This window comes from Synchiropus splendidus, chromosome 13 (genome assembly GCF_027744825.2).
Source record: "Synchiropus splendidus isolate RoL2022-P1 chromosome 13, RoL_Sspl_1.0, whole genome shotgun sequence".
Lineage (NCBI taxonomy): Eukaryota > Metazoa > Chordata > Actinopteri > Syngnathiformes > Callionymidae > Synchiropus > Synchiropus splendidus.
In genome coordinates this window covers 9091109-9235000 of record NC_071346.1, presented here as the reverse complement: position 1 = coordinate 9235000, position 143892 = coordinate 9091109, and the positions used below count along the sequence as shown (strand labels likewise).

Genomic DNA, 143892 nt, shown 5'->3' with positions numbered 1-143892 from the left:
TGGGTAAGGCCTTCTAGTCCAGGTGAAACAGGGGGCCCCCCAGCAGTGGGACGGAAATAGCCAGACACCATGAAACAAATGCCACAGAGCCGGAGTGATATCAGGTTATATCCCAAAACAATAAGCAGGACCGATAAGGAAGTACACAGCTCTGTTGTTCTACACCCTGCTCAACAAAGTAGGGCGGGCCCTACGCTGCTGAAGTACTGGGGAGAACCCTGTCTAGGATGGGCGGATATAGAAGGAAGAATGGTAAGATCATTCAATGGTAGGACCAGAAAAGTGACTAGATCCAGTGAGACACCACCACTTGTGCACCTTCAAGAAATGGTTTCCAAAGACCCCAGACCTATGGGTTTTACGTATGTGAGCCAAAACATGGGCCTTCAAGTTTGGAAATTGAGGTTAATGTCCTTCATTATTAGAATAGTTTGAGAGATTGCCATTAGTTTGACAACAAAACTTAATAATGACTTGTGAGACCCAGTTTAAGACGTGTGTTGTGTTTCTTAAAGGCAGCACCAGTTCCTATTTGAGAAAGGAGTGATGTGTAATTTGTCATGTCTTGTGAGAAATCCCTGACCACCTTCCTTATTTTCTGCTCAGGCTGCAGCTGTCATGTGGCTAACTGGGAGACGACACTAGTTCCATTTGAGAGAAAATAACAGTCTTTGAAAACTGAGCTCCTCTAGTCACTTCTACTGTTCTGTAGTGTTTCTCATTTCTCCAGGACCACAGCTGGCACGCAGGCAGGATAGTATCAGAATGCAAATCAGACTGTCCTCTGCAAGTATGTGGCACACAGCCGCTAAAATTGCAAGTACAAATACGTGGCGCTTGTGATGGAGGCTAGAGGTAGACTTGCTTTTGCCTTAAAGACAGACAGACCTGACATTGTTTCTGCTTCAGAATTCACCAGAAGAAACACATACTGTTACTATAGGAGACACATAACAGTGTGTGACAGTCTGTGTTTCAGGTTTGGATCATCAGTTTTGAGCAACAGATCAGGAACAGGCAAACAAAACAAAGTGTGCCGGTGTTCAGGACCTCGGACAGCACCTCTAAAATTCTCGCTATGAAAAAAACCCCATGTTGCTGTGGCGACTGTGGCATCTGTAGCGCTGTCACTGCTAGTCTTCTATGAATCCTACAGTATGTAGACTTCTCACCACAATCCTTGCTGACAGGGATGGTTACTAACACATACACACTGTACTGACAATGAAAGCATGCAACAAAATATGACTGCAAACTGACTCAGGTTTGTAAAAAATGTAAAATGTAAAAATGACTGATGATCAAACCAGTGTTTCAAAGACAATATTAAGAGGTGGGTACATCACTTGGATTTAAAAATAGACAATAAAGAGGGGCAACCTCAGTACCAGTCACAAATGCCACACATCAGACGCACAGGTCGTTCTTCATGTCCAATGCTGTCTTTGTGTGTCAAGTCCGGATTTACAGCCTTGAAATCAAGTATCTTTAGACTTTGTCTGGCGTCAGTCGGTTGGACTTTGAGATTCTTTTGTCAAGACCAGTACAGACCACAACAACAGTGGCTACATGTGTGAATTCCCACAGCGAAATAGTGATTCTTTTGTTCTGGATGAATGTTATTTACCTCACACAGAAGAGGAGAAAGAAGACCTCAGGCAGTGAGCGAGCTAGTTCGATATGCAACATTAATGAAATCAAATAATAAGCTTTATGCCCCTGCTGTGTGCATCAGTGTGCTTGCAGGTTTTGGTTTCTTAATTCAGACGTCTGCTAATTTTTCTCAACCCCGGGGTGATGAATTATTTTAAAATTCTATTGCAGGTGAGCTGGCTTCACCGACAGCAAGAAATAGAATATGTTTTAAACATAGTAAATAGACTAATGGTTCGGTCTTTGTTATTCAGTCCGGTCTCAGCCTAGTACTCGGACGATTGTCAGCTCAAAGTCTTGCATTTGAATCGATCTCGGGTCAGGTGGTCTCGACTTCAGCACCAGCGTGTGCCTGAGGTTGACTCCTGAAGCTTGTGTGAGTTCAGGTGCATCTGCTGGTCGTGTTAGTGAGGACCCACAAGACAAGAATACAAAATAACAGTCCTGATAAAAGTGTCGCCTTTACGCACTGTTCAGGTCAAAATGTTGGCCATTTTTCAGTCTTCAAGGATGAATATTAATGTGACAATACTTTACATGTGGTGATACAGTTTGGGAGATATAACTGAGACTGAATTATAGCGTGTCAATCTGATCCAGATTTTTAAGATTTCCAGCTCGCAATGAGCACTAAACAAAGTTTGAATTTGTGATTTCCAGTGTTACGGGGCATGTTGGGGATTCTCAATATTTTATTTCAAGTAGTAGAAGCATCAGGGAATGGTACACTCATGGACCAGCAACTCCTGTGGTTCAGGTGCCTGTAGCTCTGCAGAAGCTGCGATTATCAGATGTTAAATGTTTCACATCAAACCAATAACCAGCTGTTTTGCCTTCAGAAAAAAACTGGTGTGCCATCACCTGTGGAGGCAATGAAACATCGTGGGTGGGTAAACACTTGTGTGATGCTCCTAAAAAGTAAAACAAAACGAATCGTTTTCTGACGAATAGCAAACTATGACTCAGCTGACATGATAACAATGGACATAGATGTTTAAAAAAATAAAGAATATGAGCAAATGCTGTCAATGTTAATACAGAATGGGTGTCACAGTCCTAAAATAATAGTATAGGACGATGAGCAACATTATTAATATCCAAATAATGTTGCTCATCTACAGTTGAAAAAAAAAAGATAGAAAAAGCCAAATTGAACGTAAGAATGAATAATACATGGCTGAAGACATGTGCGCCCTCTGCCGGCGATGAAGGCGCGCTCTCCTCCAGCTTTCCCGTCGTGTCTCTCGGAGGATGAATGGGGTGTTGACACTTGTTGCTTCTTTCCCTCCTCAGCAGCGTTCAATTTAAAGAGCGCACCATGTCGCAGCTGCAGCAAAGTGACTCCAACTCCAGCGGCGTTTATTCCGACAACAGCAGAGTTCACAGCGGCGCCGCGTTTTCCGGACCCATGTTCGTCGTCCTCATGGTGATGATGGTAACTTTGGTCATGGTCATAGTTTTGGGCAACGCTTTGGTCATCTTCGCCTTCAAAGTGGACAAGAGTTTGCGGAGACAGTGCAATTATTACTTTCTGAATTTGGCAATATCGGATTTCCTTGTGGGTAAGTGATGCGCTCTCGCGCGGTGTGACAGAGTCCAGTGCGTTTCTTGACATCTGCTCCTCGTGCGCAGGGGCGTTTTGCATCCCGGTCTACATCCCCTACACCCTGACTGGCAAGTGGAGCCTGGGCAGAGGGGTCTGCAAGCTGTGGCTGGTCATGGACTACCTGCTCTGCTCAGCCTCCGTCTTCAACATCGTGCTCATCAGCTACGACCGCTTCCTCTCAGTCACCCGAGCGGTGAGTGCAGCTCCATGTCTGACTTCATGGTGAAATGGTCAACAGAGCCTGACAGGGACCATGGTCCCACATGTGGCCATCTGCACAGGTTAATGTGCCTGACTCCTCCAGGCTCCGTGCCACAGCCAATTACAGGATTTTCCAGGCAAAAAAAGAGGAAATGTGAAAAGGCAGTTGCTCAAATATATATATATATATATATATATATATATATATATATATATATATATATATATATATATATATATATATATATATATATATATATATATATATATATATATATATATATATATATACACACACACATACACATATGCTATTGTTTAATTGATAAGTGGGAAAAACACTTCACAGCCTGTAATCCCACATTTGTGTTTAGTTTTTTCTCTTTCTCTCTCTCTCCTCATTTCATTTTTCACTCCCAGAATTTGGGAACTTGAGAACAAAATATCATAATTGACTGAGTCTAAATTTTGTGAGAGTTTTTCTGCGAAGTTGTCTATTGAAATAATAGGCATAATAGACTAAACATGAATTTAAGTTCAACATTTTCAATTGAATGAAAATGGAATCTCAAAGTAAAGAAAAAAAAGAAAAATAGTTATTTAAAAAATGAACCGTTAGTTACGTTGTATGTTTGTCTGTCTGTCAGCAAAATATTTTAAAACCAATGGGTGGATTTCAATGAAACTTTCAGGAGATGTCGATAACTGCAAGAGGAATAGATGATCGCATCTTGGAAGGGTTGGTGCACAACCCTGGAAGAATTTGTCACTCTATGTTGAGGCTAGCTACTGATTTTCTTCTTCATTTCCCAACTGTTCCTCAGAAAGCGAGCTGTAGGACGCTTCCGCCACCTGCTGGCCAAACTTATTCGCAGATAAAGTGGTACCTCGGTTTTCGAACGTCCCGGAATTCGAACAAATTGGAGTTCGAACTAAAATTTCGAGATTTTTTTGCTACTGATTTCGAACGAAAATCCAGAAATTAAACACCCCGGAAAAAAACCCAGAAAAAACATGCGCGGACCGATCAGCTGACCCACGACGCAGCCTCTGTATGCACACGTGTCCCGTTAGCTCCATTTACTGACTGTTTTTTCTTCATATTGAGGTGTAAAACCTTTCCTGTCTCCGCACTGGACCGTGGTAGAGTGTCACAGGGGAGGTGCTCGCTCTCACTCCAGGGTTTGATGTCCTGTTGTGGGCTGGAGCTGGGACAGGGATGAGGCGAGTCTGGGACAGAGCGTGACTTGGTTTATGACTTTGTCACAGCCAAACTGCACAGAAGCGCACATTCAGAGCTGGACACGCACCGGGCACCTCTTCACTTCTGGAGAGACGTCACTCACTCAGCAACCCCTCCCACATGCAGCGGCCACACACATAGAGGAACAGCGCACCTGCAGCAGACACTCTACATTCACTCCTACAAAAGACTATTTTAAGGCTTGGAACGCATTATTACTTTTTCCATTCATTGTAATGGGAAAAATTGATTCAGATTTCGAACAAATCGCTTCTCGAGCGGCCGTCTGGAACGGATTGTGGTCGAGAACCGAGGTACCACTGTATTTAAAAGAGTTTATTTCACGGATGGGCTTTGGTAGTTTAATTGCGTTTTTTATCTTTTAAAAAAACATACTAAAAAAGAATATTTTGTTTAGTTGGGTTGCAAAAGAAGGGAGGAAAAAAAATGTTGGTTCATGGAAAATGAGTTCAGGTGCTCCTTTGCAAACTTGAAAGGAGTTTTGACTCTGTTTCAGTGTTGTGTGACTGACGATTCAGAATTGAAATTCAAACATCAAAGGAAGACTGATTGCTGTCGGCCAGCACCAGTCAGGCAGAAAAAAAAAATCATTTGATATTCCAGTCTAGACTCACAAACTTTGAAGCTAAAAAGCACAATTAAAATGGTTGCCCTTTCCTGAGACGTTGTTCACCTCACTCACACCCTGATCCGTATCACAAGTGCCAAACGTCGTGGACAGTATAAAACATCTTAAACTCATGGGAAAATTGCTAACTGTTTTATGGCTCTTTACAGCATAAAAAAGACTATGAGAACAGCACAAATCTGTCCATTTTTTTTGAGCTGTTGACCACTTTACGCACATCCAAAAATAGACCAAGAGAAGGGTGGCGTGTTAGCCATTAGCTAACCTTCCCAACACCTCCGAGCTTTCAGCCTGGTAGCATCTTTGACTGTTTCCATCAGCTTGCATTAGCGCTCTGACTCCGTCACGCACACATGTGTTAACTCTAATGTGGCCTACTTGTTGGCGGTGGACAAAGAACACGCTCTGTTTCCCTTCACAAGCAAACACTTAACATCAGAGCAGTGAACACAAATGACACTGAAGAGAGAGAAATGGAGAAGGAGAGAGGCCCTTCTTTAATTCGGAGGCTTTGATCATGGAGGAACTCCGGTGTCCAGCGGTCACCCTTACCTGCAGAGATCAATCACCGCAGAAGCAGGCCAGCAGATGCCAAAAAGCTTGAAAGCATTTTTGTGTGATCAATGCGCGGGGGAAGCGTCACTGACTGGTTCAGACAAAGTTTGTCCTTGAGGAGAAGACAGAGCCAAAGATTTGGGTCATTGTGAAGTCTTCACTACTTTTAAAAAAATGTTCTTTTGAAGAGAGAAGTGTTGGTTTTTCAGAATAAAAATGACTATGATATATCAGAATGCTGCAGGAAAGAGTGAAGTTTTTTAAGGAAAAAAAAGGATGACGATAAAAAAAAAAAGAATAACACGATGTACACATTAATGGACAATAATTATAAAAAATAAAAATAAATAAATCACAATATTGAGAATGAAGGTGATGCCATTCACACTATAGGGCAGAAAAATGAAAAGAAAAAGAATTTAAAATGAATCATATATGGATAAAGTTGAGAGGTCACAAAAGATTAAATAAAAACTGTTTAAAAACAGGGCATGTGTACCGTCAATACTAGTAAATCTAATCATGAAAGCTGTTGGAGAGGAAAACAAAATTAACAAATTAAAGATGATATTAAAAAGATTACAGGGTCTCTGTAAAAATATTTTAACAACAAAGTTAAATATGGACTTGTAATTCAGTATAATGGACAAATATATATATATTCTATAAATACCATTTTATATTGTATTGTATTATGATATTTTACATGTTAAAATATTATATTAGAAAAATAAAACATCGTAAAATAAATCAATAATACCTAATAAAAGTATAAAAAAAAACATAAAATTGAAGATATGAATGAAAAAATAAAAAAGTAATACATGCCAATAATACATACATGTAATGAAGGGGGTCGTAATTATAAGAGTAAAATAAAAATAAAAATATGAAATTAGGCTGAGTAAATGAGATGTTTTATAAAACATCCAACCCTGTAGTTAAAAAGAAAAAAGAAAAAATATAATAAAAGTAAAACATTTAAGTTTTACTTTTCCTATATTTCTCTAAATGAATAAATGTGCAAAAATACAACATGATCAATCTATATATTTCTCAGCATTGCAATGCTTAAAAAAATATAAAAACAAATGAATTATATTACCATCAATAAGGATAACAAAAATGATGATGGATCACATTGTACCAAAGTGAAAACTGGAAAACACAAAAACAGCTGTGGACTGAAGTTCTCACTCATCCACTGACCACTTTGCTCACCGACCCCACCACTGAGGAGAGCTCAGCGTATCAGTGTCAGAGCAGCCGAGCGCTGAGGAGAGCTTCTCTGCTGCTCTCTGACTAATCAGCGCAGAGATGATGATGATGAATATTTATAGGATGAGCAAAATCAGATGGGATCATACCGGGGGTTACAAATGAATTTGTGAAACCACATCTGGTCATTTTTGGCCCTCCATCAACCCCAACACATTCTATCAGGGAAACTGCAGTACGGCAGAATTTGTGAGATGAGAAACGTCTTGTTATTGACACGAGAAGCACAATGTTTTCTTCACAACATTGTTCAGAAGCTGAGTATTAGGACTCTTAGTCAGAATATACTTGTAAATAGTGAACAAATACAAGCTTAAATATGTAGCATAATTTGTTAAGGTTAAGATACTTTGTTCTCTGTGTTCTCTTATTCCTCCACATGAGTTGACCCTCTGATGTTCACGTTTCTAATCCTCTTCTTTCAATTCACCCCGAATTAAACCTCAGGGTTCAGAACCTCAATATTGTCCTATGAACTGTGACTCCTTCTGTCTTCTCCCCCTCCACACAACCCGGCCAACACCCTCTTCTTCTCCTTTGATCTTCTTCTCCAACCTCACTTTTTTAAATCCAATATTATTGCCCTACATATAGCACTCCAAATATAATAAAAATCACTGATCGCGAAGAGCTCAATAGAACAGCAGGTGGCAGCACAGAACTCACTGTACCACCAGTCACTCTGTAGGCTGAAGATGGAAACTGTACCGAAATTTTATCATCTTTTCATTGTCCTTTTATCAACATTTCTGGAGGATATTATTCCTCATTTAATCATTTGAATCTGTTCATTAGTTTTTGAGGAACCTTGCTGAGCTGATAAGTCACCTGATAATTCTCTGTGTTATTCAGTCTAGTTTTTTCCTCCGTGAGCATCATATCTTTCCTGGTGTTTGCTGCAGGTGAGTTACCGAGCGAGGCAGAGTATGACCCATCCAGCCATCATCAAGATGGTCACAGTGTGGGTTCTGGCCTTTGTCCTCTACAGTCCAGCCATCATATTCTGGGAACTGGTGGCGGGCAGGAGCCACGTGCCAAAGGACGAGTGCTTCGCCGAGTTCTATCACTCTTGGTACTTCCTGCTGAGCGCCTCCATGCTGGAGTTCTTCTCTCCTTTCATCTCCGTGGCTTTCTTCAACCTCAGCATTTACCTGAACATCCGCAGACGGAGGCTGCAGAGCGTGGAGGCCCAGCTCCACCTGCAGCACAGCCAGCCTCACGCGGAAGGCGTCTCCGCCGCCTCTGGATTGGGAGCCAAACTGGCCCGACGGGCGTCCATCCACTCCCAGAGCTCGTCCCCCAGTCTGGGGAAAGCCGATCCCTCCGCCAGCAGGGCGGCGCTGCCCAGCCGTCTGTCCAGGGATAAGAAAATCGCCAAATCCCTGGCCATCATCGTCTGTGTTTTCGCCATCTGCTGGGCTCCGTACACCCTGCTGATGATCATCCGCGCCGCCTGCAGAGGGCGCTGCATCCAGCATCACTGGTACGAAATCACCTTCTGGCTCCTGTGGCTCAACTCGGCCATTAACCCTTTCCTGTACCCGCTTTGCCACAGTAGCTTCCGCAGGGCCTTCGCTAAGATTCTCTGCCCGAAGCGTCACACAACCCCCCCGTCGCCCGTCCTGCGCGTCACCTGACGACAGAACACGCTGCTGGGAGGGGAATATTCAAACTGCGAACCATGTACTTCCATAGTTTCAAAGCCTGCGGAGGAGATTTACGTGTTTTTGTTTGTGGATTGACGTGTGTGCTGCTGATGTACTGTATTTCATCACCAAAGTCCTGCCTCCATCACGATATTATTAATATTCTCACATCTAAGCCACAATCCAGAGGCTGTAAAGAGAAATGACTTGACTTGTTGTTACTGCTGCCTTGAAGCGAAAAAGCAATTCACCAGTCCGAGTATGTATTTATAAGCGAGGAGCTTCCATCTTACTAGTATTTCATGAAAAACAAATGCATAAATAAACGTGGCTTCCTTTAAAATAGATCTTTAGCACCATCTGCTGTTCAAAGCGAATTATTATTTCAATCCAGTAGCCAATGAAATCACACACGAAGTGCCATTTAAGCAAAAATATTATCAGATGTGTTACTGTTTTTTTTAATAATATAAATTTTATTTATTTTATTATTATTATTTTTAAAGTGGCATCGTTATTGTTTGTTTTGCATATAAGTCGCAAGTGTTCGTTTGGTGTTTTAATTTTTTTTTTTCATATAAAAACAACGACATCATTTTAAAACCCTGTTTACCAATAAAACAATTGGCAAGGCATGCAATAAATAAATAAATCATCGAGGGTGACGTGGGTTAAACGATTACATGTCATTAAAATGATCACAAAATTTTACAGCTGTACTTATTTTCACCGACACATTTAGAGATTTAACGAACGTCAAAACGCCTATCACTACGTTGTGTAGATGGGACGCTTTACCACTAGATGTCAGCATTTACCTTTTCCAATAAGACAACTCGTTGACGTTTCAACTGCATTTCATTGCAACATATGAGTGAGATTTTGTTGGTTCTGATGAATGACACGTAACGATGTTTTTTGTCCATTTAATTTTGCTTTATACCGGTGGTGTAAATGGTGTGATTTATGATACTTACAAGTGCTACAATCGTGTTCATCCTTGTGAATACATTTTTAATCATATTCAAGATGATCAGCAAAAAAAAAAAGAAAGCAAATGTGCAAAAAAGAAACACTGACGTCTCCTTTAATCCTGTGTTTGTGTACGATTTTAGGGGACTTCAAGTCCACCAATAAAGTAGAGGAACATCAGTGTCTTTGTGGTCATGATGGACTGAGAAATGTGTGAAATGTAAGTCTCTTTTTGACATTATTTTTTCAGGTGACTGGGTGAAAAGAATAAGCAAGTGTTGGCTCGCCCTATTTTAAGAAACAATACCGTCGTACAGGTCCAATTATTGCTGCGGGGGTGAGGAGCAGAACCTGTAAATCTGAAGCCATGGTTCTCCGCAGGAAGCTGATGATGAGGGTTGAGGAGAGGTTGAAGAATCCAGTGGTGTTCTTTGCAAGGCTGTAAGTTGAATCAGGATTGAGTTGGCGGCAGCTGTGGCTGAGGAATAAAGATTTTGCTGCTTAAAACAAAAAAAAACAAAAAAAAAAACAGTAGCATACTTTCAGTACGTGGTGGGGTGGTCTGTCATCAACCAGAGACATGGAGTGGAGCCACTCCTTCTCCAGTTCTCTCTGAAGTTAAAGATTTTCCAGTCTCTGTTCATGGCTGGTAATGATGGTTGGTAAGGTAGCGGTGTTGCAGTCCTTGCCATGTTCTTCGACTCGGTAGAGGAAGAAAATGATCTCCAGATGTGAATTATCAGACCAGTAATTACATTGTCTCTGAAGAAAAAAAAAAGGAGGGGGGGTGTCTACATTTGCAGGTGTTCAGGTCCCAGAGGGGACTAACATTTCTCATATTGTTGCCCGTGTGCACATCTGGGCCCACGGTCAGGTGCTGGGAATAAGGCCACAGCTGCAGGCGAATGGGATCCGCAAACCCGCCCCTCGTGCCTTTGGCGTGGTGGGGGGACAGTGGAAGGCTCCTGACCAGGAGGCACATTTCCCCAGAGACAAACACAGATGCATTTATCAGCAGAATGGAAAGCCTGCGTTCACTCTCTGTGTAAATGTGACAGCCGGAGCCGCATCGCTGAGGAGCCGGTATCGGAGGAAGACCACTGCTATTGATTTGGCTGATAGATTAAAATGTCATGCCATGTGTTCCAAGCTAATGCCGCGGCGGGAACCGCGTGGCTCAGGCGGGTCCAGGAGCCCGCATCAAACCCGCCAAACGCACTTGATATGCTAATCAAAAGTGTTCTGCGAAGGTGTTTTGTGCAAATTCAAAGAACTGGGTCTCTAAATGGAGACCGCATGTGTAGCCTGTCATGAAAGAGATTTTTGTTTATCTGTAGTCCATGTGAAAATGGAGCCGGCATTCAAGAAAAAGTAAGAAATTTCAACAGCAAACTAAGAAAAAAAATGAACAGAGCAAAAAGTCCAAAGACAACATAGATTGGATGAGGACAAAAAGTGTCACATTTTATTTCTAAAAAAAAAAAATCTTAAAGATAAAATGTTGCATACACGTACATACACTAGCAACCGTTAAAAAAATCTGGAAATTTCCCTTAAAGTGGCCCAAATGTTCTCAGGTTTGACTGAAGTGTAAGTGAAGCTACAAGCATTAGCGTTAGCACTGAGCCATGCCCGATGCACTCAGCACAAGTCAGAAGGCAGCAGAGTGAAGTGCCACCACGATGATGCTGAGTCAGAAAAGATGATGCAAAACAAAGAGCTGGCAGTGTGGGAGGAGGATCATCTATAGATAGGTGTGAAGACGGGAGAATGACTAGAAGGTGTCTTGGGTGGCACAGCAGAGGTATGAGGCAGTGAGTACTCACTTCTAAATAAAGTTATAAATAAGTTTTAGGTTAGAGACGAACAGAACCGGGAGAAAGCCCGCACGTTTTTCCTCATAAAAAGGTTTTCTAGCAACAAACAAAGCAAATGCAGGTCAAGTGTGTGACCTCATTTTGCAGCGCCGCTTTCAGAACCTGGCGTTCACTTTCTCAACTGTGGCAAACGTAAACCCAACGCTACATATCTCATGAAGGCTGAAACTAAAATCCGAGCGTTTCAGATTCCTGCCTTTTCTCCTCTTCCGCTCCTCCGACTGCTCCATCCTGCCGAGCACTTCCTGACTAGAGATTAAATAATTCCATTGGAATCCTCCTAGGATGGGTTCCCAGCACTTGGCAATTAAACAATTACATTTAATCAGCAGGGGGCGACGCTTCAAGTCACCCTCATTTCAGACGTTGATTAAAAGCAATTCTTCAGTGGTTATGTCTGCCGACTTTGGAAACGGCGCTTCGTGCTGCAGCGGCGGGGTCAGGCTGGAAAGCAATACCACAGGTTGAGCGGCGGTGAGGCGCTGTACCGGCCTCTGGTGGCTCAAACAGTAATGACACACACTCGCTGCAGGGCCGCCATTGTCATTTAAGTGAGCGCTAGTTAGATTACTCGGAGACATCCTGACCCTTCAGCAAAGAAGCCAACAATAGAAGCGCAGCTTGAGGGAGGACTCGGTGTTGGTGCAATTTTTTTAGATGGACGGGTTCTTCGGATCTGCAATTGTAGTGGCTGTGAATGAGCGCGGTCCTCGGCGGCCCTCGCGTGGTTTCATCATGCCGTGCAATATGATCTCCCTGAAGGAGGGGAAGGCTCTTCCCGAGGAGCGGAGTGGACTGCGGTTTGCCAGTGAAACACAGATGAGATGTGATAGATACCCAGCCCCCTCTCGTGAAACCCAGGTGCCCCTGTTTCATAAGGCGCCCCACTGGCTTGCCAACCCTCTTAATTAGCGGCTTCCATCAGCTGGCATCCAGGCCTTCCAACATCACTGCTGATGAAGGAACTCTGCTCCGCTCAGGCTGTCACGTCTACCAGCAGATGGATGGGGTGTGGCCTTCAAGGCTTTGTAGGGCGCTTGCTCCAGGTACGGGCTCCGGTACAGCTAGTCGTGCAGAGGTCAGTATTTCAAGACGCATCTTCAAGTGACTTTTGGCGTGTTGACACGCAGGTGTTTCAATGGAGTCACAATCTCCTGTGTGAGCGGGGGAGTCAGGGAAGATGACTAGAAGCTATTTACAGATGGTAACACATGGCTGTATGAGGTGCTTTATATACCAAGTGACCAGTGATGCCAGTAACGCACCAGTCTTATATCACAACCTTTTTCAGTAACAAGCAATCTAACACGTCAAATTAAAGTTACTTATCTAAGTCACCGTGTGTTACTATTGTTGCTATTGTTGGGAAGTGAAATACAGTGGTACCTCGGTTCTCGACCACAATCCGTTCCAGACGGCCGTTCGAGAAGCGATTTGTTTGTAATCTGAATCTATTTTTCCCATTACAATGAATGGAAAAACAAATAATGCGTTCCAAGCCTTAAAATAGTCTTTTGTAGGAGTGAATGTAGAGTGTCTGCTGCAGGTGCGCTGTTCCTCTATGTGTGTGGCCGCTGCATGTGGGAGGGGTTGCCGAGTGAGTGACGTCTCTCCAGAAGTGAAGAGGTGCCCGGTGCGTGTCCAGCTCTGAATGTGTGCTTCTGTGCAGTTTGGCTGTGACAAAGTCATGAACCAAGTCACGCTCTGTCTGAGACTCGCCTCATCCGTGTCCCAGCTCCAGCCCACAACAGGACATCAAACCCTGGAGTGAGAGCGAGCACCTCCCCTGTGACACTCTACCACGGTCCAGTGTGGAGACAGGAAAGGTTTTACACCTCAATATGAAGAAAAAACAGTCAGTAAATGTAGCTAACGGGACACGTCTTCATACAGAGGCTGCGTTATACACAATAACAAAGTGCTTCGTGGGTCAGCTGATCGGTCCGCGCACGTTATGTTTTTCCGGCTTTTTTCGGGGGCGTTCGAGTTCTGGATTTTCGTTTGAAATCATAAGCAAAAAAATCTCAAAATTTTTGTTCAAACTCTGTTTGAATTCTGGGACGTTCGAAAACCAAGGTACCACTGTATTACAATTCACTTTCTACAACTGCGTCTTTTTGGGCATGACCTACATTTCATTATATAAATGGCAATATTTCATTTATTGTTTTTCATACTTGTTGCTGTTGTGTGATTTTCGCTCCAATAGATTAGAGAGTGTCACAGTAAAACATTGACTCCACATTCATATAACTGAGATTGTGCTAAAAAAATGACCCCAAACATGGAAAAACACTGTACCCCAAGAACTCCAACCTCAAAATTGACATAAAATATATTGTTTAGGCATCATCCTCCTCCATCTCCCCCTGTCCTCTGCTTCCTCTTCTCTCAAACCTACAGACCTCATGTCCTCCTTCACCACCTCCATAAATCTCCTCTTTGCCCTTCCTCTCCAGTTCCAACCTCAACATCTTCCTACCAATGTACTGGCTCTCTCTCCTCTGTACATGTCCAAACCATCTCCATCTAGCCTCTCTGACTTTCTCTCCTAAACACCTGACCACATGTGCTGTCCCTCTCATATACTGCTTCTTGAACCACCCTGCTCCCTCCCAGAGAGAAGCTCAGCATCTTCATCTCTGCTACCTCCAGCTCTGCCTCCTGTCTTTTCCTCAGTGCCACTGTTTCCAAACCATACAACATTGCTGGCCTGACCACAACTTCCCTTTCATCCTTTTGTCACACATCACACCTGACACTCTTCTCCAATTATTCCACCCTGCCTGCACCCGCTTCTTCACCTCTTTCTCACACTCTCCATTGCCCTGGACATTTGAGCCTCAGTACTAAAAAACCTCCACTTTCTTTATCTCTGCATCCTGTAACTTCACCTGTCCACTTGGGTCCCTCTCATTCACACACATGTATTCCATCTTACTGCGGCTAACCTTCATTCCTCTCCTTTCTAAGACATACCTCCACCTCTCTCGCTTATCTCCCACTTGCTCCCGGCTCTCACCACAGATCACTATGTCATCTGCAAACATCATCGTCCAACGGGCTTCTTGTCTCACCTCTCAAATAATGGAGTTAAACGTTTGAACTGCGGATTATACTGTATATTACACTGCATATTAACCATCCTCAGGTCCAAGTAGTCAAACAACTGCACTGGTACACTGGAACTGGGGCCACCCTCAGCTACAACAAGCTATTATTTTTCCGTGTCAAATAAAGATTTCAGGAGGCGAATAACCCCGCTTGTTAAGACGCTGTAACAATACTTCCTTCTAATGACATTCCCATAGTAACTTCTTGCCTCCATGAATCTCAGGGGGACTCGCTACAAAAAGTGATAATTACATGAAATATACATGGAGAATAAAGGGAGCATGTTTACATAACCAGTCCCATAAATATCTGACTGAGAAGACATTGTTCTCAGACTCCTTTTAAGCCGATCTCCCAGGGACGCCATTTTAATGACATGATGGTTTAAAGAGATGCTGTTCCATCTTGTTCCATATTTAATTAACTTTTGGGTTTCTGATGCGGCGGAGGGGAATAACAGAACGAAGAGCACGTGACGGAGACAAACACAAATAGCTGGGAGACGCGAGAGGGAGGCAGGGGGAACATGAGCAGAGACCTTGTCATGCTGTTTACAATACAGGAGATGCAAAAGAGGAGTCGGGGCGCAGCTGAGGCGTAGGTGAGAGGAAGGGAGCCGAATTACAAAGACTCTATTATTAGGGAAAAAGAGATTAGTAGTAGGAGAAAAGTAGGTCTGGATTCGGGGTTGACAGTTTATGCTAGATAGCAAACGTAACTACCAATATTCCACCTATAATTTAGTTCATACACAAACATTAATGTAAAATAATGGTCCTCTCCATGCTATCAGATCTATGTTGAATTTTAATGTTCAATATTCCACCCTTAAAACACAGTGCTTTTTGTTTCACTGTTTCTAGTCGAGTTACCCTTCTGTCAATAATATTAATAATGTCTGCCTGAAAATGACAATGGTGAAATGTATTTTGAATTATATTCTCATACACAGCATCTAGTTATTCAGCTTTGTTTTTGTAAATATCACATACAATTTAGCTTCACACTTCATGTTACATAGAATTTTAAAACATAATGATGAAAAGAATCTGTAAAATAATAATAATAATAATAATAATAATAATGATTTTTTTTGTGTGATAGTTTGGGTCAAATAAAAATAATAATAGGTAAATATATAACTTAGTATAAAGTGCAAAAAAACATGGGAAAGCAGGATCATATTAAAGGGAAATCGATGAGTTATAAAGTATTAATAGGAAATTTAGAGAAACAAAAATTAGAGAAAATGGTAGAATATTGACTATAAGACAGCTCTATTTAAAGACAAAGTTATTTTATTTTTTATGTTTGAAAAAAAAAGGACGTTTTCTGCTCATTTATTCACAAAATAACCATAGCAGATGTGAAATTGAGTTGCTAAAGTTGGACTGCAGTGTCTGCATATGGGCCTCTTTTATTTTTCAGTTATTCACACCAGCAAGTAATAACACAAATCTAAACATTAAAATCTGCGGACAAAAAAATCAATTTCTAAAAACAAGTGAAAGATGAATAAATATGTCGCATCCTGTGCTGCTCCAGTCGTAGTGTTTTCCATTTTCACAGTCAGCTGCACATACAGTGAGTGAGCGCTGCATTATTGATACTTCAGCTCCCTCTTCCCTCCTCTTGTTAGACTCTTCCCTCGTCCTCGTCTCTTCGTTGGCGGAGGAGCTGAGAGAGGTGCAGGGGATGTGACCCAGCCTGGTTTAAATTTCATTGCCTTGTGTTTAATACATTTTTTAAAGTCTCCCTCAATTCCCCCGCCCACCAAAAAAAAGCATCTCCTCTATTCTACCTGGGTGAGTCGGAGGGAGATGACTAGAGGGGGAAACTCACCTTCAACTCTCCCTGATCGGGAGACAGGAGGACTCATTAGGAGACACGGGTTTTGTCTTTTTCTTTGTGTGTATTTGCTCAGGGAAAGTATCACGAACGATCCGGTGTCTGATGTGCCCCGGTGACCCGGCGTGACCCCGTAGCATTAAAGCAGCTCCAAAATTTAATGAAGCCATTAAAGATTGACATATTAAAGTGGGGGAAAAAAAGAAATCACATTTTAATATTTGATCAGCGTGAAACTTTTTTTTTCCTCCCATGACAGGTTCAACATTCATTTCAAAGAATGGTGTAAATTTAAGCGGGAAAATAACTTTATTTTTAGGGTTCAAATTACGATTTTAGCACCCACAGTAAAATAAAAATGGCTCCCCAAAATTGGACCAGTCTCTTTTAAGGTTAGTGGAGGGATACATTATTAACCGACGGTGAAAGAGAGTGTGAGTGCGCGAGAAACGCCATTTCAAATAGGAACAAAATTATTGTGAACTTAAAGGGAAAAAAGGCTTATATTGTGCACACATTTCAATGTTCAGAATCATGGAGATTTTGTACTCCAAAAAACAATATCTGCATTTGACTTAAGGTCACAAGCAGGTGCGTAGCTCGACCCCTAGTGGTGCTCAAGCATCAGTTCTTCTCCACTGCAGGAGTAAAGTGCCCACTTTAGGCCCATTTACGCTCAATGTTATGCACAGATGCAGATACGGACGAATCCTTCTGTCTGTGTTCTCCACTCATATCGTCCGTATTCCTGCACGTTTCCACAAAGCTTACGGATAAAAACGGAGCAGTACCACTGTAAGCCGTGGGGGGCAGTGTTACTGTTCCTACCTGATATGTAACTCCAATGATGCATGAAGAAGAAGACATAACAATGGTGGAAAACTCCGTCCTCCAGTTGCAATGTATTTAAAGGCTTCGTCTTTTGAACACAAGGTACTTTAACAATATTTACTTACTCCACAGTCGCTATGTTGTTTTTTTGGAGTTGGTCATTGTCGTAATCTTTTGACTCTGGGCTGCTCCCCCTGGTGGATATATTGTGAACAGCAGTGCCAATGTGTAGTGTGGTTTGAAACAGGTGGGGATCATTTCATACGATAAGGAAGCGTAAATGGGTCTACACCTGGAGCACTTTCGCCTTGTACCCTCTTAAATTCAGAAGAAAAAAGCTGCTCCCCCTTTTTCAATGAACAACAACAATTGGAATAAAAAAAAAGTAAAAAAAATTTACTAGCAGATGCCCTTTTTTCCAGTTTGAGCACCGTCCTCTCAAAAGGCCAGTGCACATTCCAGGTCAAAAAGTTGACAAACAAGTTGAATACAGTTTGATTTGAACCTGTTGCAGTGCACTATGGGAGTATGTGTCATGTCATGTGTTATTTTTTCATGGGCAGTGTGAGTTCAGCAGTGTAACTACATGAATACACACAAGGATTTTCCACATTCCATTGGTTTTGCGTGAATCATAACTAGGAAGCAACACGACAGTGGGTGGTCATAATCATAACAGATTCTTTTTAGGAGCAGGAATGAGAGATGGCGAGGTGCTCAGTCCCAGCCTCCATTAAAACCACAGAAACTGACCAGAAGAGCTTGGAACGGCAGTGTGGACTGGTTTAGTCACGATCCTTAGACACAGCCGTCGATAAAATCGTGGTAGTTTCAGGGTCGCGGTTGAACCTGCGACAGTGGATGCGTCTGAAATTTAGATCTCAACATCATGCCTTTGTGCTCAGGACTGTGGATGGGACCACCATTTTATAAGTCTGGAGTGGAAAGATGGTTCTCTGGAAGCAGAGCCGGCGAGAGAGATTGGGTTACCCCAGACAGTCCCAGTGGATCTGCCGACCAAATGGATCTGGATCTCATGCTTGGGCGCACATATTGAATGCCATAAGAGGTCTCCGAGGTCTCCTTCGGCAGAAGGAATGAGCGGCTAACAATGCAGACTTTTCCTCAAACTATATTTTGTCCCAAAAAGTGAGATTAAAGGACAGCCGGGTTCAGGGGGAAAGCGCACCAATATTTGTGTTCAGATGAAATTGCAGCGTCCCGGATCATAACAAGCAGCACAGTAGGAGCTCATAATTCTTTAATAAAGTCTTAGCCGGGCCTCTGGAGGCGCGGTGACTATTTGGCTGTCAAATAAAAAGCAAAATGGCATTTCGCACTCATCCTGGACGAGAACGGTCTTTGTGCTACTCCCAAACATCTGGCCTGACCGCTCGGTTTCACTGGCCGAGAAAAAGCCATGTTGGGGCTACAACACCGCGGAGGGTTGAGGACGCTATCTCCGAACAAGCCGTCCGTTCTGCTGCCTTCTGACGGAAGAATACTCGGGCTCTGTGTAATTACAGTATATTGCTTTAAAGGCCCCCCGGAGAGCGGCGCTGCCAATGCCTCACACTTGGGCGAGAGTCAGGAAAGCAACGCTGGTGAGCGCTGATGTGTGGCAGTGTCTCCGTCGCTGCTTATGCTGGCGTTAAAAGGGAGACCACAGTGGTTCTGATACGCCTCACAAGTGGATTTAATTAAATCATAAATATGAGCTGGAGGCCGCCACCCAATTTAATGTAATGGATGATGTGGGCCAGTCCGTCGTTGGCAAGACGAAATTCTGGACGCGTTCAAATGCCCTTGAAGCTTATTAAAAGTACCTGGCACCAGTCGATGCTAGCAAAGTTGTTTAATGGATGCCCAGCTTGCATCCAGCACTACAGTTAATGTTGGACCAAACCATTTTTGGTCCGGACCAGGGACTGCTTCCGCTCCCGAAGTGGATTAGCGGCACAATTTCTGTTTCTCAAGTGTGACGTCCGGTTAAGTATTTGCATAAACAAAGAACCAGCTGTGTCTTGATTTTGTATAAAGTGCTGCCAGAAATCACTTTGTTTGGGTTTTCAAAAAGTGCAACCACCCCCCCACCCCACCCTTCGTAGCTTAGTAGAACCCGCCCAACCCAAATATGCACCGACAATACAGATGAGCTAAAAGTAAAGCAATGATTCCTTTGTCGGCTGTTGTATATAGTGATGAAGCTTCATGAAGCTTCATGAATGAAAAGGTGCCACACCGGTGGTAAAAATGACAGGTTACCCACAGTGTTAGATCGAGCGTCATGAAGCTTTAAAAAAAAAAAAAAAAAAAAACCCTATAACCTTTGCGTCGGCTATTTTGAATGGTTGGAACCGATCCCGGATGTTACTTGTATATATAATAAAATACAGTTTCCCCTCAAAGTATCTAAAAAAAATTAAATAATATGTATATTATTTATATATATATATATATATATATATATATATATATATATATATATATATATATATATATATATATATATATATATATATATATATATGCTTTATTTATATATACATATAAATAATATACTTTTTTTTTTTTTTTTTTTACCTACCTTATTTAACTTTTTTTATCTGACATTTGAATGTGAATGTGACATATATATGACTCAGAGGTCAGTGCACGCACGTGACTGCGTTCTAGTGGTCGGCTTGTGGATCAAAAAGAGTTGCATCGTGGAAGGCATCAAACCATAAGCAAGTGGAAGCACAGAGAGCAAGTTCCTGACATGTTGAATCGAGGGCAGCTGCTCCAGAATTTGCAGAGTTGTCAAATGTGCAAGCAAATAAGAATTTCAATTTGATGCATCGCCAAAATAAAAGCCTGAATGATCTGTTGAAATTACGTAACCGACGTTATTGTACTGCAGTGCTTTAATCAAAACGCATTTATGATGCGCTGGAGGTACAATAGAGGAGTTGCCAGTACTTGTTAGAGCAGTAAAAATGAATTCGGATAATTAAAGCAAAGTTTTTGGAATGATAGTGAGGGTTTTGTTTGTGTCTTTGAGAGGAGAACTGGTTTGCAGGGTTCCAGTTGGGTGCAGGGTGAGGGGTAGAATTTGGCTACAACATTCAATAAATCATTTCATGCTGTTCAGACTGGATGAGTTTCATCCTGAAGGTCCAAGATCTGTCGTAATGAAGAGAAAGAACCTCAGTCTTCCCTCGCATCAATATTATTAATGGTTTCGATTTGATTTGAGGATGAAAATTCAATAGGATTCCAGAATACGAAATGATCCTTATGCATTATGAAGAAGAGAAGGGTTGTTTCAGAGACAAGTGTCCTTTAATACAAAGATCCCAAGCAGGGGATTCATCAGAAATAATAACTATATACACTATCTAATCTAATACATCATGTATTATTGAAACAATATCACCCAGTTAGAGAAGAAAAACACTGCAGATGAATCATGAGAGGAGACAGACAGATGTTCAATGGTGAGTTTTGTCCCGTTGGGCAAAGACAGAGGAATCTTTTTCTCGTCCCCCCCACAGCGCCGGGCGGCTCCCTGAATAGGCCCGACGTAAGGATGTGTAGAATGGGACCGCACAGGGTGATGGGTAATGGAGTCATTAATAACAGCGACCTCCCTTAAGATGCTCAGATGTTCATTAGCCAGATCCACCGGGGACGGGGGAAAAATGGGATGCAACGTGATGAAAACGAAGCAGAGCAATATTTGGACGGCGATGGCGCCGTCGTGGAGGCGGGAACACGCCGACCCTGATTCAGATTAAAGCCATTTTTTAACTGCGCATCGTCCACACAGGGCAGGAAGGGGAACGTGATGGATGAGAGGGATTCATGCTGATGCATGGGGATTATATATTTACATATACAGCTTGGATGGTTTACTCACACGTGGACATGACGTGAACATGAAATGTTTGATGTTGCACTTCAGACACGCGCACGTCTGCAGTGGTCAATACCTATCTATGCAAGCAAAAATGTGTGGCTCAAACTGCGGCCAAATAGAGGAAGATGTGAAAGGTCAGAGCAGGGTTAAAAGGTCACGCCGGGGCGAGTACGTCCTTCTGTGACAGTGGTGAGACGGGACACCGAAGAGTTTGACCCTCCCCCCCTCAAAAATATTGATAGTATTTAGTATATAGATAGTATAGTATCTAATCTAAAGCAGAAGCTGTGTAAGCTTTGTTTTATGTCCCATTTGAATAACGTCCATTTTTCATCTGGACTCAAGAGGTCAGTGCAGGTTCTAGTGGTCGACTTGTGGATGGCAAACTGAGCAGCATCATGCAATAGAAGCCTGAGTGCGAGTTAACCTGGCAAATGTCTGAAGGTCTGAGGGTCGAGTGTGGGCACTCACCACCTGCTCAACAAGGTGGCGCTAGAAGGTGTCTCTTTCACACACGAGACAAGGATTTAAGTCTTTATCACTTCTGAATTAGATTTGTTGGATGGTATGTTCTCTAAACAGAAACATAAAGTTGAGGGGCTGTGGAGCCAAAAGACAGAAGAGAAAAATAACTATTTTTTAAACTTTTGTTGGTAAAATATTCTCAAATATATATATATATATATATATATATATTTAAATAAAGTATTTTTTATTTAGTTTATATATATATATATATATATATATATATATATATATATATATATATATATATATATATATATATATATATACAGACAAGAAATCCTATTAAAATTTGCCTAAAATATTTTAACAGTTTTATATACCTTAATTGCTGTGAAAGTAAAATAGGAGAAAATGGAAAAAAAAGGATCTGCAGAATACCTGATGACTAATATTTACGAATGGAATTGTTGACTAACTAAACATATTTGAATAAAGTATACAAATTATTGAATTAAAAATGATCGCAGCGATTGATAAATGAATGAATTGCAGTCCGGTGAGGAAACAGTTTTACAGGGAGTTGAGTAACAAGTCAGCAATAAATCCACACAAAAACAATTCCTGTTTTTTTTTTTTTTTTTTTTTTTAATATTTCCATCACATGTGCAACACAAAAAAGGAGGTCTGCCAAATACAGAACTCTATATTTGTACAATACATCTTAATAACATCAGAGATAAATGTCCTTTTGCTGCAGGAGACGGTGATTTCCTGTAAACGGTGTACGAACGGTTCTCGATTCAAATGTCAAAACATTGAAGTTTCATACAAAAGTGCATCTCAGATTCAATGAATGCAAAAAGGATTTACAGAACAGAAGAGTTGTCTTTTTTTTTTATTTGAAGCTGACGCCAGAAAGAGAGAACACTGCAAAGACGAGTCGTCGGCCACTCTCCAGGAGAGCCGGGGGGCGGGTGGGTTCGAGTACATTTCCCCCCCTGAAACGACGGAAACTTCAAAATGGAAAGGAAAAAAAAAGATATCACCAAACATTTAAAAAAAAATCCAGTAATCTCCAGGCTTCGATGAGCGGTAAACATTAACAATAGTAATGTACAGGTTGAGTCAGTGGGCTGATTTCCCCCCTCGCTCTGAGAGTCACTTGGGAGTTTCACGCCTCTGTTCATGATCCAAACACAACTCTTCCAAATCTGTGTCACTGCGTTTGCATATATCCGCACCGTGTCCTGATTTTTCTTTTTTTTTTAAACTAGTAGTGAACACAGGCAGGTTAGTTACGACACCCACTCTGACGCTCGGACCACGGCAGATGTGCAGAAGATGCTGATGCCAACATTCCCCCTTGTCAGATGTTTTTAACACTCATTCGGACCCTTCCCTCCGCTCCGTCCAGCCCCACTCATTTTTGGAACACTTCAAACTGTACATTGGCAAATACTGTATAAGATTGCAATATAGCTGTAAGCAACACATGAATCTATGTACACACAAGTTTTTTTTTTTTTTTTTTTTAACAACACTAACGGTGAGCAGGTTCTTTTTAAGCCCTCGCCTTTTTTATTTTCTCTCTTTTTTTTTTTTTTACTCTCGCTGCGGTTCCTCGCGGTGAGACTGAATCTCAGGTTCAGTGCAAGACGGTCAGCGGGAAACTGCGCTGACGGTAATTGGCGGTCAGACATGATTCTCCGCGTCATGTGATCCTTGTTCTGGGCCGTGCCGCTGATCTCACCCATGTTAGCTGCTGTGCTGAGTCAACGTGTGGTTCTGCAACGACACAAAGGGAGACAGGATGATCAAACGGCTCTTTCATTCTCCACTCTTTTTATCACCGCAGACAATGACCCACTATTCACCTTTCATACCAAAGTTGCCTCAGATGTCGGCGTTGGCGCTATTTTTTTTTTTGATTATCCTGACATTGAAACGCCCTTGTTTTGGGGCTTTCAGCATCAAAATCCAAGTTGCTCGGACGGGAATCAAACAAGTGTGTGGTTGTGGCTAAACGCTGTCGTAGGGTTTCTGGACGATAATTACAGAGAAATACTTTCTACCAAGAGTTCTGGCTGCCAGTTAGTTTTGCAACAGCCACACCATTTTTTTTTTTCAACTTAATATTTCACCATGTTGTTTAACCATGTTTTCATCATCTGGGCACTTTTCAGGGGTCAGCGTTGACCCACGGTTGGGTTTCTGCGTCTAGTGAGATACTTAAACTTTCATCAGGTCCAAGCTTTGGCAGCTTGCAGTCTCTTTTTACAGCAAAAAAAAAACAACTGATTTTTCTTTAGACAACCAGAATGTTTTCCTCTCCAGTCATTTTCTTTAAGATTCCTTTGCTCATACAAGTGACAATTTAACCAGTTAAGACTCTGGAAAATATACATTTTTTAACTGATAAATTCCAACTAAACCTGGATGGCATTTTAAGCTTTTAAGATAGATTTAATGAAGCCTTTCTGATTCAGCGCCACTACCAACTTACGGCTAATATTTTAGCTTCTAGGGTGCAGTTTTACTACAACACATCATATTCACCACCTGCTTTAGTCTTCATTCTTTTGTACTGACTTTGCTTCTTAATTCATGTTTTTTTTTATGGTTAACTGGCTTTAAACATTTTTTGCACACGCACTATTAGTACATCGGTAGAACCACCCGCGGCACACGCCTCGAAACAGTGCGAAATATTTAGTACGTGCAAACTTATCTTTGGAAATTGGTGCAAAAAACTGCTTATCAATAGTGCAGGACACTGCGAGCCTTAATGCTGGGCATCGATTTCACCGTTTCAGTTTTTGTTGCGGTCGATTTTAAAAGTAAAATGTTTTTTTATCCGTCTTTCTAGCGGAACACCATCCATACATTCCTCCACACCTTCAGAGAGATACGTACAGTGACAACATGGCTACCGCTAAGGAGAGTCACAAGTTTGTTCCCAAGAAATCACTAGTTTCCTCTGTAGTTTGGAAGTTTCTGAATTGATTTGTACGACAATAACATTAAGAAAAACACTAAACTAAATCTCTTGTCGACAAACTGTATTCTAAAAAAATTGCTTCTTCAATAGGGGCTTGACTCCTCTTCTTATCTGTTGCGATCCAGCCTGACGTCTATATTTATAATGCTAAATGACTTGGAGATTAATCTTTTTTTTTCATCCTATGGTAATGGGATGAGGCTATACCCTGGACAGAGAACTGAAATAGTCCCCTGCAATCAAAGGCTGTGTCCATGGAAACAAATCCATAACATGGCACTGAGTGATGGAACACAGTCCTCTGAGTATCCAAGTGCCTTGGTGTCAAATACCTCACACAAGTGCAGCAAAGTTAAGAAATAGTTTGGGTGCAGGCGAGGTCGCTGGCGAACACGCCCGGGTGCACGGGCGACAGCGTCAGGAGAACACGCTGACAGTATCACTCTATTTTGTTTCATCTTTCAAATTTATGCAGGCGCACACACACGCAGATTGTTAGAGTGGTTGTAGTGGGGCAGCTGTGCCAGGTTCTTTAAAGGGAGTACGGACCAGGGGGGTGTGTAACTGGTGTCCCTGGTGGGCGGAATCCAGGTCATCTTTTGAAGTGACTGCTAATCCCTTTAATGCAAACTACATGCCCCACTTGCTGCGCTCTGTTTAAAACACGGCCTTGGACTTTCGGAACTGGCATGGACTAGACACACCTGTCACCGCGTGATTAGTCCGCTTGCATGAACACACACACACACGCACACAAGTGCACACATATGTTTCCAGCATAAGTACGAGCAACAAAGCTGCCTAACAAGGTTCTGACAGATCACAGACCCAAACCGAGTCACACGCTCCGCTCGGAGAAGGACTCGCAAGTTTTCACGCCACAGATGGAGTTCTCGAAAGAGTGAAGGTCAATCCGATCCCGGTGCTCAACGCTGGACCCGCCAGAGAAGCTGAATGGTGAAACAGCATCAACTCAATGAGAAGGTTCCTCTCAAACTTCAACCCTGTTGCTCCAGAATCCCTCCGGCAGCGCTCAGCGACGACTATTAGCCTCCGCTTGCATTCATTCCTTCCCTCCTTTACCCTTCCAGCTACCTCCGCAAAAAGCGTTTAAACACCTCGACAGCTTTCCTTTCAGCTGGGGCGATTACTTCTCGACAGGTGGGGTAATAAGCTGTTTGACGGGGAGCAGGAGTTTGACCCCTGTAAGGGTTAGTGCGACTCGCCTGGGCCCCCGCTTTCTAAAACGAGGAGGCCCCGGACAGCTCCTCTGCTTCACTCTTTGGCTGAAATAAAGCTCCTTTAAGTGAGTCTGGAAGGAGACTCCCTGCGGAATCGCTCCTTCTCCACCTCACCTCCCTCCCCTACTTCCTCACCCACTCCACCAACCCCCTACCCCCCGGTGAAGACATCCTTGGCGTTGCCGAGGGGGGACAGCAGCACGGCAACCTTATTAATGAATGCGGCCCATTACCCGTCAGCCTGACTCCGCGGTGACTCCCAGAAGCCCCTGCAGTACGTGACTTCAAATGGCAGGATATTGACACGGAGAGAGCAAAGCGGTTAGGCCTGAAAGTGTGCGTGTGTGTGTGTGTGTTGAAGACAGGGGAAACAGAGAGAAAATTTGAGCTCAACTGACTGTGCATGCCTTTGTGTGCTGGTATCTAGGTGTGTGTGTTCGTGTGTGGACCCCAAAGGAACATTGCTCCTTGGATATAATGTAGGGCTCGTAACAGCTATTAGAGGGGAAAATAACTCCTCTGGGGAACCGCTCCCCCCACCCCATCACATGTCCCAGCACTGTCTGACACACACTGCATTCTACCTTTTCCTTAAACATTCCACTAGTTTCCTCACCGAGGGCTTTCTCAAGGACGGTGTTAAACAACTTCTGTGGCTGTGGCATCCATGCAGACGAAAGGGAAATGGAGGGAAAAGAGATAGGAAAAAAAAGGGAAAACCTTCATCTCTTCGGATACTCAACTCTGCCGAGTAACTATAAACTGTTTGAGCGTAGGTGGAGAGGAAAGAGGGAATATGAAAAGTCACTTTCCAATCTGTATCCTTGTCAAGTTTGAATACCGTCACATTAAAGTAAATGAAAACGTGTGATTGAAATTCAGAAAATACGGCTTAACCACAAGAAGTGAACAACATCTCCCAGTCTCCAAGTGGAGGAAATGACCAGTTGGTGGGAGCTAGGGTACAAAGGTGGGGTACAGATGTAGGAACAGAAATGCAGACAATTTCTTTAAGCATACATGAGTATAGCACCAAACACAACTGACCCTTTAGACAGCGTAGTGATGCCGTTTACCTGCCTCAGCTGCAACAATATGCAAAGCACCAAGCTGAAACTATGAGGAGGCTATTGGATACGCATGCACAGCCGTTTAGCTAGGAGGGCGTCTGCAAAACATGAAAAAATTGACGCCCGATTCTCCGCTGTATGCTGGTATATGGCGGCATCTGGCATCCAAGCGACGGTCTAGAATGAGGGGTCCATTTTTGTCATGTTTTGCAGACGCCCAGACGCCCTCCTAGCTAAAAGCTTGTACGGGTATCAAGCTATTGCCCCTCTTTTTCTACTACCATTCTCAAAAAAAATGTGCCGAAAAATACATCAGAGACATTGGTGTGGGGTGTCAGACTGGTTATGTTCTTATTACGGAATTGTGGCGGATCCAAAAGCAGGTGATAGCAGATAATATTCTGTAGAAGATACCAATCTGCTTTCCGACACAAAAATTAAATGTACCCACATTGAAAAGTTGTTTAAAAAACACCTTCCATTATTTGGGCGCCTCGAAACGTTGCAATGGTGTTACAGAGCGTCTTTGTCGTCCCCATCATTTTGGCATTACAAATGTTGACTACCGTCAAAGATTTTGCTGAGCATCTCCCCGGAAACAAAGCCGTTCCTTCAATGATCCATTCCCCACCCTTCTCTCCAACCCTTAATCTCCTCCTTGATACTCCAACCGCCTGCTGGTCACACAGGCCTGCTGCAGGGGCCCGGTCACCAGCAGCGTCCAGGTAAGCCGCAGCAGTCAATTCCCCAGTAAATTAAATTTTGCTCTGATCAATAACATGCACCCACTGATGAAGCCCACCGCACTGGCTCGCAGCGAAGCCTCTGCGTCTCCTATTCTCCGGCGGACTCAATTCCACTGTTAAACCACCACTTTCATCTGATTACATCACCCGACTGCGGCGCCCTCGGGGGCGGTGGATGGGGAAAGGGTGGGGGGGATGCCCGGTAGGGGTCTGGCGTACCCATGCAAACAGGTGCAACACGTCAGAGGAACTTAGAAAGCACGAAGGTGAGAAAAATGGGGAATAATTACCGGGGAGCAGAGAGCGGGGAAGTGCACGCAAGTCCAGGGAGTTGATTTATGAAGTAATCTGTCTTTATGTCGCTCCCCATTGCTCCGGTCTCTGTTGAGAGTCTCCACTGAGGCAACGGAGGTGCATCTCTTACATCAGTCCTGCGGCGGAAGTCCAGCAAACTATCGTTCTCTCTTTCATCAGCTGTATTACTGGCGATGTTGCTATTGTCCGACATCACAGCAGCAATCGTTGCTCGATTTAGTTAACGTTAATGCCAACTGAGCGTCGAGCTTAAACAGCCGAGGCATTTTCACCTCTTAGAGCTGAGTGAGCAACGTGGCTTACGTGATGTCAGCTTTTAATATCCACAGGTCCATATCATGATGCTAACAATGATGAAGAGTCAAAGAATCTTTGCATTTTGGAAGGATAGTGACCATATTTGTCGTTCTGTGACTCTAAGAAATGTTCTACTGTAATGGATAAACGTTTTTGGGTTGATAAATGGTATCATAGGTGGGATGACAATTAGCATAGCAACTAGCAGCTACTTGCATCAGTGAGTCCTTGGATTTTCTAGAGCAAATCCATTACGACCAGTCAATCGCAAAGTCTCAGATCCAACTCAGGTGGATTGCGAGAAAACATTTGTAGTCGTACATTTTTTAAGTGTATCCCAGCACCATAGAAGCTTACGTCCATTTTAGCAAGCTAGCCAAGTGTCAAAACTGTATACAGAACCTGTTTGAGACTTTAACAATAAAGTAGTTCACTGGTTGTTTTAAAAGTAACAGGCCGAGAAACTACGGTCATGCCCCTTCGAGAGCAGTAAGCCTTTTGATTCCATCGAAGCAAGAGGGTACAGTGGCTATGCTAAGCTAATGCTTTATCCTGCGATGACTGTGACATCGCACGATAGTTGGCACCTAAAGGGTACGAAAAACTAAAGGTTGTTTGCCTAGTCCGGCCTACATTTCTCGTGCTAGCTCTTTAACTGATGACTTTTCTGTGTCATCCATGGTGTCAAGTATCGTGGTTTTCAGCTGATGGCTAGCTGCCTGCTAATACACAATATTTAGGAGTGAAGTCAGCATATAGTGCTACAATACCTTACTGCCATGGGACTGACTTCCTCTCCCCAGGGTTTAAAAAAATGGCCGCCGATTTTAAGGGAAGCTGGGCGTCTCACCACAACGGAAAGGCAGCTAGCACTTCCAGAGGTAGTGGAGCCAGAGAGCAGCCGCCATGCCCTCGGCTAAAATCCTTGTAAGGTGCCTGAACCACCACCTTTTTGTGGTGTCACACTTTCTGCTAATTCATTCACCACTATATTCATCACTTCACAAGATGTATGAAATTCAAGCAAAACACAAGGTCGAGCGCTTTACTTTGATAAATGCTTAAATCAAACAAATTACTTTTAACAACTGCAGCTCGGAGATTTGTGGAGTTTATCAACACTCGGAAAATGAGAAGTTCAAGCTGTAAACACTCCCCTCTAAGCGCTGATTAAAAGTATCATACTGTGCCGACTTTCTTTTTTACAGGATGTGGATTCTAGAGCGCGTGCAGACGCTGCTGCATCTGGAGCACAGGGAGTGAGCACAAAACCGCCGAGACTCTTGCACAGCCGTAGTCATCGCTCAGGAATTTAATTAACACGTAGCAGAATGTCACGGAATGATACTGAAACAGGGAAAGCGTCTCCCAACGCCGGACTTTTTTACCGTGACTGAGGTCGGTTTGATAAGGGGGAAGAATAAGGGGCAGCATTTTAGGTTATCTGCTTGTGTTTACTGCTTTTCCAGGCTGGACTCGGAGAACAAAAAGAGTGCTGCATCCCGCCTTGATCTTTAATGGTGTGTTGAACTCGGTCCAGTATCGACTCAGTCATCCCCTTTGTGCCTCCCCAACTGTTGACCAGTCCATCCAGGGAGTAATCCTTTGGCGCTTTGACCTCGGGCCAAGCTTACTGCTGGCTGGTTTTGCCGATGAAGAACACAATCAAATAAATAAATAATAGGGCAGTTGGCATTCTCCACAGTCATCACTTATCAGGCCGTAGGGAGAGTTGACCCCAAACACGGTTCTGCTGCCACAAACCAGTGCTGTTGCCTTGGTAACAGACCGTCTTGTTTGAAGTGCGGTACCCCGGGAGTCATGGTCATGACCACAGCACTTTGAATGTCTGCTCCGTGTGTAGCAGCGTTGCAATGTATCGAGGCGTGATGCATTCACTTCCTGACGGTTTTTTTTTATTCTGCGACCAACTTCACGAACCATTCTGGCTTCAACAAAGACAGCACACGAAAAGGAGATTTGACCAACGCAAGACGGCAGTAAGCCTTTTTTGGCGGGTTCTGACGCGCTAGCATTAGCAGTGTGGCGCTAGCCCGGTAGTTTCCTGGTTCCCTTTTCCTCTCGGCAAATGCAAAATGCCTAAAATATTTGATAAGCTGTCTTAGGGCCCCACACCAATACTTCTGAGGTGTAAGCGGAGATGACGGAGCGCCCTTTCTGTGGGCTGGTGCTTTGTTGCTCCAAATGATACTCATTACCCTGTCTAAGTAGACAAGTGAATGGTACTAGAAACATGCTATGCAGTGATCCCGCTGTTTGACTGAGGTAGCAAAACAACTGCACAACTGCTGTGTTATTATGGGGCCTCATTAAGTGAGGAGAGGGTGGGAGACGGGGAGCGGGCGAAGCAATCGAGAGAGAGAGAGCGGGCCGGCGAGAGAAGGCAGAGGAGAGCGAGCCAAAACACAGGAGAGTGATACAAACGGCATTCGGAGGTGAGAGCAACACACAGATGCCTTTCCAGCCAAAATGAAGACTATGACTAAAGAACCCAATTAAGGGCTTTCTTAGGGGAGCCATCTTGGGAGGGGGATGGGTCTTCCTGGGACATGAGCCCTCGGCTACATCCTCTAATTAGACAGAGCGAAGGGGGAGGATCTCTGCCTGTCACTGGGAGGGAGATGGGGTCCGTGGGGTTCCACATGTCAGTCCCCGAAACAAAACACAATTACTCTCACATTTAACCGCTTCAGTCCGAGACCAGACTCACTGATCAACAACACCCCCCCCAACCTCCGTTTGCTGTCTGATATGCTTCTACATCACTACATTTCCGGCCCAAACACGAGGGGGTCATCGGGGTGGTTTACATGACGGGAACGGGTGTCGGAAAAGTTCTTTTTTTGGGGCGTACTCTGTATTCGGAAGCTGTTCCAGCCTTGCTAACCAGAACGACATGAGGACGAAAGAGCTAGTGATCAGCGAACATTTAAAACGCCATTGCCAAAAACTTCAAAGCACAAAATAAAGAATACAAAGCACAAATGTGACCTTTTCTTTTGTACCTAAAAGTTTTCCTAAAATCTCCTTTTCCAGCATCACTGATGATATCTAGGAAAAAATGTTTAAAAAGAGGAAATTGTTATTTACCTGTTAAAAAAAAATACTAAACTAAACTAAAAAAACTAAAAGTAACCGCACAGCTTATTTTATTTCTTTTAATCACACATAAAATTTCAAGCTCAGAATCCACTTAAGTTAAGTTTTTTCTAGATGCACCCACCTGTCGACTTTACTCGCTTTTTATTTTCTTTTTTTTTGTTATTATACATATTTTTAAAAACTTGTATGAAGGTTATATTAGTCGAAATTTTGAAACAAAAAAATAATTCAAAACAAAGAAAATAAAACACATTTTACAATATGAAAACTATATATATTATGTGGGAATATGTGATACATTTGAGACCATACTTTGAAATGTACTCCACTACTTTCAACTTTCTCCTTTGTCAACTTACAAGTACCACAGCCTTTTGTCCGCCTCTTACGCCACGCTCCAAATTAAAGGAGTGATAAATTTCCTGCGAAAGTAAATTGCATTTATCAAAGTTATTGAAGGAGTCGTCTTGGAAAATAAAGAAGTGAGGCAGAGACGCGCTGACGGAACGTCGCGCACTACACCAGTCGTCTTTGTTTGGATTTAACTTTCCCTGGTGGTGCAACAGAGGAAAAAAGAGAGAAAAAAGCCGAGCTCAAAGGCTTCTGGGAGTTTTTGTCATGTCTCCCCCCAGACAATGTGTTTGCACGCACATATCAGACCCGGAGAGAGACGCAAGACAAAGACGAATACACACAGATGTATACACACAAACACATGTTCGCACACTGAGAGGGAGAAAATCCTCCCAGGATCATTAGGTCTGTCATGCTGTCTAATTCTGATGCACCTCCGAAAACTAGAACAGCACTATTGTGAAACATCACTCGCCATCTAAGGCTGTTTATGTCCCATTTACAGTGCAGAGAACTCTGTTTACACTGTAATTATAAATAAGCTTAAATATTAATGACGCCTCCCCACAAGCGCATTTTTTTTTCTCCCTAATTCATTGTTCTTTTATTTTGTAGTGCAACTTTTTGAAACGATGACAGATTTCGGAGCACCTGGGGTGATGAAGAAGAAAACAAGTTGTCATATAAAAGCAGGCAAAAAATACATATGCAACTTTCAAACGCGTGAGAAGCTGTCAGGGCTGGCAGATGAAGATGTTTGCGGGAAGCGTGAGAACCTCTCCAGGGGCCGACGTAAGAATTTGTGCTTTCGGCGACAAGTTTCGGACCTGGTCTAGTCGTGGCATGGAACATTATTGCTGAGGTGAAACAAGTCGGGCTTTAAGTTACAAGAGTAAATGTAAGGTTATGTTTACTGTCTTTATAGTTCCACGCTGCAGGCTGTTTTTGTGACAGGCGCAACAAAACACCCCAACACGGAGGGAGTTTTTTTAGCAGTTAAAGTTTACTTTTTTGTGTATAATAATGTACTCTGGTTTTGGTTTCTATAGGAGGGGCTCCATCTGAGGAGGTTTGGTGACGCCGCCTCATCCCTCTCTAGCCCAGGATTCGCAAGCCAAAAAATTCATCCTATAGTCGAGAAAGTACTTAGTCTTGCTTCAACAATACAAAAACAACACAAAGAATACAACCTCAGTTGATGCCAGAGCAGAACCTCCTGGACCTTGCCAACAATCCTAACCCTAACCTGGACCCTCGCCTGACCAACAAACTTGACATCAAAGGCGAGTTTGAGCGAGGCAAGAGCCCCGGGGAAGCAGGTCCACTTCTCTTTGGTGCGGGTCTCCACAGCAGGATTCAAGTTCATGGAGAGTCCAGGAATGTGAAGGAGGACTGAAGTGCCCAGGTGCCCATCCTCTGCACAACTGAAACCCCTAAAACTCCAAGTCCACTAGTGGAATAGGATGCAGGCTTGTCCGAACGACAACTCCCAGGCCTTCTAATGATGCTTCAAGTCGGTAGGAAGTTGTTTCTGAGGTGATATCAAGTTAAGATTGAGTCAAAAAGTAATTTTATATTCACCACAAGGTCAGTCGGGCAGCGTTTTTTTCACTCAAAACCATGTCGCAGCAGGCAAACCCAGGCGACCAGTATAAAAGTAGTACAGTATAAAATAACTGTGTTGAAAGTCGGCATCCTGTGCTTGAAAAGGTAAGTACTGATGCTCCAGATGATCCAGCTGAGTGCACCACCAACATCTTTGGGCACAACAAGCAAGTTCCTCTGAATCTAGCTTCGTCCTGTTCCCTTTTAAACTGGAGCTTTTATGCTACGAACATCAAATCCAGCCTGACCGATCTCACAGCTCTACACTGGGAAGCAACCAGGTGAAACAGCTTCATCCAACACAAACCCTCGACATACAACTAGCTCAGAAACTACACCACAACATCCACCTCCTTTCAAATCGGCATTGAGACTTTTAAGTTCAACTCTCCGCAACCTCATTCCAGGTCTCCCTCACGCTCCGTCCTCCATGAAGGTGGCTGTTTACACTGACCCGGTGACCAGGAAGCCAATAAATATTCTTAATTAAAAGAGTGGAATTGGTCACAGCTTGGCAATAATGGCTCTCACACAGGGAGAGAAGAATCTCATTTGAGTGGGAGGGAGAGCGTGATGCAGATGTGCTCCTGTCACTCGCAGCACTCATTAAGTCCAGCAATCTCAGATTGTCTTTGAAGGAATGCTTTTAAGAGACGCTCCAATTAAGGTGCGGGTCCTGCGGGCGCCTGGCGACAGAGAGAGAGGAGCCACACAGGGCGCCGCTCTTCATTGAGGGACAATTTAACACATGACTTACAAGCCTCTGCTCCTTCCAGGAATCATTCGGAAAAAATATATATATATCTTCAAATCATCAAATCAAAATACCAGCTGATACGAGACATGTCGTTTGTTAGGTACAATTGTATATAATAATATATACAAGTATTAACTTCAGGTAGTATAAAGTATGAAATGTACAGATGTCAATAATAATAACATTGACAATGTATTACCACTGCAAATATTAGTATTATTATAAATGTCATTGACGGGAAAGTGACGCTTTATTAAACAAGTAAAGTCACACAAGATGAGTGACATAAACAGAAGAATTACTCTGTTATATTTAACTGCAATTTAAAAAGTCTGAGGGGAAACAAACATTTATGTATCACAAAAAACACTTGGGTAAAAGAAAAAAATCAATCATCAAATCAAAATACCAGCTGATACTAGACTTAGTTTGTCAAATACAATTGTATATATATGTACTGTATGTACATAATATAGTAATAAGTATTACCTTCAGGTAGCATAAAGTATGAAATATACAGATGTGAATAATAATAACATTGACAACATATAACCTCCACAAATATTATCATTAATATAAATGTGATCAGGGGGAAAGTGATGCTCTTAAAAGTAAACAACAAAGAAAATAAGTCGATTAAATAAGTAAACTGTAGAGTCACACAAGATGAGTAATATAAATAGAATAATTACTACTTAACAAACATGTATGTGTTACAAAAAACACTTGAAAAAAGAGGTGAAAATACTTGTTAGGTGAATGGAATACAGGAAAACTCCAGAAGAAAACATGCGCTGCCGTCTCTGTTAAACAGGGCCTCGGGTCACTGGGTGCCCAGTCAGAGAGTGCTGGGTAACTGGCGTGTGCAGGGGTTTAGACCATTGGGAGGGAAATGAAACGTTGGCTCCTCTACTCGGAGACACGTCGGATTTAAGCCGCGGCTAATATCACTCACTCATCAGTTAATGAATCCGGCTAATTAATCCTGACCAGCAGCAATTTCAGCTTCCTCCGCAACGAGGAGAGAGACAGTATCTGAAACCAACCGGAGTTTTCAAAGAGGTTTGTTATCATGTTTCTGCTGCAGGGTCTCTTCACTCATAACACCTTTGTTATTTCTTTAATAAAGGCCCATTGTTTTGTTTGCATTTGGACCAAACTGCAAGTAGGAATCTGTCGTTGTTATATATTTTTATTTCTATTTCTCGTTGTTTTTACTTGCTCTAATGTTTCCACCTGTCATGCTGATGGAAAAGGGAATTTCTCTTCGGAGATTAATAAAGTATCTATCTGAACAGAATGTGATATAAATTAAATTCTTGGAGGCAAACTTCCTCAGTCACTATTGGTTTTGAAGTTTCCGGATTTGGTTTTTGAGTTCAGTTGGATTCCTCTTCTATTTGTCCTCTTCCAGTAAACGCAAACCTTGCTCGGGAAACCTAGCTTAACAACAGACAACGTAGCTTTCACTAGCTAGCTTTGTCGCATTATGGCTGCTTTAAGAAAATGATGTCACTTTTGGCTCTCAAACACAACTGGCTGTATCCGAAATATAACTTGTGAGTACTTTGAATATAGTTTGGTGAAGACTACACATAAAAAGACCTTATACAAAGGACCTTTAACCAAGTACATTAAACCATCATGCAGTTGAAACCAGAACAACAAGAGTCCCCCCCCTCCAAAAAAACAGTTGAATTTTTTAAGTAGTTGTGGTTCAAGTGAAAGACTCTGTGAAGACTAGCGCCTCTGGAGTTGCGCAGGTTGGTAAGGATCACTGTGCAATAAGCCGTAATGAGGTTGAGTGATTCAGTAAACAATGGGAGTGGTCTCGTCGTCCAACAGCTACCAGAGACTTTGAAAGATGGAATGTGCTGGAGTGGAGAGGGCTGGGTGGGGGTCAGCGAGAGGACTGCGCTACAAGACTGCTTGCCCTTCCCATCAGCACCTCATGAAATATCTAGACTAAGCTTCATATTTTAATGGGGTGAGGGAGACAGATCCATGAGCGGAGGCTGTGCGCTGCAGCCTCGGACTCTGGAGACCCTCTGTGGGAATGGAGGCCTATGCATCTTGGTGCTTATTTTTTGTCTGGGAAAGAAAGAGAAAAATTGAGAGAGAGAGAGAGCGCGAGGGCAAGAGAGATTATTCTCCTTTGGAATCTGGATTCTGGGGCACACAGGCCCAGGAGTCAGTCAATCTGGCCAGTCTGAGGGGGGTGGATGGGCAGGGGGTCCTGGGAGGGCTGATTAGACGGATGCTCTCCCATCATCCATCTCGACATGCTGGCGAAAATTGGCTAGCCCCTCGCAGGGTAGAGTTCACGGGGGGAGGTGGTGGGAGGGAGGATGCGGAGCGGTGCAGCGGATACCTGTCACAGCCTTTGGTCTGTTTCAGGATCTCAGCAGCAAATTAATAAAATATCGTTGCTGCTTCCCTTTACCTGCCGCGGCAGCGCTGCCTCTCGCCGCTCCCTCGCCCAGCTTGCACCGGCCCTTTGACCTTTCCGACTACTGAGAGAGATGAGCAGCCCAGGCAGCCGGCGGACGGGCCAGAGTGTCAGGGAGAAAGAGGGAGAAACTCCAAAATAAAGCGCCGAGCTTCCACTTCTCGCCCTGCTGGAAGACAACTCCACTTCAGACGGACTGACAAACGACGGCCCCGTGACAGCCGGGCGGTTTGAAGCGTGATGCATGGGAAATGACAACTGCCCGACAACAACAACAACAACAACAAACAGACTTTGTTCAGCAGCATTTGTTCCAGGCCTGAATTATACACAAAAGGTCAGAAGGTGTGCCTTAAAATAAAGATGATCCCATACACAAAACATGACTAAGCTGCTCGCAAGGTGTGTTAATGTGAAAAGAGAGAGAATCGCAACTCTCTTTCATTTTATTAACAACACAAATCCAGCATTAAACTCAGAAGACACCCTTAAGTCATGAGCCGTGGTGAAGTTTACTTCTTCTCTCCACTGCACCCAGTGTTGCTTGAAGCTTGTTCAAAAAAACTAATAATAAAAATAAAAAAATTAAGAGTAAAACACGATCTCAAAATAGGAGAGATATGACATTTAATAAAGTTTTTTTCTCCCTTCAGAGATGCCGCAGTGATATTAATAATTTATCCTCAGTTAAAAATTAAGAAGTCGTCTTAAACTGGAAGTGGAAATATTGCATTTTTTTCCCCCAAATAAATTCAGAATTTATTCATAAACCTATCGCATAAAATATCCGATGGTACAGTATGTTCGAGCAACTTAATTAAAAGTTTTTACAGGACGGAAGTGGAATAAATCTTCAATATGAATACTTCAACCCATTGATTTATATATACAAGTAAAAAGTTTGTAAAATACTGCGGCATACCTCTCATAAAAAAACTATGAAAACTAAAAAAAAAAAGTAAATCTTTATTTTTTCTTTTGTTGCACTTGAAAAAAACTAAAATAAAGCAACACAAATCCAATATATTTTAATTTATGAGAAGCTCCAAAGAGCCTTCTAAATAGCCTCCCAGCAGCAGGAAGTGAGCAACAGGGCTCTTTGATGCTCCATATTCATATCATTGGAGCAACACTCCTGACTCCCCAGAAGACGGAAGGGAAACGTCTGATAAATGGGAGGCCTTGGCACCAGCAGAATAGCTGCGTGTTGGCAGACCGGTGAAGCACAAGGCTTATTAGCTAACGCTCGCCTTAGCGGACCAGCAGGACCATGGATCAGCACTTGTTTAATTCATGGTTGTGGAGCTCAAATGACCAGCAAATAATGATCCTTCTCACCTTCCTGCAGGCGGACACAAGCTGCAGAGTTCCACACCTGAACCTTAATATGAAAATCTGCTTCTGCCCAGTAATGCTAATCAGGGTCTGTGGGGACATATTTGTTGAGCAACAGTACTTGTCCAAAATGTATCAACAACTTGGTAGAAGAGGTACATAAAATAAAGAGACATAATCAATGAGTTATGCTTGTGTTTGTTTCTCAGGGAGGTAGAAAAACTGCCCACTAAAGTCAGATGCTCGACGTGAAACAGGGGTTTTCAGGTTCTGACATCGTAACTTTTTGGGAGTGTATCGAGTTTAAAAGCAGAATTTTACGACTTTCAAATGACCGAATACCACAGAGTAGTTGTCACCAATGTCTTTGCCGATTCATTCGATTCAGTCATTGCACCACGTTCATACGAGTGATTCTTCTCAGGATTTTCACGCCACAAACGCGCCTCACGTGTGTACTGTATGGTTTTCAGAGATCTTGTGTGGACAAGAGAAATTCCATGTAGAAAACATCGGATCAAAAGAGGAGGACGACGCCTTACATTCTGCTAAAAACCCAAGAAAATGTGTGGTAGCAGCTTCGTAACATGCAGGTCGTGGTCGCACAAGCAGTGCTTCCAATAATGTCACAGGTTGTGCAACCAATGATCACAACCGCCGCATGTGCCACGTCGAAAAATGAGCTGTTTTTCTTGCGCGAAACACAGGAAGGGAACCCGACAGAAGCGAGCGGCTTGAAATCAGGACCACGGTGAAACAATATAATAAGATCTCCTTTGCTTTCCCAAGCTCTCCCAGGACCAGGAGGAAAAAAGATTGCTCGAAAATGGATTATCTCTCGAACATAGCGAGTTCACAAGTCCAACTCGTAACTTTGTTGAAGGGCAGATAGGGCCTCCCGCAGGACGGAGCTCACATTTAGCCACGAGGCCTCCTCTGTGATTAGGAGAGGAGATGCAAGCGTATTGACTCCGCCATGTTTTTGCCTTGGCACTGTATGTAATTACCTCTTCAAAAACTCACATTCCACTAATCCTCTAATTCCAGATATTTTAGTGCTCCGCTGGTCTAATAAGCAAATCAAATCATATCTTGCTCATCACAAATGAGCTTCAGAAACGGACTGAAATAATTCCTTCTGCGGGTCTCACCCCGGCCTGGATGGAGGGGATAGAAGCCCGCTTCAGTAAGCCCACGTGCGCCATTAGAGCGGCGGCACTTTGGGCTGGTGGCTCCGCCGCCGCAGGCTCACCTGTAACTCTGTCTGGAAGAAGAACTTCTGCGGGCACTGCGAGCAGTCGTAGATCTTATCCTCCTGGCCGTGGGCAGAGAAGATGTGCTGCTGGAGCTTGTTGGCCTGGACGAACACTGTCAGGAGACGGAGGGACACAGGAAGAGAAACGTTTGTCAGCCAGGGCAGCGACAGGAGTTTTATTAAAGGTTATCGTCAACAGACTATTAACCTGTCACGCAGAAAAACTACATAATCTGAGGGACGGAAACATGTTCAATATGGAAAAAACCTTTTAAATAAAAACTAAATAGTATTATTTTAAGGTAAAAAAAATCTCTCTCTCTCTCTCTCTCTCTCTCTCTATATATATATATATATATATATATATATGTATATATGTATATAAAAAAATGAAAAAACTCACAACTAAAAAAATTACCTCTTGAAATGAATCTGAAACAAACTATTTGACTAAGTTTATGAACAACCTATCAGACAAATGAACACGATTATCAACAAATTATAATACTGATTTGAATACATTTTCACTGAAAAGAAAAAAAAAGCTTTAATATTTTTGCAGCCTTTTTAAAATTATTATATGAAAAATTAATTTGCAAACAAAACTAGACAAAAACAAAGAGCAATACATTCAAATAATTTAATTCATTGTATTTTTTTTCCCATGATATATATAATACAAGTACAACAGTAAGAATAATATTAAATATTCTGGGTAATCCTTTTCACTTATTATTATTCCATTTAACTAAGAGCAGGCGGGTATCTTGCCGCTATCGCAGTTAAATGACTAAATAAAATCAACTAAAATAAAAGTTTTCTGAGCACAAGTCTGATGAATGAGTGATGCATGATCTAAAAACATTATAGAATTATGTAAAAGCTCTCTGCAGTTGGTATCTATTGTGTATGTTAACCACTCACAAACACGAGAAACACTGCTTCCTGAAAAGCACAGCACGTTTTTTTGTTGTAGATTCAGGGCTACTAGCTTGATATGGCGATAGCATAGATCATATTCCCACTTCCATCAAAGCTTTGTGTCAGAATGAGGTCAACAGTCAGATTATCGCTGTCCATGAAAACGCCGCCGCTGTGGAGCTTTCTGCCGTATCTTGCTGCGTCCGACTGAAGCAGGAGTGTAATTGAGGCTGCTTTGATACAGCAAGGCGTCAACGGACGGAGAAAACTGCCTAAATGCCGACGAATAAATCCGATCGTTGCGAGATTGCCGACTGAAAAGACTCCGATGTTAACAGTGTCAATGCTGCGGTCACATTTCGCAAAAGTGGAGCTGGTGAATGTGTAATGTTTTGGGAGATAATGATGCTCTTTATTTAGCCCTACAGTGGGAACAACAAGCCGGAAAATAAACAACTAAAAAAAAAAAAATTGGCATGGCTTCAAGTGCAAAACATGGCCTCCATTAGTCTACATGGCTAATTATATTGACAATATAAATATTCATGCTGTTGCGCTACTTATTCATGCAAGACCCTGCGTAATACAAACACACAACTCACTTAAAACATATACCATATATTTGTGCTTTAATGAAGCCATAGGCCAGTTCAGAAAGGGGGGGGGGGGGGGGGGTGCGAGTGTGTGTCTTGAGCGTGTCTCTCCGAGGACAACTTCAAACATCCCGTTTGTTATCCCGGACCCTCGTGCTTTCAGGACGACTGTCTAATCTCAAAGGTCTGGATGCTCCGGAAAAGTTAGCATGTGGGGGCTTCATTTGAATTTCTTACGCCTCAAAATAACTTTTCTTCTAATACACACAAGAGGAGAGGAAGTTACAAAAGGTGAGCGCAGCTATGCAAAAGCAAGTGTCCCAAATATGAGCTCACCTTGGAGAATTGTTATTAATTATTGAGCTACTTCGGAACGTCATAATCGTGACCTGGGAAATGAAAGTTTCTATCGGGGGCAGGCGCACTCCGGCGGCGTGTTCCGACTGCTAATGCCGGCATGACAGCTGTCTCAGCAACATGGCGGCGTGTTAACCAGAAGTGAACAAACCTTCACTAATGAACAAACAACAACTCCACGCTCCATTTCTGAAACTAATGACCACAGAAATATGGAGATGAACCCAGTGGTGCTGCGTTCGGAGGCAGCTACAAATGACGCCGCCCAAAAAAAAAAAACTGGAGGCTTCTGAACAATGGCTTTGTTTTGGGAAGCTGTGTTTTATCTGCTTGGACTTTAGCGTAGCAGGTCACCACAGCTGCAGGAAGCCTTCATTATGTCTTTGGCTCGAGCTGGAAAAGTCAATACAGCAAAAATAAAAATGGATTTAGGACTTGGGGGGGCCATCAAATACAGTTCAACAGGGCTAAACACGGCAGAGATGACATGATGGCTACATTCCCGCGCATCCACTGAATAGCAAACGCACCCAGTCCATGTGATTTAATGACAATACATGACAACTGCACATGAGGGTCGGGATTCAGTCCAGGCAAGCCATGATCTTGAGGCTGCGGGGACACACTGCAGAGTTCAAACGCCCTCACAGAGCCCACAGAGGCTCAGCAGATGTGTCGACAACCTACCACCAAAAACACACACTTACATACGGTAGGACTTTCCAAATAAGGCTAATATAAAACTTTGGTATTTGTGATTGTAGCTAGTGACTTTTGCTTGCTTTACAGGCTTGAACATGGGACTTTAAAGGAGGACAAAAATATAAAATGTATTTTAAATTTTTCTTCTTCAGTATTCTAAAACAGGACAGTGCAATTGGTATTGGAAGATCTTTATGTATTTATTTATAAACATCCTGCTAAAATGAGCGTCAGCCATCAAAAGAATCCAATGTAAAAGGGAAAAGGAGAGGAAATAAAGGATAAATAAATATAAAGGAGAAATAAAAATAACTATTTAGAACATGAAACGTAATTAATAATGAAAAAAGAGAGTCAAGGTGAAGGGCCAGATGTGACAGTAAAATGTCCACCTCTGGTCGAGAATGAGCCTGCGGTGATCAAGCCAGGGGCCACGTCTACACGCATGGAACAATTGGGGTAATAGAGTAAAAGCTTGATTCAAGCAGCTGTCTTTCTCTGACACGCAGCATGGAGTGAATCGAAGTAATGTCACCTCCATGACAATGGGTGGCGCTGTGATGACTCTTTCTGGCTCAATAATAAGCAACAGATGCAAATAAGAAAGCGGAATCAGCCACCATTTTGGATTAAAATCTTCATCTGAGTCTGGATTCAAGGTCGGTATCGCTGTCATTTCCCCTTCTTATAACATTGCTTGTGAGAACTGACCACCCAAAAACAGGACTTTGTGAAGGTAGTTCAAGACAAGACTACAGTGGTGGTAACACTGTTGAGACCAGAGTCTTCCGTTCATTCTGCGAAGATGACATGTTTTGAGGTTACGAACACAGCGATTCTGCAACCAAGCGCAAATCTCCAAACAGCTGCACGCAGCTTCTAACGCCAAAGTACTAAACAAGAGAGCAGTGTGAGCATAGCAAGTGTATACGGAAGGCAATAAGCGTGACTCAGAATAAGCAGTGACCAGGGACAAGTCTTCCTAGAGGGCAAGAAAGAGGATGCAGAAAATCAGGGAAGAATAATCCAAAGCCACATCCAAACAGGATCAGTGGCTGGCCATTGTGTCACTCCCACTGAGAGCCCAGCAGAGAGAGAGAGAGAGAGAGAGAGAGAAAGTTTGTGGAGTTTGTTGGCCGTGGCGCCGAAGCAGACCGGAGACCGCTGAACAGAGCGCTGAGCCGGGGTTGGGCGTCTGGGGTGTCAGGGCTGAGGGGGCTGAGGGGCCAAGGTCTCCTCGCTGTGGGGGATATTAAGCCCTCTGATTAGATCTCAGGGGCCGCCCGTGGCAGACATCTTCTATACAACAAGCCCCAGCTCATCTTTATTTTGGCAGGGTGTTGCTCTGCAGGCTGCACTGCACCAATACTAAGCTGTTTGTGGAGCGAGGGGAAAAAAACAAAAAAAAACAAAACAAAAAAACTTTCTCCTTTTCCCCCCGTCCTCCTTTCTGTTTATTTATTCTTCTAGCCAGCATGTTCACAATACGGCGGCTGATCAAGGAATCTGCGTACGTTAATTTCCACCAATAACCTTTTAATAATTCAGCGTCAAATTCTGACATCACGCCCAAAATGTGGGCAGCCAACAAACAAAACCTAATTAAACGGCTGCAATCTTGCAGATTTGAAGGCTTCCCGTTGTTTGTGCGAGTTTCACGCCGCGACATAAGTGGAGTATCGGCGTATACGTGCACGTACACACACATGCCACTTTCATCAGCCGCACTTTCTTCTGTTTTGTTTGTCTTAAGCACATATCCCCAATCACAGTTTCCACACCAGCCCTCGCTGAAGCTCCTGAGGGTGCAGGCAGACACTTCTAGCTGCAGGCTCCCCCACTTCTGAAACCTGTCAAATCTGTCCTGGGAGAGTCAGCCTCTCTCTCATCATCCAGGGGCTTATGGACCCCTCTCCATTTACCCTCCCTCCCCGCCACCATTCTCTCTTCCTCCTCCTCTGCCACACTTTCATCTCACATCCAAACTTGCCAGTTCTCGGCTTCCACCAAGTTTTGTCTTCTTTTCTCCTCTATTTTGTCTCCCCTCAGCTGCTTTCTGGGAGTTCCGTTCCCCCCGTTCAGTCACTCTTTGCGGAATGATTTGTCCTCTCTCGGTGTGGATCGAGGATAATCAGGTACGTCAAAGAATGACAATCCCGCCGCCCTCCCGCTGCGTTTTGGGGGTCACTCGGGGGAGATCAAGCTCCAGCAATAGGGACGAGTTTTTCAACAAAGTGTCACCTTGTTCTTGATCTGAACTTACTGTCCGCCACTGCCACCACCTCCGCTGATCAAAGTTGGGAGAGAGGTGAGCGGAAGTTCAACAAATGTAGCTTGTCAGGTGCAGGACCCTTGAAAGCAGGGGTCGCCGTTGGCTTAGCCAGTATCATGTTGTCATGTAGGAGTTATTGAATAGAATCTTGAAGTGATTTTTCGTATATATTTATAATAACTAAAAGAGTAAATAAAGAAGAGAATAAGTGCTACAATAGCTGTCATAATGTTAAGGGAAAAATGTGGAGAATATAATAATTTATATTTATATAATTTAATTTATATAATATATATATATATTTTTTGTGTTTGTGAGAGTGCTCAGTTATCCAGTTATTATTTCTACTCAAGTGAATAGTAAACTTAAGTTGGAGTGCAAAAAACTTTGGAGAGGAATGTGGCCCAAATATTTAAAAATAAAAATAAAAATAAAAATAAAAAATGTGGCTGAGTTTGTTACCACTGAATTTCACAAATTTAAAGCTCTTGCAGAGCAGATAAAAATATACCGGAGTGCCCAGAGGAAACTCACTGGCGCACAGGATGACATTGGAACGTCTTGTCGTGACACTGCAGCCACTGCTCCACCGTGCTGCCACATTTCTATAACAAACCCAACACTACCGTACAAGTCCCACTTCAGGCGCTGTAACTTTCCACAACCGTCAATAGAATCCCAAACAGGAAAAAAAAAAGGATCAATAAATTCCAGTCAGCTCATATTAGTCTGCTAAACCAGTTTTTTTCTTCCCTTACGCCAAATTCAACTTGAGGAAATATATTCAAGGACAGCTGTCAGCCGATCGCTCAATTCCTCCTCAGAGTCCCCCCCCAACTTCAGTCCCCTGCAGGTCCGACAGAGGGAGGTCTTGCAGTCCATTCCTCCGCCGCACCAGGCTTCACCCATCCGTCTGTCTGTCTGCTCTGCGACCACTGTCCTGAGGGTGCACTCTGTCTATATCTCCTCCCCCTCCCAGCATCCCTCTCCCTCTCTCATGCGCTGTGATCGATATGGACGCGGAGGGAGTGGGGGGACCTGTCTGTCAAAGCCGCTGGTGGAAAATGAAGGCTTGGATGAAGGAGGCATGCTCTGTATATTAAATGCCCAGACCCCTGTGATGGGTGGGTGGGGGGGAGATATATCAATAGGCTCCTGCTAAAAGAGAGATAAGGCCAAAACAGCCGAGACAGAGAGTCTGGCGCCGGGGAATGAATACGGAGCTGAGCAGTGCGGAGGTAAATATGTGTTAAATGCAAAATGCCAGCTAATGGTTTTAATTGAAGTAACAAGTGGAGGGGAGACAAATGAGTTTTTCGGGGGGGCGACGCGTGGGAGGCTGTGCGGTGAAAATGAAGAAACAGGAAATGAGCTGAGGACACGGAAAGTGCCAAGAAGAGTAAAGAGCTGAGAAGGGAGAAAGAGTGAAGAGCTGAAGTTAACGACTTTGCAGATTTCATTATAGAGATAGTTAACCCTGTTGACACTGAAGGAGGGCGCTATCCTCTCAAGAGGAGCCTGGTCCTTCCACCTCCACGCACGGAGACAGATGAGATCATTACAGCTATCAGCACCACTGCCATCCACAATTAGCACATGTCCTTTTCTTTCCCCGTCTCCCTCCCCCCGGCGCGCATCGCCTTCCCCCGTGTGCGCCGCTTCACCTCGTGACACCTCTCCGACCGTCTTCCCAGGGAAATTGACTAAATAAAAAAATCCACATGCAGCAAACTGCTTTCTGCTTCGCTCGACCTGGTTGGCTGACCTTTCCCCACTCATTTGCACACTTCTGCCGAAGTTGGGGAGGCAAACGCTTTTTAGCGTTGCGCTAACTTGGCTCGGTCTGGTGCGTGAGAGGGCGCTGCTGTGCTATGCAGTCACATGACTTTGCAGTTGCAGTGCATTATGGGAATCCAAGTGTGACATTTTTGGACACACCACTAGAGAAGTGACTCAGTCGGTGGCACACAATTGTTTCTTAACACATACGCTTAGAGAAAAGTAGAGCATTTAAACAGGAAAGAATGTTTTACAAGTGAACAATAACTCATTATTTGTTCCTTGATCATAAGCGCAGTGTTCCAGAACCTCCATGTGAACTGAAACTCTGGAACTTTGGTTGAGAATTGAGCCCATTATAAACAATTTCCCCATAATTTAAACTATTCTTCAACTATTTTCCAGTGTAACCTTGAGTCACCCCTGTTCTAGGAACCAACGGCAACGATTGTGTGTAAGAAGGCGGCCATTTTCTGTGTCCATCTATGTGAGTACACACAGCCATCATACTGAAACTGTGATCTTCCTCCTCGTGCTTGTACACCGTCGACTAAATTCTACTTTTATTTACATCGCTATGTATTTCTTAGACACCAGCCTTTTCTATTTGTACTGGAGTATGTGCATTATTTTTGACACGTAAATGTATTTTAATAACTCTTTACTTTAATAATTTATGCTCACACATCTTTTTTTCTGAACATTTATGAAACTATTTACATTTATTACATTATTTTTAAGTCTTTACTAAGCCACTATGTACAATCCGTGAATTAACTATTAAGCAACACAATGACTGACTTTGCTGTGCTTGTGCAACACTGACTGCAACATCACTCAAACTCTGTGCAAATATTTGCCTTTGTAATGAGAATTCAAAGTTGCTTTGCCAAACACCGACTCTCACGGCGGCCTCAGACTCATATTCTAATCCGGCCCAAACAAACACACCTACCTGTAAAACAAACGGGGCACTTGAAGGTTCCGCCCATCCCCTCGAAGCTGTGCTCGATCAGGTGGCATTGAAGCTTCGCCGGCGAGTCGAAGGACTGACTGCAGAGCTTGCATTCATGATTCAAGCCTTCTTCTGTGGACAGGAAACAGAAGCACGTCAGCCCAGGAAACAAAGGTTTCTTCCTGCTCCTTCATATGAAATTTAAATTTAGACCTCCCGCACCCGCTGTGATTGTCATGACTCACACAGGAAATGGTATAATGAGTGATCTGCTCCCATTTGGCTTGAATTGGTCGACCAGCTGGGCTCCTAATCGCCGAGACAAGGCCTCGCACTCTGAACATGGAGCGCGTCGTCTCTTTGATTAACTTACTCGCACCATCATTTCATTGTTATACAGTCTTCAAATCGCAGCGCCATCTTGCCACACCACTGCTGCTAGCCACAACAATAAAATGACTGATGTATATAGTTTCAATTTATCAAAAAAAACAACATTATAAGCGGTCGTCTAGTGAGGTCTGTATAGTGCAGAGATTTTTGTGACACTATACCTCGGCAACCACCCCCACGTTTTAAATAAGTGTCCCACAAACTCTCGCAGGATGTGCTGACTCGGACTTCTAAAAACTGCCCATCTCCAGTGAGTCGATAAAAGGCCGCTGCCAAGGGGCCGCGACTGGTGCTTCATCAAACTCCTGCCAGGCCCGGCAATTGGGCTGCTAGCGAGAGGTGGGGTGGGGCGCGTATGCTCACCAGGGACTCATCTAGAGTTTATCCCGGGGTCTCCTCAGTCTAGCGCCCACCACGTAGGCCCTCGGTGCCGGGAACAAATAAACCCTCACCAGCTGTGACAAACCAATGAACGTGAAGTTGAAGTTTTTCATTTGCTTGCGGTGTTGTAAGTGCTAATGTAGCTCCATAAACCACAAGCTAATTCTCCTTTTATTTATTTATTTGTAGCTATTTTTAGACTTTGTTTTTTCAAAATATTCAAGAGCATCTGTCCCGCTGTGATTTTTGTCTCCGCAATTCACTATGAAAAAGAGCTGAGGAGTCAGCGCGGCTCATTGTTGTCGGCAATGTAAATCGTCATGTTTGTTGGCGTCGTACAGCTGCTCTGTAATAAACATGTGGGTTTACGAGTGGAAGAACGGGGAGGGTGAAATCGCTGTGCCAGCAAGCGCATGGCTGCCCTCTTTGATCCCACCTCTGTTTGCTGCTGTGTGTCGGGGTGAATGAGGAGGTCAAGCATGCAGCAGGGTTCACAGTTTCTACTCCAGCGACATGTGCAACCCTGATTTGACCTCCAGTGTACGCCGCTGCCCCTGTGGAGACCTGGCTGGCTACGTTCTGCAGCTTCAGGACTGACCCAGGGTGCGTCCATGCGTGACAGCCATGATTGATCAGAGACAGCCATAACAACACTTTAGATTACCAGCTCCTTTCCTGCTTAATGCGCCAGATTTTGTTTACAAAAACAAAGTTTGGTGCCAGTAAATTGACCCTTAAATGATGAAAATATATCCAATGAGCTAAATTCAGGCTTCCAAGTCATTTTTGTGTGGCGTTTAATGTATAAATACGTACAAATAAAACTCGCCAACAAAGCATGTATATCTTAACCAATAAAGATTAGTGCCCTTACACAGCAAATGGAGATTTAAAATGTTAAGAACTGAGCTGAATAATTTCTAAAAATTCATGCTAGTAAAATGGACAACAACAAAAGATGGGAACGTTCGTGGACCAAGAAAAAAAACAGACAGTCTCCAGTGTTGCGAGTTAGCTAACGCTAAAACTACTCTTCTATCAAAAAACTATAACCATGTTTCGTATAACTGAACGATTTAGGCAGAAACTGAGTCATTACCTCTATTTTAAAATATATTTTATAGTCTTCTGTAGTTTTGTTCGACTACTCTAACTATATATTCATATCTTTGTGTCCCATTAAGTTATAATAATTTAATACATAACGTTTCCGGATGACGAAAAGAAAAAAAAAACGACTGCGCCTTTAAACAGAGAGAAAAGGTTGAGGAAGTAATTGAGTTTTGACTGCGGGTCTATTATGAGTAATCTGTGCTCTGTACTGCAGCGGGAGCGAGGCTGAGTTTGTATTCAGCAGTGTATCAGGGGTTGAATCAGGCTGCCAGCCTGGTTCTTAGTAGGAGCCTGGGGAGGAAGTCAACTTGCTTGCTCCAGGAGCTGCTTCACTCAGTTGAGGTCACTTCCTGTCACTCCCCCAACTCCACTTCACTCCTCGGCCAATCAGAGTGGATCTCCGACAGCCCCCCCCCCACCACCTCTCTCTGTGCACTAAACAGACTCTGGATATAGTTACAGGGCCACCAGGGAACGGCAGCTCTCTCTCCCCATCCTCATCTCTCCCTCCTCCCACTCGCTGTTTCTGCGTCTCCCGAGTCTTCTCCGCTGCCACCACCCTGTCCCTCTGCACTCCTAAGAAAATCCTTTAGATGAGAGCTGCTCCAGTGCCTGCTCCCTCTAAGCATCTCTGACACCAGCAAAGTAAGCCCATCTGCATATCCACAGGGCCTTGCGTTCCTGTGGCTCATGGTTTATGTATTTCACAGCTCCTTAAAACACAAACGCCTAATATCTCTCCCATGCGGGGGACATGAGTGGAAAAAAAAAAGTGCTCGCAAAAAAGGAATGGTCTTTATTTCTCCTTGCTGTTTACTTTTTTTCATCTGGCCTGAAGTTGGTGCGCTGTTGAAGGTTGTTTGGGACACTGGGGTTTACACGTCTGGCTTGCAGATCACTCTGTGTAAAACGATATGTAGAGGCTGTACTTCGCTGGAACTCCACTGACAGTGAGGGAGCGGCTGAAGCTGAAGTAACTGTAATTGCGGCGTGTTTCTTAATTAAAATCTTACTTCATTTTAACACTCCCCCTTCTACTCCATTTTTAACCAGAATCCACAGAGGTTTGGAGCAAATTCATCACTCAACTTTTGACTTTTTGGAAGATTATTAAACGGTACCTTAACACTTGTTGACCACGCACACCCTTGTCTCCATATGTACATTTAAAAATGTACTTTAAGAAAAATCTGGAGAGAGAAATGTTACAACAACCCTACGCTTTCAGCCACTCCAAGCTACATAGGGAAACTCACTGCACTCACTTTACTTCGCAAAGATGTTTATGTGCCACAAATGTCAGTTTTTGAATTAAAAAAGCAAATTCAGTAGCCAAGTCACCCAGAGCAGAAAGTAGGCCATTGTTGCCCCATCAAGAAGCAGCTGAATGTTGTTGAACAGGATGTAGCTGAATGGCATCCTCAGAGGATATAGTAAAGTGTTGCCCAAACCAAGTATGGCTGAATGTCACCTGAACAGCAAGTAGTTGACCAGAAAGCCAATTGTCACCCCAAAAGGAAGTAGAATACTGATGCCTTAACAGGTAGTTGCTGAGTGTTGCCTGAAAAGGAAGTAGTAAGGTTATGCCCAAAAAGGAAGCAGCAGAGTATTGCCTGAAAAGGCAGTAGCAGAGTGTTGCCTGAACAGGAAGTAATAAGGTGATGCCAAAACAGAAAGTTGCCTGATCAGAAAGTAGCCATTTGTCATCCCAAAAGGAAGTTGGTGGGTGATGCCCAAATAATAAGTCGCAGAGTCTTTCTTCAAACGAAAGTAGCATAGTGTAGCATGAACAGGATGCGGTAGGGTGATGCCCAAACAGGAAGGAACAGTAAAAAAGTATTGCCTGAGAAGTGTTGCCTGACGTTTGTCACTCCAAAAGGAAGTCTGAAAAGGAAGAAGCGGTGTTGTCTGAACAGGAAGTAGTAACGTGATGTGTTGCCGCAACAGGAAGTAACCATTTGTCACCCCAAAAGGAAGCGGGTGATGCCTGAAGAGGAAGTCACTGAGTGAACAGGAAGCAAACAACTGTCACTCATAGAGGAAGTAGACATGAGTACATTTTTTCTTGATGCCTCGATATCTTCAGTGGGACAAAAAAAAGTAAATTCTCCATAAAACGTCCAGTTGAAGTCACAAGATGCAGCAGAAAATAAATCGTTACATAGCCCACACTGAGTTCCCATTTTGAGCTGAGAACGAACCGACGAAAGTCACTATGGTTTGGTGCCGAAAATCTCACCTCAACAGTCATCGGGATGCCAGACGTTAATTAAAGCAGCGTGGAAGGTGCACGCCAAGTGTCTATAGGCAAATGCACCAGACAGTGTATGTTCCAGCATCTGTCAGCTACAATTCAGCCTGATGTTTGAGTTGTTTGCTAATAAGTAGACTTGGTTTTTTCGGAGGAATCGCTGCTGTACATGTACAAGCCACTAAGGAATCGCGGATGGTAGCAGAGTAGACAGCTTCAGGCCTGTAAACAGTAGGTGGGTTTACTTCTCTCGTCTCTCGGCGGGGACTATCCATTAACAGATAATGGGGGGAAAATCAGAGTGATTAAGGCCCAGGGAATTATGGGTGAATACAAATTGACTCCACCTCCATGCGGTGTGCTCTCTTGAGGTAGAAGCCCTGCTCGTAAGACACAAACTAATTTCAGAAGTACTGCAAGGCCCATTAAGGATGTGAGAAGGATGTGGATGGGGGTAGGAAGGTAGGTAGGTGGGAGCGCAAAGGGATGGACCCCCCTCGGGACGGAGGCTGATTGGAGAACCGGCGCCTTGGGGAACGTTACTAATATCTATTTCCTGCATGCACCGTGGTGGAGAAACACACCAAAAAGAACGCATTTCATCATAGAGTCAGGAAATGTCAGAGCAGGTGGAAGTAGAGTCAAATAATAAGAGAAGCAGCAGGCGCAGAGGAGTGTTGTGTGGAAGGTAAGCGGGCATGAAAGGGATATATTCAGTTCTGTGAAAGAAAGTACAGCCAAACATGTCAGGTCCCAAGTTCAAGACATGCCCGACACTGTTTCCTAACCTCCAGGGTGAGACGGGAGGATAAGGTGAGCTTGGCTGGGTCATGTCAGTCGTGACAGAACCCTCGCACATCAAGTGCGGGGGATTCCGGGGGAACAAGTCTCCAGGAGGACGTAGGCTGCGACGCGTGGCAGCTCGATGGAGGTGCTAATCAGAGAAGGCCTGGCCCCCGCTAGGATCTGCCACTTTGTGCCTACATTAAGAGACTCTCAGATCCCCTGACAACACGGGCGGCGGTGGAAACCCCGAACTGACAGGTTTTTGTGTTGAGATAAACATGCGTGACGCTTGAAAAGATGTTACAAAAGGTTTAGCCGAGTAGAACAGTTGTCGGAGTTGGCCAAACACAGAGGACAAAAACACAACGCAGCCTAGCGTTTCTAATGAAAACACACTGACATCTATGGTTCAGTAACTCGCTGGGTATGGACAGTCGTACCAAACACAACAGCAGAAATGTGAAAATGCTTCGGAAACGACAATGTTAGCTGCTCCTTTACACACTTTTATACAATGCACAGAGACACATAATATTTATGTGGTAATATCAGATAGTTTCATTTTGTTGTGATGTTTCATTTTAGCAACAGGCTAATGAAATGACGCAAAGCAGGGAAAAAATGACATTAATATGAAGATGGGGTTAAGTGGGTTAATCATAAGGTTTCTCTTGAGCTTCAGGAAGGAGGAAGTAGGTTGTGAATGACCAACAAGTCTGACAACCTGCCATGCCTGGAAAAACATGCTGGACCCACGAAGCGATGACCTCACTTCTTATTAGTGGAAAGTTCGCTTTGGTGCTTCACCACCTGTTGCCTTTGCATTAGTGCTAATGTACAACACAAGGGTCAGGGGCTCGGGGGCCACATCCGAGCCACAATTTCGATACGAAACTTGGACTTAAAGTGTACCGGAAAGTAGACCACCAGGTCATCAATTGGTATTGTAGTTGAGACCATCTAAGCTCAAATGGGTCACAGTAGGTGCAGGTTTTTGTTCCAACTAACCAGGCACACAAAACAAGGTGAACCAATCAGGTGTCAGCAGCGTTCAACTTACACTCCTGAGATACCTGACTCGGGAAAAGGTGTCCTCTTGATGGGTTGGAACAAAAACCGGCAGCTACTGCAGCCCATTGTGGATCACTTTGAGACACCTGATCTAACCTGAGTCACGACTGAGGGGCAAGAATAAGACCAAGACTAAACTGAATACAAAGCCAACTAGTAGTCTGTTCCAATGACAGTATTTCAGCTCTTGATCTACTGCAGGAAGAAACAAATGTGCGAGTCTATACGGCATGACTACAAGAAACATCCGACTTACAACTGGGATCGGTTCCGACCAACCGGATGTAAGTCGAATGCCATTCAAAATAGCTGAGGCGAGGGTTATAGGTACTACTGTAGTGGTAGATGGCTGTGTGAGAGTGAGATGCTGGGATACAGTGCTGCCTTAACTGTCGTACGCGCTGCCGGGATGCTAGGTGCAGCGGTGCCAGACATTGAATAAAATAATACTAAGCATCTGCTGGCCATGGTCGTAAGTACGGTTGTAAGTCGTATTAGACGTTGCTTCTCGGTCTAGGTCTTTGCCCTCCTCAGACCCCCTTGTTGGTCTTGGGTTAGGTGTGACAAACAAACCATTGTACCTACAAAGCTAAATAGTTTCTAACCCTCATTAAACTTGAAATAAAAAGTGTGTGAAAATGAATTCTGTTTGGTCGGCAACCTTGTTTTAGATTTGCCCGTGATTAACGGTGACAATCCCGGTATAGATTTTCGCAATAGTTTTCTCGCCGCAGAAGCTTTATTTCATGTTTACAACAAAAGAAAACTCAATAGTACAATATGTGCATCTGTGTTGCAGCAGGAGTTTCTCTAAAGGATTGTTTGCCATTGCGTGTTTCCCCTGGTCTGCAATAACCGCCTGTTCTCACTATCCAAGCCAAAAGAACATGGTCAAATATGTGTAGGTCACAGTGGTGCAAGAAGCCCAAAAAAAAGGGAAAGAAACAAAGGCCAGAGCAGAATACTTGTTAAAGAATGATGTGTAGGCACTGCTGCTGCGGGCAGGTATGGAAGTCCGCTGGGGACAAACAGTGCAAGCTGGTGAGATGAATTGCATGGGAGTATCGGACCCCCTGCAGCCACACAAGCACCATTCCACGCTGAAAAGCTCTAATTTACTCCATACATGCCTATTCTAAACGGCATGGATTTGTCTTGTTACCGAGAAATAAAGGTCAAGTGTCTGCACTTTGCAACCGTTCAATAAAAGTTTTAATGCAACTAGAAGCATCTTTTAATTAGCGCAGGAAGAAAACAAATCGACTCGTTGGTTATTGATAGAAATTATTTTCTTTAAGGCAGAAAGCCGTTTTATCTGAAATACACGTCCGCTCGCTAGCTGAACTCGGCGATCGCCACTAGCATTAGCAGTAATTAGCATTTTGACAAGTGAGAAATCTAAAAGCTAAACTTGTGTAGCAACAATTACCTCCACTTTTTGTGACTTTAGAAACGCTGATTGTGTTGCGATACATCCGTTATACTTGCGATATTGATGCGAGTCATCCCACGGGTCGCCCTGCGATTCCCACCACTATTTATAATCATACGCAGACGGAAGCTTTGCCAAGTGCCGCCGGCGTCACAAGTAAAGACTTATCCTTCACGTCCCGAGTCGGCGATGAAAAGTTTGCGACGGACGGAGTCAAGCATGTGGCTCTACGGGGTCTGTAGTGCCCGCAAAGCCGCGCGGGAAGGCGACGTGGAGGCGAGGCCTCTTGGCGGGGCTCGCGGCGTGGAGCAGTGTACAATTAGCCAGCCCCAGCGTTCTGCCAGCTTATAATTATCAGTGCTTGCCTTAATTGACTCCCTTAGCCTGCTGCAGAGGGACCCCCCCCCCAAACCCACCCGCCCGCCGCCATACCCTCTTCCCCCTCGCTCGACGTAGGCCGCCAAGCGCCACGCCGGGCTCTCCAAAGTCATTTAGGAAAGCGCTCATATTTTCAACACAAAAAAGGGGAACATTTGGTGAGAGAGAATTCATCATCAGGTGTCTAGAGGTTTTCCTTAATAGAAAAGCTGAGTCCCACTGAGCGCGCTCCATGTAGCGGCCAGCCACGCATGCTCAGGACCAGCAAGCCGCCATTCGCAGCGGGCCACAAGACATTAGCATAATTTTATATAACACAGGCACCCGCACTGGAAATTTAATACATCTCAGCAAATAGCAGACAGGCGTTTTGCATAATTTTTCTCTCATTCGCCACAATTCTTCCTCTGCTTCTGCCGTCCTTGCCGCTCGGTGTTTCACTCCCTGTCTCGTCTTGACTCCCTCTCTCCGGCTGCCACTCTCTCCGGCGCCCCCCTCCCGCCCCCTCCGCACTACCAACCTCTCCCGTCGCCCCATGGTGCTGCTCTCAATAGGAGAGGGGAAGTTCATTACCTCAGCTAAATCAGAATTAGTCCCTTCATTTTGACGGGGCGAACTTCATTAGAAAGGCCCTTCCTTAATCCAGCAGGGACCCCTGATGAATCTACATGGGGGCAATAATTTGCTTCACACAGCACATTCAGCCACTTCCTCCTCTGCGCTTCCTCCGTCGTCTCTGTCTTCGGTCACATTCTGTTTGATCCACCCCAAAAAACACAAGAAAGGAAAACACCTGCATATAATTAACTAATGGCGGCACTGAGGGTGTAAAGAATGAGTTGTGCTGTTTGGAATGTCCCGTCTCCCCAGCAGGCTTCAGGGCCTCTGCAGCAGCCATAACGGATTTGGCCCGAACTCAAACGCAGACGGAGTTTGGCCGACGGCAAGCTGGGTCGCTGGGTTTGAAGCAACTATTCGCTTTACAATGCCGTGATTATGTTGTAAAAGGGAGAAAGCGTAGCATAACACACCGTTGTGAGGTAAAAGGAGAACGTTTTATGCTGGTGTTATTGAAACTATTATGCCGTAAATACACAAACGTAAACAGCAACAGCTGACTGACCACCGCTGACACCGCTTCACATGTTTGCAACGGGAAAATATTTCAGCTATTCAGGAATATTTCTGAAATTATTTACATCATTTTCAGTGTTGCACGACACACATTTGAATAGTTTTGGAAAAACCTAAACAAAATATGATAATAATAATAATCCAGACAAAATACATATTTTGACTCCATTAAGAATGTAACTGTGAAACAAGTAATTTAGTGCTTGACTTTTGCAATAAATGCAAATGAAAAAGCGGACTAGAAAAGCAAACCTCCACCCAGGAGCTTCAGAAAAACAGAGCGTACTATCAAACAACTTCCATGATTCAACCACGAAAGTACTGCCTGTCCTAACCACAACATATACCCACAGGAAGGCTTTCAGTCAGGAGGGCGTCTGGGCGTCTGCAAAACAGGAACAAATGGACGCCCGATCCTGGACTGTATTTTGGGTGCCAGATGACGCTGGTATATGGCGGCATCTGGCGGCCAAACTACGGTCGAGAATCGGGTGTCCATTTGTTCATGTTTTGCAGACGCCCTCCTAGCTAAAAGCCTGCCGACAGGAGAATAAAGCTCCATATTCAAACACACTGTACTGTCCACCTACTTGAGGATCTGCCTGAAAGAGAGTTCCAGATCGATCGTGCACAATAACTAAATAAAAGATTCGACGACAATCAAACGACCGTACGTGGACGAAATGCAGCTAATAAGCGGTAAATTTGGCTCTAAAACCCCTGGTGCACAAGGAATCATTTCCAGCCCTCTGTCCAACTCCCAAACTTATCTAGTCCAAACCAGAGGACGTGGTGAGCGGGACAGAGCCCCTGACTGCACGCTCACAGCCTCTGGTGTCTAACAGATGTGCAGCTTGGCAGCTTCCCTCCACAGCAAACAGAAAGCCTGAGGATTGTTCGGTGGTGTCGAGTTGCTGTGGCCCTACCCTCCCCCCACCATGGCGCCCCCACAGCCTTGCTCCCTCATCACCTCCACACAGGAGTCCTCTGAGTGGTAATCTTGTCCCTCGAATGTGAAATCTCCGACAGCGGTGCCCCACACTTCTACCCCCTTCCTCTGTGGCTGATGGGTAAATTGGAATGGCGCACCCTGCTGGTGCAGAGAGCTCCGAACAGACAGCGGCGCACACATGCTGAGGCACCCCTCACACTTTCTATCTAATAAAGTGGACATGCACACTCTCTCCAAGCTGTAATATCCATGCGCAGACACACGGCCAAGCACAGACGTACAGCCCCATAAACAAACAACACATGTGCTAGGAACCACTTCCATGCGTGATCCATTCGTGGCCATCTGCATAAATGGTGAAAATGGTCATACGACCAGGAATGTGCAAATTTAAATCGGAAGCATGTGGACTTATTTGTCCAGGGACGGTATTTTAACCAGCTTTATTCAGTTTTTCTTGGGACCCCATCACTCATCTTTAAGTTGCCATTTTGTCTTCCATCCTGCTTCTCATGAGCTAGTGGTATTTAATGCTTTAACGCTGATGACAACATGAATGTGGATAGCAATCTTCAAGCTATCTGTGTTTGTGCCTATAAAGGGAACAAAATTGACAACAAAAATACAGAATATATCCGAATTTGTGCATCAATATTTGTGGTCAACGTCATCCAAAAATACATCCACATAGTGTGACAAGGGAAGCAGCTCTTAGGTTCATCTACCAAGTTTTCCCCACTAGATGTTGTTGCGTGGTCCGTTCTCACCATGGACTCTAGTTCTACCGCTGCCTATTTGGCTACTTCCCGATATCCTCTGTCTACTCACTGATGTACGAGTTTTAGCAAATGAAATTCGCAAGCTAATGTGCTGTAGGTAGCCCTCTCACGTAGCAAACAAACAACAGTACTCCGGCAAAATGTGCTACCACCCATCCGTGCATCATCACTGCGTATAAACTCTGAATGGGTCCCTAGAAAACGTAAAACGTAAAAGAATCTGACTCAGGTCTCAAATCTACCCACATGTTAGTTAAATAGCGTTAGCTATTTAGCAAGTTAGCTGGGTCAGTAGCGCACTTCTATGAATCATTAAATGAAAAGAAACAGCAGTTCGGTGCTGAAGACTAGAATTGAAATGGTGGCTTGAGCTTGTACAATGTTCGAAAACATTTTTTTTTTTTTTGCAATGTGCTGAACTCATATTCTTGAGGGGCAGGATTTACTGCCTGGGGCTTTCAATCCATCTATCTTTTCTCCTCTTCAGTTCATCTGCGAAGGCAAGCATGAAGGCCTGAGTCCACCCTCAATTCGCAGTGATGTCCTGCAAGAGTCAATGGGACCTGAAGGGGCTAAAGATCACTGCAGAAGAAGCCACAAAGGCCTCCCTGTCAGAGGCAGTGCTTCCGCGGGACCAGGGCTGAGGGGAGAGAGAGCCAGAGACATGACATACATTTCATTACACTTAAACCAACTGTGGGTTCAGCCGAGAGCCCAGGATTTTCAATGCAGTCTCAGAGGACGGAGTAAGTAGAGGTATAAGAGAAGAGTTTCCACAAAGAACACAATGGGTAGGTGGACAAAAGGCAGGCAGCTGGACTAATTGCTCTGGGGCTTGTGGTAATATTTAAGTACTTTGTTTAAAGCTTAATTTACAACCCTACATCACTCCAGTGGAATGAAACACCTAAAAAATTAATCTGCAATCTTCTGTTACATTTAAAAGGATATTAGGGGACGGTTTATTGTTCGTTTTATACTAATGGACTGGTCTCACCACTGAAATCTTGTTTACCTTTTTAAAGCAATACACACACACACACACACACACAATTCATCCTGATGAAGTAAAAAACATGACGAAGGTGCTCTGGTGGGGATCAACAAAGATATCATTATAGGACCATTCTTTTAAAATAGCATTCTCTTCTATTCTTCATTATGACGTTTCATTCATTGCTTATTCGCTTTCTAGCTATGAGCCAAGACAAATGAAAAAGAAATCACTATTTTAAACAGGGATCACAGACAAAATTCATATTTATTGAACAGTCTGTGAATCACAGTTTTTGACAGTAGTTTTAAAACGCTACTGAAGGCTAATTATAAAATACAAAATACATCGCTAGTGACACACCATACAGTCAGATTTTCTTCTTGAAGCGCAAGTGTTCATCTGCTTACATAGATTTGTTTACTTATTTCTTTATTTACATCAGTTTGCTCAATAATTTATGGGGAATTTTCTCAATAAGATCTTAGATAACAGCTGCTAGCAAGTCAAAGCGCACAGCCAGAACACGGACCATTGTAGGTGATAATACAGATATGCTTTTTTACTGATCTACGAGCACTTAACTTTAGTTTCGGATTTGATTTCAACTGTATGTGTTGCTTGATGCCAGCTTGATGTAAGCCACATAAAATGACTTGAGTGTGACACATGTATTTTTTTTAAAATACCAGCAGTTCTGGAACACACAACTTTAAGTAGCTGCGCTGCATTTTTTTGAAATTTCACTCATTTATTTAGGCTTTAGCTTTTATTGGGTCACAAAAATGTTGAGTACAGATTCAGCTAAACTAAGGACTTTAACGGCGGGAGTTCTGAGCCGAGCATCTTCTGCAGTTTCTGCCGGAACAGAGCGTTTTGAGCTTATTCATTCTTGTTTTACAAAGGTGCGTCTTGTCTGGTTTATTCAGCGAATATCACTTCGGCATACACTCATCTATACAACAGTTTTTCTTCTGGCCAATAGGAGGGACTCACTGCTCACGACTGAGAGATGGTCCAAGACTGAAGACCCTTCAGAAAGAAAATCCTTGTGTCCAGCTCTCTTCTACCTGACGTCTCCCTTTCACTTCTGCCCATAACTGTGAGCTTTGCTTCACACACGCGTGAAAAAACAGTACTTATAGAAGATATGTCCAAAGTGGTATTTCCAGCAAGAGCTCTCCTGGCCTTGCGGAGAGACTACTTGTCCATTAGGACTGCCAGAGGATGCTCTCAGAAATGAGAGTAGTCTTAAGGGAAATGGCGGACAACAAGGTCTGAGGTCAACGGAAAACTTGGTGGGTGGATGGAAGGATAATCATCAGGAGGAACAGCAATGCAAGAAATCATTGTTCGAATTTACAGTCTAACCTACTTTGTTATACAAAGAAATATCTATGTAAACCCCTCGGAGGCTTGTCAAAAGTGCTATAGCATTACAAAATGCGGTTATTACAACCCACTCGGGGGCAGCCCCTGCTCATTAAGCCTCTTAGAAGTCCTGGGTGTTGACTATTTCATCATCTGAATTCGCTTTTTACGGTGACAAATCCTCGTTGTTTTGTTGCCAATCTCTCTCTGGCTGTCACGCCGTTTGAAAGATCACAAAAGAAACCTTCAAAAACACTTGTGATATGTCTTCAAATTCACCAGACAGCGCTTGATTCCCCCATTGAATTTGCAGGATTAACTCAAGGAGGAGACGTCTCATATTTCTTAACTGGCTGCTACATCTGACATCAGAGTGTTTGAGATTCTAGCATACTGCTATTGTCCAGGGGAGGGAACCCTCACTCTAACCGTCAGCACTTCACCAAGTGGGACATGGATGATTAAAACACACCATGGCTGTGACTGACAGACTCCCCGCCGCATCCAGAAGATGACATGTCTCCGAGTCACACAGAAAAGCAACTCCTCTAATTTTATCCCTGCCTACAACCACCGACCCCCTCTGTCAAACGCTGCGAATAACAACCATGCTGTGATTCTTAACCACAGCAAAAGTGCTAACAACTAAACAGAGAAATAAGTTTAAAAACAACAATGGGGAGGGTGCAGACAAAAAGGGCTGAGAAGGCGTCATTTCCCTCCGGTGAACGCAAACAGCAGGAACCTGTGAGCTTGTGACAACACCTTCAAACATTTGTGTTACTTTCACAGAAATATCTGATGCTCCAAACGTGACGCATCCGCGGCAGCCTTGTCCTTGCGCGCAACTTTGCTAGCACTCGGTCACCAGAGGAAGAAGGAGGGTGGGAAAAAGGAAAAGATCCAGAATCAAGCAAAACACAACGGTGGAAGAGTAATCGATAGGAAAGATGGAGGTAAAATCTCCCGGATTATTTCGTGAGGAAGCAGAGGACGGGAGGAGGGTGTTGCTTCCTGTTATTGTCACATTATGCAGAGAGCTCAGGGTCGCGCACTAAATGATTTACAGAAAACAGAATCTTTAACAGTGGCGTCAGCAACTCAGCCGGGCACCCTTGTGGGGAAATTCTTTTTGTGTGTTTTTATTGAAGTCTGTACTGAGCGCGCCCAAAAGCTCTGACAGAGGGCCCCCGAGGGCGCTTGTCTTCACCTCCGAATCATAAGATGGAGAGACGAAACTCCCTCTGTGCTCTCAATTATACCGCTCAACACCCCCTCTTGCTCGCAAACTCACATCTCTGCCCTCCCCAGCAAAAAAATAAATAAAAAATAAAACACAGACAGAGAAGAAAAGCCTTCAGTAATACAGTCCCTGCGGAAGGCTCCAGGATTGCTCTGCGCCGCTGGAACAGCTGACAGGCTCGATGCTGCAGGTCCGTTCCCAGCGGTCTGTCAGAGTTGGTGCTACAGCATGACGGTTAGTAGCTCTTCTCTGGGGATGTGCCTCGCTTGTCTGCCCCAACAGGCCCGACTCAGGAGAGTCTCCTCCTCTGACCCATGGAAGCTTGGTGGCGTTGCCCCTATTACTGCAGGTGGGTCGCACGCCCCCTTCCATCTCGGGATAGACGGAGCCCAATACTGCCGACATGTTCGCAGGGAGGGGTTGAAGAGAAGCGTGGGTGGTGTGAGAGGCTGGGTGTAATCTGATCGGAGGGCACAGCTGCATAAACAGGGGTATCGAGGAATTTCTGTCTGACGGAATTCACTTTGCATGAATGGCCCCTCTTTTCCCCCCTAAATGGACCATTTTCCACATGTCTCAATGAAAACGACAACCTCGCCAGCGATATCAGTTTAACACTGAAAATGCCGCATATTTTTTTCCTCTCAAGCTGTGAAATCTCACCCTCTCTTGCTGTCTTCGCCCAACACCACGTCCAAGTCCTGCTGCCCGACCTGTCAAAAGCAGCCCCCATCCTCTATGAAATGCCCAAACAAATAAACTAACAACCGCTGGCAGGGTCAGAGGGCAGCTGCTCTGGGTGCCTTGGACTCTGGCGGGTCCTCTGATTTGGTGGAAAGGGCAGAGAGTACAAGGGAATCTTTTCAAAGTGAAATCTCCAGCTGATGGCTTAGAGCTCCACATCCCACGGTTTGTTTCTCTCGCTGCTGTCAGGCGTTTCGCTGGAGCCATTTGGAAGGATTAGAAAAAAAAAAAAAAAAGTGGGGGAAGAGGAAAAAGTCAACTGGGCAGGTGATGTGGACTGTAGGGTCTGAGTGATCGCTCCAGGACCCCACGGAGAGTGATAAACCTTTGACCTTGACAGCCCCCTGCAGTGACCCCTGACCTCTGGCTTTGAGCCAGAGACTCATGGAGACAGGTGCAGAGAGGGAAGTGACCACACCCCCGCTGTCGAGGCCAAACTTTTTCCTATTTGACCTACCTGTCCTGATGACAGCACAAACTATTCTCACCGAAAAGAGAACAAAACGCTGCCCTATAATGAAAACAGCCAGTCACTACTGTCCACAGTCAGTAACGCTCCTCTTCCTATTACTTCCCTTTAACATGGTATTGAATTATTTTCTGATATTTGCGCAAAATAGAATACATATTTTTAAGTTTTGTAAATCTAAGTATTGGTCAACTACTTCACTCGGGGTGAATTTAAGTGGCCGCAAAAACACTGCAGGTCTCTGTAACTTTGATGAAGACCTGAAGCAAAAAAGAACTGACTTCCCTTTTGGAATATAAGTGCAGATGTAAAGTAGCGATTACATGTCACACAGACGCTTTTTTTCTTGACTCCACAGCGGGCATCAGCTCCAAGGTCGTGCCAGTCTGAGCCACTCATTCTGCAGATCCATTTTCTCTCCCCAGGCGCCCCTCGCATGTTGTTGGCCCAGTGATTCAGTGCCTTGCATTAAGAGCAATTCACCTGCTTCCGGCATCCCAGCGGCACCGATCCCTCGGGGAAACCAGGTGGAGCATTAAAAAAAGTTCCACATATGGTAAAGTCAAGCTGCTCGGAGGCTGCAGAGTATCTGCCGGGGGGATAGGAGCTCCTAAAAGGCCCAGCTGGTACTTGGAAAAGGGCTTCGGCATTACTACACCTCAGTGTCGGTTTGGGCTCCCCTTTGGAAAGTGTTGGCCGGCGCACATGACCAGCCATTTTACATTTCCACCCCGCCTCATCCCTCACTTCCTCTCTTTCCAACTGGTTCAGTATCCAATTGAACATTTGGTCCTCCGCTGCTGGTTAATCAAATTCCTCCATCTGGCCCCCTTATCCCTGAGGAACACAAAAGGTGCAGCCTGAGCCCAGGTCCAAGTGCACATTGTGGGGGAGAAGAAGGGGGAAGGAGATGGCGACTGCCTCCCGAACTTACGCAGCCCAGTCAACTACATCAGGTAGAGTGCCCAGTAGCCAGCAGCCAGACCTGGTCTTCGGGCAAATATGGACAGCTTGGGACTAAGTATCAGAGGCCTGCTGTTCATGTCGAGCATGGGGACGGCGATGGGTTCATATGACAGTAGGAGGGTTTTACGAGCTAATACCTCCACATACACCACAGAATACTGAATAGAGTGGAGCCAAAGTACTGCGCCTCCAGCACAGGGCTGTTGTTTCCTCTCCTCGGCAGCAGAGGGCTCCGCCATTGGACATTTAAAAGAACTGAAACAAAGACATTTAGCCGATTCGCCTGTTGTGATCTGAATTCCTGAACGCGTTGTGTTGTCGTAGCTTAGCAGAGTTTAAGCCTGCGCTCTGATCAAAAGAGCAATAGCAAGATATCGCACGCCGAAAGCAGTGATCATGTAATCCCTGGAGGGAGCGTGCAGCCTTCACATCATGTCGACTCAATACAAATTGCTAAAACAGACCTTTTTGAATTCAGACCATGCATTTTTCCTCCTTGTTCTGAATGTGAGGTCTTTGTACTACGACGGATATGTCTTAATAATTAGACCTCATGTGTTTGTTTATAAAAGTGGCCATTGATTTACAAAACAATGAGAACACTTCTTGAGATGTTAGCCAGAAGCGCCACCTTTGGAATATGACACGGTTTGAAAGCTAGGAGGGCATGTGGGCGTCTGCAAAAACATATGTAACAAATGTAGCTTGGCTGCCAGATGCCGCCATATACCAGCATAACCAGGCGGCAAGATGTGGTCGAGAATCGGGCGTCCATTTTTTCATATTTTGCAGATGCCCAGACGCCCTCCTAGCTAAAAGCCTGTGTGGAAGGATTGAAAACACAGCCTCACTGAACTGTTATTGTGATCTACTGCTTCATTGCTGGTGATGACTTCAACTGAAGCAAAAAAAAAAAAAAAAAAAAATGGGAAAAACCTCCCAGCTCTGCTGATCAGACGAGCCTGCTGCGAGGCAAGGATCGGAACATAAACAAGGGAGGAACACATGGCATCTCAAGTGCTCGCACTAGTCGTCCGTGATATCTATCGCAGCTTCCCTATTCATGTCCGACCACGCTTCCCCCTGCCAGGTGGCAAAACATGTGTCAATAATTAAACTGCTTTTACATAACAGGATACAGGAACACAATGCAATTTGCTCCCAATATTTCATTGGGCCTTTATGAAAGCACATGAGAGAGCGTAATTAATCAAACCACTGGAATATGTGAACGGCAATTTCCACTTAATGGCACTTACAGGGATTGGGTCCCTTAAGCACCGCGTTCTGTCTACCAAACCAGCCGGATTCATTTTCATCTTCATGGTTCAGACAATAAAAACCTGGTGTGGATGTTAAACAACACCCATTTGACATTAAGGGGGTCTGGAAATAACACTTGTTAGTTGGGCCCCGCGTTACATTCTCATCGCGCCGTGAAAAGAAAAAAAAAAAACAACATTCCTAAATGTCATTCGGTGACTTCAGAAGTTAATAACATTTCGTAACGATCTTGCTTCGACCTCTAACCCGAGTGGATTTTCTGTATCTACCTAACCACAGGGGGTTTAACCGCCTTCTATTCAATCACAGGAAAAGGATCATTCACTGCTTTTAGTGGGTTTCTGCGAGATGGTCCTCGCCTAAATGGCACCCATGTCCCTAAAAGTGCTTCTCTCCCCTCCCACATCTTTTTTTTTTCTCCTGTCTCTCCGAAGACTTCTCTAAGTGCAGCATCTTGTTTCAGTAATTCAGCCAGGGCAGAGACAGTGGAGAGAGGAAAGCAATCGATTTCTCTCTCATTTGGTTCCTCCTAGACTTGCTGTGGGCCTCTTATGGGAGTTATGGACTATTGGACAGGACAATGTTATGGGAAAGTGTGTCATTGCGTTTAAGGTCATCATTACACCAAGGTTTCATTTCGAGTGTATTTTTATTGCCGTATGGAGCACAACAGGAAAAAAAAACCAAACACAAACAACACTGCAGACATTTGCAGGATGGCAGACGTGGCGACGAGCCCTCCACGTTCATAACTGCCAGACTTAATGACGGAGAGAAATATCATCCGCCGCGGCAACACGATCCATCTGACGCTGGCCAGCTTTTAGGCAGGTCCATAGGTAAAACCTTGTAGCTATAAAAAGATGCCGCTTAATAATTTAAAGGCAATGCTTTCCCGAAGAGTTGCTATTTTGGGATTATGTTATTGTACGAAAGGGTGGGACAAGAAAGGAAGTTACTGGATATATAAAACAGCATCAAGTATAGAAGAAAACCCCCAGAAAATCTGGATAAAATCTTTTAAATTCAACTCAAAACAAAGGCAAACATTCACTCAGCATGAAAAAAAAGCTGTTCATGATTGGAAAAATGCGATTTCTGAGCTATCACTCAAAATATATTGGCAAACAAACAAAAATATAATAAAACTTTGACTCTAATGACTGCCTCATCTTTTTTATTTCCTATTAAAAGCACCTTATCTTTTGCATGAAGATGATCATCTACATTAATAATAGACTCCATATTAATCCCTATACAATGCTGCTATCATATGTTGTAAATCGATATTTGTTATTGATATTTAAGGACAAGAAAAGAAATACTACAATTAGAGATTAAAAAACTAAAGATTAAGTAAATAAAAAAATTAAAATTCAATATACATTACTATTGTTTTTGTTTGTCTTTCGTGTTTATTTATTCTCAAAAGTTTTTCCTCAATTATCCTCCTTATGTTTCTTTTTCACAATTACATTCTCCAATTTCAGTCACGAAGACCTTCAGGAACACTTATAAACTCCACTATTTCAAACATGTCTGGCTCACTATCGGCCACAAAAGCAAACCACGATGCTCCACCTGAAACTTTCCACTGCTGCACCTCCTCAGCAACTCTTTCAAAATTAGTAGTCAGAGCCAATTCAACCGTCTTTGCTCTCACTTTTTTTTCCTGCTTTTCCATAATTCACAATCTTTAAATCCAGCCTGTTAAATTGTTAATAACAGTCTGCAACCCTCAAGTGGAGTTTCTACTCATTTACATCTTATTGAGAACCAATTAACGCCGCAATAAAACCGAGGTTGTTATTGTATATTACGTTCAAAAGAGAAGCCCATCTCATGTGACATGAAGTGAGCGGCAGACGATTTACAAACAAGATAAATGTATCTATTGTTTATTATCTCCTCAGGCTTTTCAGCACCCAGAGGGTGGAATAGGGAAGCAGGTGCAGAGGTCAGCATAATTACAACCCACCTCTCCCTGCGAGTCCCACAGTGATGAGACACTCAATGGCCAACTCCAAGGAAGAACCATCAAATTAGCATGAGCTCCCAGAACGTGAGCCTTTCCTAGTCTCTGTGTTACGGACATTTGAGTAGTCTTTCCATCATAACAGTGACGTGTAACTTCAGAAAAAGTACCTAAGTAAGTATTATATTATTGTATTATATATTATTATATATTATTATATTATATTATATTATACCTTCCTTTACCTTCACCTTCTTCTACCTCTTATCCGGGGGCGGGTCGCGGAGGCAGCATTTGGAGCAAGGAAGCCCAAACTTCCCGATCCGCACAAACCTCCTCCAGCTCTTCCCGGGGGATCCCGAGGCATTCCCAGGCCAGACCAGAGACATAATCTCTCCAGCGAGTCCTGGGTCTTCCCGAGGGTCTCCTCCCAGTAGGACATGCCTGGAACACCTCCCCAGGGAGCATCAGATGCTCGAGCCACCATAACTTGTTCCTCTCGATGTGGAGGAGCAGCGGCTCCACCCCGAGCTCCTCCCGGAGAACCGAACTCCTCACCCTATCTCTAAGGGTGCGCCCAGCCACCCTGCGGAGGAAACTCACCTCAGCCACTCGTATCCGCGCTCTCACCCTTTCAGTCATTAGTATTATATTATACTATATTATATTATATTACCTTAATTTTAGCTCCCTTAGATAAAGAACATTCAAAGATTGGAAAAAAATTTTAAAGGTTAAAACTGAAAAATCCTGAAATAAATATAAATCCACAAGTTTCACTGAATTGCTTTTAAGTTGTCACTGCCATCAGGGATCAAACCTGCATGTTCCAACCTCTGAAATGGTTGTTTTGCAGGCGAGAAGCGGCCCACATGCCTTGAGTTTGACAACCACCGACGGGTGCTAGCAATAGCTATAAGCTAGAGCATCCATTAGAGATTGGAGAAGAGAAAAACAGACCACCACGACTTGAGTCCCTCACCATAGAAGGTCCTAATGTAGCTGAATGACTGGTGCAAACACTGATCATCTGATGCTCCCAAAGGCCCTCGCCTTCTCCTGTCTGAAGTGATGGCTGCGGTCCTGACAAGGAACTGACTGCATGGCCATCAACACACCCTCACTTCCGCGCCTCCTAAAGGTGAGACGCGAAACATAAGCATATAATGGAGGTGAGAATTTAGACGTGACCCACATCAGTGCAGGGAAGGAAAGAAAGGGGAAAGGAAGACAGAAGGAAAGGGAAAGAAAGAAAGATCTGTGAATTTCTCCCCCTCCCTGGAGACCTCCCTTGATGCCAAGCATTCATCATCCAGCCTCTAATATCAGTTATTCTGTGGCTCCTCTGCTTACAGCAGAATTAATTTCTGCTTTAATTACTCTCATCGGCGGAATGCTGATGAAGGAGAGGGACGAGGCATTCTGGGACTCGGGCCTCATTCCACCGCTTTAATTTGAATGAATTCCACACGGAGACGCTGGCAAACAACTGGCAGCCGAGCCCCGGGATCCACACTGGGACTGCGCACTAGAGCTGCAGCTCCCAGCTACACTCTGTGTGTGTGTGTGTGTGTGTGTGTGTGAGAGATTCCGCGATGGTGTTTATTATTTAGAGCGTGTTGATCGTGTCTAAGGCGTCGGCTGGAGAGGTAAAGAGGAAGAACACACAGGAAGAGGAATGAAAAGGGCGGATGAATCGAGCGTGAAGGTGCGGCCGCGCTGTCTGGAGCGGGTTTGGGCGAGGGCAAAGCCTATAGATGTTCTCGCCGACTCACATCATATGAAAAATGAACCACTTCGCCGACTGCAGCCTGCTGCGAAACACAAGTTTGAGAGCAAAATCATGAATTGTTAATTGAATCTCCTCCAAATTTGGCTCGCACCCCCTCCTCCCCCCCAGCACGTGTATCAATAGTGTAGATTACGAAAGAGCGCAAAACGCATAAATAAGGAAGACAATCCCCAGCAAACAGGGTCTTTCATTCACGCTTTCTTAAGACGAGATAGATGACGCGGCGCTGCCACACAGATTTGTTTGATTTAATGCTACGACTGCTTTCCTTTCCAAGCTCTAATGAAGCAGAAGCTCCGAGCCGTCCGCAGCCAAAACCCATCCAGCTTAATCGCTAACAGCGAGAGTGTGGAGACTAAATACATCACTTACAGTGTCTGCACAGTGCGGACAGTATACTGTAATAACAATGTAGTTAAAAGCTCTGATCCGGGTTTAAATATGAGAACCGACTTCTAAAGATTGTCGGGGAAATAAAGAAAAAAATTGTTTAAAGTTGCTTGAACCAGGGCTCGGCAACTGAATTTAATAAGGAGTCACCTGATATATTGGGACTGTTGTGAGGGGCTGTCACGCCTTTATTATATTTTATATTATATGTAACTACTTTTTACATTTGGAATTCAATTTGTATTTTTCTTTCTCTTTCCCTTCAGAGGTCACCACAGCGGATCATCTTCCTCCATCTCACCCTGTCCTCAGCTTCCTCTTCTCTCAAACCTACAGACCTCATGTCCTCCTTCACCACCTCCATGAATCTCCTATTTGCCCTTCCTCTCCAGTTCCAACCTCAACATCTTCCTACCAATGTACTGGTTCTCTCTCCTCTGTACATGTCCAAACCATCTCCATCTAGCCTCTGACTTTCTCTCCTAAACACCTGACCACATGTGCTGTCCCTCTCATATACTGCTTCTTGAACCATCCTGCTCCCTCCCAGAGAGAAGCTCAGCATCTTCATCTCTGCTACCTCCAGCTCTGCCTCCTGTCTTTTCCTCAGTGCCACTGTTTCCAAACCATACAACATTGTTGGCCTCACTAGCCTTTTGGACACCTTCCCTTTCATCCTTGCTGACACCTTTTGTCACACATCACACCTGACACTTCTCCATCCTGCCTGCACCCGCTTCTTTCTCACACTATAATATTATTATTATTATTTTTATATTATAAATGAAGGCAATGTGTGGGTCCCAAGCCGCACCTTACCCATAACTAACAGACAGATGGGATTGTTTGCTTGGATAGAATGAGAAAAAGTTTCTTATGAAATTTCGTACAGTATAAAGTCAATGTGACATTAAGTAGATCCATTTATTTTATGGAACTAGTCCGCCTCAACAGAAGACTCATAACTAAGGCGATGATCACCAACGCGCATCCATCTCCTCTAATTTCCAAGTAATTTCTCTTCCAGTTCAGCAGAGGGCAGCGGCGTAGGTAGACGCGACCTCCGCTGACCCTGAAACCTCTGGACAGGTGGGCGGCGGTCGACACCCACCGTCCATTTTGGCAGCTGCTCTCTCCTCTCCTCCTGCGGGAAGCTCAGGCCATGATGAGCAGCTGGGTCACAAACACTAAGCACATTAATATCTTCTTAATGATAATAATCATTATGGCATAAGCATCTTCCCCAAAGAGAGCAGGCGCACGGAATGTGCCAGGCTTGTATCGTCATTAAGGTACAAAAAAAAAGGAGTTCAAATGACTTCTAATGGGCAGCAACTTACAGCCACTCAGATAAAGCTAATGCAATAATGTGATAATGAGACAGAGCGGAGGCATTAGGGAGGGCGAAATCTCAACCAAACCAAGGTGAATAAATGCAGTGCTACAAACTAGGTGGTGGATTAGCAGCTGAAGATCGATACGGCAGGATAATAACCAGGGCGGCTTGTCAGGCGTCACTCCAATCCAATAGTCTGTGGCAGCATTGGTCCTGTGGTGTCACTCCAGAACACAGCTTTGGATAAGTCACCATCTTCAACGGTTGTTTCAACGGCATTTTTTGTGGCCTCTAGTGCGCACAAACCTTCAGCCTGTTATGAATTTTAGTCAGTTTGATACAGACTTTCAGTACCTTGGGTGTTTGCCAACTCAAAAACAGATACATTTCTAACAGTGCGACTTTCAGTATCACTTGTAAACGCCCATGTATTTGGAGCCATTCTTTTGAATCATTTGGATTTACAAACGTTTGGGATTCACTTGTGTTGTGCTGTTGTCTGCATCACTACTGTCACCTGCTGCCCAAATCAGCTCATTGCGGTCAGTGACATTTCAAACTACATCGATGAATGTAGGGAAACAATATCAGCTATCAGAGTCCCAACATGCCACCTATGTAAAAAAAAAAAAAAAAAATCAATAATTCATTGGGTCCATTAGTTATAGATTTTAGCGGCGTAGGAAAATAGTGATACAAAGGAAATGTCACGAAACGTAATTGCGTGATATGGTATCGATATCTTGAAACATCGCAATACTTGATTGAGACTTATTGTATATTGATATTTTGGGTTGGCTATATTGATATTTAACTCATAGATACTCAGATATACCGCTGCAATTGTGACAAATTTAATACTAATAACGTTTTCTTTCTGTACACTGGAGTTATTTAGTTTGATAAAGGGAGCAATTCATTCCTTTGTCGGACTGTGGAATTCAACCGAATGTCTAACCGGACTGAGTTCACAACTTGCTTTCATGCATTTCATTGTACTGCATTATCTGATTTCCCACCTTAAAAAGACGGCTTTTGTTCACAAATATCAGGATATATTTCTGAACTTACAGTATATAAGGCAATGCATCGCAACACCACTCCAGTATCAGGATTCGTATCGCAAGATATGCACCGATACTCAGCCCTTATACATTCCAGTTGTTTGAGTTTAGTTGTTTAGCTTTACAAAATAAATAAATACATTTCATTGAAAAGAATAGATTAAATTCATTTTTCCCTTATTTTTAGAGTGACAAAATTGTATATTCAGTTCATTATTTTCATTTATACGCCATTTTACGCCTAAAACAACGACTTAACTTGCTGTGAAACTTTAAACTCTAATGCAACAGTGGGGATGTAACATCACAATTTAATATGGAACCATGTTCTTCAATCTGGGCTGCGTTAATACTACATAGGCACGACATATATATTGTATATGACAGGTTTACGCACTACTTTAAAGCTCAAAGACGGATGACCTAATTGCTCGGGAGCATCTTCCCACCTGCTCTCCACGTGGCTGTGGATCAAAGAATAGCTACCACACGTTCTCGCCTCATTTCATAGCACTGTCAGTATTCACCTATCATCGCCCATTATCTGCCTCATCCGCGTTCATTATTGAAGCTAATGATCTGTTGTCCTCTCCGCTCTCCATTCAAGGAAGACTGCATTAAAAGTCTCTCTCCAACTTAATGAGTAATTATAAATGTTAAAGATTAATCAGAGCCAGTGGCTTAAGGTTTGCGTCTCAAGGCAGCCGCCGTACAAATGGGGAGACAAAGAGTTCGTGTCGTCTCGGCGCTCACACTCCGCAGTCACGCTGGAAATGAAACAAGACGTATGAGAGCAGAGGACGTGTGACCGCTTAACACTGCGCCGCATATTTTTACATCGCCGTCCGACTGGGAGCTTTTTGTGCTTTTGTTATGAATATGTTCCCACTTTTTTCCTCCTTCCTCTTCTCTTCGAGCACCTGCAGTCCTAGAAGGATGCAATGTTGTTACAGGAAGCAGCATTTAATACAGCAGCCTATGATGCGTGCAGCACTCGCATTATCTCTTTCTAACAAGATGGAAATAGATCCCCTTAATTAAACCCTGGGTGGACGCTAATTCCCGCCTAAATCGGCAGCACACTGACAATTCCACATCAGCCGCGCGGCGCACGCCAGTACACATATAAGCATTGATATCAACATTAAACCTTAATAACTAATAAGGCTTTCATCCAGGGAGTTCCTGTGTGATTTCCATTCATGCGGCGGGAATAGCCCTGGACCATCTCCCTGTTTTTCCGGAGCATATTGATGCTCGAGCCGGGGGGGGCGGTAATTTCAGTTTCAGCAAGAAGAAAACAAGGAGGAACTTTGGATGTGCTGAGTAGTTGGTTCATCTGAGGCAAATTGTGAGTTGGTCTGAACTTGAAGGGAGATTTTCTGTCCTGTTCCCACGTTTTAAACCACATTTAAGTCATATTTTACCGCCGTAAACATCGTAAAAGTTTTTAAAACTGGTTGAACGCTTTCGATTTCTGTCATTGGTTTCTTTCTAGTTAACACACCCCATCACAATCGGACGATAAGCCATCTGACTTTCTTCTGGCCCATGGCGATGATGTCATCGTTGGATAATGTGTCCAGTTTAAAGGAGGAAAAGCTTGTTTATGGATTCACATTTTTCGCTCTAAATGAATAAATGTATCTTTCGTGGTGCTTCGTTTTCTTCTAAGAAGGATTCAGATTATTGTGTAAATCGCCTGTAATGAATCAGTACATATCAGCCAGTCACAATGCATCTTGTCTTTTGCCGATGTACATTTTTGTGTGTAGCAGAAAGTGGCATCCAATTCCTCATTTAAAAAATATATATAACATAATAATATAACAATACTGTTTTCTTTCTGTACACCTGAGTTATTTAGTTTGATAAAGGGAGTAATTCATTCCTGTCGAACTGTGGAATTTAACCGATTCACAACAATAAACTTGCTTTTATGCACATAATATTGTACAGCATTATCTGATTCCCCCCCTTAAAATGATGGCTCTTGTTAAGAAATATTATGAACTGAACTTAACAGTATATATGGTAAAGTATCGCATCACCACTCCAGTATCGGGATTCGTATCGTATCACAAGATATATATATATATATATATATATAAATGGGCAGCGTGGCCCGACAAAAGCTTCTATTGTGAGAGTTTTATGCCAGCTACGAGAGAATTGGCAGCCCGGTGCTAACTTGTTAGCGCTCTCTGCTAGCTGCTGCTTAGTATAGCTCTGGATGACTGTAGATACTGGACTAACACCATCCTTACGATCGATGGTCGTCCTGGGATGCAAAAGTTGGATTTTAGTTATTGAATCCAGCTCCTGGGTTAACAATTTAGCCCCCAAAATATTACTGTCAGAACCTGTTCTGGCCCCTCGCTATTGCACATAAATTGCTTTGTATATTTATAAAGATGGAATAAATATCTTTATAAATACACAAAAACAATACCACTTTGACCAGGTGTTAGTGAGAAACCATGATGTGGACTTTTTACTTTATTTCATTTATCTATTTATTTTTAAAATTCCTTCACAATTGCCAGATAATCCCTGTGCATATAGTCCATCAGACCAAAATACGTAATCTGCCGCAGTCAAAATGGCATACTACTACTACTAAACCTCACACATGATGTGATATAATTGGGGATATAGCTGTGTTTGCTGTCATTTCCCTCACGGAACTTTTATTGTGTTCGGAGAATTATGATTGAATTAGTTAGCGCCAAAAATATATATCTTCTAAAGAGCTTTTGCAGCTTTAATCAAAGTTTTTTATATTCACACTCTTCTTCTGAAGTGCAATAAAAGATAGAAGCAACCCTGGGAATGTTTGTTAAAAAAAAAAAAAAAAGGCTCAAATGACTTCACAGCTGGTATTTCTCAGTAAATAAAAAAGCCAATTCAGCACGGTTGGATTTTCAAGGTTATTTTGGCATTAAAAAACACAAAAATCTCTCACATATTGAGTCAGCATTACGTGTTTGAAAACAGTCCATCTCCCTGATAGGGACTAAATCATGACTAAGGGCGACTGACAGTACACAGAAGTGGGCATCCATTTTGTGGCGCGACTCTCATTGAGAGGAGAAATGGCACGGTTTCGACAGTTGATCAGGGAGTCCTATCACATAAGACACAGAGTGGGGTAATGGCGGGGGGCTGGCTGGTGGCCCACGGCACCTGAAACCTATTAGAGAGCTTTGGAACATTCCACAGGGTTCTTCTACTTTGGCCAGAGGGCATCGTAAAGGTCCTCACAAAGAAGCACATGGGCCAACAAACAGGCAAGCAAGGTGAAACACAGAGAGGAGTCTGGAATGAAAGAGTCTGACATTAGAGAGTTGTGTGAGTGACGGAGTTGTTTGTACGGTCAACGGGGAGAAAACACACCGCATCCACTGGATCTTAAATGGGTCCCTACGGAAAAACGAAATGTCAACTAAAAACATTTTTCCTTTTGTTTTTTTTTGTTTTTTTCGCACTCACAAGGTCTACAGTTTTTATTTTTTTAGAAAGATGCACTATGATTAAAACAATTGCTGTTGGCAAGCCAAACCAAACTTTTTCAGACTTTCATCGAATAGTTTGCCATCTGGACTAAAAACAGTAGGGGCCCGATAGTGTGCTGACACTAAAAAAAAAAAAAAACAAACAAGCATAAACAGACATAGCTTCCTGCCAAATTTCTTGGTGATAGTGTCATCGGCGCTGCATTGTGTGTGAGCTGTTTTAGTGGTAGCGAGGCCCGGCTCTTTGGCTGGATCTGCGTCCGTGGCTCAGTGGTACGCTCACTGGGTTTTAGCTCTATGGGTGTCTGTGGCCTCTCCTCTGGCCGCCCGTGTCCATTTGCTCTGTGGGTATGGCAGGCCCGAGCTGACAGATGGTCGCCCCTCTCCATTCCGCTCCAGAGTAACACAGTAACTGGTTTTTCCTCCGCCGTTGACCTTGCCACAGCCAGCCAGCAATCCGGGCTGGCACTCGGCCTGTCGAACAGGAGGGTAATGAAGTCCAGCGCTGCTCACATGATTATTAAGGCTCTGACGCTGGGGGGCCTTTCAGAACCCCACACCCCTCCCTGGTCTGCTATTTACAAACTAAAAGTTCGATGAGCATGGTCATTCGTTACATAGCACTTTGGCTAACCACCGTTGAGCTTCATAAAAAACTTTTCTTGGACTCAGTTTGCATTCCAAAAGGAATCTCTCAGCACCCATGAAGCGCACAATGGCGAGAACACTGACACTTTATGTCCCGAAGCATATGAGAGCGACCGCACTTGTCATTCAAAGTAAATGTTAGACGGAATCTCTCGCAACGTTATTGGCGCTGACAACCTCTAAGAGCGACAAGGTTCAACACCATCACCGCCAGGTTGTTACTCTCCCCTTTTGTCAAGCGGAGGCATGCTCGGAACCCGAGTCCCATCAGGGCCAGACTGGGACTTGAGAGGTGTAGATTGCAGCGCTGACCTTTACTAAGGGAGGACTGTCTGTTTGCACTTCTCCCATAAGCCCCCCTCCAGTCGGACTGCTAAGCAACCCCATCAGACCAGGGGGGCACATACAGCGATGGCCTTGGTGACATCTCGGGGACCGTGGGGAGGTCGAGTAATGCAGAGGTTAATTCTGATCATTCAGTATTTATGGGCTTCTCTTCAGAACAAGGGTTGGCATTAACACTCTAAAGAGAGATCCCTCCTGTATATCAATAAAAGATACCATGAAGCACAAGGAGTCCCAGCTATTATGGAGGTGGTCAGACCTTTCCCTGAGTTGGACAGGAGCTTTTTAAAAGTGGCTGCAACTCTTATTTGATAGTTGCGCCTTTACCAAACGTTTCGCCGTCACCACCACAAAAGGCTTGCCAAAATCGCTTCCATTTTCCCAGCTCATATTACCACTACAGTACATGTATTTTCGGAGACGCTCTTATCCAAAGTGACTCACAGCAATAGGGGTCTAAAATGAGTCACAGCCTGGAGGTAGCCAAAAAGGGAGGGATAATATCCCCTCCCACTTTATCTCAACTTCCACAGTAAACATCATGTTTAAAAATCTGTGTTTTAAAGTGCGACACGAGAATATTTCGGCGTCCCAATGTCCAATTTAAGAATTTAATGGGGGGGGGGGTGTGGGGATGTAGCAGACTCAAAGCTTCATGTGTTTCAAGGCGACTTAACATTTACTAAAACACCTGATACAGGGGAGTAAGAAAATATCAATACACTCAAATATCGCGATACTTGATCCCACAACATTGTACTGATATTTTTGCTGAAGTACTTCATTGTGTGACAGTGTCTTGATATTTTACATTGTCGATATTGATATTTAATACATAGACGTTTGGATATGCTGCTGCATTTGTGACATATTTCATATTATTTAAAAGTTATTTTGTGAATAAGCGATTCCTTCCTGTGCTGTACTGCGAAATTCAACTGGACTGATGTCATAATAATAAACTTGTTGTCATGCACATGATACTGCTTTATCTGATTTCACCCCCGTAAAATAATGGTCCTTATTTCAATATACTGCTGAACTTACAGTATCGCTATGTATCACTGCTCCTGTATTGGGATACGTATCGTATTGCAAGATACCAACGTACACACACTCTCTACTAAGATAGTTGTTCATTTTCTACTGCACTTACAAGTAATATGGTTAAAATTGTTAGTCCAGTTGCGTGACAACATGCTGCCGAAAACAGCAAACCCAAAAATTGTAGGTGATTTATATTCATTTGAACAAAATGCGGACGTCAAACTCCCAATTCCACCGCAGATGTTCGCCCCTGAGTTTGTATAAACCGGCAGTATGAACTGACAGGATCAGAGATTTTCTCACACGTTGGCCTAGTCTGTGAGGTGCGGGGAAATGTCAGGAAAATCAATAGATAAGGACCACATCAGACTCAGCTTGTCTGGCCTAGCAACAGAGCATCCCCGCGGTGATGTCAATTACCTCTGCTTTACAACAAAAACACAGCCAAAGAGCAAAACAGTCTCTGCAATGCTGTAAAACTTTTCATGCAGTCTCCTGGTTGCGTCGAGGAATTTGTGAAAAAAAACAAAAAAAAACGTAGCCAGGTAGGTAACAAGGCAGAAGTGAGAATGGTACCGACAGCACCTTTCACAGCTCACTCTGCTTTCTATTCTCCTCGCGGATGCCACATTAGTCGTGGAGAGGTATAATGTAACAAGCAGTAAGGTGCGCATAATTGCATATTAGCAGCAACACACTTGGCTGCACGGGAGGTGACTGCGCTAACGAACAGAGAGGTGTTATTAATCACCAATTAATAAAAGCCGGCAGATATCACACTCGCTATACGCCACGCATGGATTCCTTTGTCTCCACTTGCTGGTCCGACTCATAGGTGTGATCATGTGTCTTAGCAGGGATGTCTGGATCCAGCCGCCTCTCAGTTAAAAAACGGGCTTGTTTTTAACCAGTGACACGTGTTTTCCGTCTGAAAATCGATTCCAGAAATTGAGGGAACGTGAGGAAAGATGCAGACACAATGACGGGGATAGAGATCTAATAAAGAACAGTGACACGGCCTTCAGAATCAAGACAGCGAATAACTTGCACGAGGGAGTAAAAATGTAAAATATGTGTCAGTGGTAATTTGCAGCCTGAAGCCAGGGACAAAGCAGGCTTTAAATAATCCAGCCGCACTCTTCACTGAGTGCGCCTCAAACATTTCATCCGAGGGGCGGACGAGACAAAAGGTAGAAGCAGAGGACAGTTGAGAGGTGGAGGAACCAGAAAGCTGGAGACCTCTCACTTTCCTCTCCAACTCTGCAACAGCCCACAGTGCCTGTCTCACACTGAGCGGCCAGCTGTACAGCAAATGTGCCTTTCCCTTTCCGCCCCTTCGGTGCCCCCCCACCCGCGATGCCTGCGCTGACCAGGCCACCAGCTCCTCTCTGTGAAAGAAGGCTCCTCCCTGATTTGGCTTTGAGCTAAAGCTGCCACCGCCGCGACAGAATCCAAAGAGGTGACCCCAAAATACTTCAATTTGAGATCCGATTCACTTTTCTTTTGTCCCCCAGAAGCTCGGAGAGACCAACCTTGAGGATCTGATTGCAAGGACATATAATCAAAAGGAGCATCTTCAAACCCCTTTAAGACAGAGTCTGTGCTTCACAACATGGCTCTGAAATCCACACAGGGACATTTGAAACGGTGCGATAAATGGGCCAAATGTGCCCCCTATGAGGCTCCAAATGTCATAGTTTACAGTTGGGTCAAAGTGAAGCAATGGGGTGGCAGGATGCCACGCTGCTAAAACCAAACAGGCTTTTGTCTCAATGAAAGACCTTGAAAGGTCTTAAAAACATGATGACTTTGAGAACAAAAAAAAAAAAGGCGCTGCCATTAAACAGAGTTTCTGCATCTCGAGATGGCAGACGGAATTCTTTTTTAATCTGAACGATAGTATCAACTCAGGATTTCAAAGTGGCGCCGTCATCTGAAAGCCGTATAATTCTGTGTGTCTCTGGAGAAAAATCGGACACCCTCAATTCTGTCAGTGTGCCATGCCAAAAAACTCTAAAGTAAAGAGTGGCCAGCTGTCTTCTGGCCTGCTATTAAATTGCTCCTTGGATGGTGGTGATATCATTTTTTTCTCCATAGGAGGATCACACTAGGTCCCCAAACAGAGCGACCAGCTGTACAGCAAATGTGTACTGATCCATCTGGGCCCTAGCAGGCTGCGACCTCCATCTTTAGACACGTGGGATCGTTCACAGACCCGGTTGGAGGTTTGCAACATACCAATCCACACCCATGGACACCTTCATCTGTTTCATTTATCTTCATCATCACATCAAAATGTCAAGTGGGTCCCAAGTCTGAGCAGGTCAGAAGCACCATCAGCATGGTGGAGCCCCGCTCTCCAGGAGTGGAGGCTTTGCTGCAGGATTATATTACAAGCTAACACCGAGTCGTCTGAAAGAGGGGCTCGGGTTTGTTGTTCCATACACTTAGCGCTACGGTTATGTCACGTCACCTCACTATATATAGAGTTATCAGTGAGAACTGACACCACAGAGCGGGGCACGGTCGAAAACAACACCCCCATGAATCCAGCGTCTGCTCCATTACCTACGCTAATAACGCTGACAGCTGAGCGGAGATGACCCCAGCCTCTGTCTCCCCTCTCCAGTGCAGATGGCCATTAAAAGGAGATAGTGTCCCTTTTTCATCGGGAAAGGTATTTAGAGCTTTTCCAGATCGGGTTTTTGGCTCAGATTAGCCTTGCCGTGATTACAGCCCGGGTCGGACCTGACCCCGTTCGACATTAAGCGAGAGCTTTACTTCTAGTCTCCTTCTACTTCACTCATCGATTAATACCGACAATAAAAATGAGTCCACGTCAAAATCGGTGCGTCGTGTTGCTGTTGGTGTAAACACACACGGGCCGCGGGATGGGCATCGAGAACTGGTTGTTATTCGGAAGCAGTGAGAAAATACCACATTCTCTGGAATCATTTAGATATGTTCATTTCTGTTCCTTTAATTGGTTCCTGACTGAGGTCCAACTACAACACGCTGCCGTTGCTGCGCGCCTGTGGCTCTGCATCACCACCTCCGACTGAGCGCCTCAGTCGCAGTGACGTAGGAGTTCGGGCGGCGACGGGTCGTAGTGTTTGTTTGCGAAGATAACTTGTCTCAAGGATGATCAAACCCCTCTGACACCATGGTAGAAAGTTACGCCACACACTCTCAAGCTAACAGCTAGCATGTCGCTTAGCACGGAGCTAACTTGTAAGAGGAGATTGATTTGTTTTTAATGATGTCACACACGACACATCTGCGCTACTAGCGTGATTTTTTTTTTTTACAGTGATGTAGTGAAGTGTCCTCAGTGTCTCTCCTCCTTCTAAATATAATAACCAGAACTGAACAAGGGAGCGACAGGGAACACATTGTTTTAGATTATTATTCAAATAAGACTATTTTATATGCGATACATATGTGTATAGTGATGATTTTAAATTCTTCTCAGGGACCAATAAAGAGCTCAGTGTTAAAGAACTGGAGCTCTCTGTCAACTGTTTTATGCTTCATGCTTCACAGGGTTAATACATGTCCATATTTTAATATACTTGTTTAATAATGTATGGTGTCTGGAGTATCGCAGTGAGATGATTTAAGCAACTTTTGGTGAACCAAAAATTCACAATAGGTCCAAACAAAGGTCATCGCCATCAGTCGACTAATCGAAAAAACTATGAATAGATTTGCCGACAATGAAAATAATGGTGGGTTGCAGCCCTACTTCACTCTTCACTGCAGAGACCACGAAACAATCGCAGCCAAAGAAAAATCCCATTTAGTCGTCCGATGAAACCTGTGATCACGCTGAATACAAAACAATTGCATATCAGAGAAGTAAGACATCAGACAATAACCCAATCACCTGTCCTCCTGTTATCTTAAGCTGTCTGAATTCCACTATTACGGAGAAACTGTGTGCTTCTGCAGCTGAAAGACATAAAGTAACCAGTAGGGGGGTTTGTTTTCTACCCTCCCAGTGTGCTCCGTGCCTGTCTTTGCTAGAGAAAGGACTAATGCTGGCATGGTACTGTATTAGGCACCCCCAGTAGAATAGTGGGTGAGCAGATCGCAAAGATGAATACAAAATACACACCTACACACCCTCGGCTTCTCTCTCTCTCTCTCTCCAGCGCAAATACACTGCAGCATCAAAATCACAAATCACATGCTCCTGATTGTTTATGCACAAACAGTGGGTCCCTGATAGAATTGCCTACCGGTCCTGATAGAATTGCCCACCGTGTTTAAATTCACCTGCGCCTAGAAGCGTGTCCCAAACAGAGAGGCGGTTTGGTTCCAGATCAATGAGTCTCTTTCCCACTGAAGACAACAGATAATGCAGTGTAATGAAAGAGCCGCCAAACGAGCTGAATAAATGAATGAATAAAGGAATGTGAGACCAGAATTCAGACACCTACTTACTGCAGGCAAGAAAACCTGTTTCCAATTGTCTGCTCTTTTCAAATGATTCCACCTGCATACAAATTACAACCATCCAACAGACTCTTGGTAATTGTGCGGGTAAGAGCAACACACCTTTGAAGAACGATGAAATAAAATATTCTCCGGTCAAAAGAGTGGAGCGTTGGGATCTGATCTGCGTTGCTACGGTTCTCTGGATCATTTGCAGCCCCACAAACATGCACACCAATGACAGCTGACCATTCACATGCAAAAGGAAAAAGGGTGGCGGAATGAACGCACAACACTGGGGATGCAGTGGGAAGTATCAAAATAATTCCACCTATTTGGTGATGTGATCCAGATACGTGTGAGCCTAAATGAGACAGGGTCAAATATTTTATTATTTATATCATATCAAACCTTTAGAGTAACTCAACAGTTTTGCTTTTCAAGCTTTATGATGAGGACTGGATGGAGTTTAGTGGCAGATGGGTACAGCGTATACAAGGTCACATGTTTTAAGATGATGGTGCAGATACTATTGAGTTCAAAGCTGCAGGACGGAAACAGAGAAGCGGGTCCTACCGAGCATGTGGTTGGCAACGTGAACTTGGATGTCCCATTCGCTGTAGAAAACCATTTGGCATTTGATGCACTGGTAGGTCTTCTTCTGTGGGGGGTGAAAAAAAAGCAGTGTAATCTTACCAATTAACATTAGCCTTCCTTACAAGGGTAGCAATAATTCAACATTAATCTTATTATTCCGGTGAGGAACAGAAGCACTATTTTGGATGCACTTAACCACAAATAAAAATTGTTCAGCTTTCAGGGCATTATGAGATTAGTAAAACACCCTTGTTAGAATACCATGACGCAGATTCTTTTTTTTCTGACTGGGAAAAAAAGAACATTTTAATTCAATAAATATTAGCTGGGACGACAGATGGCTTCATACCTCTTCAGTTTGGGATGGACTCGACCTGGGCATGGGGGACATCTGGGGGGTCTTCAGCTGACCGCTGTTGCTGTCGCCTGCCTGGTCCCGGTGCACCGTCTGGACGTGATTCAGCAACTCTGCCTCGGACTCGAACTTCACATTGCAGCTTGAGCATCTTGTCTTTGCAGCGGACGTGGAGGACGTCGATGAAGATGAGGACGAAGAGGAAACAGCTTTGCATTTTCCTTCAGGGCTGACGCTCTCTCCTTGGGTCCACTGGGCAGTGGTCGCTGCAGGGGTGATAGAGCCCCCCTGCGGCTGCTGTCGACCGCCATTGACTGTAGGACTGGAGCTCTTGGAGCCGGCGGCTGTTACACAAGACGCGCAGAGTCCGTACGGCAGTCCGTTGATGTCCAGCTTCACCAAGTCTTGTTTGGACCTAAACTCTTTCAGGCAAGAGGCGCACTTGAATAGCTTTTGGGAATGGTGGTGCTGCTGGTTTTGAGATATGACGTTATTCCGACCGATGGGCTGGTTGGAGGACATGGTCCCAGTCTTCTGCATGTGGAAGGTACCGTGAATCTTGAGCTCCAACGTCGAGGTGACGGTCTGCATGCAAACCACACAGCGGAAGCCCGTCAGGGAGTTCCTCAAGTCGGGGTGCATCTGGCAGTGTTCCAGAAAGTCCTCCTCACTCTGCAAGGGCATCTTACATATTCGGCAGCTTCCTGTGTCCAGACTTTTGCTATGTGTGACCTTGTGCTCAGTCAGAGTCAGCAACGAAGGGAAGCGCTCCCCACAGATAGGACACATGTAGTGTTTGACAGGCCCAAGGTGGGTCTGCATGTGCTCTCTAAGACCAGCCTCGGAAAAGAAGGTGCGGGAGCAGACATTGCACTTGTGATTTCCTTTGATCATCTCAGCTTTCCTCTTCATGATGGCACTCTCCCCAGGTCGGATGTTGTGATCCCTCAGTTGGTGGTTGGTCAGGAGCGACTCCATGGTGTACGACGCCCCACATATGTCGCAACCATACATGGGCTCAGCTGTGTCCACCTCCTCCTCACTTCCATCGTGGCTGTTTTGGGATTCGACCACTGCTCCTCCAGCGGGGCCCGTCCCGTGACTGTTTGTAAGAAGGCCTTGAAGCTCCACGTCCTCTTTAGGTTGGCCTTCCCCAGCGCTTCCAGTATTACCATTAGCACCGCAGTTTTGCGACTTGCCCTCAAAAACACAGTGTTTCTCTCTCAGATGCTTCTCCAGCAGCACGATAGCATGAAAGGCCTTACTGCAGAAACGGCAGTTGTACTTCTTGCTGTGCGTGGTGATATGACATTGCAGCTCAACCTCGGTGCCAAAGGACTCGCCACAAAAAATGCATCGGTGGGCGCGACCTTGGTTCTCCAGGTGGTTATGCTTCACATGTAGCTGCAAGTCGGTCTCGTGTCTGAAGTCCCAGTTGCAAGACGTGCAGCGGTAGACCTTTTTCTCATTGCTGTGCTTCACAGCCAAGTGGAGCTGCGTGGAGACCTTCGAGTCAAAGACCTCTTGGCACAATGTACAACGAAAGAATACAAAGGTATGCATGTCAAGAAGGTGCTTCTGAAGGTCGTCGACTGAAGTGAACTGCTTGTCACAACTCTCACAGATATAATAGGTTGAGGTGATGGTGAAGTGAATGGTCACGTGCTTGAGCAGGGACTCTTGGTTTGGGAACTCTTTGTTGCACTGTGGACACGTCAGCTGAGGTTGCAGGCCGTCCAGGTGAGTTTTGAGGTGAGTCTGGAAAAGGTCCAAGCTTGTATACTTGGCTCCACACTGGTTACATATAAACTCGCTGGCAGTGTGTGCGGCCGAGCCGCCTTGCTTCAGCATGGCTGCCTGCTCCACCGATATCGGAGACGCAGGGCTGAGAGTGCGCAGAGATTTCTTCCCGTTGTTAATGTAGTTCAGCGCCAGCGGAATGTTCTTGTGGTTCTCTTTGATGTGTTTGTTTAGCTTTAGCACGCTGTTGAATATGGGAGAGTTGGTGCAGTACGAACAGGAATACACCTCGACAATAGGCTCCTTGGGAGTAACTGCGAGCGGAGAGTCAAAGCGCAGGCTCCCACCGTCACAATGAGTCTGACGAACATGCTCCTCTAAGGTATTCTCAGTCAGAAAGCCCATGAAGCATTGCGGGCAGAAAAAGGCATTGCTTTCCTTCGCCACTGGGCTGGGAAAGCCATGGGAACAGCGAATATGTTCCTGCAAGGCATTAAGATCACTCAGCACCTCAGGGCAGAAGTTGCACTGAAGCAGGGCGTCCGGTAAGTTCGCAAGCATGGCGGCGTGGCCCTCGGCGTGGTGCACCTGCTTAAGGTGTTCATTTAAGTTCAACAAAGAAGGCAGAACCTCCAAACAAAACTGGCAAGTGTGAGCTTGCTCTGGCTTGTCCAGATGCATAGTCCGCATGTGAATCTGCAGCACGGCTAAACTTGAGAACACCTGCTTGTTGCAGTAGAAGCAACTGTACGAAACCTTGGGTTGTTTGGATGAGCGTCCTCCGATATCGGACGTGTTCTGACCGGCCCGCTTCCTCCGCCCCCTCGTCTTGGGGACAGGTGGTGCCGTTTCTACCATGGTGGAGCTATCGACAGACAGATTGGAGTCGGGAGTTGTGCTGGAGACAGACGTGTAACCCACAGTGAGCAAAGAGGGGCTGTTACTATGGTTACTCGATTCGGGTAGTTGATGGACGTCCATGTGGGCATAGAGATCTTCGACGGAGAGAAAGTGTTCGGAGCAGATCGCACAGGTGTGCCCTTTCCGGTCTCGGCTGTGGGCTTGGTCAATGTGAGTCAGTAAGGTACCCTCGTCGCTGAACGGCTCATGGCAGTAAATGCACTGCAACGTGGCACCCAGGCCTCCATCCTCCGACGGTGAGCATTCAGGGTGGCACTCGGCGATGTGCCTCTGCAGCTCCTCTGGCACATCGAAACCCTCCTCACAGCGGCTGCATTTGCGGGTCTCTTTCAGCTTCCATTCATCATTTCTGCTTCCATCCTTCCCTCTTTCGTGGACTTGCATGTGGCCGTGGAGAGAGCTCGAGGTGAGGAAGCCTCTGCGGCACACAGGGCACTTGTGGGGTTTATTGGAGGTGTGAGTTTTCATGTGGATTTTGAGGTGATCACTTCGAGAGAAGGCAGAGTCACATTCGCCACAGTGGTACTTCTTATCACCGGTGTGAAGCTTGACGTGTCTGTCGCGGCTACGTTTGTGCTTAAACAGACGACTGCAGAACGTACAGCTGAACGGAAGTTTGTCACCGTGGCTCTGCTCGTGGCGCTTGAGGAAGCTTAGTCGGCTGAAGGATTTGTCACAAAACTGGCAAGGGTATGGCAAACCTGGGCCTCCTTCGTCCTCCCCAAAATCATAGTCCTCACAGTGTCCTGGCGAAGTCTGATCTTTACTTGAAGGAGATGATGCAGGCCAAGAACAGGTAGGGTCATCCTCAATATCAGCACCGTCTGGAAAACAGGAGCCAAGAAGAAATGTGAGAAAACTGTTCCCTCAATGCAGATATAAAAGGTAGAGAAAGAAAACCACACTGCTATCTGTCATCATAATAATGGGAGACATTAGTTCTTATAATTTGCTTTGACAATAGTGTACCTTAGTCCTAAATCTGTATATTGCAAGTATAATAAGAGAGTAAAACAAGCAACAATACTTCTACTACAATGAAGCTCGCATGTGGCCGTGTAATGGCTTTTCCCACTGAGACTCAAAACACATTTTCTTTGACATTTAAAGCAAAGATTTCAGACACTGGACAAACATGGAGCAAGTACGAGGAGCATTAGAACAACTCTTGAACAGTCATGAGTGTGAATGTAAAGTGCAGACGCTAAAGAGGAAGTAACCAGAGACCAAATAAGGTTGAAGGTGTGAAAAAGTATTGAGGACAAACAATTTCACTGGTTTACTGTGCTGTTTTCTGTAGACACTGAGTTCTATAAATAGAAACGGTTTTACAGGATTATGATCAGTGACTCATGACTTCCATTAGCAAACAATATGTTACATCACTCCCGCTTAATTATACTTTCATTTCGACAGTAGGATCCATCCACTTTGTAAAACTACCATTGTTACCATGCAATTTAGAAATGATTCTTCTCCCAGGAAACAGCCGGCAAGTCATGAAGCCCAACACCCTACTGTATTTTCCAACACATATTTTTCATCTTCATCTTTAGTTGTTTGACATTTTAAATGCTAATGTATGTTTCTACAACGGCAAATACATTTACTGTATTTAATATAAAAAAAATTACATAAAAAATTACAAATAATAACGTTGAGCATTTATGACTCAATATTTATTTTTAAAAATGTGAAATTTTCAAACTACACTGTATTACGACTTAATAAAATATATGTTTTTTCTATTTCTATATACTTTTTTTGGGGTTGCCATCATTCATTTACCCCTACATCAGCATCCCATGTTAAATATATTAATATCTCAAAATGATATCTCACAATAAAAGAAAGGCCCAAGTGGCAAAGGAAGTTGCTGCTATTATTAGGTGCTGCTTATTGTCCCATAAAAAGATTTGACAGAGGATCGTATCATGGAGTGACACTCAGGGCTGAACCAGGCGATAATGAGGTTAGAGGTGTTGGCAAAGCAAATAAAATGAGGAGGGTGAGTGGAGGAGGAGGAGGAGGAGGAAGACAGGAAGAGGAAGACAGAAGAATGGCTGACCATATGATTCAAGGACAAGCAGGTGCAGAAACTGACCAGGGAACACAAGTCAACCGACTATACGGCTCCCACGCGTATGACCATTACGCTAATGTCTCCCTGTGTAGTTGGCTTATCTGCTGACATTCCGCTCCAGTGTTGCTTTTGCGCAGGCATAAGAATAGAAAACACTGGACAACACTTTCCGAAAGTTCAAAAGGTTACAGACCATTTCTTCCCTCTGCTGAGTGCTGCGAACTTCCTTACCTAACTAAAACAAGAAAAAAAGTATGTCAAAAGGCAAAAGCGCGGATTGGAAAAACAAGAGGAAACGGCAGAGATTTATGGAGGGGACTAAGGAAAAGCACGAGCTCTTTCCAGGATCCTGTACTCTCCTTCAGCTGACAAATCTCTCTCTCTCTCTCTCTCTTGTTTTTGTGGGAGATCTGCCCTTTGTCAGGATATGATGCCCTCTCTGAGCACTTACCCCCATCAGGGCCTATCTTCAGGAAACAGATGGGGTCGGAGGCCATTCCCTTGCCCCTCCACACTGCTGAAAGCGGCACATTGAGAACCCACCTCCACACCGAGGCCCTCCCGAAAAACCTCCTAAAGCTGGCAGGGCGCCCACTCTGCGCGCAAACACGCTAGAAAATAAACAAGAAACCCTATCCGGATTTACTTGCATGATCATTTCTCTCCTTCTCTCGTAAGGTTTGAGGGAGGATGGGTGACTCAGTGCAGTGCCCTCCTCCACAGAGGGGGCGGATCTGCCCTCTCTTACACTGCCTTGCAGGGTGTAGTAGAAGAAGACAGTGCAAGAAGAATGACCCCAGCCAATGCCTTGCAGTCAAACATATTGGCTTTGAGACAATAGTATAAAACAAACAAATAAATGGGCCTGTACACAAGGCTAAATGAAATTCTGCTTTATTAAATGAGGGAGGATTTGCCTTGAGACATGAGCAGGCTGTCAAAACAATCCCTCACTTTTTTCCCTGCTTAATTGATGCATAGTATTTTTACTCGACTGTGGCTAGTACGTTTTTACGCAGGAATCTATGCTACCATAGAAATGTTCAAGAAAATATTAGTGCTGTCAATAGATGAAAATTTTAATCTCAATTAATCGCACCAAAGCTGAGTTAACTCACAATTAATGGCAAATTAATCACACATTTTGCATCTGTTTTAATGTAATTTAAAGGGAGATTTTCTCAACACACAAGTGGGCAATAATGCTTTCTTCATGTCAACATTTGTTTACTACAACAGCTCAACATAACAGATGCTGTCAAGAACGTTCTTTAGAATCACCTCAGAGGCACTGAAGAGGCTGAAAAACATGGTTCAAGGATGACACCTTGTGTTGATAAAATCTTCCTCTAAGTTTTATTTAGAACATATATACAAAATGTGTGACTAATTTGCCATTAACAGTTGAGTTAACTCTTTGGTGCGATTAATTGAGATTAAAATTTCGATCTATCGGTATAAAACTAACATTTTTTCTAATATTCAATATTGTATTTATAATGTTTATGCCTATGTTTATGATGGTTGGTTGCAAATTTTTTATGAAATGTTGATGATGCAAGTTAAATGTTTTCTAATTTTATTATTTTTTTGTTTATTTGTTTTGGCGTGTCTGACCACTGTGTTTGTATTTAGCAAGAGAGGAGGCAAACTGACATTTTTTCAAATTATTTTCTTATTTTTTTTAATGGTAAATAATAAACTCATAAGGAACTAACATTTCGCATAATTACCCTACTAAAGTGTAATAGCACTTTAATTATTATTTAATTTTTTTATTTCCACATACATTTTTTGTTCTGGGTTCGTAGCCAGTCAAGACTGTAAAATGTCACGTCAGGTCACCACCCTGCCTCATGTCGAGTTGATTTTGGTGAGTTTGAAGGAACCTAAAAATAATCCCACACTTTCATAACTGCATATTGCGGGCTCTTTTCCCACCCAGCGAGACTCTAGTGGCTTTGTTTTAGTTGCACAGATACAAAATCTGCCCACTGCACACCCACTCACAAAAACAGGGGGGAAAAAAAAAGCATTTTACACTCATTCATGTGCTCATAGACTTCGCAGACACAAGTGCAATGGCCAAAACAAGTGTGTGAACAACTGTGGATGAAAGAGCAATCTTCCACTGAGGACCTCGAGAGGAAACAGAGAGAGACTTGTTTTTTTCCTCCTTCACCCAGACAAGAAATACCCAGGCCTCAGCCGCAGCCTGAGTAAATAAAAGAACGGGCCTTACTTCCCTGTCTCTCGGGCCGGGGGCCTGTGCACGCCAGCGCTCTCTGTGCTGCTGCCAAAGGGGATGCTGGGGCCTGAAAAACTACACCCTGCAGCTGAAGGGCTGTCTTTGTTGGGCTGCCAAGGCCTTCCTGAGCATCCTCAAGCCAACAGCCTGTCACGTCCTGGGAGGAAGACCTCCATCTTAAGGCCTGTCCCTCTCAGGGAGTTGTGTCCCCAACCCCTCCCTCTTCCTCCTTTTAAATGTCTCCTATATGGAACAAAACAACTGTGCCAGCCCTCCTCGGGGAGAATCTTGGTCTAAAACATGTCAGACCTTCATGCTAGTAGTGTACACACTCAGCTCTTCAGTAGTTCACGTACACTTCAAGTTTCTGGCTTCCTACTTAAACAGTTCCTGAAAGTCTAACCTTTGCAAAGTTCCTCCGACTTTCTCAACATCTGTTTGCTGAGTAAACACTTTCTAAGACGACCACTAAAGCTGCGAATAGGTCAGATTGCTATTTATACACCGAGCTGCATGCTTTCTCCAGCCTCAAACGTCTTAATTTAACACACTGCATTTGTGTTGGAGCGTAAATGTGTACCCACTACTAACTAACAGAGGGGCAGAGGGGCCAGCTAAAACCCACCAAACCTCTGATATTATACCAGACATGACAGTTAGTGTCATTTGGAGTCCGCACTAGTGTGAACAGAAAGCGGTCAGCACACATGAACTTGATGCAGAAAGCCACATTGCTTTCCAACGCGAGGTTCCAAAACCTGCTGAACCCTTTCATGGAGCCGGTTTTGGGAATAACTCGCAACAGTTGCCTGGACCGTCCTGGATGCTGTTCAAGATGGCTTATCGTCGCCTCACAGCAACAGAGTACATCTTGCCGCAGCAGGATTCCCAACTCTTATCTAGGTCCAGGACTTTATCTTATCAGAAAAGTGCTTTGCTATCAGTCATCTGCCACTTCTATAGCACGCGCCACTTTGTTCAAAAGCCATCCCCGAGAAGCCAAGAGATGACCAGGCTTTCAGGCGCGAAACCTTATCTTCCATTCCGCTGTAGCAGAGATTTATGAGTGCTGGTTGTCATAAGAGATATGTTTGTGTATTTGTATTTGTGGCACATGAGGGAACAGGGATTCGACGAATAAACAAAAAGCTGACAACTTGTCTGATCTAACACTTTGACCTCGCTTCATATTCACACATCTCTCTGCATTTACTGGAGGAAGTTTCCCAGGAGGCGACAAGCGTCATCTTAATGCTTTACCTGTTCTGACGCCTAAATAACAACGCGCGTCTGCACAACAACTATTATGTGCTGCCGTGTTTGTGACACAATCGCTTAACATCAAATAGGCAGTCAGGAGACGGGATTTTTTTTTCTGTGTGCGGAAATGAAGCGCTGAGGCAGTGTCGCCATGTAAAAAAGTCGCCCAGAAAGTGAGCTTCAGATCCGATTCAATAGACTGTTCAGAGCAGGCTCTACTCCAAGGGGCTCACAGATGACATAGCTCCTCCTGTAATGTAAAATGTGAACCTCCATTTTCAGCTGTTAAAAACATATTTATTTATTTTTCTGAAATTTTGGTCACACTTCAGATTTAATAACCTAAATAAAGAACTTATTCGTACGTGTATTTGCAGCATATTATCCAGTAAATAATCATTATAAAGAAGTGAAACCACCGAAAGTTTACCCAAAACAGCACCATACTTACAGAGTAATAAACATAAATACATAAGTAATTAATTTATTAATAGTTTATGTGTTGTCCCCTAATCTTTAGTGTTACTGAAATGGTTACAACTAGGAATGGTTCAACATTGAGTTTTTAGAGATTAAATAGTTACGTAAATCCAGTCACTTCAGCATAGCTTTATATTTCTCAGCTATAAACTGTTTTTTTTTGTTTTCTTAAACATGATCAACTGTCTCATTTACTGAAGCAGAGGTGGGTAATTGAATTTCCCCAGGGGCCACATTATATCCCGGATCTGTTGTGAGATTTTGCATTCACTATTTATAAAAGAAGAACTCAGTAGACGTTTCCAGGCTGGGTTTCACAAAATATAAGCATTTGCTAAGTGTCAGTTGAAGCGGGTCGGACTGTAACACCTACGAAGATTGAGGATCTCTGGACAGTAAATATAGTTTAAAGAAAATGTAAGCATCATAGCACAAAAATACAAACAGAGCTACAAAAAAAATAAAGATATAAAAAGATAAATTGATTTCAAATATAAGTAAGAACACAAAAACACAAACAACAGCTCCGGATATCAGATACTAGATGTGCTGCCGTGGTCCATTTCTCATGATCCGAATGGAGCCTGCTCTGGGCCAATTATAAACAGATGACGTGTCACACTCGGCCCACAAGCCGTAATTTAAATCACTGTTTTCAATCATTATAAACTGAGCTATTGGAATCTAATGGGGGAGGCTGAATTGTACGGACTTGACTGCGCAACATGTTTGCTTCTGATGAGCGTTTACCAACATACACAAGTCGTACTCGCGAGGCCATAAATGCAGAACAAATCCCAGCCTATGTGATGGAAGCCATAAAACTTAATAGCCTTGCCTGCAAACTTGCCGCTTCTCCACCTTTTTACTCCCTTTCCTTAGCAAACACAATATGTTTTTACACATCGCTGAGAAATGTCAGGTCCCTCTCGCCCCAGCAGCAGATCAATCAAACCCACCACCGTACAGGACTGGAGAGTGTGAGACAACTGGAGGAACACGGTCGCTATCTTTTACAGGAGGAAGAAACCACGGCAGAACAGAACACCAACAGGGAAAGTACCAATGCACACGGACAAAGAGCTGGAACATCAAGTGTCGTTGTGTCTGGGTGTCCATTATGGAGGCTCTGTCTCTCAACCATGGGGAAGCGGCAAAGTGTCAACTACTTTGTCCACATTACCCTCGTCCCCCAGCTCAGACAGGAGCACTTGGTCACTGTCCCAGAAATCACGGCACCCCAGTGGCACCCCAGGAAAGTTAGACAAATGGAGGGCCGGCGAAAGAAAAGTAGGACGGCCAGTCATCCTTTACTAGGCCTTTTATTTTTTTCTTCCCATGAGCTATTACATGTGACAGAGAAGGATCCATGTGACGGATCTGCAAACAAGCCAGAGTTCTTCCTCGAGTTTCCCCGCTAAATGAGCGTTTAAAGTCAGCGTTTGAAGTCGTGGAAGCGTGCCAGAGATTCTGTCAGAGTTCTGCAGAGGTCACAGAGGTCAGCACCGCACTTTTTACATCACATTGATTTGAATAAAACACTGATAAAAGGCTTAGATATCCGTTTCTGCGGCAGGAAACGGCTGTTTGATATGGTTATTTATGCAACTTTATTTCAACCTTTTGTTTCTTTTTTAGAACGCATCAGATGATTAAATATTTCAGTGAGATTGAAGTGTTTCAAATGCTGGGTTGTTTACCAGTTGTGTGGGTTGTTGGTGTGATGTCCCCCACCGCTGAGCGTCTGGTGGCTCGGACTGTGAACCCCTTTAGGTAGAGGAAAGCACAAACAGGAAGGAGTCACTTCCCCAGGTCTTGGCTGCACCGGTGACCACAGTGCGCCTCCCAAGAGGAGAGAGGAGGACGACAATCTGTCCCTCAGCGTGACCCCTCACCACCTGCCTCACTCCTAGAGGGGGGGAGGGAGTGGGCCGGGATTCAATAGGAAGTATATAGGAAGGAGTATTTTTGTGTTTCAGCTCGTTCTCTTGGTGGAAATTAAAACGTAATTTCTCATCACCACCGAAAACGCAGATTTGTCTTTGGATCACTGGGCATCCACCACCATCTAAGAAACCCAAATGAACCGCAGTCTGTCGAGTTATAAAACAAATTGATCAATGGTATTATTTTTGACTTCTTAAGACCAGCGTTTCACAGAGGTTTTTAATTCCTGCTACAAATGATTCTCTTTCAAACAAGGCTTTGAAATGTTTCACAGGATCTGAAGATTCTAGCTTCGTACAAGAGCTGAAAATGAGAAAAAGATGAACAGAAAAAATGGAAATGGAAGGCTGGAATAGAGATTTATGACGTTATATACATCGCCTTATTATATCACACAAACACACTTCATAGTTATGCTATTTAAGTCGAAAAAAGCTCCTTGAATTAGACTATAAATGGAAAGATAGATGATAGATGATATTTAATTTATATAAAAAAGTGTTATATACTATAAATAAAAGAGATGTTGTCAACTTTTTTCAGAAGTATTTCCTTAAATAACTTCCCGCAATGTAATTATTCCTTTTACCCAGACTGAAGAGAAATTCTACAAACTTTTTTCATCACCTACTTTCAAACATATTTCTGAGTCTCATAACTAAAGTGTCACCATGCCATAGTCGGACTTTTATTCTCATTAAATGAGTTGAAGAATGAATCATTTTATCTTCATGATTTTTTATTGCTAGTATTTGTCATGTGATGTTTAATCCCACTTATTATCTACACATGACTCAAGTTTATACCTAATTTATTCATCACCATTATGAGTTATCTGGACTCATTTTTCTTCATTTAAAAATACTCTATTACCATTTTGATCATTTGTGACCAATTGCATTTTAATAATAAAAACTAAACCATTATTTGTTCATGCACTATTTTTTTATACAACTGCCACTTCACCTTGCATCTCCAAAATATTATTTATAATATAATATTTGTCACTCATGACTTTACTGAATAATTTTATGCTCTTGAAAAACACATTTGATAGCTGTCTTATTTTAACACTGCAGGACAGATAAACCCAGCCACTTGACACTGAGCTCCACCTCCTCGGTCTAGACTCTACACGGAAGGTCAGCAGTATAAGACGGGCTCTAAAGGGGCCGTTTGGTTCACAGCGGCGTGACCTGTGATCTTTTGCTCCCCTGATTAAAATACCGGGGCTCCATTTGATATCGCATCAGCGGCATCCCGGCTTGTCAGTGTTAAAACAACCTGAGACAGGAGGGAGAAGAAAACATGCATCTGAGCGCGAGGAGCGGGTGGGGAAGAAAAACAAGCATCAACTCAAGCAAGACCATGTATTTTCACGCATCCCTGTCTTAAATGTCAAGATTTCTTAACCCTCAGTGACTGCGGCGCTGACACTTCTCCAAGGTTCAACAAAAACCGCATTCATTAATAATTAGCCGAGTTGCGAGGACAGAGAGAGAGTGAGACCCGGGAATGAAGGCGGGAGAAAGACAGCTCAAACTTCTCTCCGCTCTTCGGAGATTTTGCTACAAGTTTTCCCCCTTTCTTCTTGTTTTTCCCATTGTATTGGCCAGAGTCCCGCAGGCGGCCGACGAACCAGCGATTCAGACGTCGCATCAGCCGTACAACTCCCCCTCTCCTTAATCATGGCTCTAATACCCTCCAGATGAATAAACATCTTCATCCCCTCTCTGCTGCAGCCAGAAGGCTCCTCAGCTCTCAAATCCAAGACAGAGAAAGGCAGAGAAGTCGACGAAGGCAAAGCAAGACAGATGGATGGGTGGATCAATGTTGAAGTAAACCAACAGCAAAGTAACAAAGCTGTGGCAAGATTCTCCCAATAATTTGTCTGATCTCATTCCCTCATCCTCATTATTTTCCCTTCTCTTCCTAAAGAAATTCTTAGGCGCACGCTGTGACTTCTTCTTGTTCGTGAAGTGGGAGGTTTTACAAAGCGGTGTTCAACCTTGTCACCTCAGAATGTGTCCACAGACTCCACAGGAAGGGGGAGGAGGCAGGAGGTGGTGGGGAGTGTGTGTGCGTGTGTGATGGTGATGTGTGTATGTGAGGGGGTTGTGGGTCTCTAGAGGATGGGCTAGGCCCCCGACCAACACTTTCCTGGCCCAGGAACGTGCCAGAATACTCATGACATGTGTGTACAGTATGTGAGCACAAATGGCAGACAGATTTAGGGGTTTGCTTTGTTTCGCCTTCTATTGTCTATCTGACGGTATCTCAGCAGCTCATCAGCGAGCTTTAATGCGACTGAATATTAGGAAAACACACACATAGGCGCTGGTGTGTGAGTCAGTTCCTTCTGTGCCCTCACCCTCATCTTCATTTGCAGAACAGGGCTGGAATATAAAGCCTCAACACAACGAGACAAATGACTACAGGGCATTTTACTTATTCATCCATCACTTCACATTGATTTATTCCTGTTTATCTATTTATTAGCTAAAAAAAAAAAAATCTTTGGTTTGTTTTGCCAAAAAGTTTGCGAGCCGACTGACTTCATTGAAAACTTTCAGGGTTATGGCAGAATCCCAGTTCATACACCTCTCACTTTTACAGCGATTATGCTCATCTGCTTCCAGAAGAAGAGCTCTGTGCCGGCTGAATTACAAACTTGCCTCGCCATTTCCGTCTCTCACGCGTCTCCGACTGTCAAATCAACTAGAGCGAATGAAACAAGGACAGTCATCTGGAAATGTATCCTACAATTTCTTCAGTGAGTTCCACCCACATTTCCAGCCGCTGACCAAAACCTGAGGCCTGTGGGCCAGATATGGGCCGCAAACTAACTATACAGAGGTCCATAAAGTCTCTTTCCCATTGAACAAATGGATTATGAAAGCAAAATCAGAGACAGCTCCGGTCCGATTTATCGGCACCGATATGGGCATTTATGACATCATCATCGTCGGTTGACAAATATAGGTTGATTATTATTTATTTATTTTAATGAGATGCAATTTATATTTCTATGTGATCAGAAATGTAATTATGTTTTAAAATTTTATATCACAATTTAAAAGTCACTGCGACGAATTGACACTGAGCTCACGCTAACAAGAGGCTAACAAACGAATGCGAACTGGAGCTAGAGTTTTGCACCCCCCAGAATGTACTTTAAGACTAATAAATACAGCAGATGGCTTGTTTTAAACACAAGCCACTTGCATTTATCTAAAAATAAGAAACACTATATTACAGTTACTTTCCATATTGCCTTTCTTTATCAATGAAGATGTACAATGTTCTTCAAAACACTGCATTTATTTCATGATATTTTCAGATTTTATCACCGTTTTTACCTTTATTTTGCATTTGAAATATCTTAAAGAGCAATGACCTTAACGGAACAGCAGGTAGCAGTAGCATCATGGAACTCTCTTGCACACAGCGAGGAAAATATGACCAGTCTATCCGAATTGTAGAGCAACCCAAAGACTGTTGGGTGCCACTCATGTTCATACCTAAAGACAGCAGAGAGTAACCTATTAACCCTGACCTGCATTTGAAAACTGAAGAAAACTTCTTTGTTCTTTCAGCGAACTTCTCCAGGTTCCTAAGGTGATCGTCACCTCAGTAGCTGTTTATCGAACGAGGGAGGAGATGGCGGATATAATCCAGACAGCCATGCGTACAGTGCAGTCACAGAGGTGATGCAAAGTCTCCTGGGTAATTTGCTAAACATGAACCACAGAACCTGAGCGCCATGCTAAGCTCAGGTTAGTCGGCTGAGTCTCTAGGGGGTCGGGGGTACAGTGGGAGGGCTTCAGGTGAAGGGACACACCGACCACCAGCCGATACGCTTCTCTTCAACCAGAAGGTTCAACCTTCTTTGCATCAATTACAGGTGAAAGTGTGAGATGCTTGAGCGGGTTCTATTTTGACTGATTCACAGATTAGACGCCGCAAACAACATCCCGGAGCCTTTCACATGTCACTTCAACAAGAAGTCTTGATTAAGATTCGACAGACGCAACATCTCGCATGCACACGATCTGCTTCTCTGGGCCTCAGATAACCTTTATCCTATAGGGTTTAATTAATGTCAGCCAGTCTACGCCGCCTTTCAGAAGGAAACGACTCTGCCCTCATGAAGCCCAAATCCCTCTGTTTCACTGGAGAGGCTGGCTGCCTTGTTTATCCCGACTACAGGTACTAGTCCCCATTAAGGCCTGCACTTGTTACAGGGAAAAGGTTGAATTATTTACCAACAGTGTAGGCGGGGAAGGTACGGGGGAGAGAAGCTGAATTTTTGAGGTTATGAACAGAGATTAATGATCCATGGACTAGGTGCTGATTACCAAGGAAAAGGGCATTTGGCACGTCTGAGGTGGTATAGGAGTCTATAAAATGAAAGAGGTGTGTTTTAACAGTGATTTTTTTTCGATCTTGACTGTGTAAACAGGCGGCTATGTTTTGTTAAAAGGATTCCGAGGGTGCTGGCGTGCTCTCTTCACTCGGGGCAAACTGTCTACACTCGCCCTGCATCTCAGCCCCTCTGCACAATACAACAAAACATACACAAAACAAAAGGGAGCACAGAGGGGGAGAACAGAGAGACAGACGAAACAATAAACTCAACGACAAGTGACAGAGTTTGACTTTGTGTACTGGTTGTGTGTGTGTGTGTGTGTTGCGCTGAAGGCGAATGGAGAGAAGTGGGAGATGAAGACAAATGCAGCGAGGGAGAGAGACAGAGGGCGGCGGAGAAAACGAAAGACAGAGGGAGAAATCAAATTTGCAAGAATATAACAAAAAGCTGTATCTCCGACAAAAGAGAACACACAGGGGTATTTGTCTAGCTGTCTGCACCAGCAGGATCCTCTGAAAGTTTATTAAACTCGAACCCTTCAAGAGGAGGCAGAGAGTAGTAAACTATACTACAGGGGAGGGAAAAGAGAGGGATAGGGAGTTAGAGGGGGGATGAAGAAGAAAAAAAAATCTATCTTTTCAGCCTCTGTCTATCAGAAATTCTTTTATTTCAGCCATGCATTAAGTAACCTCCCCACTGAGTTCTGCTCCCCTTCCTGGTGTGGATAAAGCCGTCCCTCGGGGGAGCCGCTGGTAATTTCCAGCTTTGCCAGAAACTCAGGTATTAGAAAAGACCGCTCGGGGACCTGCCACAATATACCTTCACAATTTCATACGATCTGAAAAAGAGGGAGCTAGGCCAACCCCCACCCTGCGCCTAAAACCCCTCGAGGGTCCCCAGTTCAAATTTCTGAAGTGCAGACAACGGGCGTGCGTGTGGGGGAAGGGAGGGTGGTGGTGGTGGGGAACCCGTGGGACCGAGCACCAGCAATAGAAAATCCACTGCATAGAGAAGAAAAAAGCATTTCCTCTCTGGTCTGGCAGGAGTGCCTTTTTCCCCTGGCTCCCACCAGAGGCTTTTTACAAAACATGTGTTGCTGACATGTTGACAGATTGCTCAGTGAAGTGTTAGGCGCATGCACAAGGCTGGCCATTTAGGGGGACATAGCTTCCTACCCAACATCCTCTACCTGAGGCACCATGTTTTATACATCACCCCCCAAAGAAAAAAAGGAAACAATAAAAGGTAAGGGAGTCGCTTCCTTTGTGAGGAAGGCAAGAGTATCAGAGAGCACGGAGAGAGTCGGCGCTATAATGCTGCCTTAGCTGAACTGCAGCGGCGGGGAGGAGCAACGGAAGTGTAAATATGGATATGGGATAGTTGGAGGCAGAAGAGATATGAATAATGGCTGTGTGTTTACAGCAGGTGAGCTTGTCAAACCAATAAAGGAGAACTTAATAGTCTAGCAGCAAGGAAAACAAAGGGGCGACGGAATCTGATCAAAGGCCAGCTTCCCGGTCCAACTTCTGCTCCTATCAGGATATCGACAGCGCACGTCTTAATCGCCCTGCGGCTCCAAAAGTGCTGCCGTGGCAACAGGATGGAAATGGGGATCATAATGTATTCATGGTGCCGGCGACCTGGGGGCTGCGGAGCGTGCTCTCTGGGGACCGCACTTTACCCAGAGCCAGACGTGTCTGGGCAAAATCACTCCACACAAGACAGCAGCGGAATACTGAGGAGCCATGACAGAATGGAGGGAGGCGGAGAGGAGGAGGAAGAAGGGATGCAGCAGTCAGAGTCCAGGATGAAAATGGAAAATCATCGTGAAAACAAATACCCGTCTGGAGGCAACAACTAGCGATCAATACTTCATGCTAATGTATAACTGGAAACTTTAATAATATGTATTATACTTCAGAGTAATTCCAGCAGAGCAAATTGATTTTACATGTAAATCGGATCAGTTAATTATGAAGTTCAGCTCTAAATATTTCATTACAACGCTCCTTAATTTATGACACACAACCCCATTTAATGTCTTATCGGTGTCAAAGACGACATAAAGAGGCGCTTTAATCCGCCCGTGCTGGATTGAAGCTTCAAAACACAAAAGATCTGAGGCTTGACAAGGAACTAATGGGATGTGTTGTGCAGGAAGGAGCTTGCTGGGATGAGTAGCTCCACCTTGAGAAGCCTGACGCTGCTTGACCAGGTGGGTGGTTGGCTGGGAAATAAATTGCTGAGGAAATTGGTCCAGATTATCAGGGCCACAAAGAGACATGGACCTTTGGCTCTGGCCAAGGATGGATAAATGGTTAGTTGAGTAAATGAACAGAGGGATGGCGGAGTCGAAGATGGATGACTGTGCAGATGAATGATTTGGTCCAAGTGAACATCCAGTTGCTCCGTGCACACAGTTCCCACCACCTCCTCGGCAAAAGAAATCCTTCGCTAGAGACGCATGGTCTCATTTTGTCCGCCTCTTTTTCCTCAAACGCAGCTTAAGAAACCAACAAAAATGGCCGACACGTTTAAAAATACCTTGAGCGATGTTAGAGACACGCAAGGCAAATTCATATGCTGCATGCATTTTAAGCAAAGGTGTATGAAATTAAAATGGAGTGCTTTTGCCCTCGCGTGAGGAAATCATAACATTGGCCCCTTGGGGTGAGGCTTCAACCGCATTAAGTCTTCCAAAATGAGAGGATTCACCTGAAGACCGTGATGCCTCTTTCTGCACTAACTATCCTCCACACGTAGTACACCCTCCGGCATTCAACCTAAGGCCACAGACAACTCCCCTCGCCGCCTTTCCCACTTCCCTTTAGCCTGCAGTTTCTTCGACTGCTAAGCTCCAATGTTTGTGATGGCGGTGTGGCGTAATCAAGGGAAATAGAATCCAAAAGAAGAAGCAGAAAATGTGCTAAAGAGGAAAAGGAACGTGAAGCGGTGGAGAGATACAAGGACATCAACAACATGTTCTCACAGCGAGATGACCCCTGGCCATCCCGAGGCATCTGGTTTATCTGGCTGTCTGGCTAAGCCACGCACACACCTAATGACTCCGGGCCGGCCCGCGTCCCAGTGGTTCTGATATCCCGGATTATGGGTGAGGAATGACAAGACACTGGCAAATCTATTCCTCACATATGAAGCTCTATTTACACCTGTATTGTTTTCTACTACAAATTAGAATTACAGCCGCAGGTAAGTTACAGGGTGAGAAAGGTCATCGCTTCAAGTACTTTCGTACTTTTTTCACTTCAAAAATAGAATTATTTATCTTCACACATCACGGGAAACTAACAATCTGCGCTCATGTTCAACAGGTGAGGAACGTCCATTGGCTACAATCAGAAAGAAAAGCTATGAAATAAACACGAGTTGTTGACTTCTTAAAACAGTTTCAGCAAAGTTACACCTGTCTGAGAAGCTTATTTGTATGCATCATAAATCCACCACTCCGTTTCCAATAGCAGGTTGCCAACGTGAAGCGTGGTCTTCTTTTCCTCCCTCATGTTGCATGGTAATGTTGACCAGACCTCAATCTTTCTCTGCAGTGGAGATTAGTAATCATCTAAGGTCTTCATATTGATGGCCAGGCTCAGCTTGTTTGCATATTTACTGGCCTCAGAGCCCAGTCGCCTGAGGTGAGAAGCAAATTACATTTCTGCTCACCCCCACGCGCACAACTCTCACACACTCTTTCGATTTTTATCCCTCGTTTTCGCCTGCTTTTTTTCTAACCTTGTTTCTCTTAACATGCTGATCAGTCATCCTGCAGTAAGCATCCTTGCTTGCCCCGGCTGCATCCGAACGGCGCTCTCATTTGGCTAACATCATCACAGCGTAATCTTGTTGGAGGGAGCAATCAGTTTACTTTGGAATTAAGTATTCCGTTGGCAGGCCCGGAGAGAGGGAAGGCTCCGAGGGTTTAAAGGATGCAAACGAAAGCATACTCTTCAGAACATGGTCTCCGGCCCGATTGGGCGATAATTCACAACCGCCTCCGTGTGAGAGTAATGAACAGCCAATGGGAGGCCCGAGTACTAATGCGGTCGGATCAAAATCCAATCACACGTCGGGCTTCTCTGTTGACTTTGTTTGTGGGGTGTATTCTACAAACCAAATTTAGAAGGGGGAAACAAGCATCCTGGCTTTCTTGGGGGCACATATTGTCTTAATATCAAGATTACCACTGTTTACCACTTTCCATTCACTCCTGGCTTTCGGTCCGTCCGAGAGGATTTCTGCGGCTTTAGTGTGTTGAATACAAAACCAGTCTTGAAACAACGGTAAGTGAATGGCTATTGCAGGTGGCGAGTTATTTTAATATGCCAACTGGTCCACTCTGAGAGAGGTCATCTCAAAGGAGAGGCTCTCTGATCACATCGATCGAATCTGCTGGAATGTTCACTCAGCAAGGGAGGTTGGAGGTGGAATAGATTAGATGACCTTTACATTCTCAGCAGTGCTGGACCCCCCATGATGCACTGCTCTTAGCATTAAGGCAGCATCTCTGTTCTACCTGCCTGGCTGTCAAGCCAAAAAAGGCACCACTCCCTCTGCCAAATAGTCCAGCTGGTGACTTCAGAGACCTTAAATAACAGCCCTTCTGCCTATTAAAGTGAATTTATGGAACAGCCGTCCAAAAAAGCAATTAGAACAACGGAACAAATGTGTTACTTTTAGAGATATTTGAGAATCTCTGTCCTTGGGTGGCTGTGCTCCCCGTTTCCTGAAGTGTAGGAGTGGCTATTTCCTAAGATCCCCATAGCAGCCCCCACCCAAATACTAGCCCCCTGGCCAACACAAACAACTCCTTGGAGAGGCAGAGGCGAGGGGAAATGTTGAGTCCGTGATCGAGTAACCCCCATGTTCCTAAACCACAGTGGCTATAGCGGGATGCCGTCACAGCTGGCTTCGCTCTTTCCTGTGGGCCCGAAAACCAAGCGGCGCCCACGGGGAGATATAAACCTGTCGCACTGGTCACTCTTTCCACCGTCCTCTTGCTTTTCCTTCCATTAATGGCAAGTTTGGCAAGAGACATCTAAGTAAAAATCCTGATGGGGATCAATGTGCAGAACATTTCCGTGCAGACATGTAGAAAGAAAGTCCATTTAAAGCACATGTGGAGGAAATAAGAGACAGGGGAGCACATGCTAATTGAATACTTTGGGATACATTTGAAGCCGCAATGCATTAATCCACAAAATAACATGGGGGATACGGTGATGCACTGATGACCCAGTATGGAAATTATCGGGAGATTCATTTGCATTTTGACTGTCTAATGCCTCCATTTTGTTTGTGGTCCAGGACAAAGAGGCACTCAGCTTCCGAGTCGTCACCGTCCTCTGTTACTTTAGTGAAAGGATCGCAAGACGTTCCAAGCCAGAGTGAAGCTAGTTCAGTTTATAGGGAAATTTTCAGTGGCATAGAAGAATGGAATTGAGATAAGTTAATGATTCATTTGCCTGACGTTTATATATGTTGACATTGCATTGTATTTGTTGACTTCAACTTGTTCTCTTTGGTAACAAGTTTATGAGCCTACATATGCACCTGTGAGTCTTAAATCATGTGTACAGTTGTCCACTAGTGGGCGCTACAGAGGGCGATCGCACAAGAAGACGACATCCATGTTAGATTCACGTCTTCCTGCTTTAATCTATCAGCAAAACTAACTTAAAGGATGAAATGATAACACCATCAAAATGCTAGACCAGTTTGGGTACTGCCTCCTACCGCAAGAAATAATCTGAAATATGACTCAGCCTCAGAGCAATAACTGAGAATTACTTCAAATCGATGCTGCAGTGACGAGTAATTACCATCAATTGTAATTACAATTAAACTACAATGACAGGTGAGTAGTAAATGCATTCGACAGCACATAGATTTGAAAGGCGCAAACGTAGAATTGCTAACGTTATTTCTGCAAATTCATTGGTTTACCACTTATTAATGACCATATTCCAGAAGATTAAAGGAAATCTAAACAAAAAAGAGCAAAACAAAAGATAAAAAAACTCTACACTCCCGACATACTGAATGTCTCATTTGTTGTTTAAATTGCCTTTTCGTGTTCCTCTCCGCGAGCTTCATCACTATTCCAGTGTGCAGTTGCAGGTTTGAAAGAAGGAAAAAGGAAAATCATTTGAATTCCGGGGACCCAAGCGAGACTACGTGAAACCCACAGGTAAGATCCAAGCTCACTCTCCGCGCCCTCCCATTGGCTGCCTAGCCGGTAAACATCTCCGCAAGCTCTGTGCTTTCAAAACACTTACTTAAGACTGACTGGCCAAGCAGGAATTGAGATTTTATTTGTTCAGGACTCTGTTTTTTTCCCTCTGACGACCCACTGCACATAACCTGTCTGGCATTAATGATGTTGTTAATAAAATGGGCTGTGGATGAGTCTGTCAGGCAGGTCCTGTAGCCTCTCGGACGGGGAGATAAGCCCACGGTGGGCCTTATCTGGGTCCCACAGCCCGACCCGCCAGCACCACAGCAATGGACACATAACCAGTCAAGTCATTACTGGTTAATTACCAGCCCTGCAGAATGGGAAACACAGCTCCGGCAACTGAGCCACATTACTGCATTTCTTAGTTGATATGTCTGGAGGGTTAGGTTTCCACACCAAGACGTGCTAAATTTTTGGTGCAGAATAATCATGAGAATGTCGATATTGTAATTTATAAACAGACTTCCTTCCCTCAGGAACTCAGCGGTCAGAGTTGACATTTCCTTTCTAGTCTTTTACACAATGATTCCCGCAATTCTAACCTCACTCTACTTAACACCTCCGTCAACATTCGCCTTCCATTTTAATTTTGCTCATTCGCACTTCAATCCAAACTTGTAAGGTATAGCTAGCCCCACGTTGTGTCTTTTGATGTCTTTTCCTGTTTTTACAAAACTGCTGTGTTGTTAAAATCTCACCCCTATTGGGGGAGCTAAAGCTACGACCTGGGAGGACCACAGACCCGTCGCTCCGCTATACGTCCCGCCGTTCTTTAAACAGCCTGTGTAATTTATGCTACACCTTTTTTTTTTTTTTAAATGAACTTTCGCGTGCTGGAATTGGTTCAGCCGGAGATTTAGCAGCCAAAGTCACTTGTTCTACGGAGGGAGGGAGCCGTTTCTTTTATTCAATTGTTTTCCACTTCCACAAGCGTGTGCCAAGGGGGAGGAAAGCGCCGGCTTAACACGCTCTGCAATTCAACACGGCCAGACGCAGTCCTATTAAGATTTAATGTGCCATTCTTCTGCTTGTGCCACTGAAAAAAAGACTTGCAGGCTGAGGAGGGGAGCGAACAAAGAGCCGCCGAGTCAGGGTCGGGGAGTGATGAAGGAAACAAGACAAATGAGGAAAATGCCTCATGACCAGGTCTTCGTCACATGACAGAGAGTAAAGGTTGTGTCGCGTGTGGGCGGCGCACTTGGAAGTATCGACAGGAAGATGAATCATGATCATTCGGACGCTAAATACGTGCGGCTCCATAGATCCGTTAGCATATGAAGATACAGAAATCAATGATTGAGTCGATATTTTGATGAGACACAGGTGCCAAAGAGTCAGATCACAAAGATGGCTCAGGTAGATCACAGGGTTTGGTATGGTGTCAGATTACACCTATCCACCTTAGGGTTGTGTCTACATAAGAATGACTGTTGAATAATTTCAATTTATTGATTTTGTATTTTCAGTTTAAAAAGGTAGGTTGGTATGAAACACACTCAACAAGGTGCGATCTAATATCAAGTCCATCCTTCCGATACAAGATCATGTCATGATGACGACTTTTTAGGACAACTTCTGTCTCTCCAGAAACCTTTGACATGCCAGGAATACCACATGTGGATCCAGGAGGTGCCCTAACTATACACCTACTATATTGCTCTCCTAATGTTTATCTGTTTCGGTTATTTACAAGGCACTTTTTTATGGTGAGACTTTGTCATTTTGTAAGGGTTTGTTTTGTCTTTGTGCTCCGTGATGGTGATGTGCCATTATTTTTATGTAAATCTGAGGGGTAGTCCGCGACCTGCCGCAGACACATTTATTGGTTTGCACAACAGGCGAATTTCTGCACACAGACAGTCACTGGTTTGACTGAAAAATGGGGTTGACTCCTGGTCCAATCGGACGCCATTCTGCATGTTGCACAGTGAATTCAATCCCTTTTTTTGTTGCTGTAAATGTTGATGTCTACTCCAGAACAAGAACTTGTCTCTTCCATTTAAGGGCAGCCATCTTGCTCTCCCAATTCCATAGAAAAAATGATTGACAACCTGCTAGCGACGCGTTCAGCCTGGACTTTTAGTTTAACAATAACACTATTCTTGAACTTTGAGCCAAGTAGCAACCAGTGAGGATCATTAAAATGTGTTTTTTGTATTGTTTTTTCCTCAAGCAGAACTGTGTTGTTAGCATCAACCACAAAAGCTTCTTAGTTATACTGCGTAGCTAGCCACCATAACCGATGGACATATCGTGTTTACTTCACTGTTTCATCATCCACACAATCGTAGCTAAGAAAGAGGTCAATCGGATGAGGTCCCCGCATGTGCCGGCCTCTAGGGCAATGAATAATGTGTCATCTAAAATGTAAAGTGCAAGCATGCAGGTGCTGCGCGGCGCATGTGCGCGTTAATTTGTGTGTGTTTGCATGCCTGAGCAGTCTGAATGAGCAAGTAAATACACCGTTGTGCTGTAGAGCGGATGGGAATATGAGACAGCAGCACTGCCCATGGGTTTTTGTTTTTTTTGTTTTTTTTCTTTTTCTCTCCAGCTATGAACAACGTCGCTTGGAAATGCAGAATCCTCCATTGTTGTTTTGATTGCTTTCTTGCAGAAAATGCGGTCTTCATCTGACAAAGACCAATAAATACTTTATACCAGGCATAATGTGTGCGCTATGAAACACAGGGGAGAGAGAGAGAGAGAGAGAGGGCGTCCTCACGAGGGCATACGCTTTGAATTCCTAATGACACTCCTGTTAATGTGACTGGCGCTGTCGCACAGAGGAAACGCACAGGGATGCGCGTGGAGGCAAGCGCCGCCTTTACTGCTACTTTTCCTCCTCTGTCTCGCCTTCTCCTCCTTCCTAACCTATAGCCCTTTTTAACACAGATGCATGCCCCCCATGAAAACACACACATAGTCGAGCCCTGATTCGAAGAGCTCATTCTAGCATGAGGTCTCTTTTCAGTGGCTGCGCTGTGCCAAAAGTAGCTATTCTCCCCTGACCGCCTCTCCTCCTTTTCAAAGCCTTGTAATCAGCGTGCCGCCCTTTGTACCAGGATGTCGAAAGACTTCCCGACAAAAACACAGCAGAATTTCTGATGAACGACAGAGGCTCATAGTTCGACTAATCATGTCTTGCTCGTCTGTCTCCCGTCGTACTCCAGCCGTTTTGAAGGAAAAGTCTTTCCAGTTTGGCACATTCTTCTTGGCACTCACAAAGCAGCTGTTGGATCAAAACAGAAAGTTCGCTGAATGAAGCCAGTGAAACTAAATGGAGCCTTTTGGAAATAGTTAGCAGAAAACCGTCACTGCCAAGTGGCTGTTCATTGTTGAGTATTACTGAATATTTCCATGCGGCTGACCCAAGGAATCATTGTGAATTTATCCATGTATGTGCTCGTGCTGAAGGTGAGAGGTAGAGCTCAACAAAGCCCACGATATCATTCTTTCCATACAGTATGAGAAATACATTTGTATTTTTCTCATAAATCGGAAATGTATTTTATCGAGTGCATTTTGCCCGTCTATGGGGAAGAAGAAAAGAGGAAATCTACATAATATAAATCCATACACGGCTCAGTTATCTCTCTCTGCTTCTCCGTTGCACCCGCTCTGATTGATTCCTTTATCTAAGGGAAGCAGAAGACATGCTCTGTTTGCTCACACAGTGGCCGGCAGGAAAACAGAGAAAGACACTTATTAAAAAGGTCATCTCACAGAGGGTTAAAATAGCAGGGCAGTGATCTCTCTGGGGGAAGTAGCGGTGCCCCTCCTCTAGTGAAGGACACAAGGAAAGGTGTTGCTCAAGGGATCTGCAAAGAAAGAATGGCGGCTATTTAAATAGCTTCTGGCGAAAATGCAATTTCATGAATTGGAAGTCACAGCGTGGTGATATTTCTGTTTACAGTGAGGTCCGGCTAGTAAACATGGTTCTGTGTTTCGGGAAGCTAGGTGTATGACAGGCTTGCCTATCTGTGAAAAACTCATATCCAGCAGTGCCAAGAGAACAAAACTTTATAGGCCATTTTTTTTTTCTTCCTCTGTGAAGAATGAGCAACAATGTAAGACAATAACGCAAGACAGTGAGACAAAAGTGTTTTTGAGAAGGCCTGCGGATACGCAGCGCCTCAAGCCTCCTGTCTTGTCCCCTGGGTAGCCTAAAGCCCTGTTGGCAGGATGCTGATCCCCACGCAGAAACCTGATTCCGCAGCCATCCTGGAGCCGGAGGGTGGACGGGGGAACAGACTCCCCTAACAGAGCCCCTCCGCTTCTGCCCCACTGTGTTCCAGGGGTGCTCTGGGGGAACATTCCTCTTGCCCTGCCCCACTCTCAACTCTCCAGAGGGGCATTCTTCCAGCCCTGGCCTAGCCTTCACTGGGCTCTCCTGGGTAGCATTCCTGAAGCCCAGCCCCAGCCCAAGACAGGCTCCCCGGGGATGCATTCCTGCAGCACTTGCTCTCTTTCTCTCTCCCCATCTCCTTCTTACTCCCTCACTCACTTCTCTTGCCTTCCTCCGCAGTCCAGCATTAGCGCGATCAATAGCCTCGATCGCATCGGGGACATGAGGCAATCCATACCAGTGTGCTCCCTTAGCGCACTGCAGTGGTCGAGCTTAAGTGCAGGGAAAGGTGTTATACCTCGGCCAGACGAGGGTGAAACAATGGCTGCCATTGATCGCAGTGACATGTAACATCTTTCTCTTTCTTTCTGTCACCTGGGTGTGGTCACGTACTGCACAAATCTCTTTGAAATTCCATTTCAACAGTTGTGTCTCACTCATACCTGACACCAGACGCCAATGAAGAAGGCGGATTACATCTTACATTAGTGGAATTGAAAACAGATATCTGTAATGTACACATCATTTGGTGAAGACTTTTTTTTCGCATCCCACATTCACAGCAGATGAAGCCAATCCCTCACACACTGTATGACAGTACAAAGCTACATCTCTCTGGCAACTGTGCTTGAGAGCAAAAACTTTGGCAGCCATCCCCTTCTCCATGTTATAGTACCAGTACAACTTTCTATATCAGTATTCCTGTGGTCATGAGAGGCCACAGAAATATTATGCGATTCAAAATACTCATGTATATGTTATTTTTCTTCCTACTACTACATTTGAAGGGCCCATATTTAACAAGACTTATGTTAGTGCCTCGATGTGCATGTATAATTTGAAGCAAAACTACTACGGACTACTTTTTGAGTTCCATTCCAATCTCCAAAAGCACGGTGCAAAAGCGTCTGCCTTGCATTACACGTGTGGCAGCAGTCAGAAGGCTACAACTCCAGTGGTAGTGTTTCCACCAGGAGCACTGGGTTTCTGAAGTATCCCTGATGCACAGTGACTTCCCCCTAAGTACACAGTCGCTCTTTATTTCAATCTAGAGTAGAGCAGAATGTTGAGGTCAGCTCCAGTCGGTCAACGGAAATCAAAGTTGTTTCAGACAGTTTTCAAAACACTGTGGAGACTGCACTCTGAAACACATCTTAAGCTGGTAGCTCACGGGTCCTCAAAAGGCGCAGGGTGGTGCAGGATTTCTTGATGAAAAGAGATCAGTTAAAGAGCAAGGACCTCAAACATGTGTTGCACTGTCTGACTAACATATCACTGGTTCATTGCTCGCAGAAGAGATGCACTGCCCTGACTCGCTTCGGTAACACAATACAGACCCTATCAGTGGAACCGAATGTTTAGCTTTGGTTCCAGTTTCCAACGACAACAGCATGTGACATCACAAAACCTCACAATAGCCCTGTCCCTTTTCCCATCCACCTAACAGGCAATACATAAAGCAATGAACTGATCCATTTTTCCTAAAACAGTCTGGGCATTTAGTCACTCGCCCCACGATAAAGAGGGCGTGGCGAGGGTGACCCTTGTACTCCCCCCCCCCGGTACTCAGCTAGGATCTCAAAGACCCTGGAAATAACATGACTTAATGGCAAGGACGGCATGACGTAGATTCAGGGGAGAGTGAGCAAACACAGCACAGGACTGAGCCTATAGCATTGGCCATGCTTTGACTTTAAGTACCACCCCTGAGATGGCGAGTTGTTCTCAACATGTCAGCTTCTAATAATGCAATCTGTATGTTTATCAGAGATCAGCCGGAGGGAAAGAGAGGAAGCTGTCAGGGAAGAAATAAATCTCCATATGCAGATTGGTTTCAGTAGAGCTCTGCAATTTGTTTACCAAAAATAAAACATTTCAAATGGTAAAAAACGGAGGTGTTTAACAGGTGCCCGGGCTTGATGAGAAACCGTCCTAATAAAGCATCCATCTGCGAGCAGCGAGTGAATGTAAGACAGATTAATTGGTCATGGATGTCTACATAATGCCACATAGGAAATCTCCCATATTTCAGAGGACGCACAAAAACACACTTCTACACACAGTACTTAGTATGCCATCTCCAAGTTTCTTCTCTCCCACCGTGTTTGAATACTAATAGAGTGTTTCTGCACCATCACAATACCCTAATGGCAATTAGATTCTTTTGTTTGCTTTCCGCAGGGGCTCTTATCCAAACGGCTCCTTTTTTCATCATTGAACAATTAACAGTTATTTGTCCGGAAGATTGACATTTACGGACGCCTCGCTTAATTATCGGAAGAAGACGGCTGAGTCAGTCTCGGCCACGCGGCAAAAGCAGGCAGCATAAAGGTGCCAAACTGACATGACTCCCCGTTTCTCCACTATTACACCACAACACAAGCATCATTAAAGGGAATTTTAATTGTGCTGAACATGTGGGAACAAGTCCCCCTTCTGTGTTGAATAATGCTCTTTGTGCCTCTTTTTTTTTCTTTTCAAATTACCAAGTAGACGTTCGACTGATGGCTTTGGGTGTGAAGGATGGTCCACACACATTAGATTATATAATCGCATTAATATGCACCTTAGTTTGTCAGTGCAATAACTTCCAGCGTGATAAAGTCATGTATCACTTTAGCAGTGGTAGTGGGACACAAGTTTTTTCCTCATTAAAATTGAATCATGAATAGAATATGCCCTGGACAGTGGGCAAAGCGTGACACGGGGCACAGCGGAGCCGCTACAGGGTTTCCACTACATACATTCCACTACGTTCCTTTAAAATTAACTCAAACAAAATGGAAGCATAGAAATAAACAGACCACACATTACTAGTCATGGACAAGAACATGACAGTTTTCAGCATGTTTTTCACGGAAAAAATCCCGAAAGAAACTATAGTCCGTTGCTTGCAGAAGTCGCACATTACAGCTGAACTTACGAAGAGACGGACCGCGTGAGGAAGACAGCAGATTAGAGAGATATGCTTAGTGTGATTTTAAAAAATTGTAATTTCAATATCACCAATTCAGTAAATGTCAAAACATTGCCGTCGCTTCTTGACAGGCTGTGTTCTGTTCTGTTTTCTTTTTTTAGTGACGGAGGAAGTTCTGCCAATCTGTGTTCTCTGCCTATGAAGACAAAATTGCTTTTTTTTTAAATATCACATCCAAATATTACAGTTACCTTTGACCACATTTAGAGCCATTTTTCCCTTCTTTGTGTGTTCATGAGCACTTTAACATTTAAGTTGTCTCAGTCTTTGTTTAAAGTTTATTTAGCTCACTCATATTCTGAAACATATTTTATCGCCACACTACTAAAAACAAAAACATGGCACAGCTCTCATTTCACTGGCCTGACAGCCCCTCAAGACAGTCACAGTGGCCCCTTTGGAATATTGATTGTCCACCTCTGGTCTAGAACCACTGTAATGAAGCTTTTGGAGTCAGCTGAGGTCACAAGGAACGTGAACTCCCCGTGGTAAGCATTCAAAGAGGGTGATGATGATGATGATGACGAATGTGCTGTGGTAATAACAACCATGTTCATGCTCTGCTCATGAGGCAACACCTTCCTGACATCATCTTTTGATTTACAGTTTAAGGATTAAACATGGGACAAATAAAAAGTGCAGCTTGTTGAATCTCACTTTTGACATTTTTAATGCTTCTGTCCATTTTCTTGGAGAAACACAGTAATAACTGTGCTTCCAAATATTATATTAAAGTCCACTTGGCTGCCGGATACAGGATCACTCAAGTGGCCAACAATTTGACTTATTCAACTGTCATACTAAAAAGCACGTGTTATGGAACCTTCAAATTTGGGGAAAGTGTGTCATGCAGTGCTCTCTATCGCAAGCTGCGTTTTTTTCTTTTCGTTTTTATAGGAAGGACAAGTGCCGGGAAACACATGGAAAACCTTCACTTCACATCATTAGTTTTGTCTGCCACCTTGTCAGCGTATTTATAGCAGCGTTCATCCATCAACAGGTCAATGACACAGTGTGCCAATGGCATCCTTCCTTTTTGAGTCTCGCTCTGCGTTTCAGAGGCAGAGAGGAAGGTTTCTAGAGCTGGAGCCAAGATATTGACAAATATATATGTAGCAGAGTCACGTGGCCACAAATCAAAATGCTGTGGATTGCCAGGTTCTTCTTCGTCTTCCCTTGAATTATGGAAACCGTCTCGAGGAGAGCACATTTCAGTGTATCATGAGTCCGATTTTGCTCAACACTACAGCACAATGAACACTGACAGGCATTTATTAGAAGTCTGTGTGAGGTGTGTGAGTGTGTGCGTGTTGGGGAGTGTGAACCAGTGTTCCCGTGTTGTAGTGTTCTATCATTGTGCGGCGAAGTCTCCGGTGAAGCCGAAGAGCGAGAGTGGAAGTGGGAGAAGAACTGAGTGGCAGAGTGTAGGGGAGGCTCGGTGGGCTGAACGTTGTTTACCTGTCAGCTGGCATTGATTAATCTTGTGTTCGGTGAGATCGCTCAGCGACTCGAACACCTGCTGGCAGCTGTCGCAGCTGTGCAACGCGGGCTCCTCGTCCTCCTCCTCTCCCTCTTCTCCTTCCTCCGGAGAGAGCAGCCTCTTCCTTAGACGTCGGGTATCACCATCCTCCGCCGCCCTCTCGAGGGCGCTCTCTGGATCTGGCAAGCCACAGGAAATGACAGCGCCACATAGTCAGAGGGTTTGACCCGCACAGTGAGAATCTCCAGCTTCCTCTGGGTGACAATAAAATGGCTTTCCAGACCCCGGATTTAATAAAAACAATAATAAAAGCTGTAATAAAAATGCAGCTTCAATTTGGGCTTCTGTAACTCAACCACTCAGGCTATTACGGAACAGTTGGGCAGGTAAGATATACAGGTACACACAGACAAGGTGGCAGGTGCTGACACACACACACACACACACACACACTCTGTTATTAGAAATGGTTTTATGTTGTGTTTGCCCTGCTTCACCCAAGCAAAACTTCAGTATATGAAAGTAGACAGATGGGAATACGCGTAGTTAATAAAAATGTGTATTGCGCTTTTGGCCGGACCAAAAAATATCAAATTCCATCAGTGAGCGCTCGCTTGCATCAGGCGCCTTCTGTCATTGAACCATATTATCAGGCCACGTTGGCCAAAACTGGGGAAGAACAGAGGGAACACACATAACCGAGATTGGTGTGTAACTCGCTGTCGTCACGACACAGTTTCCCTAAATTATTCAGCCTCGCTCGCAGGCAGCCGCGGGTCGCGCACATCAATATTCTTCAATCCATCTGCAGTTTTGTCTCTTGTTGGCTTTGTGCTTGCACGAGGGTGGGCAACCCTGAACGGCAACTTTAAATCTTCTTGTAAAATGTTGCTTTAATCATAACTTTGTCTCTGCCGTGTGGCGCTGCCCTGGTGAAGCGGGCTAGCATCCAATAAACAGGCAAAATGGCCCGCAGCTCAGTCGCTCCCCTACTGTGGCCATTACACTTCACAATGGGTCTGATTAAAAAGCCATACTTACAATCACACAATATCTCTTCACTTAAAGCTCTGTGGGGTAGAGCTCTTTAGTGGCAGCCATTTTAAGATCCGACACTTGAAACCTAGAGGTCTAGTTGTTCCTCACCGAGCACAAGTTCACCAGAATTTATTTATTTATCGAGCCACCTTTAGCTGGTGGAATCTAAACAAACATAAATCCCGTTTCTTGAGTCAAATTTTTAAAAAAATCCTGACACAATCTCCGCTAAGGGAGAAACGGTAGTCTTCGTGGTTTACGATGTGTTGGGGTGAATCCAGTACCGCTGCATTTTAAATTCATTTTGAGCCGACGAAACGTCTTCTGGGCCACGTAAAAAGGCTAGAGAGGCCGGATTTTGGCCCCAAGCCTTGCATTTGACAGACGTGGTCTAAGCATGACTAGATGTGTAGGCAAACACCACCACCACCAAACACAGGGTTTTCGAAAAAAAAAAAAACTGTGAAAATTCCTGAAGGAAAAGGCGTTCCAGAAGCCATCAAGGCCACCCAGGATTTTTCCTTTCCCCCACTTGCGCCAAGTATTGATGTAACATCACACCCTCCATTGTCCTTCCCTCCTGGTGACTGAGGCGCTCGGAACATGCCCTCTAAAAATATCAGCCCTGTGGTCCCCAGTGGGACCATGCAGAACAGAACAGAAGGTGTTTCAAGAAAATGAAAATCCCAACCCAATCCTCACAGATGCAGGCCTCGGTCGCTCAGGGGGAAACACTTCTGACTGAGGCCAAACACCGCACTATCTAGATGCATGATTCATCAGCGCCGACTCTGAATTCACCGTATGAAATGTATACATACAAGTGGAGGAGGGTTAAGGTCTTTACACACCTGGAGCACTTTCACTGCAATCGATTTGCATTTCATTAATGGCTGCACAATATACCATTGTCTTTTATCACTATGGCAACTCGGGCCAATTAAAAGGCACATTATATAGTAACAACAATGTCATATATTTCGACAGTTGAAATATGGTGAATAAAAATATCAAGTTGCGACTCCATGAGGTCTCACATGTGACCTACAGTGAACTCCACTGTGTCTTTGTGCATGACTGTTCTTGTACGCTAGATGGGTGGCAAGAGAAGAAAGGAGGAGGTGTGAAGGGGGTGGGGGTCGGCATAGCAAGGTCACGTCCAACCCTGGGATTACAGCGCCATGTCGATAGTGAGGTTTCTGTGCCTCTGGGCTTCATACAGTAATCTATGTGATCAGAACATCCTCGTCCAGCAGCCTCCACAGGACGGACGGCCGATCAATACGATTACACAAACACACATCGGGTACAAGAAGAAGACGTGCGGCATATTGAGGATAAAACTGGAACTGGTATTAATATTGTTGATCAGTTTGACAATGTTGAGAGGAGGGACCCTCCTCTGACCGCTGATCCATATTCTGATAAGGTCAACTCAAAGAAACATGATCGCCGCACAAATTATTCATGAGGGGAATAGAATGAAGATCCGACTGGAGGAGTTTTCGGCAGAATTTTCCTGCTTTACAGTGGTATTAATTGTGCGTGTCAGACGGGTGATTGACGTCTTACACTGAAGACGGTTCGATTCCAGGCCCATCTATCACACGCAGACGTGTCTCTCATGCCGACATAAATCATGCCACAAGTCTCATCCTGAGAGCTCAAGAGTCCCCTGGACGCCCACCCTTATAATATTGAATATTTCTCCTCTTAAATATTTATAAGCCTTTAACTGATATTCTCTCCTCTGCTCCATTAGCCCCACCAGGGACCCGCGGACCCTCGCTGGGAAGCCCCTGCCTGTCCCTCCTCTGTCTGGACCTCACAGAAGTTGAGAAAATGGCTACATGGTTGGGGGTGCTTGATAATGTACTAGAAGAAAAATACAAAAGAAAGAGAAATGTGGGTACAACAGGAGCGTGAACCTGAGGGAGGACTTCCCGTGGAATAAAACTTGAGGCACACTGACAGAGCAGAGTGAGCCCTACAAAACTAGAGGTCTATGGTCTGACACCACCACTGGTCTGACATCAGCCCCAGTGGACACAGCAACAGTAAGTATATGTCAAAAATAAAGTATGTTCTAATAAGGTGGTAAAACGTTTAGCCTGGTATGTGCCTGCAAAGTGGAAAACAGGGGTGTCAAACTTAACACAGTCCAAGCCACAGGCTGAACAAAATACATATATATTATGTCTTTAACAGGCTGAAACAGTCGTACTGTTTCACTTCTTGAGGCGAACAAATTCAAGATAAATAGTTTACATTTAGAATCTTTGTATTCAAAAAGTGACCAGCAATTTCTCATAGGTCTATTTAATGATGAGTACACATAAAATAACTTCGAATTTGTACCCTCTGACATGAGTGAGAAGTTAGCTAAAAGCATGTAGACAAACGATTTCAAGTATCAACACTCAAAAAACTCATTTTAAACACTCGTTCTAAAGTTAGTTTTTATGCCAACACACACAGCAACAATCTAAGTTACTACTGGTGGCAGTACTGGTTGATCAATTGATCCCAACTTGATACCTCTAGAATGTCACAACCACTGATTTATATTGCATGGATTGCAGTAACATACAAAGTCCAAAAGGCAGAGCATGATGGCTTCATGACACTTTAGGTGCCACTCTTCATCAACTGGCCAGCATAAAATGAATGCTTTCGATCAACACATCCATCTGTGTTCTGCTAGACTTACTAAACCTCATATTGCATCTGCATTTTAAGGAGAAAAAGTAAAAAAAATGCACCTTTAATTCCTTTAAATGCATTTATTTCACTTACTGAAGAAGGTACCAGTCATTCAAAAAGTACATTCTTCGACTGTGGTTCAAATTTTAGCCCCCGTGTGACCGAACTGGAAAGCCCTGCTTTAGTAGAAGTCAGCAGCGGCACTATGACTGAATTAGAGCTAAAAGTTAAGTCTTGCCGCGAATCTTGCTCTCCCCGAGGCAAAAAAGAGAAAAGAACAAGCGATTTCTGAAAAGCAACATGTGATAGTTGTCAAGAGTTTTAAGCTAAAAGTCGCTCAAATCTATGTGAAACACAAAGTGGGGGAACCACTGCGGGACGTGTTCTCACAAGCTTGTAGCGAGTCAGCTGAGCCCCATCAGTCGCTCTCCCAGTGCTGAAGGAGCTTCGTGTCAAACACATAATTACCAGCTCACCCATCTCCTCATTTCCTGTCATTTCCCCCAGATCCTATGATGCGCCCCCGACTCCCGAGCAACCCCTTCGCCACCCCCAGGTTCAAATTAAGAATTTATTTTAACCAGCGAGCAGCTTCTGTCGACACATGTCGGCAGGCCTGATCAAAGGTGAGCACGCTCCTTTATCAGAGTGAGGGAGGCTGTCAGAAAGAGGGGGACATTAAGATTGAATAACCTTCACACGCTTGCCGGCACCTCGTTATTTAAAAATCTGAAACTTTAACAGAGCAGCCGCCATATATATAGGTCACAGTACATTCGACTGCCACATGTGCCTCCGAGTGTATCCTCCTCTGTGAGGACGGCATTCGGGGCTCACCACTTAGCCCTTCACATCTTCTGATCCCTGCCATTACAGAGCGTCGGTGGCGGCGCATGCTCCACACAGAGCTACATATCGGAGAATTTCAAACATCAATACCTTAAACTTGTTGGAGTAACACACTATATCTTTGCATAAATCTCTAAAATAACTCAGAAGGCACAAGGAACATTTTGACGATAGTCGTCGTAGCTTCAGTAGTACCATGTTGCTAGCTAGATTAATGCCAGTGTTGTGTGTCCGCAGCTACTGTACGTTTACTTGAACGCAAAGGTTGTTAAATGCTTCAGAAACTAGCTCACCAAAACCGGGTTCCCCCACATTGCTATTAGTGAGTTAGTTCCATTTAGACTGATACATACAAGATAGACAAGAGGAATTGGACACAGGCTTTTAGCTAGAGCTAGCTAGAGGGCGTCTAAACTGCAGAACATGAAAAAAATGGTTCACTGGTTTACATTAAATTGTGTTTCCACCCGGTAATTTCGCCAAATATGATTCAAATTCGTAGATTCTAGAACCTTTTCCAACTGTATTTTGGCCATTGTGGTTACCATATTTGTTTATATTTGTTTAATATCACCATCATCCGCATCTCGCGAGTCGCGACACTTGCGGCATGGAGGTGTGCCGCTATTGATGGGATGTCTGATGCTGACGACAGGATAAGTTCCAAACTTCAACTTCCAAACAATCGTTCACTAACTCATTGCTTTCTAATCGGAGGAATAGTTCGCAGACTCTCATGCCACAACTTTCCCATCACAGATGCCATGTTTGTTTTCGGGCGAAATTTCGGGCACATTTCATAGGTCGACGTGACATAGACGACCGAAAACGCAAGTTCGAAACTAACCAACTTCAAACTTTTAACACCTGTATTGACCTTATTGATTATTTTGGTCTGAGCCAGAACTTTTTTTCAGTTTTAGAGTTTGATACGTCTCAGAATGTTCTGTACCACCACTACATGCCTCAAAATGTACTATTTTTTGTTGCTCAACCACGATTAGCATCATAATTATGAGAAGAATTTTGTGGACATTTTATAACATAACACAAAACATATTGATGCATTTTTTTCTAGGTTTAAGCACTTTGATTGTGTCGTCTTATACATTTCAAGTTCCATAAGCTACTTTGTATTATGTTTATTCACCAGCGGTCAACACTTTATTTCTTTGTTCCAAACAATGACAGCATGCTATTCACTGAGCTGTCTCAAAGCTCCCATTACGCCCTATAAAACCATAAAAAAAAGGTGTTTGCCGAGCCATAACACCGAAGCCTATACAAGAAAACAAGCACGAGCTAAAGGTAGCAATTAGAGCAGCAGCAAAGCCAAACAAAGAAAACCAGGCAGCACTTGACAAAGCATAAATAATCATCCACCATTAAAATCCCTGCACCAAAAAAAAGAAAGAATTGGAATCAAAGCTGCGGGATAAGAAAACACATTTGAACATTGCAAATGCTCTCTGTCTCTCTCTCTCTCTCTCTTTCTCAGCCCGTATCTCTCGCTCTCTCACTGGGAGTGATAATATTGAACGGAGCGCCTTGCTATGCCATTAGTGCGGTAGAACTTCAAAGGAAATGAATAATAGAAAATATGATTTTCTGAAGTGCTGGAGTGAAAGAGTCCTTTCCTCTTCCTGCCAGAGTGAACCCCACAGTACATTGATCAGAGGGCGCCCTCCACTTCTGACTGGCTGCCACCTGACTTCATACATCACCTGCCACGGCCTCCGTCCACTTTACACGGAGCTGACGCCCAAGCAAACGCCGCAAAGAAAGGATGTATACATAAGAGCGAAGAAAAAGCATGTGGATATAATTATACACAGCCAGCACAGTGGTAAAGCCAAGCTGCAGATCTTAAGCCTGCACGACACTCTCCGGGTAAAAAAGCGCACTGCCTCATTAAACCTCAGATATCACACTGTTCCTGCCCCTCTATACTATGCATAAATCTGTCTGTCTTTTAGAGAGCCTCTTTTGTTAGCATTTCTCCTTTGCCTTTGCGACATATCAAACATGAATAAGAAGCAGGATGCAAGACTGGCAGAACACTTTAAGTGTAATGGAAGGGCACGACTGGGGGCCTACTTATGATCCAGATCTCCACAGCCCGTCTGTTTAATCCTTTAGCTTGTCGCCGCTGTAATGGCTATTGTGACAGCGTCCATCATTGAGGGAGACGTTTGAATAGCAGGTAAACCTACGTCACTTCAATTTTAGATGTTGAAAAACCAGTGGCCAGAAGGGTTGTTTTGGTAGTTCAAAAAGTTCTTTCTGCAGAGTGCTTGGCGTGAGGAGGAAGTCACATCATTCACTGAAAACTTTTTGTTATTTCAAAATACCATATCGATCTCACTATCAGCCATTGATAAAACTGGATGTTCAGAGGTGGGACACGGCAATGTGCTGCAAAAACCCGCTTATGCCTTCAAAGTCCTCATTTTCTTTAGCATCTTATATGATAGTGCTGTTGTGAAGGCAGTATAATTCAACATAGATATAACAATCCCAACCATTTTAGAAACTTCACTTTGAAATTGACATAAAAAATGAGTCGTATAATCATTTATTTTGACTGTACTATGCGCAATATATATAATATCTTAAAAAAAAAAGACTTATTCATGTATTATCAAAATAAATTTGCTGCTTCATTCTAAAACTGGATTTTTCCACCATACAAATGTCCACATTAAAACTTTAAACAGACCTCAGACTTTGAACTTAAACATTGTGCCAATGAAACTATTAAAAATTATTTTTATTAAATTAAATAAATTATTATTATTATTCCAGTTTATACTTTTCTTTTTAAAAAATCATCTTTTATATAAATTTTATATATATATAATTTTTCTAAAGATAAAAAGAATGATAAAAAGGTCAGTATGTACATGATAATAATTATAAATAAAGTTACTTTAACTGCAAATAGCTCTGTGGACTGATGGTTTGGATACTGGAGAGTGTTGGCGATGGAGGCCCCCAGAAGATACGCCATGAGGTTCACTGAGGGCATGAAGAGGGGTGACTAGGAAGGACACTCAAGAAGAAGAGGAAGGAGCTTGGTGGAATGATGAATCGTATTATCAACACTGAAAAGTTCTCCAACACGAACAACTTCTCTCTTAAACCTAAAGTTTCTCCTGCAGCCTTTGGAGGAAAAATAAGTAAATCAACACCGATGAAGTCAAATGAGGAAAGTGAGAAATTAATTTGAGCGCCCTCCTGATTTCTCCACAGGCAGACATCGATCATGTGGCGGCTGACTCCCCTCACTCTGGAGGTGGAGGTGGAGGTGGCGGAGGCGTGTGGGGGATCCGTGTGTCTGAGGGGGTCGTTGTAATCAGCCACACTCATTAGCTTTGGCTCTGGATGACAGGAAGTCTCCAAGGCAAGTCAGCCTCCGATGCCCGCTCCTTCATCTTTGGAGCCGAGGTTACAGGGCCACCGCTCAGTTCTACGGTGCCGCTGCCGATAGTCGTCAAGGAGGGAAGTTTGAGAAGCCGATCAGGAAACTTTCAAGGTGGCGTTATTGCATTCAACTAACGTCTCAAGGAAGAGACTTGCCTGGCAGTACGACTTCTGCTTTGATCTTTTCGTCATTCTTCCTCTCTCAGTCATAAATACTACGTACAATAAGGACAAACATTCACTTTCACTGCAGCCATACTGAGTAACACCAGCTCTAAGTATCTAGCATGTTTATCATTTTAAAATCCTCTTGTGAAACTATGGCTGCAACGACTAGCCGACACTGTCGAAAGCATGGGTCCATTTGACAAAGGACAGATCAAAGGACGTGTAACTTTCACAGCACATTTTGAGCAATTAAAATTGACATAGAAAATTTTAAAACAGCATGTAATATTATGCAAGGGTTTACAACAATGAATATAGATGTTATATTTCCAGGGGTTGAGCCACACAGATGGATGTGTTTTTAAAGCTTTAAGGTGTTTCCAACATTTTGTCCAACTCCTGTATATTATATGCTGCTCAATTTTCTTCTCAAACTGTGACCAATCACGACAAGGTAGGCGTGGTCTGGGGGGTGGACGGCGACCTGACAAATATAAACTGAGGCATTTTAAAACGATAACAGATAGATTGGTGCTGTACTTCCGGATTTATGGAGTATTTTATTAAAGGTGATGAGCTGTTCAATAGACATCATGGTTACCAATTTTTGTTGAAGTACGTATTGCAATAGTTCAGCTACCAGTCGCTGCACACTCCAGCACAGCATAGTTGAGAAAACTGTGTATAAATGTTGGACTAAATGTGGCAGCCCAGGAGCGGCCAGGGTCCCCAGCCTGCTGGGCAAAACCATCCATATCGGGTTTAAAATAACCACACCTGAGACTTAACCTTTACCAGAGACAAATGAAATGAAAATATACAGTGTGGTGCATCAGGAGCAGCCTTCATTCATAGGGGGCTTTCTGCTAGCCTGACCTGAATTACCGCTCTTTTCCTCGAGGGCCACGGTGAATGGCATGCACAGAGACAGGACACATTCATCTGTGTGGCTCTATTCTACATGGTGGGGAGACAAAGAGCGCGTGGAGGGAGGTGTTGGAGACGACCACTACAGAAGCACACCTGCTCTTACAGTGCTGGACTCATGCAGCTATAATGTCCAGACCTTCTCCCTACACTTCTAATGCTCCGTTCAAGATGGCGTATATCAGTCAAGCGAAAAATCTGAATTAAATAACAGCAGCATGTTGTTCTCCAGCCAGAGTGGCATCAATGAGCAATGTATGACATGAAAATAGGGTAAAACGTTTGTCGAGATCAGACATGGTGAAGTGCGGACTGGGGTCCAAATAAAGCCCTGTGATAGCGTTTATGCAGACCACCATGAGATCACAGTGAAATTACAGAACAGATTATATCTGCTGCTAACAGTAAAGCAGTTTCATTACCGGTTCAATCCTATATATAACTTTCGAAATCTGTGTTTAAATTTGTTTCTGTTTTAGTATTCATTTTCCCTCAAAATAAAGTGAAAAAAACATTTTAAAACTGTGCCTTAATGTTTTTTCTATAGTTATTTAATGACTTATAGGTAAATAAAATGTATATAAAATGTTATACAATAACATGTGTGATGTGACTTTTGCCCTTGTTATTTAAGTTTAGATTCTCCCGTTATATAAACAAGATTTTGCCTCATCCCTCGTCCCCACAATAAAATTTATTGAGGCCTCTTAGGCAATTTAATAGCCCACTCATGACATTTTTTATAACAGTTGCATTCACTAATGTATGGAATTGTAGCGGAGCTGATGATAAACACAAGGTCTAGAATGCATCATAAAACCACACAGGTCGCAGTCAGACCAAAATAAGAGCATCGCCATATTGTTTCCTTGGAAGGGTGCAGCATTAAAAAGTGATAACATGCTGTTAACCCTGAATACGCACAAAGCTAAAAACAAACAAAAAAAACATGATCCACTTTCCAGTCACAAATACAATATGAAATGGAGCATTACCACTCGGAATGGCGGTCTGCCCAGGACTGCGCTGGTCCTCTGTCACATTGTCTTCTGCTGCCAGAAAAAGAGAGGGAAGAGAGCGGGGAGGGGTGAGGAAAAGAAACGGTTAACAGTGGAAAAACAAGTTGAGACTTCCTTCTTTTTTATTATTTACTAGTGAGATTTTCTCGACCGAATCTCCAAGGGACTTTCGACAGCTCGATGCACGGTTTGGGAATCCACGCCAGCCTTTCATATGTATGAGGTTTGGCAACAAGGCAAACAGCCATCCATGTAAATAACATATTGGACTCTGTGATGGCTGATGAATTATGAAGATCTCCCTTGAAACATCCTACAAACATCAGCAGTGACCAAGTAGAAAACACCTTGATTACTCCATCAATGCTACGAGAGCTTTCATGCGAGTCGAAATCGTGAAACATTTAGAGGCAACTTGCAAACGTTGCCTAAACAGAGTGGAGGATTTCGGCTTCATTCATTTCAACGATACATTTTAAATGGCTGCTTTGGGATTGCTGGTGGATATCGCTCAACGTTCGCAGAGGAAGTGATGAACTTCTGGTCGAGACGGTGATAGAAAAGACGCAGCGGAGTCTCAATATGGCTGCCGACTTAAAAAACATTCGGCAGCCATATTGGACGAGCTGTTCACCTTTGTTCTGAATATTGCAAGCAAAAAACAGTAATGGTTTACACCTCAATCCTATTGTTTAACTCGACAAAAAAATGAGCGACGTTTGGTTAAAAAAAAATAGTAACAAGACATGTTTTAATGGCATGTTCAATACTTTTGATCTTGACACAAGAAGAAACTGAAGTCCAATGACAATCCAAATACACAACACAGAGCTCAATGACACATTGAAAATACATTAAAAATCACATTTCAAAGAACTGACCAAAAATGACAACTTCTGAACACGAATCAACTAAAAGTCTGTGGTTACAGTTTAAAAAACGAAATAAAAACAGAGGTGACATAACTAAATGGGTCTCTAATGTTGAAGTTTTTTGGAACTTCTTTGCTCTTTAACAGTCGGCGAGTGCTTAATTGTCTCGCAGAAAGCTTGTTATGCTAATGGTAGTCGAACCACTTTAGACGTTTTGACAACAGCAATGGCCTTGAAATACTTTGCTTCGGTGAAAGGCAAGAACCTTTTTAGAGTGACGAGCGCTCTTCATGTTGTGTCAAGCCCGAGAAATGAAATGGATTTTAACAGCAGGACGAGAACAAAAGAGTCTCCCACCTGTTCTATGTAAAATGAGGATCTCAGTAAGGACGCTGCGTTTCACCCATGCAACTGAAATACATTCTCCATTATGTCTTTTCTTCCCAACCTTTCATTTCAGTGGGTGAAGAAGAATGGGAATTGTGACAGGACCTCCCAGTAGGAGAGTGTGGCAGTGACTGCTGCTGGAGAAACTGCCGCACTTTTAAAAATTGCACAAAATATCCGGTACTTTGCATAATTAAGACAGAATCCTACAGTGGCAGAACTCTTCGCCTCGGGGGAGCAAGAGTCAGTGTCAAGCCGTGCGTCAAACTTCAGTGGAGACAGAGGAGTTGAAATGGTTCTTACCACCATTTCCCCTGCAATGGAATCTCGCCGTCTAAAAGTCGCTACCCAAGGAGCCAGAGTGGAAGAACACTGTTGTTTTAGAAATGCGGCGTGGTTTTTGTGAAACTCATTTTCCCCTTCACCATTTTGGCCGAGATTAAACACCGAAAGAAAACGGCTTTCGTTCACTTCAACTACTGCTAACTTATAATCATGCAAAACAGAGTGTTGCATGTCACCTCTTGACTTGATATATTTTGCATTCATAGCGGCAAATCTTTGCTCAAATAAATATGCTTAATATAAACTGAAATATGTGCTTCAGTCCATGTATCATTCATTCATTCATTCAAATCTCCGAAATGAAATGAGAATAAAAAATGGCAAATGGATCATTATTTGTTTACAAAACAGAGTCCAAAAAACAAAATATCAAGGCACTGTATAATAACATTTCCTCCTCATTTAAATAGGATATTTTGTATCTGTACAATATGTTTTCAGGGCACCCATGAACACAAAAAAAAATGCAGACAAAGAATTCAAATTTGAGCGTTTTAATGCAGATCCCATGCTCACGTCACCAGTAGGCAAGATACAAGATACAATAAAGTGAATGGAGCACAACATGAAGCTCTCCATGTTGCTCCTAGTGAGACGCTACTTATGGTTGACTTCATGAGTCCATGAGAGGCAAATTATTCAATTTAAATCAGACCCTTGATTCATTTTTTCATTTTTGTTTTCTGTGCAAAATCTTTTTTTTTTTTTTTTGCTTCCAATAATACCAGATTTCTGAACACATTAACAATATCAGCACACCGCAGAGTACATCAATGTAACTCTCATACTTGATATACCTTTTGTTAAATTCTTCTTTGTGATCGTGCAAGTTTATTGCTATTGTCAAGTTGTTTTGCAATTGTGTTGTTATTGTTTTTAGAAAAGTACACAAATATATAACGCTGCAGTAGAGCTAAGTTCCTCTATAAAGCAGACAAGATCGTGCTTTGCTTAAAATGGTTGCACAGGAAGTAGCTTCAGTGTTAGCAAGACATGCTAGCAACAGGGATGGAAAAGAATAACAGAAGTTTGACAGTGAATGTGGCATCCAGAAATGAACGCACCTCACGCCAACTGGTCTAGGTGAACTATTTTATCAGCCGCTGAGCTTTTCCATCAACAACAGATGACGTCTGTTATATTCATTTTTTTTTATGTAGCGATAATGTAGCTGCTACTTGTAATAGACGATCAACAAACAAAGATGGCGGTGCCATAGTATTACCGCCAAACAAGCTAATACAAAGCAAGTGAACTTACGTCAAGCAGAATTTAGGCGTTTTGACACTAAACACTGAGCTACTGATTAAGTCTTCACGAATTAACCGGCAAATTGATGTTGAATTCTGCTACGTTTCTCTTGTTTAAAGCCTGTTCAGTTTGGCCCAAAACCTAGACTGTGTTTTACATATTGGCCCCCGCTCTGATTGAGTTTGACATCCCTGCTCTCCATCACGCAGCTTTCCATGATGTTCTCCTTCCACCCGAAGCCCTGAAATATTTCCCTGAGTCACAATGTAAACTGACGTAAACATCGGAACCATGGGTCCGGCTATTAATTAGCTAAATCAATTAAAGCGAGGGAATATCGGGCAGCGTGTCCCCACAGAGAACTGCATTAGCCAACACAGAAACCTTGTCCCGCTAAAGGAGGCCTCTGTGACTGACGCCCTGAGAGTTTAATGAGTTTCTCTAGCACTGTTGAGCGCCATGCATCTCCCATCATTTAAATGGAGTAGTGATGGAGGGGGGTCCTAATAAATCCCCCACGGTTCGATCACAGATTGGTGGCAGGAGCTTGTGTTTGTGTTTTGATTACCCTCCCAGTTGGTGAGACGAATCCGAAAAAGAAAAAAAAATCCATTCCACACCAGCACCAGAACTTATGGAACTCTTATTAAAAGTTAACTCACTTGCAGTAAACAGGTTTTCACACACTACCGACAGAAACGCCTTCCTTGTTCGCACCTGTCTTGTGGATAATGAATAGCTGAGGAGGAGCCATCGCGGAGCGCGAGCTGTCGAGCGGGGGCCAACTGTGACGCTTCATACCGACTCCACAGTCATCGCAGGTACAAATAGCCGGACACTTTTAATTAATATCCTTGAACGCTCGCGTAATGACAGTAACTTTGAGCGAAGACAACTAATCCCCTACTGTTGTTCAACGCTATCAGTTAATTAATGTTTGACAAGGTACAGTGTATCACTCCGCCGCTGACAAACTGTAATCACGCTGCTACGTATTGTTGATACAATGCCGAAGACACCAGGGAGCTTTCCGACATCACTCATTTGATTTTCAAAAGGAAAAAAACAGCGTAATCCAGGAGCATGATGTTAAGCAGCGGTAAACACGCTGGCCGCACAGTCAATGCAACGCTATAGCAAAAATGGGGGGAACGTGTCACCAATGTAGCATTTTGCTAAGTGGTAGCACAATGTTTTCTCAGACAATAGTGTTAAAGTGATGCGTTTAAGGAAACTTTAGACACGATTAAAAGTGCAGACGGAACACACATTAAATACTAAACAGCATTTAAACTGCAAACATAATTTGGATTCGCATAGCATAAATAAGAAAAGCCACTACTCAAAACTAACTTTTTTTAATGTCATTTTTTTATTCTGTTTTAGAAAATGTTTTAAAATAAAACTCAGTCTGTCAGGACGACAAAAAAGAGTGAAAAAATGGGGAAAACTTTTCAAATAAAAGATTCAATTCAGTCTAATAAAAATGTATTTTAATAAAACTAGCTGACATCCCCTACAGGTACAGTGGTGTCTTCACAGCTTAAACACAACAGATGTCGTGGTGTTATCTTTAAGAGATAAAAACATTTTTATAAACAACAAAAAAGACAAGTACTAGCAGCATAATTCAGGGCTTAAAACAATGTCACGTCACAACACAACTTTTGTTGTATGGAGTTCATAAATCAAATTTGTTCAGGTAGAAATAGATTTAAAATGAATCATCTACAATTAAAAAAAAAGATATATTAAGGAAAAAAATATATATTAGTGGCAGCACAATCCGACTTGTGCCAATTAAAATCTAAAAGTAAACACGAGACATAGTACAAGAGGTACACGTGTCTTAGATTAGTCCGACTGCTGAGTTCGCTGTACGTAGCGAGGAGTTTAAAGCCGCCTGACGCACTGGAGGTTTGCATTAACACATCTGTGCATTCGGTGAGTGACAAAGCCCTTTACGGCTTTAAATTTGTTTTGCAGGAAGCCAAAAAAAAATACATCTGAAACGCAGATTTATCGGCACACAGACACTCGTGAAACAAACGATTTCACGGCCATGACAATCTCTCAGTAGCTCCAACAATTTGTAATCCATCAAATTAATTCCTGCTGTGGGGCAGAATCGAATCGCGAGCACCGTAGCGTCGTGTTTGTGCGTCCTGCAACACTTTGTGAAGCAGCTCTGAGTGTGTGTTCTTAGATATGCGTGACTCATCTGCTTGGTTACAAGCAGCCTGGATGATACAGTGCTAAACACAATGGCTGTGTAATCCGCCCTGACTGACCGGGAAGGAGACGCTCGCCACAGGGACTACAACTCAATTTAGCTCGGGTCAAGAGGCCAAGCCTCTTCAATTAGGCTCGGGAAGAGAGGGACGAGAACACACACTGCACATGAATAACTTTCTTAATGAGCATTATTTGAACTGGCGATTAGTGTCATAAATAATTTGCAATAGAGGAGCGTGTTAATAATGTTGGGTAACATTCATAGTCCATCCTATGCTGCAACGCATCGCAGCCAGCAGAGCCTCTCGCGCAGCATCGGATCTCTTCATTTGTGGCGAGTATCAATCACTGTCTTTGATTCGGGGGTCTGTGTTCACGCAGCAGACAATCCCTGACAACAGGAGAGACACATGCCATCGACTCGGAGGAGATATCGGCCAGCTCCCGCGACACTGGGTCCAGCACGCCACGCCGCACGTCAGCGCACTGACAGCCCTGCTAATGGGATTTTTTTTTCCGCAGCTCCATCATAATTTCCTTAATGATAATACTAACCATATTTTTATGTCACATTAGAAAAGTGTTAATGGGCGTTATGCCACAGTTCATTAATTGTGAACCCACCGCGCGTTGTTTTAGCACACGAATAAACAAGAGGCTCAAGTTAGTTTGGTAATGATGCAGATTCATCCAGCCATATGATTTATCTATTGACATCAAGGAGACGTGAACAGAACTGTCGACACAAACTGTGACTCCAGCAGTGACTTTACCACACACTTCTGATACCCCAAACTAATAAGACACTAGAACGTTATAAAAACACCAATTTAATACATAATAATATGCAGTATGACCAACGTTAAGAGGAGAAATTTGATGAAATAAACTGCAATTATGTCTGACTTTTTTTGCATTTATTTGCTAAACTAGCATAGCTAGCACTAGCGTGAGTATTTCTAGTAAAGTGGACTGTTTTGATCTGTACTTTTGTAATTAAATAACATGAAATTGAAAAAGCAATAAATATCATTAGTAATGTGTTGTGAATTGACAAAAATGTTGAATATTTTCTCTTTTATTTTAATCCCAGTTTTCATGGGAGAGTCCATGCAACCTGACTTGTTTTTATTGCTGCTGTGTTGAGCTGTTAATTCAAGTGCAGAGAATGTTTGGCCAACTATATTTCACATGCTGACATACTATATTTCATTTCTACACTTTACTTTTACAGGACAATGTAGTGTACATCATGACACTGTAACTTGAGTGTAAATGTTTAGGGTATTAGTTTGTTTTTAATGTCATTAAAGCTCATTATTACAACTTTAGTTTACTTTAGTCTTTCTAGTGAACTTCTAGACTGAAGCACGTGATCCAGAACATCTTCTGCCTCTATTTGGTAGAATAGATTCCCGACGATTTAGAGTTTAATTAACTCGGTTTGTTGTGCTTAATTGCTGTGATTAAATGCGTACTATTTAGCATCATTTAGCTCTGAGTCAACGCTGAAGTGCCACTCTTCAGAGAGGACTGAAGCCTCCAAAATAGGCTTATTTCCTTGTGTTAAAAAACGAGCATATCATCCCCTTCTCAGGAGTTCAACCATGTGGCGACAAATTCCAACTCTTTAAGACGTGAAATATTTACAGTGAGGACGTGACACAGTGGGGGGTTCTGGCAAATGGCACAGAAAATAGTCCTCAGAAGGACGTCTGACAGAAGCGAAGATAGAAGGGTGTTTTTGTGATGGATTTCCAGGCGGTACTTTCAAACAGGCAACGTGGCAGTCATCACAAGCAGGATTTGAATGGAGATCCTCCTTCCTCGCTGCTCAGCAAATGTGCTGACCCGAACGCCTCGGCACATCAAAACAAAATTACAATGTGCCCACAGTTGAGAAATGTAGAAGGGCCGGGATTGAGTAAATGTCAGTCGCTGGGCTTCAAGTGTTTGCATATAAGCGAATGATGTATGGTCTCGTCTTGTGCCATTTATTCCCCCAAGCAATAACGTAGCCGGATCTGTCTCTCAGACTTAATTGAAACGGGACTTGTAATGTTGCCCTTTTCCTCAATGGGACCAAAAACATAACCTCTGACTCCCTCAAGCAGCCAATACCGAGACAGTGTGTGTGTTGGGGTACACAAGGGGGGGGAGAAAGTGCCAACTGTCACAGCATTATTTTCTCATCCCCAGCACACACACACACACACACAAAACTATTCCAGACACTTGAACACACCACCGTTTCTTCCCCAAAAACAGGGTGTTCTTTCTTCCCCGGCTGACCACAGCTTTTAAGAGAAACTTTGATATACATTTTTCAGCACAGCTATTCCATTTTTTTTTTTTTTTGGAGGACATCTGTATAAGAGTATCCATGTCCCCGAGGAAGACAGACAAAGAACAATAAATAACATCTGCCTGGCCCTTTTCGTGGGTCGGCGCCAAAACAAGGAAATATCTATGACGTGTTTCTGCTCCAGCAGCCAAGATGAAGACGTTCAAGATTTGTCTTGACAAAATAAACTCATCACTCTTTCTGGATTAGCATAGTGATTAACTCCACCTCCCTTTTTGATATACAGGCGAATCTTACCAGATGTTCCCTCTCTCTCTCCCTCTCAAACACACTTGTAGCATGCTGGCGGGAGACAATTATATAAAAGTGATGTGTCTTTTGAGAGACGCCTCAGAAATAAAACAATGAGAGACGGAGAAGTGATCCACGTCTGGAGCGGCGGAGGGAGGATTTTTGAGATTTCCTTGCACGCTCTCCTGGGTATTGATTTAAAATGGTGCCTGCGTGAATGTTCTACCGCAGACCATGTAATCTTCCTTTGAGATGAAGACTTCCGAGAAGAGAGGTGGGAGAGGGTGAAAGAGGTGGGTCCAGAGACCACAAGCTGGGAATGTGAAATTGTGCACAATTATTTGCTGAGTAAAATACAATACAGTCTGCCAGCTCAAGTCCAACTCCTGTCTTAGTGCGAAGGGGGGAAGTTGTCGGCTATTCAAGGGGGAAGGAAGTCTGGAAAAGTTGGATTTTATTTAGTGAGCTATTCTCAATAGATGGAAGTTAACGGTGGTGTGTTCACGCACAGCCCCACACCCTCCTTTTTCACAACATATAAAATGTTTCCTCCTTAGTTTTTTTTGCAGACAGCTCATCACGTGACTGCGCCCCATTCCATCAGTTCCGACTATAACGCATCCAGATGTGAAGCAGCTGCACTGTTGCACGGCCATGAATCCGCAGCAAGAAGCAGAAAACACGTAGTAGGCAACCAAGCAAAGCAGTTTTTAAGAGGGGGGGGGATGAGAAACCAAAAACGAAAAGAATCCACCAAACCACTTACCTTTCAGTGATCTTGGTTTCGCTTGCTTGCGGCGCGACATCCTACAGAAAAACCCGCTGAAGTTGCTGACAATTTGGGAACACGACTAGAGACGAGAGCGCTCGCATTCACCGCTTTACCATCACAGAGGAGCTGCGACCATCCGCGCACGACGCTCGGTTAATCTGTGAGGTGGGAAATCCAGAATCAGCCCGGACGCTACACTTTGACTGAGTTGAGCTCGGATTCGGCGAAAGTGTGCGAATATCCCGTCATGTGCTCCCATTCTCCGGGAAAAGCACGCGCGCGTGGAGCCTCCGAACGCACGCGGGATATCTCTCAAAATCCGCGAACCGAAAGCAAAAAGAAAAAAAAAGAAGAGGAAAAAAAATCAAAATGCAACAAAACCTCCCTAAAAAAGGAGCAAAAAGGGGTAAACAACCGCCTGCCTACATTTCCGAGCAAACCCCATGAAAAGTATGTGAACGCACTCCACTCTGCTATTCATGGATGAGACGCGGATTGTGCTCTAAAATGCTCTAAAAAGAGGATGAAGAAGCGGAGAGAAGATGGAAGCTCCCTCCTCATCACCAACCTGCAAGGTCTTGGACTGCGCTGTCGCTCCGGTAGTCCACATAATAATGGAAAATGGAAGCAAGGCCCCCAAAGCCATCAGGATGGCTCCAGAGGGGGCCCCTACCCCGCAGGGACTCGCTCTGTACGTAATCACTGAGGAAATCATTGTCAGCCTGCCTGCACTCACACACAGACACAGAGGCATGATTAAAATCCGAGGGCGCGCCGCAAGATGCGGAGCGCCGGATCCGCCGCTCTCCGGATCCGGAGTGCCAAGTCTGCAGCCGGAGTCGGCGCCTCCGCCTGCCGTCCTCCTCACTGGCTCCGCGCGCCGACGGCCACTCTCCGCCGACTGGTCCCCCTTCTGGTGGAAGTGCCGCAGCAGAAACAGACATGTTTTCAGCAGCCGCTTGGCACGGCCGAGGGAAACGTGGCGCTATCGTTCGAGGACGTTTGGATCAACCGGTGCTACGTTTGAAAAAGATTACGCTTTTCACCAAACATGAGGGGCATGAAAATACAGGCGGGTTGCCTTTAAATCTTTCTTTCCACTCGTCGGTTATGAGTCTGGAACAGACAGCAGTTGGTGGAATCGAACTTTTATCTGTCTGTTTAGTAAAACAGATGGCAAATTAATATTGAATCAATGACTAAAACATAGTTGAAAAATAGATTACTGATTCGAACACTTCCTCTACTACTACTACTACTACCATGAACATATATATATATATATATATATATATATATATATATATATATATATATATATATATATATATATATACAAACAACTGAACTTTTAAATGTGACATATGGCTGTGCTAAACTACAAGGATTTTTTTTACCATCTTGTTCTACTACAAGGGAGAAAAGTAGTACAAATATTTCATTCAAGTCGTTACATTAATAATTAAAACATTCATATATATATATATATATATATATATATATATATATATATATATATATATATATATATATATACAAACAACTGAACTTTTAAATGCGACATATGGCTGTGCTAAACTACAAGGATTTTTTTTACCATCTTGTTCTACCACCAGGGAGAAAAGTAGTACAATCACTTTGTGTTTATAAATATTTCATTCAAGTCTTTAGATTAATAATTAAAACATTCATATATATATATATATATATATATATATATATATATATATATATATATATATATATATATATATATATATATATATATATATATATATATCTTTAAAAAGGTGACCCTAATCCAACTGCTTAAACTGAGCAACGACCTATCTAATAAATATCCTTTATTCATGTTAGTACGCTGACATTTGAAGGTAAAGTGGACTGACATGATACATTCTGAATCTGAATTTAATAAGCCTTTTTTTTTACATGCGTCAATTTGTGAAATATTTAATGCAAGTGCAAATGCATTCCATTGCCAGTAAAGTTGCACAGCAACTTTGATCTTGTTAAACTTTGCTCATTTAGGAATACATTATACATTTCATCATAACTTCATTTTGTCAACACAGGATACCTCCTGAAGTAAATACATTATTTTCCCATAAGTGGATGTAGAAAACAACATTTCAAATACAAAAAGTACAAACAAAAAGTAGCACAATGTGTATTATATTTCATCACTTTTAATCTACTGACAATGCTAACAATTTATTACAATTGAATCAATTGGAAATGTGCAAACTCAGCAATAAGAGTTGTACTCCTACATTAATGTACAGTACTATTGAATCAACTTTTATAAATATCATAAAAAACAGCAACAATTTAAGTATTAAATTACTAACTTCTATATATCATCAACTACACACAATGTTAACTGTAACTAAAACGTTTTGTCATATTAAGAATGTGTTTGCAGACAGTGCTGCTCCGCCCTCACGATGAACCCTTCATGTCTAAAATATATCTGTCACAGCCCCCCTCCTCCTCCTCCTCCACCATAGCCCCAAAATAAAAATAAAACTCAACACATTTCTTGCCTGATTTGCAACGCTTGTGTGAGACAAACCGGAGTTTTCTGCAGACCAACAGGGAAGCGGAGAAGCAGTCAATAGGGCAACTCAGGGATACAAACCGGAGTGGAGGAAGGAAATTAACAACAACCTCTGATAGCCTTTACTGTGGCGCTATCCAACCTGGAAAACTCAGTATAAAAGTTCACTATAGCCATAAAAATTAATGATGTGAGTACATAATGAGACGGCTCTTATTCTGCCGGGTATTCCTACCTTTCAATTCGGAGTTCATAATGAGGCCATATCCTGTAAAAGTAATCAACTTGCAGGAAGTAATGCTAATGTGATAGAGATTCCAGAGCCGCAGACAGCAGAGTTGCACTTCTGCTTTCAACCAACTATTTAAGGTGCGGAATCGCCGCTTTATATCTGTGTAACGGACGACCATTAACAGCATCATTTGTTTGGTTTTTGATTTCCGTTGCAGAAAAAAAAAGTGTTCGCATAGGATGCTAAAGCAACGCTGTTTTTTGGAATCTGGGTAATATTCTTGGGTTTAGGACGTCACAACCTTGAGAATGTGAAAACATGTTTTATGCAACAACATTTTACTCTACTTTAATTGAGTTGTAAAATCCTGATTCAAATCACGTGAATCATAACTAAGTTTGCAAATGTTTCTATTGCTATCTTTGTGTGGAACACTCATGGTCCTGACACTTTCTAAAGCCTCTCTCCCTAACCCTCCATCCAAAACAAATGGCGAACCGTAACCAGGACTCTTACCAACACTGAAACCTTATTATAATGACCCAGTTATTTTGAAGTCTTCATCCTTAAACTGTAACACAAGTAAGGATAAACCAGGTACAGACACACACACAATGTACAAGGTACGTTTAAAGTAACTAAGTGTTTTTGGACTGTAGGAGTAACTGAACTCCCTGCGAGCATACGGACCACTTCTCACTTAAACCCACTCGAAGAATGTTGTTTATTATAGCATATTAGCTTAGCAAGCACCCAACATCGCCAAAGTCATTTCTTAAAAACATTAAAGTTTAACATTTTATTACTAAAATCACTCTTTGTACTGTGTTTTTCCATGACAAACCTACCGACTTCATCCATGACATATGTCATATGTCAACTGCCACTTTTCAAAAAACACAATTTAGTGCATTCACGTCTTTTATCCTATAATTTCTTCCTCAGCCCCCCGGAATTATCTCCCACCCACACGCTGCCACAAGGTGCATCCAGAAGATCAATAAAGCCGAGAGTGACATAGACTGACGTGACGCGCTTTGGTAAATTCAAAGACCTCACAAACTACAATAAAGTTGGTAAACACACACATATGAAACATCTATTTGTAGCTGTCAGGAGGTCTCCGGTGCCCTAAAACTTCAATCTTAACAACGCTCCAAAGTTCCTCGCTCTCTGTCTCAGTGCACTGTCAGGCGGCTCTCCCAAAGTTTCTCCACCTTCCCCACCAACACCTCGATTGCTCTCTAAAAAACAAACAAACAGTGCACTTCTGTCCTCCAGGGCTCTTTGTTACTTTCATTAGTGACAAAGTAACTGGGAAAAGCCTCGACTTGACTCGGCGCTCGCGCGGTTCAGTCTCAGTGTTACAGTACCAACGGCTCAGAAGTTGTTTTTTTTTTTTTTTTTTTCCACGCTTCTCTTCAAGCGAAAGCAGCCTCATGTGAGGAACGGCGCTCCAAAACCTGTCTGACATGGCACGTTCCCTCAGGGATGAGCTTATAAATATGGAGGGGAGAATCAAATATACATTTTCGGGAACAAATCGGTGCAATAAAAAAAATGTTTTTCTTTGCCTGGTTAAGAAAAAGAAATGAGATCAAAGACGAATGAACCACAACGTTTTTGGTGATTATCGCAATGTAATAATATTGGTGACTAACCTCAATAGGAGAGAATGTAACGTATGCTATTTGTGATTAAATACTCATAAAAGTTCAGAAATATAATACATTTTACACTCAAAAAACTCCCAGGGTGTGTTCAGTTCTTTAAATATTACATCATAAATGATTTTATTAAACTGAACAGCACCAGGACTGCAGCCAAAATGTATCAGTCACTGTGGAAATTACAAAAAGGGCTACAAGATCAGAAAATGGTGCAAACTGAGAAGTCCAGAGGATGAGCAGAGAAGTCGACTTTCGCAGAGATGCTTCCATTAGAAATGCTAAACTACTGTTAGCCACTTCCATTAGAACTGCAGAGCTCATGTTTGCTATTTCAATTAGAAATGCTAAGATAATGTTAGCCACCTCAATTCGAAATGCTAAGCTACTGTGAGCCACTTCAATTACAAATGCTAAGATAATGTTAGCTACTTCAATTACAAATGCTAAGATAATGTTAGCCACTTGATTTAGAAATGCTAAGCTTGAGTTAGCCACTACTTTTTGTGGTTTCATTTTACAGTTCAGGATTCGGCTTGCAACTTTTAAACATTTTACATTTCATATACAGTAGTACCTCGGTTTTCCAACGTCTTGGAATTCGAACAAATCGGAGTTCGAACAAAAAACTTCGAGATTTTTTTTGCTTCGGATTTTGAACGGAAATCCAGAACTCGAATGCCCCCGAAAAAAGCCGGAAAAACCATAACGTGCGTGGACCGATCAGCTGATCCATGGCATGCTTTGTTATTGTGTATAACGCAGCCTCTGTATGCAGACGTGTGCCGTTAGCTACATTTACTGACTGTGTTTTCTTCATATTGAGGTGTAAAACCTTTCCTGTCTCCGCACTGGACCGTGGTAGAGTGTCACAGGGGAGGTGCTCGCTCTCCAGGGTTTGATGTCCTGTTGTGGGCTGGAGCTCGGACAGGGATGAGGCGAGTCTGGGACAGAGCGTGACTTGGTTTATGACTTGGTCACAGCCAAACTGCACAGAAGCGCACATTCAGAGCTGGACACGCACCGGGCACCTCTTCACTTCTGGAGAGACGTCACTCACTCGGCAACCCCTCCCACATGCAGCGGCCACACACATAGAGGAACAGCGCACCTGCAGCAGACACTCTACATTCACTCCTTCAAAAGCCTGTTTTAAGGCTTGGAACGCGTTATTTCTTTTTCCATTCATTGTAATGGGAAAAACCAATTCAGATATGGAACAATTCACTTCTCGAACGGCCGTCTGGAATGGATTGTGGTGGAGAACCGAGGTACCACTGTACAGGTATAATTTATTTCAGTGGTCAGTTAGATCACCATCCATCGCCATGTAAAAATGTGGACACCGTCGCAATGCAGTACAGGCAATACATATCAGTCCACTTACGAATGCTTTGAAGGACCTGTGTCAGGTCAATGAAGAGTGTGTAGTAAAACTGAGCAGCTACATTGTGATTCCTTCGCCGCCCGCGGCTTTCAGTTAGACGTGAAGGCGCCACAGCGAGCCTGTGCTCCCGCATCTGAGCTTTCACTCTTCCTCTCAGCTGGGTGAAAACACTCCCCAGCGGAACCCGTGGCCCTCCGGTGAAGGGATCTTCCAGCAGTTAATCCTGACCCGTGGTCTCATCACCTTCTGTGCACTGGCAAAAGAAAACTTGGGAAAAGTTTTAATCCCGATGAAGAAATAATCACTGAAGGCGATTGTTGTTTTAAACGCTGAAAAGCGTTGAGACAGAGTTGGTCAATTACGCCTGTTAGATGAGGGCAGACTTGCATGTACACACACATGCTACCACACACTTGACTTGCCTCATTAAAATCCATCCTAGAACTCAGAGATGTGAACGCTTCCCTTGAGAAGCAGGGCACGTTCGTTTTGAAAAGGCAGAACTTTTTTTTTCCTCACTTGCTTATAATTACAGAGATTGCTGGAATGCATGACCCTGAGAATAAGGCTCCGTCCTGAGAGATTCCAGCAGACGCATCACCATCTTCAGTGCTTTTCTCCGTAGTGTGCGCTCCCTTGTCGGATGCCACCCACACCAGGCATGAGTGAGGTCGAGGCAGCGGCCCCATCAGCAGAGGAGCGCCCCACGGGGACTCCGCACTCCAACCAACAAGCCAAACTCCTGCGGCTGAGACAAAATAACAAGTTAAGAAAGCAAGTGACTGAGAACGTTGCCCTCTCAGAGCAGAGAGGCAAACTCGCCCTGTAAACTGATAAATAAAAGAACAAAAACAACATGGAAGGCAACAAACAGTTGGCAGGCAAGACGCCAGCGCTGCTTTCCAACTTCCCGATCACCTCAATTGTCGAGCAATTAAACAGGAGCGGTAAAAATGATCACTTCTCATTTGCGTAAGCTACAAAGTGTGTGTTTCTTCTAAAGCTATAGTGCAAACTTCACCACCTCCAAGCGCTTTAACAAACCCAGACAAATTAATTAGGTTGAAAGGAAATCATGGGCTGCGCGCTGCTTCTGGGCTTTAAGTTTTGTGCTCAGACTTTCTGAAAGTTTGTATCAACTTAAGAAACTGTACTGTGTGAGCATTAATTTATTGTTTTCATAAGAGAGCGGGGGCCTGCAGTGGCCCGAGGGCCGCGACTAACCTCTGACCGGTCCATTAGCACAATTAGAAACACTACAATGTTTTGGATTTTTCCAAAACTTTTGGAATTAAGTTAACAATTTCTCTCTTAAAAATACACCACAATGTCAATACAATTCAATATAATAGTAATATAGTGATGAAAGAATCATTTTGGCTTAACAGCGCAGGAATGGTTTAGAATTACATGTGATTCATGAACAAAAGAAACTTTTTATAGGGTTTTGGACTGTACTGCGAGGAAATCCAGTACATCCAGTCTTTTTATCAGATGAAAATCTATCATTTTTCTTGCAACATTTTCTTTTAAAAAGAATTATCTATAAAAGTCAAGCATAATAGTTAATATTTATTCAGGTTGATGGTACTTTTCCACACCGCACCTGAGAAAAATCACCAAAAAATATTTAACCTGTTTATTTAAGCATGTTTACTTCTGATATGAACATTTTCTGCAACTATCCTCATCATACATTATATTTTCTGTTGCTAAGAACTGACCAGTTTGTGTCAAGACACGTAGTCAATGCTCTGATACATTTCAAGATGTTTAAGTTTTCGATAAACAGTTTGAATGGTGTGTGGAGAGAGTATCATCACTTTGTTTGGACGAGCCACGCCCACTTCAGTCCATGCAAACTGACAAAACAAAAAGATGGAATGTTGAGAGAGTGGTCTGAGTCAATAGTGACCTTCCAAGCTGGATATCCGTAACTTCCATCTTCCCAAGCCAAAGAGCCCGTGGAGCAACTCCCAAACCGGGTCATTAGCGCAGTGGTGTCACCAGACAGCAGATCACAGGCCAGAGAGAGCGAGAGGGGGACTCCTGGCAACGCTACGGCTGCTGTGCGGTTTGACATTCAGGGCTGGCTGATCTATGGGGCTGGGGAGACAGTGCCCTTGCTCTGGGTCTTCATGAGGATCCAGCCCTGGCACTTTTCCTCCCTCTTACTTCATCATCAGGTCACAAGACTCCAGATTTCCTTGAAAGATCGTGGCCCGGGCTCAGGACTTTTTCCGCGACCCTTGCAGCCCCCCTGTCACATTATCAGCTGGTAATTAACAATAATATTCCCAGCCAGTCCAGATCGGACCAGCCGCGGATTTATTCCGGTACTGCAACTTTAAAGTTCCCGTCATTGCAGGGATCTCCTCTGAGATGTGCTATTGGCATGGAGAACACTACCGAACCACAATGGGGCGGATTCATGGGGCGATCAAAAATCATTCAAGGGGTTTTATGTCCTTCTGAAATGGCTTTGACCTCTGCAGAAAACGGTGACCACGATGAACATGCCAAGAAAGAACCTCCCCTGGGAGCATTACCAAGAGCCAAGATGAACATAAAAACCTGCAGTTATTAAAAGATGGACATTCACTACTTGGCACCAACACACAAGATGAAAGGCGCATTGCAAACCTTTCAACGTTTTTTTTTTTTTTTTTTAATGCGCTGATATGAACTAGTTTCCGCTACCTCATTAGTGGAACTTTAATGAAAGCGTGAGCTAAACTCTTCAAAAAAGCGCGCCACCATCTCGGAAACATCGCTACCTGCTTGTTCCTGGTCTGGTATTTTAATGGCTGATTGAAGAGATGAGCTGAGCAAAAGCCTGTCGAGGTAGAATGTTGAAATGTTGTGCATGATCACTAGCAATAAAAAGGGGGGTCGCTCTGATGGAATCTGGCATCTTAACCAAATTTAAAAATGCGTATCTTATTTTCAAAATGGGAACATTGCAGATGGCTTCTTGTTCCCAGGACACGCCACCGTCTTCAGCCACCATTGGTGCTGGCCTCCCCCATATGGTATAACAGTTACCTTACCAAGAGACGGTGTGTGGGCGATCCCTTCGGTCCTACGTCTTCAGGACACTTCGATGGTAGGCCATCCATTTTAACCTTGGATTTTTTTGGGTTGCTTGTGTCAAGGGGTGCGTTTGGTGTTAGTCAGAACCATCTTTGAGAAGACAGAGTGAGGCTAGTATGCTAACAATATGCTAACGTAGTTGTGGGGCGCAAAACTATCCATCTAAAAAGCTAGTTCTGGTTGAATGTTAGCATTGCTTGCTTCTCAGCAAGAAGCTTCAGGGTTCGAATCCAGCTCTGGACCTTTCTGGGTGGAGTTTGCATGTTTTCCCCGGGCCTTTGTGGGTTTCCGCCAGGGACTCCGGTTTCCTCCCACAGCTCAAAGACATGCTCACTTGATTAATTGTGAATGGCCTGTGTGCCCTGCGATGGACTGGCGACTAGTCCCGGGTGTATGCCTGCCTCTCGCCCACTGGCCAGTGGGATAGGCTCCAGCACTGCCCACAACCCTGAACAGGTCTTAGTGGTGGTTACAATGCATGAGCGTTTCTGAAGCATTGCGCTACCTAGTATGGCAGTGTATATATTAGCCGTCGGCATAAGTATAGTTCTGTTTCAGATCAAGTTAGTCACAGTGGGAATGGTATATTAAGTGGGTGAGTGGGGACATTTAAGATTTCAATAGCTTCTGCGCCCTGCAAGTTTCATGTGACCTCCCCAAACCTGCTTTCAAGAGTTTTTGACAGACACCAACTTGTAGTCAGTGATTGAAGCCAAATGAAAGCTTTTCTACTCTTGTTCAGTGTAATGAGCTGCAGAGTGAATTAAGAACTGCCATCGTACGCTCAGCATGTCCAATTTACTGGAGAATCATCCCTGGAAAATAGGCAGCTGTGCAGGATAACTCCAGCCTTGTACTTCTGTGAGAGCGTGCGGATAAAGAAGACTCGGAAGGATTAGACAAACCCTCACTCCCAGGCCAAGCAACGCAGGCATTATTCATCCCACCATCTCCTCCTCCTCACCCTTATCACCTTCATCACTCCCACCCGCCCACTACCTATGTCGCTCCCTGATGACCCCCTCCCCCGCCCCCCATGTCCCTGACAGTTGTGTGAGCCCCAAAAAAACCTCTCACCAGACCATGGTGGCAAGAGTTGGGAGTTGGGACAGAGTTAATTAAAAGAAAAGGTTAGCACACACAGGGCGGACAGAAGGCACAGTCAGGAGGCTCCCTTGATAGAGCATCTGCTCGGTACCCTCCCCTGGAGGCCTCCCGGAACGGGCCGGGACCTGGGCTGGGAGGTGGTGATTGGGGACATCGGAATGGAGGAGTGCCTGGGACATAAAGGATGGTTCTGGACTGAACCATACACTAAGGAGACGCTGGGGGGGGGGGGAGGGTGTACCAAGTGGTTCTCCTCACCTGTCCAAAACCTCCCGGCATGGGTTTTAGTTTGGAGCTGATTAGTGTGTCCCAGAGAAGGTCTCACCTCCCTAAACACCACCCACACACACGCATACCTTTGTTAGCGAATGGGCTGCATGCCAGGCCCATTTAGAGGAGAGTGTCAGCGAGGAGAGCGGAGGAAGAGACGAGAAACAGCATTTCAGAAACAGGCCATTTCAGTGGACACCAAGGAAGAACCTTCATGTAAGCACAGTGACGTTGAGGCGGCGCCGCCCTGATGCCGCCGTCCCACAAAGGTTATCAAATAATGATAAATGATCGCCTCAGCTTAGCTCAAATATGCAGCACTTTCTTCAAATCTGCACACAATCATTTGGGAAAATCCTTGGCCTACTTATGCAGCGCTAACAGTGCAATAGGTGATGAGATCAGAAGGGAATAAATGATAAATGGAATGCAGCAATAATTCAAACGCTTATCCGATCTTCATCCACCATTAGGACAAAACGGAAGAATGCTATGCGCTTGCTAAAATGTTGTAAAAGTCCAAAGAAAACAATTGAATCGAGAGAAAAGCACTCAGAAAGCACCTACCTCCGCATACATGATTCGGGATTCAGTAACTCCACAGAGCTCACGACCAATGTTTGTGAAGCACTCTGACTACTTGGGTGATTCGATTCGCAGACAATCGCATGGACTCCTCGACGAAGGATTTAATATTTTAAAAGGATTAAAATCGCCAATCCATCAGAAGATTAGCCAAACTCATGAATAATAAATCATAACAAGAGGAAAAAGGATGGGGTGGAAATAAATAAGTCTTTGGCTAATATTTCAGGAATATATTTGATATTGAAGAACACAGGTCTGCGTCGAATATCTTGGGTCAATAATAAGTGACAGGCGTGCGCAAATGAATTTTAATATCATCTCACGAGCATTTAAGACAAACAAGAGGGACTGAAGCTTTTTTTTTTTTTCAAAACAAGCAGAGATAATTAAACAACTATCCTCGGAGATGGAGTGTTCCCTCTGGAAGCTTGTTTGGTTTAAGGATTTGCGCAGTGGTTTGACTCACCAGGGACTCTCCATTTGAGTCTCAAGGTTTTATATCTCTAACAAGGCTTTAATTTCCAAGGTAACAGTCCACCTGATTAAGCCTGACAATAATTCTGCTTTATCTGGGAGGGTAAGCGAGACTGCAGGGAGGCGGGAGTCTATTCTAATTCAGTTACCAGCCAGTTGGATATTCAGGCTCGATAAAAATCAATGCTTGTTTTTATGTCAAGCACGAGAACATATTGCACGGCCTCTCGGCAGAGCGGAGTAACCTCAAATTTTCTGTTTAATCCATGTCAACTTTGTAAATGCACAACACTTGCAAGGAAAGATCCTAATTCTACTGAGAGCGAGGTGGAGGCGGCACTCAAAGCCTGGGGTCCCATGCCATGTGACCTCTTTATTGTAACGAGTGCATTTCTCTCCTCAAACTCTGACTCGAGGAGGAGAGGGATTCTTCAGCGGTGAAAAACTCTGTGTTGAAGTCCCATCTCTCCTGTCAGAGGCCTGACACGGGGCATCCTGGGACGCGGGGCCGATGGAGCACTGAGTCTGGACACTGGCCTAGTTTTCACCCTCGACTCCCCAGCAGCATCCCACCTACAAGACACTCCTCATCCGCAACATCTCATCTGTTCTCGACTGTCATCCTGACCCTGACGAAGTGCCCTGCTCCTGAACCAACCCCTCCCTCCCTCTCACCTACTTCTCCATTGCGTCGCAGGCGTGTAATAAACAAAGCATTTAAGCGGGGCATTAGTCATTCCTGACACCTGTCATTTAGGACGCGGTGCAACAATCCAAATTGAAACATGCTCTCTCACTTCCTCTTATCTCGCCTTTGGCATTTCAGAAGGTTTCGTCTTTGAAATAAACATTAGCAATGATGAAATCTGAAGAAAACAGAATGTAGTGTTTATCTCTAGCGTGTGGGTGGTTAAGGGCGCCCTCTGTAGGTTTCTTGCTGCAGAACACTGAGGTTGCAGACTGCATTCCATGTAAATAAGCAAATCTCTCAGTTAGCCACGAAACTGGAGCATCACCGTGCAGTCAAGCTTGATGACTCAGCGCTACGTAGCAGTCTTGGTAGCTCAACTTGTAGGTCCCTGTAGACCCTCAATTGCTGTGGTTTCATTTATTCTATCTGGCAACACAAGTAACTCTGACTTACTCAGGAGCGTTTCACACTGCGCACTTTGGCCCGGTAGGCTCAAGTCTGTTTCGCTCCCAGCTGTGCAGCCTCGCAACCCCGTGCCGCAGGCTATGTCCTTTTCTTCTCCACTCAGCTGGGGGCGCTATGCACAGAATAGTGACTACACAGGAGCGTGTCTCAAGGAAGTCAACAGACGACACCAATGCAGCAATGTACTATCTAAACCATATTCATACTGAGGAGAGACATGTGATATCTATACCACAGACCCACAGATTCCATGGTTTGGATCGTGGCCCCGTCCACACTATGGGCTCAAGTTGACTGTTGCTAGGACTTTTGTTCACAGCATAACAAATAAAAAAAGAAAACACATCTCCGTCCCAGGGTTTGAAAATGGCTATGATGTCATAGCCCAGTCGGTCTCATCATTCACACTGAAAATTGTCACTTCACAGTAATAATAGACCACAAAGTTTTGCTCATTTGCAA

General features: G+C 43.7%; 2 protein-coding genes across 14 annotated transcripts; one reads left to right on the top strand and one right to left on the bottom strand.

Annotated features, from left to right (window-relative positions):
• The first annotated feature begins 2949 nt into the window (after positions 1-2949).
• On the top strand, positions 2950-9943 carry LOC128769637 (histamine H3 receptor-like). Of its 2 annotated transcripts, XM_053883529.1 has the most exons (4): positions 2950-3215; positions 3286-3452; positions 8088-8668; positions 8744-9943. In XM_053883529.1, the coding sequence occupies exons 1-4, from the start codon at positions 2972-2974 to the stop codon at positions 8820-8822; spliced, it is 1071 nt and encodes a 356-aa protein (XP_053739504.1). In that variant the 5' UTR covers positions 2950-2971; the 3' UTR covers positions 8823-9943. The 2 variants fall into 2 exon arrangements, with proteins under 2 accessions (XP_053739504.1, XP_053739503.1); XM_053883528.1 differs by having other exon boundaries at positions 8088-9943.
• A 12415-nt stretch (positions 9944-22358) lies between these two features.
• On the bottom strand, positions 22359-131790 carry LOC128769813 (zinc finger protein 521-like). Of its 12 annotated transcripts, XM_053883812.1 has the most exons (10): positions 131465-131568; positions 130891-131054; positions 122415-122471; positions 112290-112490; positions 82203-85693; positions 81833-81917; positions 81588-81620; positions 46967-47098; positions 39385-39500; positions 22360-23627 (listed from the first exon to the last, which is right to left on the bottom strand). In XM_053883812.1, the coding sequence occupies exons 2-10, from the start codon at positions 130928-130930 to the stop codon at positions 23598-23600; spliced, it is 4185 nt and encodes a 1394-aa protein (XP_053739787.1). In that variant the 5' UTR covers positions 130931-131054; positions 131465-131568; the 3' UTR covers positions 22360-23597. The 12 variants fall into 12 exon arrangements, with proteins under 12 accessions (XP_053739782.1, XP_053739787.1, XP_053739780.1 ...); XM_053883807.1 differs by lacking the exon at positions 130891-131054 and having other exon boundaries at positions 22359-23627; positions 81833-81914; positions 131465-131790; XM_053883805.1 differs by lacking the exon at positions 130891-131054 and having other exon boundaries at positions 131465-131788.
• Between the last annotated feature and the right edge of the window lie 12102 nt (positions 131791-143892).

Coding starts and splice junctions, on each gene's coding strand:
- LOC128769637 (XM_053883528.1), top strand. CDS start 2,972: ATGTCGCAGCTGCAGCAAAGTGACTCCAACTCCAGCGGCGTTTATTCC. Junction 3,216..3,285: donor AATATCGGATTTCCTTGTGG/GTAAGTGATGCG, acceptor CCTCGTGCGCAG/GGGCGTTTTGCATCCCGGTC. Junction 3,453..8,087: donor TCCTCTCAGTCACCCGAGCG/GTGAGTGCAGCT, acceptor TGTTTGCTGCAG/GTGAGTTACCGAGCGAGGCA.
- LOC128769813 (XM_053883812.1), bottom strand. CDS start 130,930: ATGTCGCGCCGCAAGCAAGCGAAACCAAGATCACTGAAAG. Junction 122,472..130,890: donor GAAACCAAGATCACTGAAAG/GTAAGTGGTTTG, acceptor TTTTTCTGGCAG/CAGAAGACAATGTGACAGAG. Junction 81,918..82,202: donor GTCCATCCCAAACTGAAGAG/GTATGAAGCCAT, acceptor CACCCCCCACAG/AAGAAGACCTACCAGTGCAT.